General features: G+C 52.0%; 3 protein-coding genes and 2 long non-coding RNA genes across 15 annotated transcripts; 1 reads left to right on the plus strand and 4 right to left on the minus strand.

The window, feature by feature from the left end:
* Positions 1–12,381: 12,381 nt before the first annotated feature.
* On the minus strand, positions 12,382–51,050 carry TEKT5 (tektin 5). Of its 2 annotated transcripts, XM_027043268.2 has the most exons (7): positions 50,390–51,036; positions 47,676–47,759; positions 46,928–46,998; positions 42,469–42,612; positions 38,367–38,589; positions 16,616–16,770; positions 12,382–12,759 (listed from the first exon to the last, which is right to left on the minus strand). In XM_027043268.2, exons 1-7 carry the CDS (start codon positions 50,963–50,965, stop codon positions 12,543–12,545), a joined length of 1,470 nt encoding a protein of 489 aa, XP_026899069.1. In that variant the 5' UTR covers positions 50,966–51,036; the 3' UTR covers positions 12,382–12,542. The 2 variants fall into 2 exon arrangements, with proteins under 2 accessions (XP_026899069.1, XP_053069764.1); XM_053213789.1 differs by lacking the exons at positions 12,382–12,759; positions 16,616–16,770 and adding an exon at positions 25,435–25,745 and having other exon boundaries at positions 50,390–51,050.
* A 9,732-nt stretch (positions 51,051–60,782) lies between these two features.
* NUBP1 (NUBP iron-sulfur cluster assembly factor 1, cytosolic) lies at positions 60,783–87,852 on the plus strand. Of its 9 annotated transcripts, none has more exons than XR_001432490.3 (13): positions 60,783–60,974; positions 67,001–67,214; positions 67,293–67,397; positions 69,120–69,253; positions 75,765–75,833; positions 78,399–78,431; positions 79,456–79,546; positions 80,164–80,318; positions 82,884–82,994; positions 83,270–83,372; positions 85,559–85,641; positions 86,585–86,680; positions 87,179–87,852. XR_001432490.3 is itself a non-coding variant. In XM_053212913.1 (13 exons), the coding sequence occupies exons 2-12, from the start codon at positions 67,196–67,198 to the stop codon at positions 86,615–86,617; spliced, it is 936 nt and encodes a 311-aa protein (XP_053068888.1). In that variant the 5' UTR covers positions 60,783–60,974; positions 67,001–67,195; the 3' UTR covers positions 86,618–86,656; positions 87,179–87,852. The 9 variants fall into 9 exon arrangements, 7 of the variants coding, with proteins under 7 accessions (XP_053068888.1, XP_014943172.1, XP_053068887.1 ...); XR_001432489.3 differs by having other exon boundaries at positions 86,585–86,668; XM_053212913.1 differs by having other exon boundaries at positions 86,585–86,656.
* Positions 77,097–80,169, minus strand: LOC128313577 (uncharacterized). Its single transcript, XR_008294477.1, has 2 exons — positions 77,978–80,169; positions 77,097–77,870 (listed from the first exon to the last, which is right to left on the minus strand). It is a non-coding gene; the product is annotated as an uncharacterized LOC128313577 (long non-coding RNA).
* TVP23A (trans-golgi network vesicle protein 23 homolog A) lies at positions 85,223–116,073 on the minus strand. 2 transcript variants are annotated; one of them, XM_027043267.2, is made up of 8 exons: positions 115,823–116,071; positions 115,481–115,560; positions 90,617–90,761; positions 90,011–90,100; positions 89,697–89,825; positions 88,582–88,710; positions 88,142–88,201; positions 85,223–87,233 (listed from the first exon to the last, which is right to left on the minus strand). In XM_027043267.2, exons 1-7 carry the CDS (start codon positions 115,829–115,831, stop codon positions 88,142–88,144), a joined length of 642 nt encoding a protein of 213 aa, XP_026899068.1. In that variant the 5' UTR covers positions 115,832–116,071; the 3' UTR covers positions 85,223–87,233. The 2 variants fall into 2 exon arrangements, with proteins under 2 accessions (XP_026899068.1, XP_053068892.1); XM_053212917.1 differs by lacking the exon at positions 85,223–87,233 and having other exon boundaries at positions 87,807–88,201; positions 115,823–116,073.
* A 6,610-nt stretch (positions 116,074–122,683) lies between these two features.
* On the minus strand, positions 122,684–126,481 carry LOC128313644 (uncharacterized). The gene is made up of 2 exons (XR_008294620.1): positions 124,374–126,481; positions 122,684–124,141 (listed from the first exon to the last, which is right to left on the minus strand). It is a non-coding gene; the product is annotated as an uncharacterized LOC128313644 (long non-coding RNA).
* Positions 126,482–140,607: the final 14,126 nt, after the last annotated feature.

Below are 140,607 nucleotides of genomic sequence, written 5' to 3' on the forward strand. Positions count from 1 at the left end.
ACACCCCCAGGGGGGAGGCTCTGGAGGGAGGAGTTTGTTTTCCGGTCCCACTGCCACGATCCACCCCCTGGCTCCCTAGGCCCTCAGAAGCGGGTGCCAGGACCAGCCAGCACCCCATTCCACCCACCTCCTCTGCCCCCCTGGGATCTCCTGCCAAGATGCTAACAGAGCACAAGGGGAACACAGAAAACCAGACCCTCAGCCCCGCAGGACACGCTTTTCCTCATCCACGTACCTACCTGACTGAGCCCCTTCTCCCACCGCCTCGGGGCCTGCGGTGTGGCTGGCAGCCAGGAGCTGGGGGGTCCCAGCCCCTCTTCAGCCCTGCAGAAGCCAGTGGGTAGGGAGGAGGCACTCGGGGAAGGTGGGCAGTGCCCACGAGGAGTGGGCTACCAAGGGTGGTTGGCACTGAGCTGGCCTGCACCCTGTGTCCATTCAGTGACTCGGCGGAGAGGGGCGTGGTGTGGCTCATGGGGCGGGGCTACAGGCTGGGCCTTATTTGCATACAACCATGAGGGGTGGGGCCAAGGCTCAATTGTCTTCATCTGCGATCTCCCTACCTGCACAGTAGCCACACCCACGTCTCCACTGCCTGTCCAGCATCTTTGCTTCTCTGGACCAGTTAAACGTGGAGGGAGGGCAGGAATGACCCCCCCATCCAGTGAACTGATGGAAACGCTCCTGGGGCCATTTCTGGGCAAAGCCAAGTCCCCTGGGATTTGTGAGAAACCAGGATGTGGAGGCAAGGTAGGGACACACCAGCGTTTTCTGCTCCTTCCATCCCAAGGGTGATTCACCCCCTCCAATCCCTTCCTGGGGGCTTCAAACCCGCTCCCCCTCCTCTTGTCCCAGGGGCAGCAGTGAGGACCCCCTCACCAAACTTACTGTGTCCCGTATGCTAGCTAGCAAGTCCTTTGAAGGCCCCATCCCCCCGGCCCCTCCCCCCTTTCCAGCCCCAGAGCTCTCTGGGTGGTGGCAGGAGGTCCCTGACCGACAGTGGACAAGCAGGGCCAGCTAGCCAGCCCCTGCTGTGTGCCAGTCTCTGCGGCCTGCAATTCATGTACCTTATCTCACATAACCCTGGCTGAGCCCCCTGTGAGTAGAAACCATGAGAACATTGCCCCATTTTACAGATGAGGAAATCAAGTCCCGGGGCACTGAAGACACTTGCCCACAGTCACCCAGACAGTGAGCAGGGAGTGCTTTTAACCCTCATGCTGACTCCACCTGGCCTGTGGGGAAAGGGGAAGAGGGTGACAGGAGACAGAAGCCCAGAGCACCCGGCGAGGTGACTGGGGGCAGGGCGAGGACCAGGTAAGGCAAGCCAGGAGCAAAGGGTCAGGAGGCCCTTGGTTCCGGCACGCGTGGACCTTGTTCCGGCAGGCCCCTGAGCCCAAAGGGCCTCCTTACACTCAAGTGTGTGTATCAGTTTATTATGTAAAATGTCAAGATATTTTCCAATTTTTCCACCCACATGTTTTCTTACATCTAATGGAAATGTTCCAGAGTCCACACAGACATTTACTTAGGGAGGAAAATGAGGCTGGAAGGAAGGAAAGGCCACAACTCCGTCTCCTTCTCCGTCTTGGCTAAAACCGAGGTGAAATTCACACACCATAAAATTCACCGCCTCAAAGTGCACCACTCAGGGGTCTCTCCCACCTCCACGGTGTTATGCCGCCACCGCCTCTGCGGTGCCCGGCTCCAAAGGAGGCCTGTGTGCCCATCGGGCAGTCCCCCCCACCCCACCCCCTTCTCCCTAGATCCCTGAGAGTGAGGCGCACCTGAGAGGGAGCCCCTGCTTGCAGTCTTGCCCTGCTAGGGCATGAGGGTTCCCTGCCTGCTTCTCAGTGCCCTATCAGGATGACCCCTTATTGGGACAGCAGGCCACACACCCCTTGGGAAGGCCAGTTCTCGGACTCACAACCTCGGCTGATGGGCCTCCTTTATCTTCTGAGACCACCAACAGCCTGCGGCACTCACTCCCGCCCTCCAACCCCACACACCCTGCCGGGCCTAACCCCGCCAGCCATGTGGTGGTGGGGGGGCGGGGAAGGAGTGGCGGTGCCAGCCTGGATGCCCCCCACTCAGGCTATCCTGGCCTCCGCTCCCCACGGGTGCCCACACCCCTGCCTGCTCCCACAGGAGCGCCAGGAATCCCAAGCAGCTTAGTTGGGTGGGGAGGAGGGAAGGACCAGCTGTCTTTGGGACACAGAATTCCTCCCTGGAGCCTGGCTGCAGTCAGTCACATGGCACCGGAGAAGGTACAGCAAGAGGCTTACAGTCCAGCCCCCAGCCCAACAGAGAGATCAAGAATGTTCTGTGTGTGTTTTTAGGGGAGGAATAGAAGGACTTCACATAGTTCCTTCGGAATTTTAATTGTGTGCTTTGAACCTGCCTCCCATTCCTTCCCCTCCGCCCTCAGCCTTCGTGAGGGGGACACTTGTCAAGAGTGCCCCGGGAACGACGGGAGCAAACAGCCAGGACTTTGTGTGATGGTGACGCACTGGCATTTCTGGGCAAGACAAACACGCAGCCGCCTCCCTCCCAGCGCCTTGTGGCCTGATGCTGGCTGCTGTGTGTGTGGAGTGGGGAGCGTCAGCGGGGAGCCCCCTGGGGGTTGGGTAGGGCCAGCTCGTCCTGTGTCACTGCAGGCGAGTGACCTAGCCTCTCCGTGCCTCAGTTTCCTTGTCTGCAGGAACTCTAAAAGATGAGAGTGGAATGACTTGGGCCAGAGGGGGAGACACCTGGCATCTCACGAGCATCAAAAGGTGATGTTCGATTATTATTACCGACGTATGTTAGCCAAGGAGGAGAAATGCTGTTCCCCGGGCAGCCGCTGGGTGAGTAAGGCTGTGGGGGCCTCTATTGCTGTGGGACTGGCCTTTGCCAGCAGCCTTGCCAGACCCCTCCAGGACTCTCGGTCCCCCTCATTAATACCTGGCCTTTACGTGGGAGGCTGTGGTTAGCAGTTCAGACCCTGAAGTCACACAGCAGGGCTGAAGTCCCGTCTTGGCACTTCACTACTGTCTGTGTGACCATGGGCAAGTTTCTTAACATCTCTGTGCCTCTATTTCTGCTTCCATAAAATGACATAAATAGAACCCATGTTTCAGGGCCGAGCAATGATTAAATGGGACAGCACTTGGAGAAACTGTCTGGGCCAGAGCAGTACTCAATATATGCAAGCTGCCATTTCTTTTCTTTTCTTTTCTTTTCTTTTTTCTTTTCTTTTCTTTTCTTTTCTTTTCTTTTCTTTTCTTTCTTTCTTTCTTTCTTTCTTTCTTTTCTTCCTTTCCTTTCCCTTTCTTTCTTCCCTCCTTCCTTCCTCCTTTTCTTTCTTTCTTCCTTTCCTTTTCTTTCTTTCTTTCTTTCTTTCTTTCTTTCTTTCTTTCTTTCTTCCCTCCTTCCTTCTTCCTTTTCTTTCTTTCTTCTTTCCTTCCTTCCTACCTTCCTTCCCTTTCCTTTTCCTTCCTCCTTCCTCCTTTTCTTTCTTTCTTTCTTTCTTTCTTTCTTTCTTTCTTTCTAAGAGGAGTGCTTAGTGGGAAATTTATATTTATATTTATTTTTAAATGTTTATTTATTTTGAGAGAGAGAGAGTGAGCACCAGAGGGGAAGAAAGAGAGAGAGGGAGAGAGAGAGAATCCCAAGCAGGCTCCATGATGTCAGCGGTCAGCCCAGAGCCCGACACAAGGCTTGAATGCACGAACTCTGAGATCATGACCTGAGCTGAAACCAAGAGTCAGACACTTCACCAACTGAGCCACCCAGATGTCCTATCTGAAGTACTAGTTTAAACACTGTTTGAGATGTATGATGTATGTTTTCTGCCCATGTCTTGATGCTTGTGCGGGCTCAAGGAACTCCTCCTGGCAATGCTGAGGCTTCCCTGGGGTCCTCACAGAGGGCAGGCTTATTTATGCTGGGGGCACTGAGGAACGGAGAGGTTGGAATGGCCTGGGCTTGGTGAGTGAGGAGAGAGGAGGGGCCAAGGCTGTGGAGGGAGGTGGGGGCGATCACGCATCCGTGTGGAGTGCAGTCGGAGGCCTGGGTTTCACTAAAACCACAGGGGGAGGGACAGCAGACTACTCAGCAATGACAAGCAACCAGCTATGGACGCACACAAACGGACGAATCTGTTCCGTGGTGATGCTGAGCGCAAGAAAGCAAAAAAGAGGGAGAGTACAGAGCATACGACTCCACTTGCATAAAATCCTAGAAACCACAAGCTAGTCTATAGTGATAGAAAGCAAATCCGTGCTCCGCCGGTTGAGGGGGAAGGATGATGGTGGGGGGCAGGGGGGCAGCACTTGTCAGGGTGATGGGTTCATTTGCTATCTTGTCCGTGGCTGTGGTTTCTTGGGTGAATACGTGTGTTAAAACTGATCGGGTTGAATTCCCTAAATACAGGCAGCCTGCAACTGCTCACACCCTTCCCTGAGACTGGGGGAGGTCTCTGGGGGGGACTTAGGGGAGAAGGGAAGAGGTGTGGGATGGCTGAACGGACCTGGGGAGGGGTCTGGGTTGGAGCAGCACTTGGAGGAGCTGCCCAGGCCGAGCTAAGGGCGGTTGATCCCCGTGGAGCAGGCAGAGCTCAGCTTGAGGGAACAGGAGTAAGAGAAAACCCCGCAAATTCACTTTTTCAAGAGACGGGTGCACACTTGAAGCCCATTTTTTAAAAAAATCTCACTGGACTCCTCAGGGAGACAATATGGTCTCCCCCTGGGATGCTGACAGCCAGCTGAGGACCTGAGTCCTGTGAAGATAGGACTTGGCCTGGTGTGGTCCCTGCTGGGGCTGCAAGGCCCCGGACAAGTGTTGGCATGTTCCAGATGCTCGGGGAGTAGGTCAAATGAAGGTGTGAATGAATGAATGAATGAATGAATGAATGAATGAATGAATACAACCTCCTATGGAGTAAGGCAGCTTCCAAGGGCGGCCCTCCTGTGCATCCTAACTCCCAGCCAACTTCATTCCCAGACCAGATGGTGGTCCAACTCTTGGAGTCTTCAAGGTCACCCTCGGCAAAGACAGACCCAGTCTGACCCCTCCGCTGTCCTACGGGGGCAAGAAAGTGGACAGAGACCCCTCAGCAGGGTTCCCGCCAGCAGGCCCAGGAGTTCCAAAGAGAGTGAGAAGCAGTGGTTTCAACTCTAACTTGCTGTGTGACCCTAAGCAAGTCACCGTGCCTCTCTGGGCAGGGCTTTCTCTTCTCAAGAAAAAGGGGTTGAAAGTGACACCTGGGGAGGCCCTCACTAGCTCCATCCGTTCACTGGTCCATCCAGTCATTCAAGAAACACCCTGTGGTTCTAAAGCCTTTGGGATCACCTTTGTTAACCAGAAAATGAAAAATCCCCAGGACTGTTGCATTGCTGTTGAGGTTTTACTATACTTTTCCTGGACTTGGCTTTGCCGAACTAGTGAAATAGGACTGGGAAAGAGAATACACGAGAGCATTCAAGTTCGTAAGCGTCTGGCCTCCTGCAGCTCTAGCCTTTGTGTCTTAGACCCCATGCTCCTTTTAATGCACCCTGAGTGGGAAGCAGACCACAAGGCTAGTCGCTTTGGGTGTCTGGTCCAATGATAAATGATAAAACGATGCACACGGGGGGAAGCGAGGTATGGCAGGAAGTCAACAGGACAGGAGCCAAGCACCGTGGTCCCCACTCCAAATTGGCTTCCTCTGCAGTCGTGTGACCCTACGTGAGGTCCCTTTTCTTCTCTAGCCCCTGGGTCTCAGTTTTGTAGGCTGGATCAAAGGGTTTTTCAGGGAGCGTCAACAACCAAGAAGTAGCAAATCAGCTCCCTAAGTGGTCAGCAGGCAAGCTATGGGGTGGGGGTCGGGTGGGGAGCAGGACCAGTCTGTGGCAATAGGGAGCAGTGGAGATTGTGTGCTCCCAGCTCAGAATATCAGCCACACAGGGGAATGTGGGTGTGGGGTAGTCAGATAAGCCTGCCTTTAAGCGAAGTCCCCAAAATACATTTTATTGCAGAATTTATTATTTAAATGTTCGTAATGAGTTCAATACATTTTTGAAGACTTCCTACAAATCGAGACTTAGGTCCACGCCCATCAGCCTTGTCACCCCCTCCATCTGCAATCCTGTCTCCTCTCTTGTGGCCTCTCACTTTGTCTCCAAAGTCTGCCGAATTTCTAGCACAAGCCTGGTCTTCTGAAAGATGCTAAAATGCTGGATTAGTCCACGGGGGCAGGAGAAGGCCTCGATGGTGGGCGCGTGCACACACACACACACACACACACACACACACACCCCGTTCAGGGAGTGGTATGTCCCCTGGAGCCAGGAGGGATGGGGAAAACAAGTCGATCGGGAGCCCCCCCGCCCCCAAGTTCTCCCAATTTGTCCCCAGGCCTGGCAGGGAGCCAGCACTGGGGGTTGTCTCTGGGATTTCCCGCCCGGGCTCCCGTGGGGAGACACCCTGCGAGGCTGCGGTCGGCGTGCCAGCTTCTGAGGGCCACACCGGGACCTCACGTCACGGGGCTCTGGTGTTGTAAACAGAAGATGGACTGGAAGGCTCACCTCCCCCCCCCCCCCACCGGTCCAAACGCAACTACCCTTTCTCCTAAAACTCAGCCACAGGCCACAGTCCAAGACGGATATATATACATTTGCATGTGCTTTTTGGCCATTTGTGATTCTCTAAAGAAAGTGTTTATGGGACACACGCTATATGTGGGGACTGAGGGTACAGAGGTGACTAAAATCTCAGGGTGTCGCTGTTCCTCCAGTACATCTCACGCCCCATCACTCTGCCAAAACCAATTCTTACAGTTCATCCAAAGCCTCCTGGCACCAAGTCTGGCAGTCTGTCTTTTTTTCTTATTAAAATTTTTTTTTAGTAGAATCCGAAGCAGGCTCCAGGCTCCGAGCTGTCAGCACAGAGCCCGACATGGAGCTCGAACCCATGAGCCGTGAGATCATGACCTGAGCTCAAGATGGACGTCTAATGGACTGAGCCACCCAGGCACCCCAAAATGTTCTTTAAAAAAAATGTTTATATATTTATTTTAACAGAGAGAGAGGGAGAGGCAGTGAGCAAGCACACAAGCAGGGAAGGGGCAGAGAGAGAGAGAGAGAGAGGATCCCAAGAAGGTTCTGTGCGGTCAACATGGAGCCAGACTCGGGGCTTGAACTCACGAACCATGACATCAAGACCTGAGCTGAAATCAAGAGAGGATGTTCGATGGACTAAGCCACCCAGGAGCCCCTTATTAAAAAAATTTCATGGGGAGGGTTGATGGGGGGTGGGAGGGAGGGGAGGGTGGGTGATGGGTATTGAGGAGGGCACCTTTTGGGATGAGCACTGGGTGTTGTATGGAAACCAATTTGACAATAAATTTCATATATTGAAAAAAAATTTTAAAAATAAAAAAATAATAAAATCATACCTTCTTATGACGTTAAAAAAATAAAATAAAAAATAAACATGTTCTTTGCAAAAAAAAAAAATTTCATGGGGCACCTGGTGGCTCAGTCAGTTGAGCATCCGACTTCGGCTCAGGTCACGATCTCACGGTTCACTGAGTTCGAGCCCCACATCGGACTTTCTGCTGGCAGCACAGAGCCCATTTCGGATCCTCTGTCCCCCTCTCTCTTTGCCCTTCCCTTGCTTGTTCTCTCTCTCTTTCTCTCTCTCAAAATAAATAAAGTTAAACAAACAAATACATAAAATTTAAACATTTCTGAACAACGAGCACACCCAACATCACTCATCATCAGGGAAATCAAAACCACAGGGAGGTACAACCTCACCCCCATGAGGATGGGTACCATCAAAACCCAGAAAATAACAAGTGTTAACCAGGATGTGGAGACATGTGAACCCTTGGGATGGGATTGGTGGTTCCTCAAAAGATTAAAACTAGAATTACCACATGACCTAGTAATCCCTCTCCTGGGCACATATATACCCCCAAATAAGTGAAAGCAGGGTCTCAAAGAGATAGTCGTACACCCACCCACGTTCATTGCTGCGTTACTTATGGCAGCTAAAACACGGAAGCAACCTGAGCCTTCGTTGACAGACGGACGTGTAAGCAAAATGCGGTCTATACATACAACGGACTGCCATCCGGCCTTTTAGAAGGAGGAAAGTCTACAACGTGCTTCAACACAGATGAACCTCGAGGATATTATAGTAACTGAAAGAAGCCAGTCACAAAAAGACAAATAATGTACAATTCCGCATGTATGAAGTAGACTCGTCAAAATCATAGAGACAGAGAAGCGCTTGGGTGACTCAGTCAGTGAAGCGTCCGACTTCGGCTCGGTCATGATCTCACGGTCCGTGAGTTCAAGCCCCGCGTCGGGCTCTGTGCTGATGGCTCAGATTCGGATTCTGTGTCTCCCTCTCTCTGCTCCTTCCCCATTCACGCTCTGTCTCTCTCTCTCAAAAATAAACATTAAAAAAAATCATAAAGACGGAAAGTAAAATGGTGGCTGTTGGGGGCTGGGTGGGGGGGGGGGCTGGTGAGTTAGTGTTTGACGGCTATAGAGTTTCAGTTTCACAAACACAAAACCAAAGCACGACTCTTCGGAGGACAAAGCACGACTCTAGGTATAGAGCAGGAAAGAAAAAATCAAGATGAGCCTGAAACATCTTGTAGGGCCAGAAAGTAAGGAAGTGCTCAAAGATCGGAAGGCGGGGGGGGGGGGGGGGGGGGGGATGACAAAGGCTCACAAGAATCAACCTGAACGAGCTCCCAGTGGCCAAGGCAGGAACAATTGGAGTGGCACAGTAAATGACGTATTATTAGGTCATAAGCCAAAGCATAAAACCAACATCCCTGAGTGCATGGACCCAAATAAACGATAGGATAAATAAGGCCAAAAGGGCATACTGAGGAAAGAATTACGAATGATGTGTGTAGATACTCTCCCTCCAAGATGGCGGCCTTAGTCCCCCTGCCCTCCAGCGTGGGCTGGGCTTAGAGACTTCTAGAACATGGGAAGGAAAACGCAGTAACACAGGGTGGAGACACCTGGCAGGCACCACCTTCTGCGAGGAACGGAGTCACCATCACCGGAGTCGTCACCCACCATGTGGATGTCACAAAAGCCCCGATGGGAGGGGACAAGACAGGCACTCAACCTCAGTGGTCTCTCCCCGCCCCCCAAAACCTGTAATGCCAGACTCATCGTGAGAAAAACATCAGACAAACCCCAATTCAGGGACAATTGACAAACACCTTCAAATCCCCACAAACACGAGTACTCTTCAAAACTGTCAAGGTTACAAGAAACAGGGACTGGAGTTTAGTTAACAGTAACACACTAATGTTAATTTTTCTAGTTTTGGCAAATGCACCTTAAGGACAGTTAGGTAAGATGTCGCCGTCAGGGCAAGGCAGGTGAGGGGTACACGGGAACTCCCTGGGTCCTCTTAGAGACTTTTCTATAAACCCAAAGCTAGCGCAAAGGAAAGTCTATTTATAAAAGCACTTCCTCCTGATTAATAAAGGAACACATGTTCACTGCGGATAATTGTTCATATAAACAAATAAGAAACCAGCGCTTGCTTAGCATTGACCGCGAACATTCCGGTGTGTTTCAATACAGTCTTTTTTCCTGTGCACTTTTGGCACAATTGAGGATAGGTTAACACCACCATCTTGTGCTCTGGGCTTTCAGCCTTAGAAGCACATTCCCTCCGTATTCAAGCGTTTCGCATTTGCCGTTGTTTACGTAGCTACACCATATTCCACGCCTTGGCTGTGCCTGCTTGGCTGCTCTCTCTGCTGCTAGATAGAACAATTTTCAGAGGTCTCTTAGAGCAAATTAGCTGTGACGCGTACATCTGGGTCTGCATTTGGGATAGCTTTCTAAAGAGAGTCTTAACAAAGAGGTTCGTGAGTGGAAGGGCGTAGGTATTTTTAAGGCTCTTGACGTTGCCAATTTGCTTTCCAAAAGCGTGACACTCAAGGGTATCCGGGCCAGCGGGATACTTAGAACACCTGCTTCTAAAGGGCTTTCTTTACCCCCACGCTTGCCTGTCCATCTGCAAGCCCCTGGACACCGTCTCCTCTGGATGCTGTTTGCCCCTCTCGGTGCTCCCTGTGCCCGTGTCCCCGAATTCCGCAGCCTCGAATTCCAGCAGTGCGTCTCTGTCTCACTCTCAGGACCTCCCTACCCTGGCCAGTCTCTTCCGGAGGCTTTGGGTATCTCCCCGGTCCCCAGACGCAGCCTTGGTTAACCTCTCTGTTGCGCTCCGAGACCACATTCCCAACTTCCCTCCCCTCTTGACTCCTCGGCACCAAGGAATTATTTCTAAAACACCAGCCTGCTCACTTCACATCCCCACATTAAAGATCCTACGGCCTCCTGCCTGCAGGAGGGCCTCCTTAGATCCGTGCATTCAAGGCCTTAAACAGCATCGAAACTCATTAGTAGAAAAAGGGACTCTGTCCTCTTTCAAGCAAGCTTACCTCAAGGACAGTCTCCACAGGATGGTAGGTCATCTTTAACACCTCTTTAGGACTTGATCTCCTTTCTAGAACAAAAGGAGAGACACCTTGAGACAAGATCACCTTGGGCGGACAATACTTCCTGAGCCAACATCATTAGCATTATTTTGTTTTGCTCCACTCTGGGCACAGGCTCCTGTCTGCAGTCATGCCACAAATTCGCCTTTGAAACAAATCTAAGTTGTTTTTTTCTTTTAAGTGTAACAATCTAAAAGATAGAGTGAATAGGGGCGTCTGAGTGGCTCAGTCGATTGAGCAATTGACTCTTGGTTTTGGCTCGGGTCATGATCTCATGGTCGTGGGATCGAGCCTTGTCGGGCTCCACGCTGAGCAAGGAGCCTGTTTGGGATGCTGTCTCTCCCTCTGCCCCTCTCCCCCACTCCCTCTGTCTCTGAAATTTAAAAAAATTTTAAAAAGTTTTTTAAAAAGATCGAGTAACAGTAAGGGTGGTGCTTGGTCACAGCAGACTGTGCAGGTGTTACTTTTACTCCAAGTGTGGTCCCTGGACTATCAACCCCACGCGGCTGTTTGTCAGAACCTCAGGACTCAGGTTCTGCCTCAGACCCACAGCCTCAGAGCCTGCACTTAGCAAGGTCTGCAAGTGATCGTGCACGTGCACCAAACACTGGGAAGCACCGACGTGAATAACAAAGCTTGGGAAACACTGGCCCCAGGAAAAAAAGGTTGAAACTCTTTCGAGATGATTCCTGCACCTTTCCAAGGGCTTCTGCGCCTGGGACCATAGCTGCCTGCCTTTATTCAGGCCGTTCATCTCACCAAAAATCCCACCCTCTAATAGGACTTTTTTTTTTCCCATTTAATTGAGGTGAATTTCACGTGACATAAAATTAACCACTTAACACGAGCAATTCTATGGCATTTAGCACATCTGCAATTTGTGCCACCCCCAGTATGTAGTCCCCAAACATTGCCATCACTCCCAAATAAAACCCTGTAGCCACGGAGCATCGCTACCCATTCCCCTCTCCCGGGCAACCACCAATCGGCTGTTTTAGGGATTTGCCCATTCTGGACGTCTCCTATGAATGGAATCACACGATACGTGGCCTTTTGTGTCTGGTTTCTTTCACTTACCGTGATGTCCTCAAGGCTCATCCGTATTCTAGCAGATGTCAGCGCTTTGTGCGTCTTATTTTAGGCAGAACAAAATTCTAGTGCAGGGACAGGGTACCTCTTGCCTATTTATGGACATTTGGGTTGCTTTCACTTTTTAGTTATTGCGATTAACCCTACTATGAGTATCCATGTACCAGTGTTTTTTTGAGTACCTGTTTCCAACGATCCTGGATATATACTTAGGAGTACAACAGCTGGGTGATACGCTAGTTCTACGTTTAACTCTTCAAAGCAATGTGACTTCTGCCCAGAGCTCTCTCTCAACCCTTACCTGCCTCTTCCTGCCCCCCCCCCCACCAGAACTGATTTTACCTCCTTTTTCTCCCATAGCGATTTCCAAAACACCCCACATAGCAACGCTGGGATTCACACCCAGGACTTGTGGCTCCAAATCCTGGCTTTTTGCCCGGCCCCACACAGCTGACAGCGGCCTCCACCTTGGACTGACCTCATTTTGTACATGAGGGTGCTCCGGCTGGGAGCCCGTTCAAGGCCACCCAGCTCCTAAGTGACAGCTGGGTTCTGGCCAATCTCAGCTCCGGTATCCGGTCTTCAGATCCCGTGGTCTACACACTGTGCTCCTAAAGGGACAAATGCGTTGGTCTGTTTGTTTTTTAAATGTGGTCTGTTCCATTCCCGGGGGTGCCGAGACCCTCTCAGTGCTCCGTCCCCAAGAAATCAGTCTGTCTCCTCCCGGGATCCACTACGAGGCCGGTTTCTGCAGCAAAGAATGACCTCCAACATCTTTGGTTTGGGCACATTTATTTGGGCTCTTCATACATTTTATATATATAGTTTGGGGTCTTTCCCATGATAGGAGGAAAGGGAGGAAACGACACTTTATTTTTCTGCCTTTTTCATTTTCACCCTGTGCAGGGAATGGGCACAGAGCAGGATGCCAGGGGCCGGAGGCGGCCCCTCAGCTGTAGCCCACCAGGCGTGGGGTGCAGGGGAAGGTCTTGCGCATGCCCATGCACTTTTCCTTGTCGATGCACAGCGTGTTGGCCTTGACGGCCAGCTCGTGCTCCAGCCGGCTCTTGGTCATTACCAGCAGCTGCAGCGTGTCCTGGGTCTCCCGCAGCCTCAGCCTCAGGGTCTGCAAGGTGTCGTCGATGGTGAATACCTCGTTCACGAGCCTGGGGCGAGAGCAGAGAAGGCACAGTTCGCACCTGCCAGGGACCAGGAACTGTGCCAGGCGCGGGGAGGCAGCCCTGAGCGAGACGGACGAGGCTCGGCCGTCAGGGAAGACAGAGGTGGGACAGGGAGACAAGGCGGTTCGCGACGGGCGCTGCCGAGGTCGAAAAGCGCAATGGAAGACACGGAACGTTTGCGGCAACAATCTGGTGGGTCCTCATTGAGTTCAGTGTCGACTTACCACGTGACCCAGCAATGCCGTGCCTCGGTGTATACCCACGAGAACTGCAATATCGAACAGATATTTGGACAAATACCTGTGCGGCACTAATCACAAGAGTCAAAAGGTGAAAACAGCCCCACTGTCCTCCGACCGGAGGAATGGCCAACCGAAAGGTGGTCCATCCATATGATGGGATATTATTCAGCCCTAACACGGAGGAACAAGACTCTGCCACCTGCGATAGAGGGAGGACCCTTGAAGGCTCATGCTGAGTGAAAAGAAAGCAGGCACAAAAGGTTATGTATTATGTGAATTACATGAAACTTCCAGAACAGGCAAATCCACAGACACAGAAAGATGAGTGGTTGCCTGGGGCTGGAGGCAGGGTTTGTGGGGTGTCCTTTTGGGTGGAATGAATGAAAATGTTCTGGAGCTAGATAGTGCGTGTAACTGCACAACACTTTGAAAGTTGTTGGTAGATTTTATGTTGTATGTATTCTGTCCCATTAAAAAAACCAAAAAACTCTACTAGCTTGGCTAGCGCCATGTGGATAAAAGATGGTCAGGTGGGGTGTCCCTTCTTGGCGCCCTGCTCGGCTCCCCATTACTGGCTGGGGCACCCGTCCTCCCAGCTGCCGTGTGCACTGGCCATACATATTGACCTTCATAGGCCCATGCTTCTCCAGAGAAGCCAACGGCTCACCCACAAAGGGGTACAAAAGGCTGTCCCCTGCCTCCAGGTGGGGCCACCTCCATGGTGCAATTCATGATGCAGAGACTCCAGTGGGATCAGGACGAAGCCGGGCTCCCCTATCCTGCCTCCCCCCACTCCCTTTCTCCCGAAGCTCTGCTTCTGGGGAAACTTCCAAAGGCATCAGGAAGGGCCCTTCTGGGGAGGGAGCTTGTGAACCGAGAATAAAAGATGAGAACCAGCTGGCTGCATGAAGCCCAAGAGGGAACGTATTCTACAGGACAGGACTTCCCAACGCCGGAGATGTTCTATACCTGCACCGTGCTCTCTGGGCGCCACTGGCCGCGTGGGGTCCGTGGGCACTTGCAATGCAGGCAGAGCAAGGGAGAAACTTGTTTTTGTTAATGGTATTTCATTTTAACTCATTGAAATGTAAATGGAGAAGCCACATGTGCAGCTGGTGGCTACCCAACTGGACAGAGGGCAGGGCTAGAGCATAGAGCACAGCAAAATCCAAAATCGAGGGGGCTGGGTTGTCCTCTGGGCCGTCGGAGGCCCCTGGGGGGTTAAATGGTGTGCGAGTGTTGGAGGGGGTGTGAGTCGCTGACTCAAATTTTGGGAAAATCTCCGGGCCACCGCCTAAAGATGAGATCGGAAGGGGCAAGAACAGGGGCGGGAGAGGCGTTACGAGGTTGTCACAACATCCACATGGAGTGGGTTGAAGGGTGGCCCCCAAAGATGCGTCCAAGTCCAAAACCGCAGGGCCTGTGAAGGTGATACCATTTGGAAATAGGGTCTTTGCAGGTGTAGGTGATCCTGAGGTGAGGTCAACCTGCATTCAGGATGGATCCTAAGCGCAAAAACGGGGCCCCTTATCCCAGGAAGGAGGGGGAGATGCGAGGCAGAGAGAGACACGTGGGAAGAAGGCCGTGAAGACAGAGGCAGTGGCGGTGATGCGGCCCACGCCAAGGGCATCACGCACACCCGGCAACACCAGAGGCCAAGAGGAGTCACGGTGCACACTCTCCCTCCCAGCCTCCAGGGGAGCCTGCCCTGCCACCGCGTCGATTTCACACATCTGGCCTCCGGAAGTGTGAGCGAATACAGAATACAGAAGCATTGTTCAAGCCACCCGGTGTGCGGTAACTTGTGACAGCAGCCGTAGGGACCTGTGATAGCGGCCCAGTCTCGGGAGCTGTGCCATGGGTCCCGCCTCTGTGCTCAGGCCCAGAGGACATGCTACCCAAAGGGCTTGAGTTGGATATCAGGGTGGGCTTCCCTGTGGCGGCCCTGAGCCTGGAAACTCTTGGCTCCCTGGGCCTCTAGCCCAGCGCTGTCCAATGTGGTAGCCTCTGGCCACCCATTTGGACTGTGGCTCGTGGACGTCAGGAGCTGAGTTTTAGGATTTGTTTCATGTTCATTAATTTAAATGTAAATATAAACGGGTGTCCGTTCTCGGGAATGGGCATGGACGGGACCTGAGCCAGGAGAGGGGGCTAGAGGGGGAGGGGCTACCTATAGAAGAAACAGGAAAGAAGGCCCAGAGGTGGAGAAGGAGGGATGGGGCGGGCGGCGAGGAGAGTAATGCATAGACGGGTACACTTCAGCTGCTGGAGAAGGCAGATGGCTTGGATCCTATTATCTGCTGAGCTCCCAAAGCCCTCGTGCACACACATACATATGTACACACGGACACATACAGACACACGTGTGAGTGCACGCACACACATTGCCTGGGGCTCCTGAGCCAAACATGGCCCACCCATGCTCCCCGTCTACCCCCTTCGGGGGCACAGATGGTGGACACAGAGGCAGGGAGCTTCTCCCCGAGTAATGGGCCTTCCAGGACAACATCTGGTCCCTGAAAGCCCTGTTCCGTGAAAGTTCCCTGGGGGTGGGTTATCAGACACCCCTTGGCCCCAGAGGGTGCCGGAACCAACCTGAACATCTAAGAAGCAGGAACTTGTTCAAGAGGGATCGGGAGAGCTTCCCCTGAGCCCTCACCCGGGACCTGGACCCCTGCCAGCCCAGCTGCAGGGGGACCCCGGGCACGGCACCCACTCCCAGGGTGAAGAACTTCCAGTCATTTCCAGGCCAGCAGCAGGCTGGGGAGCAGGCAGCCAGGTCTTCAAGTTCAAAGCCTGGGGCCACTTTCCCTGTCCACTCCTGGCCAACAAACACGCCCAGCTTTTCTGTTTCCTGAATGATTATCTCAGGCTGTGCCCACATCAAACACCGTCACCTGGAGCCACCCAGTGTTTTCTCTCAGAATGTTCTTCCTCCTTCCTCCCCGGCTCTCTTCTCCACATCTTGGCCCATCTAGCTCAGGAGGGAGACAAGCCACAGAGCTCTGGGGCTTTTGTCACGCAGCAGCAGCTAGCTAAGCCAGCGTCCCTAGCACACAGGGCACACACAACCAAGGGGCCTGCCCCTGGTCACACAAATTTCCGTGTCTGATGGCCTGTTCCTGCTTTGCCCGGCCGTCATCCCATTCCAGACCCCAGCCCCGCACTCCCAAACCCCCGTTTTGGGGCCTGCATGAGCTTTGCAACCCCTCTCCAAGGAGAAGGGTCTCTCCTTCACAAAGCGGGATGGGCGGGATTAAGCTATTCCAGCGTTCGTGGGTGACAACTTTACAAAGAGGGAGACAGAGACGGAGGGAGGTGTGCTGGAGCCCCTCCCAGGGGCTGGCAGGGGCACGGGGATCTCCAGCCTGGGAGGCTCCCTCTGCTGAGCTCTCAGGGGAAAGCTGGAGGGTTCCCAAAGCACAAGGTGGCGGAGACTATCCAGGGGACCCCAGAACTCTAGCCCCCCCCCCACCAGTGTCCTGCTGAGTAGTGGGGCTACACATCCTGACTGGTGGGAGGGGGGTCCATTTTTCAGACCCAGGTTTCCTGGGAGCTCATGGGACCCACCCCGCTGCGTCCTGGCCTCCCCCACTCACTTGAACTGTGGGATGTCCCTGCACAGCTCCACGTTGGGGCGCCAGGTCCGGCACTCCAGCCTCGTCTGCGCCACCTTCAGTGGGCACTCCTTGGCCATGATGGACCTTTCCAGAAGCATGATGGTATTCTCAGCCTGGAAGATCTCCTGCAGCGTCTGCGGGGAACACGTGGGGTGTCAGGGAAGGAGCAGCCCTGGGCGGCAGAATGCTTCAATGGCTCTTTCCCCAACCATGAGGGCTGTGGGGGGCAGGGACTGTGCTCCTCAAAGACAATCTCAGGATAACAGCTGGGGCACTTCTGGTCACCCAGGACGCTGCGGACACTGGGGAGGGGCAGGTGCCAAGGCTAGTTGTGTTTTTCATCTCCAATACCCACCGGAGTTAGCCAATTAGTGTTCAGGCAAAAAAGGGACAGAGAGGGAGAAAGGCCTTTAAGCACAATAAGGGGCACCAGGGTGGCTCAGTGATTAAGCATCCGACTTCGGCTCAGGTCATGATCTCACAGTCCATGAGTTCGAGCCCCACGTCGGGCTCTGTGCTGACAGCTCAGAGCCTGGAGCCTGCTTTGGATTCTGTGTCTCCCTCTCTCTCTGCCCCTCCCCTGCTCATGCTGTCTCTGTCTCTCTCTCTCAAAAATAAACAAACATTAAAAAAAAATTTTTTTTAAAGACTAACACAATAATCCAAAACAATAGCTAATCTCTGAACCGCTTTAGTCCGAATTAATCTAGGTTGTTCTAGATCTTTTTATAATCCAAAATGCACCTTTCTGGTAACTGGATCAGTAAATAAACTAGAAAGGAAGAAAAGAAAGGGAGAAGAGGGGAAAGAGGCTCAACATTTTCTATTTATGTGTAGAAATATTTTCCCCACTCTAATGCCCTGTAGAGAAGACATCAGCTGTAGCTGGTGAAGTACAGATCCCAGGAAGGGACAGGAGAGAGGCTCCTGGGGACCCGGAATGTTCTATATCTTAACCTGAGTGGAGTTCCATAGCTGTAAACACGGGCGGAAGACCCTTGTCAAAATTAGTCAAGCTGTGCACTTTACTGGAAGACTGTCATACTTCAGTAGAAAACAAAGCTAAAATCGGAAAAAGGTCATTTGCAGGAAAAGATTGGCAAGGCGTCGACATTCGTGTTGGGGGACTTTTATAGGATTCTCTCGACGTCTGCGTGTTGGAAATTTTCCATAATAAAAAGTAACAGCGTGAGAGGACGAATAAAGAACGGGCACCAGAAGGAACCTGATCCTGCCCTTGGCCGACATAAGCACACCAGAACTGAGAGTACTCAGCAGATGTCACCTCACTGAGGCTGACACGTCCACTCTCCTCCCTATCATCACCGTCAGTGGCTCCCGTTTCCCTGGGGACCCCTCCTTCCAGAAGATTCTTTGTGGGTGGGCTGCACTAACACCCCTTCCAGACTTGGCAGGGCCGGATGGCGCCCCGTTCTGACAAGCCTGCCTTCCGCTGTCTGTTTGTCCGTCTCCCCTGCTAGCACATACACTCCAAGAAGTTGGGGGCTTGTCCATGCCGTACCCCCATCGCCAGGAACAGTGCTTGGTGCAGAGCGAGGGCTAGCAGATAAAAGCCAGCACACCCAGTTAAAGGTGAATTTCAGATCGACAACAAAGCACCTTTTTAGTATATGTGTCAGCTACCACGCCAGATATACCTGCGCTAAAAAAAATGATTTGTTGTTACTCCAATATTCCTGTTCAACTGGGACAGGCTGCTTTTTATTTGCTAAATCTACAAACTCTCCTCACGGCAGGAACTCAATAAAGTCACTTAATGAATGAATGAGTGAGTGAGTGAGTGAGTGAGTGAGTGAGTGAGTGAGTTACAGGGAGCACTGGAAGTCTAGATGTTTAGCCAGCTCTCCCCCATCGTCCTTGTCCACCCTGAGGCTTAGGAACAGGGTACCCTAAACTTTATAGTGGTCCAGTCCATCTCAGATTTCAGTATCGGAAAACACCACTAGCACATGAGTGTGCCTGCCTCCTGAATGGAGCAGGGATCACAAGCGTGAGACCCAGTCCCCGCCTTCAAGAACGTTACATTCATATTATTTTCCCTCTTTTTGTGAGCTAGGAAATGCTCACAAGGCATAACCTACTGACTATAACCCGATGACATAACCTGATGACTATTGTAGCTGGGCTGAGCCCGTATTCTACGGGCACAAGAAATTAAAAGGCAATTTTTTTCCAAAGAATTAAAGTCCTGACTTCCCTATCAGCTTAGGGAAAAAGCCCGGAAAGAGCGTGTTTTGCTATTTCAAGGTAACAAAAGGATGTCCTTTTCCTATTGGGGTGGAGATGGGTGGCAGGGCTATGGGGGGTCAAGGGGGCCACTGACCCTCCTTCAAAGCCCATGAGGAGGAAGCCTGGCCTCTCACCGGGTCCTCACGGAGCCACCCAGAACCAGAGTGCCACTGACCACATGTTGGTTAAACATCATCCCGTATGTTCTACGCTCGGCACATGAGCACATGTAAACACTCGAGTGCAGAGACAGCTGTTAGAACTTGTGGGGATTTTCCTTAAAAACCTGCCCTTTTGTGTGTGTGTTGGGGGGCGGGGGAGAGGGCTGGCACAGACGTGCAAATCTCCAAAAGCACCACCCCAGCCTGGTACAGAAGAAAATCAAGCCTTCTAGAGCTGAAAAATGCTTCTTGGCATCACGTTACCCCATGCAGAAAACAGCCCCTCCCTCTCAGATCTACACGTCTGTGGCCTGTTGGCGAGGTGGGGTAAGGAGGACATCACTGAGGGTTTGGCTGCTGGGGTGGCTGCCAGCCGTGCCCCCTGCCTGAGCCCATGAAGGCAGCTCCCAGGATGCTTTGCTTCCTCTTAGCTGCTGCTAAGACACCCTTGAGCTGCTCCCAGGCTGTGTTTATGTTGGTTTCTCCCATTGGCTCTCTTCGACCCCTGGTCCCCAGCTCAGGGCTCGGCCAGCCTCCCTGGGGGACTGCAACTTTACAAGAGGCCTGACTCTTGAGTCTAAGGGTGGTGCTCACACTCATTCATGTGCTCAATCATTTCTTCATTCACTCATTCTTCTACAGTCTCGCCGATCCACTCGTCAACTTACCAAATGTTCACTGAGCACCTATTAGGTGCAAAGCACTTGTAGGAATCAGACACAGCACTGAACACAACAGACAGAAAACCCATCCCGGTGGAGTTTACATTCTAGTGCAGAATTCACTCATTCGTGTGCTCCTTTATGCGATAAATATTTATTATACGCCACACACACTGCTTGTGAAGCACCGACAAGGCTTTGCTACAACTGTAAGTGCTCCCTTGAGCATGGCAGAAATTCAAGTTCCTTCCACCCTCTCTCTGTTAGGAAAATATGCATTGGATGTGGTTAGTGTGCAGGACATTGGTGCGGGACGGGGCCACCCAAGGGGCCTCCACTACATGTTCTCCAGGAACTCTCTCGCCAGCACAGCGGAGGGACAGGGACGCAGCAGCCGCACCATGAACTGAAATTCATTGATTCTCTTTCAAGCCTGCCAACCACTTCCAGGGGGTCACGCGAGCAGAGGTGGAATCCAGAGTCTTCCGCAGGCAACAGGCTGCAGCAACATTTTAACAAGTTTGCTCTACTTGCCTTGTATGTATTCTTGTAGCTCCTTTCCAGCTATGGCAAGTGCCGCCAGTTTTCCATTTACACAAGGGACGGAAATACGTTTTAAATGAATGCGTTTTTAAGCCCCTTTCAGGGACTGGATTTAAACTGAAATATAAATAATAGCCCAGGTGGCTGGTGGATCTGGTGACATCAAGAAGGTGGCCCAGGAGCGACTGGGTTTGGGAAACCCTGTATCACACTGTCTCCCAGGCACACGGATGCAGCAGGTGGAGCGGGGCTGGGGAGCTGGGCGGGTGGTCACAGCCCAAGTCCCCTGCCTCCCTCTGCTGGCGTTGTGGGGGTGCTGGGTGCTGAGTGTTGTTTGTATCTCCAGGCCACCACCTCCCGTCTCCCCTTTGAATTTCTTGAGCAGGCCTGCTGGTGCATTTTCCAGAATAGTAGGGGTTTTCCAGAATCGGCCCCTCTAGAATCCATCAATGACTCACACCCAAAGCAAATCTGCCCAAACTGTTCCCCATAACCTGGTGTCCAGCCTCTGTCACTCACAGCCAGGGTCCTAGAAGGGAGGAAAAAGCCACACACACACACACACACACACACACACACACACACACACTCTCTCTCTCTCTCTCTCTCTCTCATTCTGTCTTGGGGACAGCCCCTGTCGCCCACCCCAGTCCTACCCATGTGGGCAATGACTCAGCCTCCAAAAGTTTGAGGAATGTGACCTCCAAGGGCCAGGAGCCAGAGACCAAGTGGACTGACCAGGGGCAGGAGCCTGAGACACAGTGGCCTTGACCTTCACGCCCAAGAGGAAGCTAAGAATTTGCCCAGTGCTCATGTAGGCACCAAATGCCAGCATGGCCCACCAAGCTCCAGGTCAGCCGGGTCCTTGGACCCCAAATTCCATAACATCCCGTGGGAGAAGAGCCCTGGGTCTAAGAGGATGACCCACATATCCCAGTATATCCCCTCCCGGGTATATACTGTGGGAACCCAAGACTGTCAGGAATAAATATATCAAGGATGTTCCATGCGGTATCACTCGTACTGGGCAGTAAGCTGGCAATGGATGCCATTGGCCATGGAGAAGGATGAGTAAGAGATAGCAGACGGGCACTGCAGACGATTTTGGTGGCCATTAGGTGTAGACTAGGTGCGGGTAGGACCAGGGTTGGGTCTTTAAAACTACACAGGGGGAGAAAAGAAGGCAAACGAGTGAACTCTATTACACAATCCCTTTGGAGAAAATTAAAAATCCCTGCACCTACAACGGCCATGCACATTTTGTAAGAATACATCTCGACCAAGAGGTCCACGTTCAACAGTTAAAACGGCCATCGATGGGAAAGTCGTCTATGTGAGAAAAGGAGGAAGCAGGAAGGACAGGATAAAAGGAGGGAAAAAGAAATAAGCAAGGGGCTTTTTATAAACAGGATGCACCAAGAAGTGAGGAGTATGATAAAGTCATCTCTCTTCCCTGGGGTCAGAAAGGAAAAAATTCCCACAACCCTACCAGATTTAAAGTTTCCTTTTAAAATAACTTCTGTAGTTTAGGTTTTTTGTTGTTGTTGTTGTTTTTAATGGGAGAAAGCCAATTTAAAAAAAAAAAAACATCTGATAGTAAAGGGTACTGATTCTGGACTTTGGCTGCGTGTTAGAATCACTGGGAGGGTTTTAATTTTTTTTTTAATATTTATTCTTGAGACAGAGATAGAGAACATTAGTGGGGAAGGGCAGAGAGAGAGAGAGAGAGAGAGAGAGACCCAGAATCTGAAGCAGGCTCCAGGCTCTGAGCTGTCAGTACAGAGCCTGATGCAGGGCTCGAACTCATGAACCAGAAGATCGTGGCCTGAGCCAAAGTCAGACGCTTAAACAACTGAGTCACCCAGGTTCCCTGCGGCGATGGTTTTAAAAAATACAGATGCTTGGGGTGTCTGGGTGGCTCAGCTGGTTGAGCGTCTGATTCTTGGTTTCAGCTCAGATCATGATCTCACGGTTCATGGGATCAAGCCCCATGTGCAGCTCTGTGCTGACGGTGTGTAGCCTGCTTGGGATTCATTCTCTCCCTCTCTCTCCATCCCACTCTCTCTCTCTCTCTCTCTCTCTCTCTCAGTCAAAATAAATAAACTTTACAAATATAGATAGATAGAGAGAGAGAGAGATAGATGGATGGATGGATGGATGGATGGATGGATGGATGGATGGATGCCTGGGCCCTTCTGCCAGCAGTTCTGATTTCGTGGGTCTGGGTATCAGGATGTTTCAGGAGCTCTCTGAGTAATTCAGAAGTGCAGCCACAGTCAAGCCCCATTGGTTCAAGCGGTACAGAGACACATGAACATTATGTCTCCAAGGGAAGGAAGCAGGTCAATGACCACAGTCATGGACTTGGTGTTGTCAATCAAGGCTGTCTGTCTTGGCAGGAAGCCCCAGGTGAAGTCAAGTGATCCAGTTCACCCCCAACACTGACCGAGCAGGTCGAAGGTACTGCTTGAGATGTGCACGTGGGCTTGGGCTTCCAGAAAGGGGTCTGGGGAAGGAGTAGTAGCCTCATCACAAGGCTGAATCCAAAGCCAACCACTTTAAAAACCTGACACTCCAACCCCCAGCCCAGAGCTGTGCCCTTCTTTCACCGTGGCCCGGGTGATCCAGACCCCGGGCCAGGCAGGCAGGAAGCTCAGTGCTCGGGCAGTCTTTCAAGGTGGGAAGGTCTGGGCAAACCCAATACCCTGATCCCAAGGTCAGGATCCCTCAGACTCAAGGCACCTGTTACATTCATACGTGTGTGTATGTGTGCGTGTGTGCACACACACCCTCATACCCACCCATACACACAGAATGAGTGTCCCAGATACTGACACCTCCCTTTACACACCGTCCCCTCTGCCTGGATGCTCCTTCCCCAGACACCCACATCGCTCGTTCGCCTCCTTCAGGTTGTGGCTAGACCACGCAGAAGAATGCAACCCCCCACCCTGGCCAGCACTCCCAACCACCCAAACCCCTACTGTATTTCTCTCCAGTCCTTACACCTGCTGACATAATACATGTTTTATTCATTAATGTTAGTCCTCTCCCCCGACCAGAAAGCAAACTCTGGGGCGCCTGGGTGGCTCAGTCAGTTAAGTGTCCGACTCTTGATTTTGGCTCACGTCATGATCTCACGGTTCCCGGGATCGAGCCCCATGTCAGGCTCTGTGCTGCCAGCGCAGAGCCTGCTTGGGGTTCCCTCGCTCCCTCTCTGCCCCTTCCACGCTCACACGCTCTCTCTCAAAAAAAATAAATAAATAAAGATTAAACAAAAAGAGGACAGAGGTTGGCAGTAGCCTTCCTGACAATATCCAAATCCTAGCCCACACTGGGTGACCTCAGCAAGTGTCCTAGGATCTCGGAGCCTTTCCGGTAAACCGGGGATGGTAATACCCCCACTGCACAGAGTGGAGGTGAGGGCACGGGGTGGCCAGCCTGGAAGGAGCTCCCGGAAACCCCAGCAGGCGTGTGAGCCCCCTCCACCGCCCGGCACACGGAGCCGTGAGACACACACACACACCCATCTCAGGAGCCACATGAACAGCAGGGGTCGTGACCTGCTCTTCCAAAAGCAAGCGCGTGCGTGCACGTGTGTGTGTTTCTCCCACAAATACCCCTGGAAAGGACCACAAGAAAGTCATCACGCCCCTTCCCCATCTTTCCTTGGCCAGGTAGAGGCATCTCTCTCTCTCTCTCTCTCTCTCTCTCTCTCTCTCTCCTCTCTCTCCTTCCCTCTTTTTCTCTCTCCCCAGCCCCTGAGCTCTGAGGGTTTCCCAGAAGCACCTCCTCTCCCGCAGGCCTTAGGGGTGTTAACCTTTCTGCTCTCACAGAGCCCAAGAAGCAGGGGGGAGAAGGAGCTCGCGGGGCAGGGCGCAGCCTGGCTCAGAGGCTGGGCGGGCCCCCGTGCGATTGGCCCAGGGGGGTCACCCCATGGGAGGAGTCTCAGCGGCCTGGGCCCAGAAGCTGGCACACGGTTGGGAAGGAGGTGGCGATGGTGCAGGGCTCACCTCACTCTGCTCCCTAGGCCCCAGCTCTGTGCCCTGTGAGCTGCAGGCCACCTGCCAGTGGGGGCTGTGAGGCTGAGGGTCGCGCAGCGCACGGAGGGTGGGGAGGGGCAGGTCACTTGGTGCCACCGCGCCCCTGTGCAGTAACACAGAGCCACGTTCAAATTCCAGCTCCTGACCGGGAACGGGTCACTCGATCCCCCTGTGCCTCGTGCCAGAAAGTCCCCCACATCCCCTGAGCCCCTTCTCACTGAGCCAGACGTCGGGGGGGGGGGGGGAGGGGCTCCTGTTCTCATCTGCAAAACCAGCATGACACTAGCTCACCCCCAACGTTGCTGTGGGCATTAACTGAGATAAGGTGGGTCAAGTGCTTAGTCGGGTGCCTGGCACTTGCACAACCCCCACCCTGCAATGTTCAGTCTGTTAGATTTGTCCTTTGGGATCTTTGGTCTTTTTCTTTTTCTTCTTTTTTTTTTTTTTTTTAATATAAGAGAATAGGAAACTGAGATTCACTTGACAGAATTTGGCTTCGCAGGCAACTCAGACTCCCTCAGACCTCCAGTCCAGGGCTCACACTTAACCTCCATTAACCCACTTATTTGGGCGTAAGGGGTCAAGGCAGGGGTCACCAGCGCAAGGGAGGAGGAATGTCCTCTTTCTCAGCTTCCGGAATGTGGCTCAGAGAGGGAGCCAGTGGGAGGCAGATGGTGGGCCACACGCCCTCAACCCTCCTCCCCCAACCGAAGTTCTTTCTGTTAACCGACCCCCCTCTAGGCAGATCCCCAGCCACCAGGGCCTCTGTGCAGGGGGTCTCAGAGGTGGGAGCCCCACGCGGGAAGTCAGGAGACCCAGATTCACGTCCAAACCCTAACACAAACCAGCTGTGGAACCCACACCCCCACTCAGCCATTGGACTGCACTGGCGATTTCCTTATCCGGCAAATGGGGACCGGGGCCTACGCTCCCCCACCGGCTAGGATGCTACAAGGCTCCTGGACCAGGTGATGTGAGCTATACCTCAAAGCATCATGGGTCTGCCCCGTGCGCCTGGACCCACTTCCCTGAGACGCAGCCTGAGACCTGTTAGCTGCAGGTATGGCTCTCTGTGTTGTTGTTGTTTTTTTTAACGTTTATTTATTTTTGAGAGAGAGAGAGAGAGAGAGAGAGAGAGCGAGCAGGGGAGGAGCAAAGAGAGAGGGAGACACAGACCTCGAAGCAGGCTCCAGGCTCTGAGCTGTCAGCAAAGAGCACAATGCGGGGCTTGAACTCACAAATCGTGAGATCGTGACCTGAGGTGAAGTCAGACGTCCAACTGACTGAGCCACCCAGGCGCCCCTTGATTTGGTTTTTAAGTCTTCAAGTCAAGTTTTAAGTCTTCAAGCCTTCAAGTCAAGCCCCTTCAGACGTTAGGGAGTCCCAGTACACAGCCTTCTGGAGCATCTTGAGGATGCTCTAGATAGTGAACAGATGTTTCCGGAAAGGTCTGTGGGGTAGGTATTTCAGGTTTTAGGAGCCACACGGTCTCTGTCACAACTACTCAACTTGGTCATGGCAGTGCAAAAGTAGCCACAGACAACACGTAAATGTATGGGGTGGGGGGGGTCCTGTGTTTCAATAAAACTTTATCTACAAAAACAGGCCAAGAGGGGGCAGAGTTGGCCCCGGAGCCAGAAGTTTGAGACCCCTGCCTGTAGCCCATCACAGAGGGAGCCCCAGTCATCAGAAACGGCCCATCTCATACAAGGCTAATGCTCCTCTGAGGTTTCCTGCATTTAGAGAATAATTTCTCTACTGCTCTGCTACTCAAAGTGTGGTCTGTGTATCAGCATCACTGGGTTCTGAGTGCTTATTAGAAATGTTGGGGCACCTGGGTGGCTCAGACATCTGACTCTTGATTTCAGCTCAGGTCATGATCTCACGGTTTGTGGGTCTGAGCCCTGAGTCGGGCTCTGCGCCGAGAGTGCAGAGCCTGCTTGGGATTGTCTCTCTCCCTCTCTCCCTGCCCCTCCCCCACCAAGATAAGTAAATAAACTTAAAAAGAAATGCAGGGTATAGGTCCTACCCCCGACCTACCAAGGGAATCTGCATTTTAACAAAACCCTCAAGTAATCCCACGCACATTAAAGTTTTAAGATGGCAGGACAGTGCCGGATTCGTAGCTGGAGGCAGATCTCTCTGGCCGCCATTTGCAGGGTGGACAGAGGGGACCAAGATGGCCAGTGGGCAATGGAGAGGCAGAGGACCCACATCAAGGCGGGATGGAGAGACACGGAAGTCACAAGGTCACGGGACTACTGAGAAAGCAAAGCAGGGGGCACTGGTAACAGATGGGAGCACGCCAAGGGAGGAGAGGCCAGATTTCACACACCTCAGCCTGCCCAGCCCCTTAAAATCAGTAGGAACCGCCTAGAAGACAGGTGAGGGCGCCACCAGCCTGTGTTCGAATGCCAACAGCACCCTGCTGAGCATGTGGCCTTAGCAAATCGCCAAGAGAAGGAGACAGAGAATCCCAAGGAGGCTCTGTGCTGTTAGTGCAGAGTTCAACCCGGGGCTTGACCTCACCAACAGGGAGCCGAAATCAAGAGTCAGATGCTTAACAGACTGAGCCACCCAGGCGCCCTGACCAGAGCACTTTCTGTCTGTTCATCTGTCCCTCCATGTATTCGTCTATCTACTTAATTATTTACTGTCCTTTTTTTTTTTTTTTTTTTTTTTTTTTTTGCCAAGCCTTAAGGCAGGAGACCAGGGCTCCTCAGCCTTTGCACTACTGACATTTGAGGAAGGGGAGTTAACACAAGAAAAGCCATGAGAACCCTGGCTACACACAGGAAGCTTAGTCTTTAGAGTTACGGTTAATCTTCTCTTTTTCCCTCTTGCACCCCGATGGCCAAGCAGACCGTGATCAGCCACCCTCAGCCCTTGCAGGGGAGCAGCTGAGGGCAAACCTCCCCCCCTACCCCATCCCTCTGTGTGCGCAATTGCCAGGTCCGCCTAGGCCAAAACCAACCTCGAGGCTCAGCGGAAAAGTGCCCTGATATTCCTGGCTGGAACAGAAATCCATCCAAAGGCTTTGAAAATCGGGGGGAGGAGGGGAAGGGGTCCAACGAGGTTGTTGGCCATATAAAACTATCTGTCGGCGTCTTGTCTTGTGACAGCAGAGAAAGCATCTAAGGCCAGGAAATTATTTTTGATGTGGAGGAAAAAAAAATTGCATTCAGCAGTTCCAGCCGGCCTGAGGCTTCTGGATGCTTTGTGCAACCTTGCAAATTCATTGTTTTCCAAATTGCGCGAAGCCAAGGGGTTTCCAAGGAGATGCCTGGCTCAAAGGCAGCTTTCTCAGCTCAGGAAGGGAGAAGGCTGCTAGGAATCTTTTTGCTGGTCAAATGGTGGAAGGTTTTCAAGTGCAGCCAAGGCCAGAGGCAAGGAGAGTGAGGACAGGAGTGTTCTGGAGCGACCACACCAGAAACTCACGTCGTGAAGACTCCGGAGCATGGTGTCCCAAACTCGGCACCTTGACACATGGAGACAGATATGTCTTTGTTGTGGGGGCCTGTCCTGCGCCTTGTGGAGTGTTTATCGTTATCCTTAGGTTCTACCCATTATCTGTCAGTCCCACGCCTGCCTCCCAAACCTCTCCAGACACTGGCAAATACCACTGGGGAGGAAATTCACCCCAGGTGAAGAGCAGCATAGATGTTGACTAAACCCTGCTCCCGGTGAGGGCTGTCCAGAGGTGGCCAGCTGCCTTCAGGCAATACAAACACCAGCTGCTGAGAGGCTGTCTGAGGTCAGGGGTCCGGCAAGTCCTGGAGGGGTTTAGACACTGGTGGAGTCTCCCTGCTAGAGAGGACACTTGTGTGAGTAGGAAAATTCATGGCAATCCACTAGCGCAGGCCTTCAAGTGTCTCCTTAACATTTATCACAATTTCTAATTAATTGTTTATTTTTTAAAAAACCAGTCTCCCCCAGTAGAACGGAAGCCCCCTTCCGGGCAGGGATCTCGCCGGTTCGCATTATATCCTCAACACCTAAAGAGTCTAGTACATAAGATGTGCTAAGTAAACAGCTGCAAAGGGAGGGGATTAACACCCATCCGTTCCACGTCTATGCCTGGGATACACCTGGAGAACTTGTTAAAACTCAGATGGATGGGCCCCAGAGTTTCTAATTCAGGAGGGCTGGAAGGGAGCCCAATAATTTGCATTTCAAATACATTATTGGGTGAGGCTGATGCCTCTGGTCCAAGGACCACACTCTGAGAAAACACGGGTCTCAACTCGGAACCTCTGGTTCTCCATCTTGGCTGGGGGTAGCTCACAAGGTTGGATGCCCAGGGCCACACCCCAACCACTTAAATCAAAATCCCTAGAGGTGAGACCCAGGCATGTGGGTGGTTCCAGTGTGCAGCCAAGCACAAGAACTGCTCACCTGCCCCTTCCCCTCTGATCTCACAGCTGGCAGGATTACTCCTGTTGCATACATCGAGACACAGAGATTCAGAGGAGTTAGTTACTTTCCCAAGATCCCTTAGCTGCACCAAAATTCATCCCTGGTCTTCTGACTCCAGATGCCAAGTTCTTTCTGCCACCTTGCCGTTCCTCCCTCTGGATCAGAGATCCGACTATGGTTTTTTTACCATCCTTCCAGCTGATACGGGGCACCAATACGGTCACCGACACAGCTGTTTTTGTTTTTTTGTTTTTCTCACAAACGTCTGCCAAACATTACTGCTCCCATTCGAGAGATGGGGAAACCGAGGCACAGAGTGGTGAAGCAATCCGGCCTTGGCCATTTAGCCAGAAAGCGCTAGAGCCAGAACTCAACGCAGCCATCCACACTGTACCGTGGGGCTGACACACGGGGGGGATGAAGGATGTCGAGATGCAAGAAAATTCTGGACCTGGACAAGGCAAGCAGATGCAACAGCTAGGAGCATACAAGGGGCTGGGCGGTGGCTCCCGAGCAGACAAACAGCCAAGGACCCAAGAGTGGACAAGTCACACCTTGGAAGAAATTAGGAAACCGCTAGGTGCTCTCTGCCTGGGCCAGGCTGCCTCTTACAGGCTTCCTGTCTCCGCAGGAACCAATCCCAGCGATTGCCCCACCCCCGGCTTCCAGTCGAAGCGTGTGATTGGCTAACACCAACTAAAGCTCTGGCGGTGGGAGGAGGGAAGGAATAGCTTCCCTGAGCCTTGGCGGTGCTCGCAGAGTGACCTCAAGACAGCCTCCTTTGTATGGTTCCCCCCAACGGACCCTTGCTGGTTCTGTCCCCATTCTCTTCCCACCTCTCCTGTCCCATCCCTCCAACTTCCTGCGTTTGTTGGACACCTTCCCAGCTCCAGACCTCTGCTCTGTCTTCCCGATTCCAGCAGCTTCTCTCCCATTTGTTCAGTGTCAGTGCGGACAGATAATGGGTGACACGGTCCCCCCACCCCCAACCATCACCTTGCCATTTGGCACAGGCCTCAGAACCGCCCATACCTGAGCTCTCGGGGGGGGGGGGGGGGGTGCCCCTCACGCTGAGTGTCCCCAGGCACACGTGGCCCAGGTACAGCAAGGAGACCTTAGATCCCTTCTGGGGCAAAGCGGAGTATCAGGCAGAGACCTACCGCATGCCACCCCGAGGCTTCTCCTGAGTTAACCTGCCACAACCCACATACCATCTTCACAATTATTTCCGATTTTTCTTCAAATCAACTCCCTTGACAAGCGTTACTTGAAACGGGATCTTTATTTTATTGCCACAAGTGGAAAACGAATCTCCCTGGCCATTAACAGAGGCTACCATAACAAGAGAGAAAATGGAAAAAAGCAGCGAAGTCTCACTCAGTTCTGTTGCCTTTAAAGGTTCAAAGCCTGCCCGAGACTGGATGGCTGTCAGATAGAGAGACGGTCAAGGCAAATCAGTATCACGTCAAGGCCTGACGCCCTCGGCAGGCCTGATGGAGAGACCCCGCAAAGGGAACTTTCTCACCGAGCTGCAGGGGTGTTCAAGGCCTGGCCCTTGCCCCCCCACACCAGACTGCCCTCTAAACTGGGCCAGTTTTAGAAAGAGCCGTCAGTAGCTTGGCTGTGGGTACCCGTGCTGGACAGGATCCGGCTGCTTGCAAACCACGAAAGTATTTCCCACTCCACAATGGGTTCCAGACCTCCTTGGACAAACAGAGGGGCTGGCAGAGGGGTGAGGCCCTCACCCCTCAGACGCTGTGCCTTCCTGCCCTGGCCCGGCCTCCCAGGAAAGCGTGTTCTGCTGGTGTTAATGACCCCTTGGAAAGCAAAACTCCACAGACACCCCAGAATGAAAGCAAAGGCTTTCAAGGTTAAAACTCACAGTCCCTCTGCATAGTGTTAAACTCTTTCCGTGCCCGGCTGCTTTATTCATCTACTTTCCGGCATTTCCTCCCACGCACTGAGCAAAACAGGCCAATGCACGATCCTACTGGAACCCGGGGAGGGGCCCAGATGAGCGAAGTGGGCAGCGATGGGATGCGGTGGGGACCCAGGCAAACTGCAGGGCCCGGGCCCTGTCCGAAAAGGTGGCGGCCACTCAAGTCCTGCCCACTGTTCCCCTGTGGAAACCTGAGCTCAGAGTTGCTAGAGCTACCTGTTTTTCAATGGAACCTGAACTTGAACTCATGAACCGCGAGATCACAACCAGAGCCAAAAACAAAGAGTCGGATGCTTAGCCGACTGAGCCGCCCAGGCGACCCTACCAAAATACTAAAAGCAAAAAAGCCAAAAAACAACTCTAGCAGAGTATGTAAAAACATAGGGACATAAATGTCCGTAGCACCTTTATAGGTTGCAGCCCGAACTGGAAACAACTTCACGTCCTTCAACAGGTCAATGGATAACTGCTGAACAATAAGGAGTAAACTAGGACCCTCCCTTGTGCTGAGTGAAAAAGCCAAATTAAAAAAAAAAAAAAAAGCGTACAGGGTAGGTGTCCCTTTATAATGTGGTCTACAAGATGCAAAGTCGTCTGTACTGACAAAAGCAGATCAGTGGCTGTGGGGGGTGGGGAAGAGATGACAGGCACAAGAAAGCCTTTCATACATTGACTACCTTGACTCAGGTGATGGCCTCGTGACATTTATTTGTCAAAACCACTCACATTGTACGCTTGAAATATGTGCGGCTAATTACGCATCAGGGATAAATAAAGCTGTTAAAAGAAAAATGTGAGGGGCCGAAGAGCAGGCCCAAGACTCCTAGTGTTTGTCCTTGGACTTAAACCACCCAGCCAGCGTTTACTTGATGTGCTGGGCGCCATGCATTTCGCGAGGCGCTACATTGCAAAGAGGAGGGGCCGCTGAGAAGTTCTCAGGACCATGGTGGGGCAGAGCAGCCTGCTCAGGGTGAACATGGGGATCCGCGGACACTGGCAGTTTCTATCCAGAGAGAGGCTGCACTCTCGGGCCAAACTCCCAAGGTTTTCGGAAGAATCCAAAGCGGTTGAACTTTTTTTCAAGGTAAACCAAATGCCCTCTTAACTAGCTGCCAGCTAGTCCATGGAAAGTACCAAAGGCAAACAGGGCAGCAGGGAGGCCACAGCAGTAATCCAGGCAAGACATGGTGGAGGCTGGGCCAGGGTGGAGGCACAGGGGGCAGAGAGAAGCAATGAGATTCTGAAAATAGAACCAACCGGATTTGCTGATGGAGTGGCCGTGGGGTGGGAGAGGAAGAGAGGCATCCAAGTGGTCTCCAAGGTTTGGGATGGAGCACCTGGAAGCACCTGGAAGCACCTGGAAGCACCTGGAAGCACCTGGAAGCCGGAGCCACAGAGGGAGATGGGAGGGCTCCAGGTGCGGCAGGGAGCAGGGTGGAAGTCCTCAGGGTGAAGCTTGCTCCTGTTTGCTGCCCTTGATGACAAGAAAGCCCACCACACATGCAGGGAGACAGCTGTCCACGGCAAGTCGAGAAATCCGACTTCTCTCTTTGACAGCCTGACAGAGGCTGCGCTTCTGGCTTATCCTGGCCCCCCAGCTCCTGGCGTCCTCATTTGCTCCGACCACACCAACGCTCAAGATGGGAAAATGGGATTTTGACTCGTCAAAATCATGACCCACCGAGGGGTGGCAGAAACCCCAGGAGGGGCGTTTGCCTCTGCACGAAGCAGGCTGACCCGCAGGAGGGGGTAAGCAGGCCCCATCCGTGGAGGGAGGGCTGACGGGGCTCGGCTCAGAAGTTTGGAAAGCAGATGCCATCAGGGCAAATCTGATTAGACTGGAGGGCCGAGGTTTGCCTTTTAGAAGGGTTTGGTTCCCCCTAGTATTGAGTCTGGAAGGGAGGAGGACAGGGAGGACGAAGAGGGAGGGAGAGAAGGGGAGGAGACGGCTGCATACCCAGATGTCTGTTGAAGCCAACTCGCTCTATCACCTCCAGTCCAGCTATTTCCTCCTGGCAGCACTCACACCCTCGTCCCCCGCCCGCCCCAGCCTGTTCAAACCACAGACCCTCAGGCCCCTGACCTGCTCAGCCAGAATCTGCCTTTCAACAAAATACCCGGGTACTACCGGCCATTAGCGCGCATGCAGAGATATTTGACACATGGGGGTCTACACTGCTGTTTTCACCTTCCCCCTCCCACCACTCGTCACACAACTAACAACTCTTTCTTCAAATAAATTCAATTGTTAAAAAAAAAAAAACAAAACTTAAATGCATTGATTCGAGTATAAAATTTTACATCACTATCATCAGGGGAAAATCAGCATCATCTGCCGTAAGTGCAAGTAACCATAAAAATGGACGAAACCATGGAAAACCATGTTGTTCACGCTGGCCAGGGGCACTGGCCACAGTGTGAGCCACGGTCAGTTAAGCGTCTGACTCTTGATTTCAGTTTAGGTCATGATCGAACGGTTTGTGAGTTCGAGCCCCACATTGGGCTCTGTGCTGACAGTGCAGAACCTACTTAGGATTCTCTCTCTCTGCCCCTACCCAGCTCATGCGTGCATGCTCTCTCTCTCTCTCTCTCTCTCTCTCTCTCTCTCTCAAAATAAAGAAATAAAATACACTTAAAAAAAAAAACTGGCCAGACATTGCTGCCTGCCCCCAAGTTCTTAGCCGGAGGCTGGCGCTCTCTGTTTAAAACAGGCGAAGAAGGCATTCTAGCATCCAATCGGGACTTCCCTCTTGAGATTACTTAAAGGACTGAGAAAAGATGGAAGGAGGAATCACTTTCTTGCTTGTAACACACACAGCGTCACCTCCCCTGCCAGGGCCTGGGTCCCATACTTCAGGATCAGCACTGTTCTATCGCAGTGTCCCCATACCTCCCCCAACCCTGCGCCTTTCCCCCATATTGAGGGTCCACCTCCTACGAGGCATGTTCAACTCCGTCACTGGATGCAGGTGAGGACTTATGCTGATCTGGAGCCCCCGGGGGCCCCAGCTCTCAACAGCAGCAGCCTGTTCCCAGGCCATCAACTGCTTCAGCCCGGAGAAGTCACCAGCCTCTCTCCTAGCAGAGGTCAACAGGACTGAGGCACATCACAGGCCCGAAAGTGCAAGGGGGAAATTCAAGGACGGGGCCCAGGATGAGTTACAAGGTTTGGGCTGTGGCCTCGGGGACGGAACCCTAGGATCATGGTACACAGCTAAGGCTGTCTTCTAAACCCCTGCTGGACTCAAAGTCTGCATATGTAGACGTGGCCATTCTAAGTGGATTCCTAGGACCACTTGGGCAAATACTTGCTCTGTAGCACAGGTGCGGCCCTAGAACAGATGGGGCCCTAGAATTCTCTGGAAATGCTACTTGCCAAAAGCAATCAGGCTGAGCTCAACAATGAACAGTTAAAACTTTTTTTTTTTAAGTTTATTTAAGAGATTGAGCAAGCACGTAAGCAGGAGAGGGGAGGAGAGGCAGAGAGAGAATCCCAAGCAGGTTCTGAGCTGTCAGCGAAGAGCCAACATGGGGCTTGAACCCACGACCTGTGAGATCACGACCTGAGTCAAAACCAAGAGGCAGACGCTTAACCAATTGAGCTGCCCAGGTACCCCAGAACAGTTATAACTTTAAAGGGAGCACCCTCAGGGGCGCATGAGAAGCTCAGGTGGTTAAGCGTCTGCCTCTTGGTTTTGGCTCAGGTCATGATCTCACAGTTTGTGGGTTCAAGCCCACGTTGGGCTGTGTGCTGACTGCTCAAGAGTCCGGAGCTTGCCTCGGATTCTGTGTCTCCCTCTCTCTCTGCCCTCCCCTGCTTGCACTCGCTCTCTCTTTCAAAAGTAAATAAACATAAAAAAAATTTTTTTTTAATGACTATTAATAAAAATCCATATGATTGCAAAACGTCTCTGATCAGCGGGGATGAGACTGTTAGTAATAATCCCAAACTTGCCCGGAGAAATTTAGGGAAAAGGCTGTGCTCCCCACCTCCACCCAAAAGGTAGTTTTCCTTCTCCATTGATAATATAAATACTTTGAGTCAGCTTCTATCGAATGTTTATCACACGCCAAGCACCACACACAAGACTCCACACCTTAATCCACTTTGAGTAATGTCCTCAAGGAGGAATTCTCGTTCCCGGTTTCACGGGTGAGAAACCAGCCCCTGAAACCTACCAAAGGAGCTTCCCGCGTCACCTCCAGGCCTCAGACTTTGTGCCACGAAACGTGCCAACGTGCGGCATTTGACCCACAATAAAAAATGTCTCATTAAAAGAAAATGCTTGTGCAATAACCGAAGGGTGGAAGCGATCCCCGTGTCCCCCTGGAGAAATGGATCCACGGCGTACACATCCGATGAGATACTGTCCAGCCTTATGACAGAAGGACATTCTGACATGATCTGCACAGAGGGACCTCGGAGACACTATACCCAGTGAAATAACCCCGTCACAAAAGAACAAAGGGTGTATGATTCTACCGGTGCAAAATACCCAGAGCGGTCAATTCATAACAGACGGGAAGTAGGATGGCAGCTGCCAGGGACACAGGGGACGGGGGAGTGGCCTCATGGGGAGGAAGTTCATTAAACACAGGAGTTCTTTTCAGTTGGGGAAGACGCAAAAACGTTCCGGAGACAGACAGTGGTGGTGGTCGCACAATGATGAGCGGGAGCTTTGCACAAGTGAACTCTACACGTAATAAGGATTGTTACGGACTGAACAGTTTGTATCTCCCAAAATTCACGGCAAAACCTAATCCCCACCGTGACAGTAAAAAGACGTGGGGGTCTGTGAGAAGTGATTAGGTCATCAGGAGGCTCACGAATGGGATGGGTGTGCCCTGAATAGAGAGACCTCAGAGAGCTGCCTCAAAAACCCCTTCTGCCGGGACACCACGAGAAGATGATGTCTGTGGACCAAGAACCGGCCCGCCACCAGACAATGAATCGGCCAGTGCCTTGATACTGATGCTTAGGATCTTGAGGGATAGATGTCTGTTGTTTCTAAGTCTATGGTATTTTTGTTAGAGCAGCCTGAACAGACTACAACAATTGTACATTTTTTGTTATGTTTGTTTTACCACAATAGCAGGACAGTTCTTCCTGGAAGAAGGAAGGAAGGAAGGAAGGAAGGAAGGAAGGAAGGAAGGAAGGAAGGAAGGAAGAAGGAAGGAGAAAGAAGGAAGGAAGGAAGGCAGGAAGGATGAAGGAAGGAGAAGGAAGGAAGGAAGGAAGGAAGGAAGGAAGGAAGGAAGGATGAAGGAAGGAGAAAGAAGGAAGGAAGGAGGAAGGAAGGAAGGAAGGAAGGAAGGAAGGAAGGAAGGAAGGAAGAAGGGAAGAGGGAGGGAGGGAGAAGGGAGGAGGGAGGGAGGGAGGGAGAGAGGGAGAGAGGGAGGGAGGAAGGAGGGAGGAAGTGAGGGAAGAAAGAAGGGAGGAAGGGAGGAAGGAAGGAAGGAAGGAAGGAAGGAAGGAAGGAGGAAGAAGGGAGGGAGGGAGGGAGGGAGGGAGAGAGGGAGGGAGGGAGGAAGGAAGGAAGGAGGGAGGAAGTGAAGGAAGAAAGAAGGGAGGAAGGAAGGAAGGAGGGAGGAAGGAAGGAAGAAGGAAGAAGGGAGGGAGGGAGGAAGGAAGGAGAGGGAAAGAAAATTGAAATTAAAAGCATTATTCATGGATCATTCTTTTAAAAAAACAACAGAAAATTCAACCTTATAGATTCCTCTCCTTCATCACACAAAGATTGAAGGGGTGTCTACTATGTGCTGAGAGGTACACTAAGCAGGGGGGCTCCCTTGCTGAAACGGGGGCGATGCCCTGAAGAGACGCAGACAGACAAGTGAACCAACCAATACAGGAAAATCACGGCCACCGACACAGCGCTTACTATGTTCCAAGCACCGGTTCAGCGGATTTATATAATCCTTCTGGCAGCTCGGAGGCCAGAACCATTATCATCTCTATTCTACAGAGAAGGAAACTGAGACACAGAGAGGTTAAGGAACCTGTCCAGGATTGCAGAGGTGGTGAAGCCAGGATTCACACCCAGGCATTCCATGCTTCTAACCCCACACTGTGGGCTGGAAGGAGCGATGATAAACTACATAAAATGCCGTTTGTAGTCAGCAAGCTACAACCCGTGATCCACATCCGGCCCACTGCCTCGTTTTGTAAATAAAGTTTTATTGGAACGCGGCCGCGCTCGTTTGTGTGCCTACTGTCTGTGGCCCATCTACATGAACAGAACTGAGTCTGTGACAGAAACTGTACGGTCTGCAGAGCTGAAAATAGAATCGGGCCCTTAACAGAAAAAGTTCCTCAACCCTGTTCTGGAAAGATTAACAGAAAAATGTCCAGTAAAGGGGGGAGGGAAGGCATAGACGCCAACTCTGTCTTCTGAAGGTATCTCACATCTCTCCCCTCCCCCACCCGTCTGAGGCTCCCATCCTGGCACAGGCAGCCATCCCCTCGCCCCGGACGCCTTCCAGAGCCTCTTAACCATTTCCCTGTGAGCACTCTTCTCCTCTGCAGCCCATTTTCCATCCAGGAAGGAAAGAGACCCACCTGGGGATAAGATTGGAGCCCAGTGCCTTTTGCTTAAAACCCTTTGAAGGCTCGCTACTGTTCTCAGAGCAAAATCCGGACCCCTCACCAGGACCTGCCAGGACCGGATGACCCGAGCCTGCTCCGTGCTCCAAGTTCATCCTCCATGCGTCCTTTGCACTCGTTGCCGCTCTTGGGAATGAAGAATCTTCCCAACATCCCTTGGCTGCCTAACTTCCCAGTGACCTGCTCTTGATGAAACTGTCACCTGCTACCGGAGCTATAGGGTGGTGTATGTGGAGGGCTCACACCGCCCAGCAATGTCCATTGAACCTTGCCTGCAGGCCCCTCACTGCCCCCCAAATATACCTACTACATACCTTTGTGGCTGTAACTATTTTATGAATGAAGGTTCAAGGCTAGTCCCCTGCCCTCCCCCCCACCACACCCTGCAATCGGTCATCCCTAAGTCCTTCCTGTGTGCACATTTCACACCGCTCTCTTCCAGAATGCAAGCGCCAGGGGGATCAGGGCATTGTTTGCATGGCCCCTCCTTTCATTCCTAGCCAGCGGCCAGCACGCATCTGGCTCCCCAGGAGGCTCACCAAGTGTGTGCAGAGCAGGAAGCATAAAATCCATGCAGAGAGGACCCCCCCCCCCCCAGAGGTGAGGGGCGGCCTGTTGCATTTGCACAGGAGCAGTGGAGAGGGCAGTACGGGGAAGCAGGAAGACAGTAACAACATTAGCCGACCCTTCACCCCTGACGCTGGGGAAGCCTTTGAAGGTAAAAGGTTACATTTGCAAAGATGCTGATGTGGGCAGAGATCTGCTTGGGCCCATTTTCTGGGCCTCTGATAACTGCACCCACTCTCACCGGGCACGTTCAGCTGCAAGGCCCCGAGATGGAGTGAAGGACCCCAGGGGCCGTCAGCAGCTTCTTGGGTGCCGTGGTGACAGCCAGGCCAAGCTCATCACCAGGGTCACAAGGAAAAGATTTATCCCAGACGCTCGAATGCCCCTGGGATGCTCAGGGACCCTCACCTTTACTGGTGGACAAGTTGGTCGACCCGGGATGGTGGGATGGGGCAGGAGGGCAGGTTGGCCAGATGCTGCTGCCGCCCTCGGGAGGAGGTGAGGATTCGGAAGCGTGGACGGTGGCCCTGGGGTGTCTTGCTTACCTTAGCCAGCTGTGTCTGGAGCTTATTCTTCACGTCTGTCACCTCGGAGATGCGGGCGCTGAAGGCCAGGTTGGTGTTAGTAAACTGCTTCCACATCTGGTCTGACAAGGTCTCCAAGAGGTTCTCAGCCTCCTCCCGCAGCCGGATGGAGTTGGCCCGCATGTTCTGTGAGTGCCTGATGTTGTCGTTACTGAACTTGGCCCAGGTCTCGGGCACGGAGACCCTGCAGGGGGCACAAAGACGAACTGAACACAGGAGAGGAATCAGGGGGCTGAAGACAGGCCTTGGGGATCCCCCTATCTGGAGAGTCTCACCTTGGGCACCCCTGACATCTGGGTCGAGACCATTCTCTGTTGGGGGGTGGTTCACCCTGAGCCCCCCTCTACCCACTAGATGCCAGCAGTAGCTCCCCTCCAGTAGCGACAACTAAAAATGGCTCCAGACATTGCCAAGTGCCCCTTGGGGGAGGGGACAACTGTCCCCTCGCCCCGGTTGAGAACCACAGGGCTAATCCAAACCCCCCACTTCACAGAGGAGGCGGCTGCAGCCTAGCAAGAGCGGATCTCCCAAAGGGCTCTTGGTGCCTTGTCACAGAACAGAGATTTCTTCGAGAAGCTCCTTGTCAACTACCCTCCCCGAAGTCACAGACACAGGCCGCGAAGCAGGCCTCGGGGGCACATGCGGACTGCAGGGCTGCTTCCGTTCCGCATGGATCACTGCACAGACTCATTCATTTGACCAGAGTTCTCTGAATGCCCACCACATGCCATGCATCGCTCTAGGCACTTGGGAGAGAACCATACACAAGAACATCAACCTCCCTGTCCTCAGGGCGCGGAGTTGCCAGTAGAGGAAGAAGGACATTAAATAAAGATCTGTACACACGGAAGGACTGTAGACAGAGAGGGACTGATGGAGGTGGTCATTACGTGCCCGTCAGGGTCATAAAAGGAAATAAAAAGGACGCTCAGAGGGCATTGAGGCGCCCTTGGATGAGCAAGCTCACGAAACCGTCACCACCAAAGTCGGGAAGGGCAAGGGGAGAGGGCGAGGAAGGGGTTGGAGAGCCCTGGAGGAGCACACACCCTGGCGGGGGAGGGGTGCTGGAAGAATAAACCCCCAACATCCTTCTCTCCCTGCCCTCAGCCTCCCGCTGGTGCCCCCCCTACTGGCTCGAGCCCGACTGGAAACCCCACGGGAAAGGCGGTCTGCAGCAGGCAGTCTCCACTATGGGACCGCCCGCAGGGCGGCTGAAGGATGGCTCTCAAGGCAGTCCCGGAAGGCTTCTCAGAGGCGGTGAAGCCTAAGCGATTCAGTTTCGACAACAGAAGATACTTCCTGCCTTCCTGCCTGCGTACGGAAATCCTTGCAACATACAACCAATGTGTTGCATGGGGGTCCTCTCCGGGAAGCCCATGAGAAAGAGGGACACGCACTTCTCTGAGCGGGCTCCAGGTCTGGGGTCAACGAGACTCGGTACCTTTTTTTTTTTTTTTTAATGTTTATTCATCTTTGAGAGAGAGAGACACAGAGCTCGAGTGGGGGAGGGGCAGAGAGAGAGAGGGAGACGCAGAAGCCAAAGCAGGCTCCAGGCTCCGAACAGTCAGCACAGAGCCGGACGTGGGGCTCGAACCCAGGAATCGTGAGATCATGACCTGAGCTGAAGTCGCACGCTTAACCCACTGAGCCACCCAGGCACCCCCACTAGGTACATTTTTAAGGTCTTTTCTAGCTGGGAAGCCTCCAGTTCTTAAATAAATCATCTTTATTTTCAGGCAGTAGAGAAAAAAGAGACTCAGTTTTCTGAAAGAGGAGTCTCTTTTCAGACATTTTAAAGCACGCTTAGATTGCATGGTGAAGAGAAATTAAAAAGCAAACATATAATATGTGATTGTCTTGTCTGTCTTTTGCAGGAGTTAAAAATCAAGCCGTAAAGGAGGTCTAAGCCTTCTGGAGATGGGAGAGGGTGCTGTGTCTGATCCTGACCTTTCATCCAACAAAGACTTGAGGCTCAGAGAGGTAAAGTGCCTTTGCCAAGGTCACACAGCTACTCACCATCAGTCCAGGAAGAGGGAGGCACCAGGGACAGCAGAAAGAGACTGCAGATTGACTCTGTCTCCTGCTGCCGAACGGGGCACACTGTTCAAGGTCAGGAGCAGCAACCTCTAAGCCCTTGCCCTCCCCTGGAGCAGACAGCTGTGCTTCTGAGAGAAAATAACCAAATAACCTGCTCAATCACACTCTCCCTGGGGGGGATGTGCCAGAGGCAGCTTGTCGACTGGTGTGCCTCCGTAGGGGGGACGTGGTTTCTGGAGCCTGTGCCCTCTAGATGCAGGAGGCAGCAGGCTTTGCCAGGAGGCAGGAAGGTGCCTAGGTAAAACACACAGGCTTGGTGCCCAAGGTGGGCTCAGATTATCGCTCCTCGGCCTTTTGCCTAAGATCAAGTGCAACGTGGGCTCAGATGGGTCCAGTCACTTCAACTCTCTGAGCCTTAGCCTCCTCATTGTAAAAAGGGGATAATAATGGTGCCTACCGCCCCCCGCCCCCGCCCCGGGGTTGTTGAACGACTAAATGTGAAACCCCTATCTTGGCCACCGGCAACAGTAAGCCCTTGATAAGTGTTTATCGTTCACAAGATGCTGTTTGTAAAGTGCAGTGCCCAGCAGGCTCCAAGTCTCGGCCGTGAGCTTTCAGGAAGGCATCCATTTGGGAAGGGAATCCTCCAGACTCCAGCTGCGGCTGAGGGGGCCGAGGCCCCTGAAGTCCTGCTCGCATGGCCAGCCAGCCCCACAGGGGAGCCGAGTCGCCTTGTCAGGAAGAGGAGGAGGGTCCCCAGAAGCTGCTACTGCCGGCAACCCCAAAGGGTCATTTCAACCCTTGGGTATTTACTAAGGTCCAGGAGGTGGCCCCGGGCTCCAGCCAAGGAGGTGAACAAGAAATTCCTCTCCTTTCTTCCCTCCCTCCCTTTCCCCTTCCATTCATTCATTCATTCAACAGTTACTGTACACCTACTAAGTGCCAAGCACAATTTTATGTGCTAGAAGTTTTTTGCTGTTTTTTTTTTAAGAGACCAAAATAGGGGCACCTGGGTGGCTCAGGTGGTTAAGCATCCGACTCTTGATTTCGGCTCAAGTCATGATCTCATGGTTTGGTTCATGAGATCGAGCCCCAAATAGGGATTCTCTCTCTCCCTCTCTCTGCCCTTCCCCCACTCCACACATGCACTCTCTGGTGCGCGCCCTCTCTCAAAATAAATAAACTTAAAAAAAAATGAAACCAAGATAGATACCACCCCCCACCTGTACCCAGAGCACCTCTCTGTCCAGCCATCATGACCTTGACTTTGGACTGCCAATCAGGAAAGCAGGCCCCAGTTCTGCACGAAATTCCATCAACAGTGACATGCCCATGACGTTGTCAGGCACACAGAGGCACCTAGCCCAGAGCTGCTGTGACAAGTAAATGGGGTCACGCAGCAAGCACTCAATAAATATTAGCTGCTGTCACTCCCCCACACCAGGCTCTGTGCTCCGCGCTCCCCACACCCACCTTTTTATTCTCATAGCAACTCTGGGAGGTGGGCACTGTTTTTATTCCAGTATAGATGAGGAGATCGGAGCCCAGAGAGATTAAGTACTTTGCCCCAAGCACTAGTGGGGAGGCTGAATCTGAAGCCAGGCATTCACGGCACGCCCTGGCCCAGCGGCAGTGGCTGTGGGACCCTCACTAAGCCAATCCCTTGCACCCTCTCGCTGGAATTTGAATCTTGGGTAAAAGGGGGCAAGAACAAAGAGACAGTAGTGCGCTGACAACACAGCTGATGAGCTCCCACTTCCTGGCTCGTTCAAACTGCCAGGACCTTCCCTTCCAGCCTTCTCCTGGAGTCTGTGGCTCCCCCACAGCCTTCCAGTAAATTCCATCTTGTCTGAAGTTAGCCAGATTTGGATTCTGTGGCTTGCAACTGAGGATCCCCACTCAACCACTTTGCCTCTTACTTTACTGGTGCACAATGACCTTTTGTGGCTCTTGGCAGGAGCAGACCCAGAAGCCCTCAGTTCCACCAAGCTTGGCCAGAGAGGGGGACCAAGAACCCAGGACTTACGTGCCATCGACTTTCTCCATGCCGTGGAAGAAAGTGATGCAGTCTGACGTGTTCCTCAGATTATAGCACTTCTCATCGATAAACTGAGCCGAGCTTTTGTCCTCAAGGTCCCTCTCGAGAGCGTGCTGAGCATCTCGGTTATCCCTGTGGGGGGCAGGGATTTGTCCGTAAACTGTGCACTTGCCCAGAGTCCCTCATGCGAGGTCAGCCAGGAGGGTGGTGCAAAGCCACCTGTGAAAGCCAAGTCTCTGGACTCCCAGGAGGGTGCTTGATCTACCCTCAATGGTTTCTCCACCTTTTCCCCACCTTAATGCCCCCACCGCATACCCAGCGCCTCCCTGTACTTCTTCCTTCGCCCCAATCCAAGCAGATCCGTTGTCATTTAGAACAGGGATGGGCTAACATTTACTGTAAAGGGCCAAATACAAAATATCTTAGGCTTGGGTCGTATGGTCTCCGTTGCAACTACTCAACTATGCAGGAAAACAGTCTTAGGTCATAGGTAAATGAATGGGCGTGGCTGTGCCCCAATAAAACTTTACAGAAACAGGCTACGGGCCAGATTTGGCCCTCCCAGCTGTACTTTGCTGACCTGACTTACAAGATACGAATTCACACTTTGGAAAAAGCCTGGAGTCAATTTAAATCCCTTCGCAGATCATTGTGTCTGACCTTCTGCCAGGCACAGAGGGAAAAGACATGATTAAGACCCAGTCCCTACCTTCAAGGTGCTCACAGATTTGTGTAAATTCAGTACAAATGAATAAAGAATGAGAAGGGCAACAGTAAAGGTTTGAAAAGGGTACAGAGTAACACAGAGAAGGAAGCCACCAACTCAGGGTGAGGAAGTTTCTGAGTTGGGCTTCCTAACAACAGCAGACAGGTGAACGGAGTTGGGTTGAGGGGATGAGAATTCCAAGCTCAGGGCACCACGTGTGTAAAAAGCAAAGAAGGTAGAGACATCCAGGTGCTTGGAGACCTGTAACCAGCGTTATGAAGGCTGGCAGAATCAGGGACAGGGCGGAGTCAAAGATTTGTGCGGCACCAGGAGCCAGGTGGAGCCAGGAACTAACTGGACAGTCAAAAAAGGGTGGAATCTAGAGACTGGGGAGAAGTCAGGGATTGGGCAGAGCTGGTGACTAGGTGCAGCCAGGGATGGGCGGAGTCAGGGTCTGGGTTGAGTCCGTGGTGGGTGGAGCCAAGGAGTGGACAGTCAGGTATGGGTGGAATCGGAGAGTGGGTGGAGTCAGGGACTGGGCGGAGCCAGGGACAGAGCAGAGGTGAGGAGAGGGCAGTTGGCAGGCCGAGTACTTGCACCTGCAGGGTTAGTATCTTGGCCAAGAAGCTTAGATTTAAAGGCCACTGTGTGCCAAACTCCAGACCCTGGAGAACCACTTCCGTGATTCTTGCCGTATTCTCAAAGTACCTGCACTATTATTTACTTGTTACTTTTCTTTTTTAAAATATAAGTAAATGTGTTTTAAAGGGAAAAATCTACCTCACTGTCTTTAAAGGAACTTCAGTAGCGCTATTAATGGGTCACCTCCAACATAAATACTAAGTAAACACGAACAGAATCCTAGACAGATAGAATCTGTTGTCTCCAGAAGGTTCTAAGCCTGAACCTTTTTGTTTCTCTCTTGATTGAAATAAGATTAGTCCGTGTTAAAGACACACAAGCATCGACTAGGACTTTTGCCTTGAAATGACGGGGAATAAAGAAGGGAATAACCTTCACTAAGCCAGGTGATGTCTACACCACCTAAAGTGAGTGTGTATGTGTCCGTCTGTCTGTCTCTCTCTGATCTTTATCTCTTTCTGCCTCATCTTTCTTGGTTTCTCTCTGTCTTGGGGACTTTGTGTCTCTCTTTGTCCCTCTCCCCTGTCTCTGTTCATCTTTTTTACACTTTCTTTTTCTGCTATGGATCCGGATGCTGGTGAGGGGTTTCAAAGAGGCCAGAAGCAAGGACAGTAAATCCTGGCGGTGCGTTCCCACCTACCAAAATGCTCAGGAAGTCATGCTGGGACAGGAGGAACCATCCTGAGTTTCCTGGGGCCTTCTGAATTAGCAAAGCCATGGACAAAGGGGGCCCTGTCCTGCCTAATGAACTGGAACACGAAGACCAGAATGCTAGAAAACATCTATGCTAGAGCATCAGAGGGGACCCAGGGCCTCAGAATCCCTGGTCAGCTGGTCCAGCTTCCTAGCCCACGCTAATAAGCCTAGAGAAAAGGGGGCCGCCTCTGTCTCCCCTCCTTGGCCCATGACATAGAGCCCACCCAGTGCCACGGCTCACCCTGATGGCGGCCTATGAGGAAAAGCTCGAATATGGCCTCTGCCCCGCCAGGAAGTGCCTTTTGTGCTTTGCCACGGGGCATCTGGTGAGGTAAGGACATAGTTCTGCCCAGATGCAGGCCTGAGGCCCCACCCACAAAACCCTGAGTCAGCAGCCCAGTGCCAGGGCGGCCGCCACCTGAGCAGGTCAGCGATGGAGCCTCCCCACAGGGGCAAGGCCACACTGAGTTCTACCCCATCAGTGAGGCTGTGGCCAGTTCTAGATTAATTAGGGTACATCGGAAGCCATCCTCTGACAAACGGGCCACTGCCCGAGGTCAAACAGCCTCTATGGAGGGTGGCTGGTACTCAGTCCCAGCAAAGGGGAGGGACGCCTCTCCACCTGCTCTGGTTCTCTCCTCCCACACTCCCTGCCTGGGCTGCCTTCACCTCTCTGCGTCTGTCCCCAGTCTCCATCTATTTTCCTCTTTCTGTGTCCATTCCTCTCCATTTCTCTGGCTGTCCTTATTCTCCAACATCCTGTTCATTGCTGGGGTCACACCGCAGTCCCCTCCCACCCCCAGTCCTGTCTTAGGATTTCCCTTCTGGGGCCCAGCTCCCCAATTCCAAGTTTCTGGGCTTTTCTTCCCCCTGCTGGCTTGAACTCCAACCCTCTATCACCACAACACCACGGTCTGCCATCACTCTATGTCAACCACAAGTGGAAAACCACTCTTTCTTGTCCAGAATGGGTGATCGTAAAAACAAGGGCAAGAAAAATACAATCAAGACATGTGTCTGCCCAAAGCGCTCTCTTTGTTAAAATGTTCCCTTTAAAATGCAAGTATGTAGGGGTGCTGGGTGGCTCAGTCAGTTGTGTATTCCACTTTGGCTCAGGTCATGGTCTCATGTTTCACGGGTTCGAGCTCCGCGTCGGGCTCTGGGCGGACAGCTCAGAGCCTGGAGCCTGCTTCAGATTCTGTGTCTCCCTCTCTCTCTCTGCCCTTCCCCTCACGTGCTCTGTCTCTCTCTCAACAAAAATAAACATTGCATAAAAAATTTAATGAAAATAAGTAAATAAATAAATAAAAAAAATGCAAGTATGGAAGCGTTGTTTTTTTTTAAGCAAACTAATTTACAGACAAACATGTGGCAAATGATAGTGGAACATGGGAGTGGAAATGTCAGAAATCAGGACCCAGGCAAACAAATGACAGAACTCAACTCTGCTTTCGTCCACCCACCTGTGTCTGCAGCTACTGCTGTATTTGCATCTCATTTCGGACCCCACCACCTCTGACTGCAGCCCTGACCGCACCCTTAGGTCACCGCCCCGGGTGCTCTCTTATCCCCGGTGACTATCTCCTGTCACAGCAAGCCAGAGCAGCAAGCCCCCAGGGCTCATGCGCAAGCTGCCAGGAACCCCTCAGCATCCCAGCCAGGCTACCCATATGCCCCATGCAGCTGGAGGGGAGGCTCGGGCTCTCTTGCTCTCGGTGTCTGAGTAAATGACAAGGAGAAACCAGCAGAGCAGCGTGGGCTGTTAAGGGTTAAAGGCAGTGCCCATCTCCTGTGTCAGGAGTCAGGAGGGAAGGCTGCCTCCAGGGGACCCGGGGGCCAAGGGCTCAGCGATGGGCCCCAAGCCCTGTAAAACTCGGGCCTCCTTTTAATTAAGAGGGGAGCCTCCTAGCCTGTCAGGATACTGGCTATGTCATCTTCCAGGAACAAAAAGCCGATTTCTTTTGAAGACTCCTGGCTCCAGGCGTCCACCAGATCCCTTCCAGAGATGCCCTGGCCACTCACCTTGGTGCCTGATGCCACGCTGCTCTGCCATTTCCCACAGTTCAGAACTCACACGCAGAAGCCACAGGCTAAGAGGGGCCTCAGGGAGGCCGTTTCTTTTGTCATGACCCCAAGGGCAAAATCAGAGCGACCAGACGGGGCACAGCTGCCCACTGAAATTAGCCACGGGGAAGGGGGCGGTCAGGCATTTACAGCCCTGAAATTGGCAAATGCTGCGAATCCGAATTCTACTTTCTTTCCCAGAGAGCCTGTTGTCAAACTCTCACCAGCACACGCTGGCTGAAAGAACCACCTAGAGACCGAGAGCCCGTCTGCTTGCCCTCGGAAGCCCGGGGAGACCCAAAATAGATTCCAAGAAGGGAGAGAGAAGGCAGCTCTTACCGCATCTGGATATCAATTCTTTGAGCTAGTTTTCTCATGTGTTCTTGGCAACATTTTAGCAAATCCACTTCCTGCAATGAAAAATGTGAAAAGGTCAGGGCGCTCTGCCTCCCCCCTCCCCCCCCCCCCCCGCAGTGGCCCCACCCTCCTACCCCTCACTGCCCACCTTTGACCCCACAGGTGAAAGTTCAGGGTGGGATCCATTTCCTGCCTCATCGCAAGCACGTGATCCCTGGGCCAGCCAGCTAAGGGTCAGCTGTGGAGGCTCCACATTCTTTAACTTACTTCCTTTGTTATATAATTCCAGATTAAAAGAAAATTTAGCACCGGCTATGTGCCAAATGCTCATCGCTAGATTACTTTATCATTAAGTTAAATAATGCATATGATATGGTACAGCGTGTGACAAACAGTGGCTCAGGAAACGCTGGCTTTTTTAAAAAATTTAAATCCAAGTTAGTTAACATATGGCGTAATCATGGTTTCAACAAACGCTAGCTTTTATTATTGTTATTTATTGGTATTATTATCATGATGCCCATTTGGAAGGGTCCAATGGCCTCATTTCTCCCAGTTCTACCCCCCCATCCCCTGCAACCTCGGCCCCCACCAAAGCTTTCTGAGCCCTGACTTTGCTTGGGGTGACGTGTGACTTCTGCTCCTGACAGGCAGATCAGAGACCTCTCTGACCAGCGGGGGGCCCCCTCCTCCCCCGGGGGGTGCTGGGCAGACCCAGGAGGCACCTTACCTGGATAAGGTTTTTCTCCACATTGTCGTGGACCAAGTCAATCCCTATCCTTTTCTCTCGATGGTACAGACACTCCAGGGCCACCTGTAGGGAGCAGCAGGAAATAGTGTTTTCCCCGAACCTGTATATAGACCCTGAACGGAGGTGACTCACAAATACATTTGCCATGATCTGTCTTATCCCCGGGAAACCCGGATGCTTCATCTCTGTGCATGCGGGTACGCTTCCTGCATGGCTGTGCGTGTGGGTAAGCTTCCACACCCCCCACTTGTCTCTCGGTGGGGACCGTGAGATGCCATGACTGAGGATGGGTATGATACTGCTGCATCTCTCACAGTTAGCTGTTTGGGTGAAGTCACCTCGACAAATGTAAAGCCCTAAAAATACGGTCGATCGGTGTTACCTACGCATATACGTGAAAACCCCTTTGTGAAGATCTGTCAGTGGGGGGAGAGCTTTGGAAAGCGATCAGGCCCAAGGGAGACACAGGCAACCCTGTCGCACAGCCGCACACCTGGAGGCTCATGTCGTGGGGACAAGGGCAGAGGGGAACAGAAGACCGGCCTCCGAAGGGGCTGCTCAGGGGAGCTTCCCCAACAGGGGGCTGAGAAAGGGTGGTGATTGGGCCGCCGGCCTGTGATGTCACAAAGAGTAGCAGAAGTGTGAAGGAAGCAGACGAGCACCGCATCTTGGTGCCGGGTGACAAACACACCTGGGAACTCTGAAAGGAGAGGGGTTCACTGATTTCACAAGGATTTACTGAGCCCCTCTTCTGACCACACCCGATCAAGGTGCTGGGGATACCACAATCAACCGATCAGATGGTCCCTGCCGTAACAGAGAGGAGACAACACACACAAGCAAACACACACAGAGACACAGTCCTGTGATTAGGGCTTGGATGAGAACAGTCAGGGTGATGTGAGTGCGTGGGAGGAACCGGTGGGGGGTTAGCCAGGAAGGACTTCTCTAAGGTGGTGACAGACCAAGACCTGAATTAGCAGCAGCAGCAGCAGAGAAGAATGGAAACAACGTGCCCGGAAGAGGGAACAGCAGATGCAAAGGTCCTGAGGTAGGAGGGGAGCACATAAGAAGCCACTAGAACCAGAGACGTGGAGGCCAGTGCGGTGAGCACGGGCTGGGCTGCGCAGGCTCTAGAGTTGGTGACAGAGGGGGTTTTTGTGAGAGAGTGTGGAGATCCAGCTTAATATTTAAAATCGCCCCTCTGGCTGAAAAATGGGAGGGAGGGCAGGAGTGGGGAGGACAAGAAGGAGGCAGTCACCATTGTCCAGGGAGGTGGAACTGAAAGGTCTTGGGAGCAGCAGAACATCATCCTATGTGACCGCACTTAGCCCCCAGGGCACGAGGCAGATAATGCCAGTTCCTTACCCAATGTCCACTCCAGGACCCAGTGAAAACCACTCACTTACCCAGACTCCTCTGCAGCCACGGAACCCATGAGAGTTCTGGCACATGGGCCAGAAATGGAAACGCATGGTGCTTCCTTCCAGAAAACTCTCCTTCCCTGACACGGTTGCACATTTGCTCTTTGCCCTACCCCTATCTTTCTGCCTCAGACGAGAACATCAAAATGCTCCTGAAATCTCCTTGCGAGCAGTAGGACAAAAGCCACATGCTAAGGATGGGACAGCAGAAAGACGGGCACCTGGGTCCCTTCCGGCATCACGTGGAAGCTGCAGCAGCCGCTTTGTTTCCCTCTAGAATTCTCATTATGGCAGAACAATAAATTCCTTCTTGGCCGAGCTGCAGGCCAGTACCCATTACATGCAGGCAAAAGCAATCCCAACCAGTCTGGGTTATGGTTGGAGAACAAGAAGTGTCCAGAATGCCCACATGCAGGTATTTATTCGTCTAGTCAACAGATATTTACTGAGCACCTACTGTGTGCCATGCACTGTGCTATGTTGGGGAGACGTTCACAACGTTGGCCCAGACCACGGGCAATCAGCACAGACACTGTTCACTAAGGACCAGCACAGACACGCTGCCCGTCACAGCCGGGTATCAGTCTGGAACACACCGGTGACAAGGCAGACAGAAATCCCTGCCCAGGGAAAAAGACAATCAGTAAATATATGTACGGGGCGCCTGGGTGGCTCGGTCGGTTGAACGTCCGACTTCGGCTCAGGTCATGATCTCACGGCTGGTGGGTTCGAGCCCTGCATTGGGCTCTGTGCTGACATCTCAGAGCCTGGAGCCTGCTTCGGATTCTGTGTCTCCCTCTCTCTCTCTGCCCCTTGCCCACTCACATTCTGTCTCTCCGTCTCTTAAACATAAACATTTAAAAAAATAGAAAAATAAATAAATAAGTATATGTGTAAGTTACAGAGTATGTTAGAAAGTGTTGAGGGCTTTGGAGAAAAACACGGCAGTTAGTTTAAGTATATCTTCTAAAGACCAGCACGTGCGTGCACACACACGCGCACACACACACACGCGCGCGTGTAGAATGTCTCGATAAAACCTTGGCAGTTCTGATGTAAACCCAAGGAGCAAAGGAAATCCGGTTCAGTCTCAGGAACCCTGATTTGACTGGAATAATCCTGCGCCGTAGGAACTGATCACAGACGATCACCCAGCTGGAACCCACCTTCAAGGTGCCTGTTGCCTTGACCTTACCTCGGGAGGAGCAGAAAGCCGGGGCTGCGTCTCAGCGGCAGCCTCGCCCCCCCCCCCCCCTTACCCACACTCACCTGCAGCGGACAGTTGAGTTCCTCGGCCGCACACTCCAGCCGCCTCTTGACCGTCTCCATGCTGTGGGTCTCGTTCAGAAGCCTCTCCAGCTCGTAGCCCAGCTCAGACTTCCAGAAGCCAATGTCCGACAGCCGCTGGCCCAGGTTCCGGCAGGTCCCCTCCTGCATCTGGCGCGTCAGCTCGTCCTTGTCCTGCATGAGCCGCATGGAGTCGCCCGTCAGCCGGCTGGCCCACAGCCGTGAGGCCTCGGCCCCTCGCATCTGCAGATCATTGGACTTGTCCCAGTCGCGTGGGCTGTAGCGGCAGAAGAGTGCCGAGCGGAGCGCAGGCAGGATGGTGGGGGGCCTCAGGGGGCTGCGGCACGTGGCTCTCTCGTCCACGCAGGTCTGGGCGTTGGAGACCTTGTAGAAGAGGCTGGGTCTCCATGACTTCAGGTAGAGGTAGCCAGGCAGGGAATAGGGCTGGTAACATTCCTGGGTCTCTGGGGCGGGCCCAGCGGGGGGCAGTGCCCTGAAGGCACAGGCTTTCTTGGGGCCACAGTAACTGGCTGTCTGAGAGGTTCCCAGAAACTCCATCCTCCCCCATCAGCTGCACTTGGGCAAAACTCTGCGTGGCCACCGCACCACAGGAAGGGGAAGGCTCTTCCCTTAGGGATGGGCAGGACCTCTGTGACTCGGGACTGTTGTCATAAAGCCTGGGGGAGCGGGGCGTTGCTGGGACGCTTGCTCATTTCAGGCCAGCTGGGCCCGTATTGTCCCCATCAAAGCACATGCAAAAAAATAATAATAATAAAATAAAGTGAACTGAGTTTCTCAATCCACACAGAGGTGCAAAAATAGCCTTTGTCTACTTTTCCATAACAATTGAATGTGCCTGTCCCACCTAACTGCCTATGGGACCAAACGTGATGTAATCCACTCTGGCAAAGTCTTAAGGGCTTAGGGCCAGTCTGGTCCAGGTGAGTCGTCTTCCTGTCCTCTTTGTCCCCAAGACGGCACCAAAGTGGTGCGTCCATGGCGTGGCATAGTACTCAGCAATAAAAAGGAACCTCAGATGTATTAAGCTCAGTGGAAACAGGCTCAAAAGACCACGTCCTGTGTGATCCCGTGTAGATGGCATTCTGGAAGGACCGATGCATAGGGCTAGCAGACAGATCAGGGATTGCCAAGGGCTGGGGGAGGTGATAAGACTGACCACAAAGGATCAAAGGAGCGTGAGAAAACGAGAGGGTGGGGACAGCAGGTCGTGTTCTATACCTTGACTGTGGCAGGGGCTATACAATTGTCAGTATTTGTCAAAGCCCACAGAGCTGTCCTCCAAAAAGGGTGACTTTTACTGTGCATAAATTATACTTCAGCAAACCTTAACTTCATAAAGGGGGCTGGGGACGGATTGCAAGGCAGAGACCATGTCTGTCCGGCTCCCCCCTAAGTCCCAGCACCCAGCATGCCGCTGCCTGAATGAATAGGCATCCAGAACCGAGAGGTTGTTGTGCCAGAAAGAGGCTTCAACCTTCTGTTCCACACCAATATTTTGATCCATCAAGAAACTTGCCCCCTTCCTCGGCTGGCGGGAGCGGCAATGAGAGGTCAAGGTACAGAACAAGAGGGGAGCTTGATTTGTGGGGGCCTCTTCCACTTCTGAAATGGGAAAGAAACTAACCCTCAAATAAACGGTCCTTGTCAGTGAAGTGTGACGGTCCATGGGAGGTTTCCCCGACTTGCCTAAAATCCCTACAGTTGATGGTGGCTAGGAGAGACCTAAGGCAGAGAGGAATAACATTAAGCAACTTCTGTACAGCTGATGCTTTTCATATACTCATTTATTCTCCACAGCGAACCTAGGAAGAAAGGCTTAACACCCACCCCTATCTTGTATGGTGGGCTCTCTACCCCCTCCATACTGACCATGCTTACTTTGTAGCAAACTTTGTACCATCTTTAAGATGAACTCTCATGGGGCACGTGGGTGGCTCAGTCAGTTAAGCGGCCGACTTCAGCTCAGGTTATGATCTCACGGTTTGTGAGTTCGAGCCCTGCATCGGGGTCTGTGCTGACAGCTCAGAGCCTGGAGCCTGCTTTGGCTTCTGTGTCTCCCTCTCTCTCTGCCCCTCCCTTGGTTGCTCTCTGTCTCTCTCTCTGTCTCAAAAATAATAAACATTAAAAAAAAGAAGAAGAAGAGATACCCCACACAAGAAGGTCCTACACATTGAAGGCAGTCAAGAAACAGACCAAAAAGATTCAGGGTGTTTTGTGAGCACTAAACATTCATGTTCAAAAATAATAACGCGAGCAGTATCTACGATGGGTATAAAGCAAAATTTAGAATCTTCTCATCACCCCTCGCTACTTCCAGCTTTCCCAGATAGAATTAATTATCAGTTTTTTCTATCTTTCCCGAGATCCACTATGCATGTACAAGCACACACACGCAGATTCTGGTTGAGTTGGGCTGGGGTGGGGCCAGAGATGCTGTGTTTCTTATGAGTTCCCAGCTGAGGCTGGTCCGGGGACCACACTTGGAGTAAGGAGGCTCTGAAGGAAGTTTTACAAGGGAAATGACCTTGTTTTCGTGTTCCTTGTCATTGTATCCCCCGCGCTTAGTAAAATACCTGGAATGTAGTAGGTGCACGATTTGGGCTGGTTGAATGAATTTAGAAAAATGGATGGATGAGAGGGTGGATGGAGAGATGGACAGATGGATGGATGGATGAGTGAAAAGAACTTCAGAAGCCATTAAGTGAGAAAGAGAAAATGAGGACAGTTGGCCACAGCTCAAGTAAAAAGGAATGGTAAATGTGATAACCCAGTCCTAAAGACTCAGGGAATCAACTTCCAAAAATTTAGCAAGTGAAAATACTAAAAGTCAGGCCTTTTGAGAATAACTTTCAGGAGACTTCTAAGCAGCCTCAGGTCAAGGGTGGGGCAGTGGCGTTTTCAAGGTCCATCCATGTTGTAGCAGATATGAGTACTTTTATTCCTTTTTTTAAAAACATTTATTTTTGAAAGAGAGAGAGAGCAGGGGAGGGGCAGAGAGAGAGAGAGGAGAGAGAGACTCCGAAGCAAGCTCAATGCTGTCAGCGCAGAGCCCGATGCAGGGCTCGAACTCATGAACCGTGAGACCATGACCTGAGCTGAAATCAAGAGTTGGACGCTTAACCGACTGAGCCACCCAGGTGCCCCTTTTATTACTTTTAAAGCTGAATAACATTCCATGGTGTGGATGGGCCACTCTGGTTTACTCATTCATCTGTCGGTGGACATTTAGGTTGTTTCCACTTTTCAGGTATCATGAATAATGCTGTTGTGAACATATGTGTGCGATCCTCTTGATTATATATCAAGGGGGGGGGGGGAGATTGTTGGGTCCTGTGGTAATCCTTTTGAAGTTACTGTTGAGTTTTAATAAGATGTAAGGTTCAAATTCGCGCATTTTTATTGCTTCTTCTCTATTAAATATAGTACACGTAGAAGTTCATTCAGGGAACCCCTGACTACCCTGTCTGCCCTCCTACATGCAGACTCCCTGGGTTCTGTTTTGAGAGTAAGTTCCTAACGGTTGGGAATCAGGGCACTCTCTTTGGGTGCGGTTTCCGTCTCCAACCCCCGGCGTGCCTTGTACACCTTTGTTCAGGTAGCAGACCAGACATATGCGAGGAGAGCCGAGATGGGAAGAAAACAAGACTTGCTTACCTCCATTCCGTCATTCTGTGTGACCACTTGTGCCCACAATGTACAATGGTGAAGCAGAGTGTGACCTTCGAGGTGTAATAATTTTATTTGGAAAGAGGACATTTAAATTTGTTTTAATGTTTTATTATTTATTTTTGAGAGAGAGAGAGAGAGAGAGAGAGAGAGCGTGAGTGAGGGAGGGGCAGAGAGAAAGGGAGACATAGAATCCAAAGCAGGCTCCAGGCTCTGAGATGCCAGCAAAGAGCCCGACGCCAGGCTGGAACTCGAAAACCGCATTATCATGACCTAAGCTGAAGTCAGACGTTTCACCAACTGCACCACCCAGGCACCCTGGAAAATGGATGTTTTAGTTCACACATGAAATCTTTCCTGAATGCAGATGTAGGGGCGCCTGGGTGGCTCAGTCAGTGAAGCGTCCGACTTCCGCTCAGGTCATGATCTCACAGTTTGTGGGTTCGAGCCCCAAGAGGAGCTCTGTGCTGACAGAGCCTGAAACCTACTTGGGGTTCTGTATCTCCCTCTCTCTCTGCCCCTTCCCCTCCCTCAGAAATAATAAATGAATAAGCTTAAAAAAAAAAAAAAAAAGCCTGAAATGTAATCTTGGTATTTGTCAATCATACCAACAGTTACCAGGAACGAAAGTACTACTGGGAACACTGTGGTTCAGAGGACCAGGGTGTTCAAACAATTACCCACTTCGGGTGTCAAAGATGCTAGGTGGCCACTGAGTAGAGACCGCTTATCCACCTCTTCAAGGTTTTTTTGGGTTTTTTTTCCAATCGTTTTCCAAGCATGCTGATGGGAAACGCATTCTCTTTCTGGAATCTCTGTGGGAGGTAGACGGGGTGGGACTGGGAAGATGAGAAGGAGGACACTTGAGAGACACCCCCTTACCCCCAGTGGGGCTCCCAAACTGGAGACACCACGTCCAGCACTGACTATTTTAATGCAATCTCTGCCTGCAAACCTGCTATTTTGTGATCGCTGCCTGGCTTCCACGGGCCGTGAAGGGACGGCTTCATGTCCCTGAATTGAATGCGAAACCCAGCCGTCTATCAGACCATCTTACTTAGGTGTTGCTGAAGCAGCACAGTCTGGTTAGAACTTTCTGCAGCGATGGAATCAAATCAGCAAGCATTCCTTGGGTGCCCCCTGTGGGTAAGCAGCGATCCTTCACCTGCGCCGAAATTTGTGACCGGAGGTGGCTTCAAGCAGTGCTGAAAAAACCAGCAAAATGTGGGGAAGATAGAAAATCCGGGAAGAAGCTGTCTTCAAGGCAGCCTCTGTGTGAGACCGTATCTCTCAAAAACAAAAGCGCATTTTACAGTAAGGCATTTCCCTCCCACTTTGAATTTCAAAAGGTATCTTTTTGGCGCTTAGAGCACCAGCCCTGGCTTTCTGGTAATCTCTCTGGGAATCTCCCTGCAGATACATGCCTGCATGCGTGCTAAGTGCGTGCATATATGTATCTGTATTCCCGCTGCATTGACTGTGGCAGTGAGAAAAAAAGCAGAACTGACGTCCATCAGTACAGGATGGCTAAATAAAATACAGAAGACTCGCTGTAAGAAATACGCTGCAGCATAAAGGGTAGATAGGCCTGTAGGTGCCAGTAGGAAGAGATTTCTAAGATATAAGCGAAGGAAGCAAGATACAGGACCGTTTACATGGTACGATACCACTTACAACAGATACATATGTACTTGTACAAACAGAAACACTTCTGGAAGGATACGCAGGAACCATTGCCAGACTGCTTACCCCTAGCAGGGGCAAGAATGAAATTGGGGGGTTAGAGGCACAGAGGGAGGCTTTTAGTTTTTGATTAAGCTATATATGTATATGTATATATGTATATATATGTATATGTATATATACACACATACATGTACATATACACACATATGTATATGTGTATATATGTGTGTATGTGTATATATATATAACTGAAAATAAAACTATAATATATATATAGCTTAATCAGTTAGATTAGATTAGATTGATTAGATTAAGATATATATATATATCATAGTTTTATTTTTGTGTATATGTTTCATATATACTAGCATATATAGTATATATTGTCTAGTGCATATTATATATGAGATACTTATAATTTATATTTATACTTATAATTTGCATACTTATAATTTAATAGGACTTCCACATTTGGTTAAGATCACATAATAGAGATTGGCTGTACCCCGCAACTGAAAAAATTCAAAAACACTCAAACTATATAAAGGAATGATTTTTTTTTTTTTTGAGAGAGAGAGAGAGAGGGCACAAGTGAGAGGCAGAGAGAGAGAATCCCAGGAGGGGTGGAGAGACAGAGAGAGAGAGAGAGAGCGAGCAATGATTTTTTTAAAGTTTATTATTTTGAGAGAGAGAGAGAGAGAGTGATCAGGGGAGGGGCAGAGAGCAAGGGAGAGAGAATCCCAAGCAGGCTCCATGCTGTCAGTGCAGAGGCCTACTCAGAACTCGATCTCCGGAACTGTGAGATCATGACCTGAGCTGAAATCAAGAGTCTGATGTTTAACCAACTGAGCCACCCTGGCGCCCTATAGAGCAGTGATTTTGACGTCAGTGGATATCAGGCCATGAAGGAGAGTCATTCCTGAGGGACGAGAAACACACAAAGTGAGTCCGACAGTTACCCCAGCTCACTGCCTGGACACAGATTCCAAGCCACAGCACAGGAATGGGGAATGCCCTGCATGGAGGGGACAGAGCTGGGAAAGTGGAATGTCAGGGTGGCTGGAGTCTGAAGGACAGAGCTCCAAAGAGGAGAGGGCTACCTAGAGTGAGCTCCGGAGATATGCAGAGGGGGCCCCCTCCAGCAGAGCATCACCAGAACACAGGTGTGCAGACACAGCCCTGGGCTGGGGAGAGAATCATCCTGAAAGATTAGAGGGACAATCCCCAGAGCTGGGAATAGCTCTCCATCCCACCAACCACAGTAGAAAATTTCATAATTTGGGCAGCCTCAAGTCAAATACTCAGAAGGGTTTTGCCTCAGTGTTAGGGCAAAATTAGCCACGGACTTAAATACCTCTCTGGTTCTGTCTAACAAAGCTTAAAAGCAAGATCTCAAACGATAAAAATGTTTCTATGGGGCGCCTGGGTGGCTCAGTCGGTTAGGCATCCAACTTCCACTCAGGTCATTATCTCACGATTTGTGAGTTTGGGCCCTGCGTCAGGCTCTGTGCTGATAGCTCCGAGCCTAAAGCCTGCTTCAGATTCTGTGTCTCCCCTCTCTCTCTCTGCTCCTCCCCTGCTTGTGTGCATGCAGTCTCTCTCTTTCTCTCTCTCAAAAACAAATAAATATTACAAAATGTACTTTTAAAAAATATACAGCTGCATTACACGTATTCGAGAGGTTAGGGAAAAGATAAGACTCGTTGAATGGAGACAGGGCAGATATATATACACACATACACACACACATGAATTGAACATCGAGAGAAGGAAGTATAATGTCTGAGATGAAAAATACACAAGATGGGATTGAAGGCGTGTTTCAGTTACCTGGGGCTGCCATGACCAAGTACCATACCATATGCTGGGCTTATGAACAACAGAGACATATTTCTCACAGTTCTGGAAGCTGGAAGTCCAAGATCAGGGTACCAGCCTCCTTGGCTATGGTGAGGCTCTCTTGCTGGGTTATCGATGTCCCCCTTCTCTCTTTGTCCTCACGTGGCCTTTCCTCATGTGGAGAAAGTGAGAGGTCTGGTGTCACTCCTTTCTTATAAGGTCCCTAATCCCATCCTAAGACCTTACCTCATGACCACACTTATCACCTCCCCAAGGCCTACCTCCTAACTCCATCACTTCGGGAGTCAGGGCTTCAACATATGCATTAGGGGTGAATCAACATATGCATTAGGGGTGAATGTGGGGGAACAAGAATTCAGTCCATAACGAGGCAGATTAGACAATGCAGAAGAAAAAAAAAATCAGTGAGATTGAAGACACAGCAATAGAAAGTTTCCAACAAGTAACAGAGAAAAGAAAGACGGGGGAAAAAATAAGTATAAAATATTTCTGAGAGAAATGAAAAAGGACCTAAATAGAGAAATGTATTATGTGTGTGGAAGCCTCAATAGCATTAAGATGTCAGTTCTTCCCCAATTGAAAGTTAGAATCAAAGCAAACCCAGTGAAAATCCCAGCAGGCTCTTTTTGGTGGGGGGGGTAGAAATTAATAAACTGATTCTAAAATTTAAATGCAAACTCAAAGGACCTAAAATACCCAAAAACAACTTTGAAAAGGAAAAAGTAGGAGGATTTAGACTTTCTGACTTTGAGACTTATTATAAAGGTACAGTATGGTATCGGCATAAAGATAGACAAAGATCAATGGAACAGCACAGAGTTCCAAGAGATCAATGCAGAATAGAGAATCCAGAAATATACCCACATATTCACAGTCAACTGACTTTCAACAAAGGCACAAAGTTAATTCTGTGGAGAAAGAATAGTCTTTTCAACAAATGGTGCTAGAACAATTGGATATCCATACATATAAAAAAAAATGGATTTCAACCCACATCTTGCACTGTATACCAAAATTCTATACAAAAACTAACTCCAAATGGGTCACAGACCTAAATATAAAGATTCTAGAAAGAAACAGAAAATCTTTGTGACATTATGTTAGGCAAAGAGTTCCCAGATGAGCTATTGAAAACAATCCATAAGAGAAAAAACGGACAAACTGGATTTCATCGAAATTAAGAATGTCTCTTCAAAAGTCATTGTTTTTTTTTCAAGATTTTATTTAAAAAATGTTTTTTAATGTTTATTGGTTTTTGAGAGAGAGAGAGAGAGAGGGAGAGTACCAGCAGGGGAGGGGCAGAGAGAGGGAGGAAGACGCAGAATCCGAAGCAGGCTCCAGGCTCGGAGCTTAAGTACAGAGCCTGACACGGACCTCAAACCATGAACCCAACAGTGAGATCGTGACCTGAACCAAAATCGGACGCTTAACCAACTGAGCCACCCAGGTGCCCCAAGATTTTTTTTAAGTAATCTCTACATCCAACATGGGGCTTGAACCTACAACCTGGAGATCAAGAGTTGCCTGCTTTACCGACTGGCAGCCAGGCACCCCAAAAGACATCCTAAAGAGAAGAGAAAGACAAGCCACAGACTAGGAGGAAGTATTTGCCAACCATATAATTGATAAAGGACTTGTATACAAAACATACAGTATTCTTGAAACACAAAATGAAACACCCAAAAAAGGTTTTTAAATGGGCTTAAGATCTGAACCGACATTTCGGTTTAGAAGATATGCTCACGGCAAATGAGCACATGAAAAGATGTTCAACATAATTACACACTAGGGAAATGCAAATTAAGGCCACAGCAAGATATCACTGTTCACCTACTGGAATGTAAACGTGTTGAATCCTCCCGACAACTAACCCTTTGAGGTAGTTAACATTATTATTGCTATTTGACGGAGGAAGAAGCTGTGGCCTGAAGAGAAGACACAAGAGCTGGTAAATGGGATTTGAACGCAGACACCCGGATTCTAGAACCCTTGTTCTTGGAAGCCTACACCCGAGGAGGCTTCCCTATATACACGAGATCTGAACCTTATTTTTCGACTCAATTGTATATTAAGTGCCCACGGTGTGTGTAGATAGCTCTTAGTTAGATATTTTTGCTGGATCCAAGGGAAGAGGTAGAAAATTCTCTACACCTAGACTTAATTTTTCCGGGTCTTGCCTGACTACTTTGATCATAGGCGGGAGGAGAGCGCCACCCACTGGTAAAAGGTGGAACTGCAGGCAGCTCCCTTGCACTTCAAAAGGGCATGTTTTCTCCACCTGCCTGTGTTTAAAATGCTCCTGTCCTGCTGAATGAGCGTCTAAATGTCTAACCAGTTTCACCCAGGTGCTAGTCTTGTTTCATCCACTAGCCTGCAGTTTGATTTCGGGCAACTTTCCCTGCTTAGGCCTCTGTCCCCCCGTTTGCAAAAAAAACTGTAGTTCTCACCTACAACCCTAAGTTTACTTAAACACGAGCCTGTATTGGAGCTTTGCTCTCGGGATGGTCTGTGCTTGGTGTTTTACCTGAATTATAGTGTTTTAGCCCCCACAGCAACCTCACAGAGCAAATGCTTTTATCATCCCCATTTTACAAACCAGCAAACGGAGGCTGCAGATAGGAAGGCACTTGCCCAGTGTCATTCACCTCATAAGATTTGTAGTCAGGAGCGGCACCTGGGTGGTTCAGTTGGTTAAGCTTCCGACTTCGGCTCCTGCCATGATCTCACGGTTTGTGAATTTGAGACTCGCGTTGGGCTCTGTGCTGACCGCTCACAGCCCAGAGCCTGGAGCCCACTTTGGATTCTGTCTCTGTCTCTTCCTCTCCCCCAGTCCTGCTCACTCTCTCTCTCTCAAAAATAAACAACAACAAAAGAATTGGAGTCAGCATTTTTCCTCCCCTTACCAACCAGGGGCTCCTAAAACCCTAGCAATTTCCAAAGAGAGCGATTAAGGTGTCTCTTGTTATGTTAACGAAGTGATCTCGGACCTCCAGGGGAGGAAGGGGCTGGTTGCCAGGGAACCAACTAAGCTTTTGCGGGGTTAGAACTTTCCATCCCTCCCCACCCAACCCTCCCAACACCGCCCAGGGGCTGGAATTTGAGCCAATCACCAACGGCCAATGATTTCATCTAGCGTGCCTGTGTAATGGAGCCTACATAAAATCCGAAAGGACCGAGTGTGGAGAGTTTCCAGTTTGATGAACTGGGGAGAGAGCCGTGCCTGGAGAGGACACAGACGCTCTTGCAGTCTCTCCCCGTAACCTCACCCTGTGCATTTCTCTCGTCTGGCTGTTTCTGAATTCTCTCCTTCTATAAAAACAAAAACAGTAATCTGGTAAGTGACTTTTTTCTGAGTTCTGTGGGCCGTTCCAGCAAACTAATCGAATCCAAAGCGGGGGAGGTCCTGGAAAAGCTGATTGGTAGCTAGTCGGTCAGAAGACCAAGCAAGCTGGACTTTGGACTGGCGTCTGAGGTCCAAGGAGGTTGGGATCCCCACTCCACAGCCGGGCAGTCCGAAGCACAGGTGACAGCCTAGGCTTGCAACTGGCTTTTGGAGTCAGCGAAGGGGAGGGGTGCGGGTGGGGAGGCAGTCCTGTAAAAGTGAGCCCGCATCATGTGGAATCAAATGCTATCTCCGGGTAAAGAGCCTCAGAATGGAGAAACTGAGTTGAATTGTTGGACCACCTGGCTGGTGCCCGCAGTGTTACTTACTAGCTTGGGGAAACCGCAACCCCACATTGGAAACGGGGTTCAGCACCCCTTTACATGCCCGGGCCCTTGCCCAAGACTCTAACTTAACAGGTGTGGGGGAGCAGGTCCTCGGCAGAGGAGCCCCCAGGTGATCATGGTATGTGGGTAGGTTGAGAAACACGACCTCCAGGAGGTATACACACGCGTGTTCCAGCCCTCCCCGTGCTCATTTGAGCCCTAACAACTTCAGAAGTATGAGACTTGGCTTTCAGAGCAGTTTTAGGCATACAGAACAATTTATCAGGAAGTTCAGAAAGTTCCCAAACAGTTCCTTCTCTGCCTCCCCCACCCCAATTTCCCCTGTTATTAACACCCGGCATTGGTGTGGTCATTTGTTACAATTGGTGAACCATAATATTGATACGTTATTATTATCTAAAGTCTACAGTTTGAGTTAGAGCTCACACTAGGTGCTGTAAGGTTGTGAGATTTGACCCCTACGTCATGTCAAGTGCCCACTCTGATGGTGTCACACAGTAAGTTTCCCTGCCCTGAAAATCCCCTGTGCTCTGCGGGTTCGTCCCTCCCTCCCCAACCCCTGGCAATCACTGATCGTTCTGCTGTGTCTCTAGTTTTCCAAACTTATTTTTAAAAGCATTTAAAAATGTAGCTAATTAAATCTTTTGGCACTTGCTAAGTTTTCTACATTGAAAACGACAAAATTTCCAGCTTTCGCTTTGTTGTTTTCGTCCTCATTGCCATCTTCAATCAGGGGGACCGAAATAAAAATCTTAAATTTAAAATCTATCAAACTCCCCAAACTAAGTAAATGTAAAGGAGATGTAAATACACTTTGAAACGCTGATTCTGGGAAGTTTGTAGCATTCACACCTCCCAAGTTACTAAAACAGAAAACTGGGCACAGGCTTCTGGAACACTCTGTGTTCAGGAAAGGAGAATGCCGTGGATTCCACAGGCCAGAAATGACTTCCGTGGGATGATGTGGAAAGCTGAGACGTCACAGGACGGGGCAAGGGCCAGCAGGGAGGACATTCCTGTCAAAGGACCTGTGTGAGCCACAGAGTGATGGCTTGGGGTGCCCAGGGAAATGTCTACTGGAGAGACATTTTACATAGAGCTTGGCATGCACACTGGCACCCGGCTAGAAGTGGGGCCGGAGGAATAAACTTGGTCATGGAGGCCACTGAAAACCACATCCAGATTGGTGCTAGCCTGGGCCATAGGGAGCCATTGAAGGTGTCAGAGTAGCAGAGTAACCCAGTCTGAACTGTAAGGGGAAAGGACCGTAAGACGTGTAGGAAAGAAACCCCGAGAAACCACAGAGATGATTCCGTGCCGGTCTGGGTTTCCTCTCCTTCCAGCACACGCGACTGACCACACTCCCCACACCTTTTTGGGTATGACCATGTGTTCGTTGGAACGGAAGGTATGCAAATAGAGGACACTTCTGGCTGGAAGCATTTCAGAAGCAGTGTGTACATCACGCTGTTTTTCTTTTTTTTTTTTATGTTTATTTTTGAGAGAGAGAGAGAGCGAGAGCGTGCGCGCTTAAGAGAGAACAGGTTGCTGGGAAGGGCAGGGAGAGAGGCAGAGACACAGAATCCGAAGCAGGCTCCAGGCTCCGAGCCGTCAGCACAGAGCCCGCCGCGGGGCTCGAACCCACGAACCGTCAGATCACGGCCTGAGCTGAAGCTGGACACTTGGCCGACGGAGCCACCCAGGCGCCCCCAAATCACACGATCTTTAGAGGCTTGTGTTCAGACAGTGTCGACAGGAGATGGTCGGGCCTCTGTCCTCTGTATCGTCGAGGAACTACAACGAACAGGTCTCTGCCAGTGAAGGTGTACAAGTAGGAGGAGCAAGAAATAAACTGTTGCCTTGAGCCTCTGCGGTCTGGAGGGTGTTCATCCCGGCCTAGGCACAGCCGCTAGGCACAGCCTAGCGAGGCCTGCTAAGGCCCAGGAGGATGAGGTCTGGGAGGAAGGCAGCAAGGAGACATCACGGGTCTGTTGCTCCCCCAACCTGGAGGGCTCAAAACAACTAGTGTTTATTTGGCTCATGAGTCTGGGGGTCGACCGGATGGTCCTTCCGCACTCCCACATCCGTGGTCACCTGTGGGTCTGGGTAGGTGGCTCTGTCCCACATCTTACCGTTCACAGACCAGCCCAGACGTGTTCTCCTGGCGATGGCAGAGGGGCAAGAAAGGGAAAACGAGCAAATGTCTGTTTTGTGTTAGGTCACGTTGGCTAACACATCACGTTGGCAAAGTAAGTCACATGCCTGAGCACAGAGTCTGGGAAGAGAAGGCCCTGTTCACAGTGGGAGGGCACAGATGCCCCAAGGGGGGAGGGACTGGGGCATTTGGGCAGGGAGGCCATTGCATCACACACAGGTGTGTGCCATGGGACTTGATCCCTGATCGGACCTGAAGGGAGACCTCAAGAATGTTTCCAGCGATGGCCACCAGTCTTGACTGCCATTTCTTTTATGCACGTGCCACTCTACCCATCAAGATGTGGCCTCTGTTTCTCTGCCCCTTGAACCTAGTCTGTCCTTGTCACTTGATGTGACCAGCACGGTGTGGGAAAGTGACCCTGCACCTGTTTGCAGACTGCTACAGCTGCCGTGGAAAGGCGCTCAGGCTAAGACCACTGGATGATGAGAGACCGTGTAGGGATACGGGGGCCGTGTGGAGGGAAATGGAGGCGCACCTGAGCATCTTCTCCGTTCTCCTCTGAACGATGCCACACGAGTGAGCCCAGATAAAAACGGAAGACTCGTGAGAAATAAACCATTGTTTTAACCACTACATATATCTGGGGTGACTCCTTACACAGCAGTGGATGACTGATACAAGGGAGATGGTGAGAAGAAAGCAAGGCTGATGCTCAGATTTTGGACTCAAGTTCATAGGGCAGTGGTGGGACTGTTCTCTGAGATCAGAACTCCGGAAGGAGGAACTAGTTTGGGGGAAAAACTTGTGGATGGAAGTTGGTTACAGCTGAGGGACACCCATGGAGTAAAATCCATCAGGTGTTGACTGGGAGACATGTGTCTGAACTTAGGAAGAAACGAGCTGAACACTGGAGGATGTTTCCTACTGGATAGTGGAGGATGCCATCAGCATAAAGCTGGTCATCCTGGGAAGGTGTGGACAGTGTGACCGGAAATGGGCCAAGAACTGAGTGTTGAGGTGTGCTCGTCTTCACAAGTGGTTCTCAAGCTTTAGTGAATATAATTACTACCTAGTGAGTGGGTAAAGATGAGGATTCCCTGGCCCAGCCCTTGAAGTTTTTGATTGAGGAGGTCAGGATGGGCCTGGGAATCTGCTTTGCAGCCTAGTTGCTGCCCATCTGCTCCCCCTCCCACAGATGGAAAATTCCATCCCAGGTGAGACAGGAGTTTGGGGACAGGAGGAGAGACTTAGAGCAAAGCTGAGAGGTTTATTTGATTTTACTTAAACAAAAGAGTTTGGTTGGAGTACAAGACGGAGGGAGGGAGAGAGAGAGAGAGTCCCAAGCAGGCTTCTTGGTCGGCACAGAGCCTGTTGCGGGGCTCTATCTCACGAACCATGAAATCATGACCCGCGCCACAATCAAGAGTCGGACGCTCAGCCAACTGAGCCACCCAGACGTCCCGATTTCACTTTTTAGTGTGGAAGGAGATCGTTTCTATAGCCTGGTGGTGAGGAATGAGTAGCGAGACAGGGGTTGAAGAACAGAAGATCTTTCTTCGCTGCCACCGAGCAGACTCGCTGCGTGGGCGGGCCCCTGGGTCACGAGAGACAGAAGAGAGCTATGAAGCAGTAGGGCTAATGGAAAGAGCTGGGAGGAATACGCTGGAAATGTCTTGGGGGACATCAGTAAGGAAGATCTGAAGTGGGGGGCTGACCTCAGGCCTCTGCTGTGTGGTCGAGGGGAAAAGGGCCTGTGGTCGCAAGAGTCGAGTTGAGGCCTGCTGGCTGGGAGGCCCAGGGCCAAGTCCCTTCACTTCTCTGAGTCTCACAAAGAGGAATCTGCATCCTGGGTCCCAACGTGTAGCCTAGTGGTCAAGAGCCCGGGTCCTACTCTGTTGGAAGCCTGGCTGTGCAGCCTCCTGGCTCTAAGACCTTGGGCAAGTCCCTCTCTCTGACCTTGTCTTATCTGCAAACTGGAGATCCCAACAGTCCCTGCCTAAGAGGTCAGAATTCCTCTCTGGGCTTGTTCACACTGTTCATTCCGTCTGAGACCCCACTTGTCAATGCCACCGCCCTGTCCTAATCTATGTATCCTGCTCAGCTTTAAGGAATTCCTCCCTGACTCTTCCCCATTTGTGTTCTGCCATAGCATTTATAATTCTGTAATTCCCTGCTTGATTATCTGCTGTCCCAACCAGACAGGCACCAGAGCGACAGGAATCAGGGCACTTTGGTGGCACCAGTACCTCGCACGGAGTCACCTGGCATATGTTACAGATGACCTTGCAGGCTCTGGAGCTGGGAGGCCGAGGTTCATCCCTCTGGCTCCCTCGCCATGAACTGTGTGACCTCAGGAAAAGTAAACTATTTTGACCGTGAGCTTTTCTCCTCCAAAGGCACAATTTTGGAACACAGGTATAACGGATTTAGGCAATAACGATGCTAAAACCACAGTGGCACGTTGATGAGCAGGCTAGTCACAGGCTCTGAACAAATCACCTCCCAATCTTTATTCATTACAAATGGAAAAGGGTACCGTTCACCGGAGTAACAGCAGCTTCCCCAGGTGACCAAGCCCTCACATTCCCACTGGGAATTCGGGGCATCGAGCTGTGATACAACAATAAAGCACATTACTCAAGTATGTTCTGCCGAAAACTTCTAACCTGAATCTAATCATAAGGGCAGGGGATCAGACAAATCAAGATAATGGGGTATTCTATAAGACAATTGGCCTGGACTATCCAAATTTATCAATGTCCTGAAAGACAAAACAAGGGCAACATGGGAAGGAGGAAGGCTGTTCTCTATTTGAAAAGACTAATGGGGCACCTGAGTGGCTTAGTCTGTTGTCTCTTTTTTTTTTAATTTTTTTTTTAACATTTATTTATTTTTGAGACAGAGAGAGACAGAGCATGAATGGGGGGAGGGCCAGAGAGAGAGGGAGACACAGAATCTGAAGCAGGCTCCAGGCTCTGAGCTGTCAGCACAGAGCCTGATGCGGGGCTCGAACTCACGGACCGTGAAATCGTGACCCGAGCGAAGTGGGACGCTCAACCGACTGAGCCACCCAGGCGCCCCCTGACTCTTGATTTCGGCTCAGATCACGCTCTCACAGCTAGTGAGTTCGAGCCCCCGATTGGGCTCAGTGAGGGGCCTACTTGGGATGCCCCCCACCCCGCTCTCCGTTTCATGTGTACCTGGGGAGGGGGGGTTTGCTCTTATAAATTCAAACACTTTTTTAATTTAAAAAAATGAAAACAATTTAAAAGAGGCTAAAGAGAGAACAAAAGGAAGATACGACCTTTGATTGGATCCAGGATGGGGATGTGGAGGGCAAGTTTTATCTGGGACCGTGGATTAAATGGCTCTTAAATTTGAATATAAAGGGTACGTTAGCTAACAATTTTGCATCAGTATTTCTTGGTATGAAATGGCATTGAGATCACGTAGGATAATGCCTTTGCTCCCAGGAGATAGGTGCTGAAGAATTCCCAAAGGATCTCTGCAGCTCAGAACTCGCAGCGGCTCAGACAAGATCTGCGCATGCACACAACCCTCTTGCTGAGACTTATTTCGCGCGACTGGAGAGTCAGATTGGGCTCCAAGGGGCGGAAATACGTAAGGGCGGCTTCCGGTGACCCGCGCAAACGTCGAAGACAGCCGGAATGGAGGAGGTGCCTCAGGGTGAGCGCGCGGAGGGGGCATGGATAGGGGGGCTGGAGGGACAGGAACCCCTTTAACTGTGACCTTGTCCCCGTGCAGGCTGTCCCGGGACCGGCAGCGCCCAGGCGGGCCGAGGTGCCTCATGTCAGGGGTGTCCCAACCAGCGGCTCTGCGCCTCCGGAGCCGGCGCCGCTCCGGACCCAGGTGAGGAAGGGGCGAGACCTGAGCCGGAAGTGAAGGGCGCCAGCCGGGAAGAGGTGGGGCGTGCGGGGACAGCTGATGGTTGATGGTGATGAGGGACGGCCCAAAGGTTGAGTGACAGAGGCGGGACCAGGATGCCTGTTAAGAGGGGTGGTCCCAGAGGAGGCGGGGCGTGGAAAAGTCAGGGTTGGGGCGGGGCCTTCAGCCATGGAAGAGTAAAGGGAAGTAGCGGGCTGGGGCGGAGCCTGAAGGATCAGTGAGCGGAGTCCGGGCGAAGCATGGGCGGGGCCGGAGGTTTGAGTGACAGTGACCGGCAGTGGTCGGAGGAGGCCTTCAGCAGGAGGAGTAGGGTATAGACTTTGAACTTGGGGGGTGGGGGAGGCGGGGCTCGGGCTTATTCTTTGGACAACATCGTCTTCCTTTGAAAAAGGAGCAATTCTCGCGTTCATTTAACAGAAATATGCATCCATCACCTCCTGGGCACAATGGTCTGTGTTGGGGGTACTGTGAATGAGACAGACGGGGTCACTGCCCCAGTGGATGTTAGTTTAACAGGCGAGACCCACAATAAGCAACCAAGCAAATAACTCATCACAGCAATCAGTACGAAGGATAAATGGGAGGGTGGGGGAAGACTCCGGGGACTTACAGAAAGATCTTAAAAAGCAGGAGGCTGGGAGAATTTTGAAGGTGTTCAAAGAGACTTGGGTTTGGTTCTTGGGTCCCACAAACAGTATGACCTTGAGCGAGGGTCTTAACTCCTCTGAGCCTCCATTTTCTCCTCAAAAACAGGCAAGGGGCACCTGGCTGGCTCACTAGAGCCTGCGACTGTCCATCGCAAGGTCATGAGTTCAAGCCCCACGTTGGGCTTGGAGCCTACTTCTTATTTATTTTTTATTTTTTTATATTTTTTTTAACGTTTATTTATTTTTGAGACAGAGACAGAGCATGAACAGGGGAGGGGAAGAGAGAGAGGGAGACACAGAATCTGAAACAGGCTCTGAGCAGTCAGCACAGAGCCCGACGCGGGGCTCAAACTCACGGACCGTGAGATCATGACCTGAGCCGAAGTCGGACGCTTAACCGACCGAGCCACCCAGGCGCCCCAAGAGCCTACTTTTTAAATAAGTGTGTGTAGGGGCAGTAGTTCTCTCATGGGGGTATTTTAAGGATTTGCAGGAAGGTGAAACATTGAATGTGTAGTAAATGTGTAGTATGTGATCGTCATCCGTGGTCATCCTAAGTGCCTGCTATTTGTGAGAGTTTCTTTGCCTTGGCACTACTGAACTTTGGATCTGGATAATTCTTTGGGGGGTGGGGGACCGTCCTGCCCGTTGTTAGACATGTCACAGCATCGTGGCCTCTATGCACTACATGTCAATAGCACCCCTTCCTTGTGACAACCAAAAATGTTTCCGGGCAGATTTTGTCCCCGGTTGGGACGTGTTAATGTGGGTGAAGCTCTTCTAGAGCTGGGAATGTAGCAGTGGATGCTGCAGACAGTCTCTGTCCTCCTGGAGCTGATGTTCTAGGAAGAGGACACAGACCGGTCAACCGATAAACGAGATTTCAGATGTGCTAATTGCCTTATTTTCTTGGCAGTCCTTATTATCGCCATTAGCTAGGTTGTATTTCACCCACAATCCCTTGAAAGAGCCCCAAGGATTTAGCTCTGGCAAGTCCCTTTGGTCAGAGGCTTCATCACCTGATTTGCTTTCTTTGCAGCCATAGAAGAAATCAAAGAAAAATTGAAGACCGTGAAACACAAAATCTTGGTGTTATCCGGGAAAGGTGGTGTTGGAAAAAGCACATTCAGTGCCCACCTTGCCCATGGCCTAGCAGAGGATGAAAACACACAGGTGGGACCTTGGGCAAAACTGGGAGAGACTCCTGTGTGAGCGTTTCTGAGGGTTTGTAGAGAACGGTTTCCTTAGACTAAGTTGGATTGGCTTCCTTGGAATCTAGATCCTTGCAGAGAGAAGGAGGAAAGCATAGCTGTTAAACAGTGAAGTGAAGTATTTTGTTAGGTTCTCTAGCTATGAAAATGGATAGCAAGTGGACATTTAATCTCTTGGTGTGCTGATGATTTTGTCAAATTCAGACTTCTTTCTCTTTATTAGCCCCTTTCTGCCTGTTTCTAGGCCAGGAGGCTACAAACTATAGCCCAAGGGCAAATACAGCCCCTCTCTTTTTATGGCCTGTGAGCTGGAATGGTGTTTACATTTAAAAATGGTTGCTTTTAAAGTGGTAAATAGCATCCTTGATTTTGCCCACAAAGCCTAAAAGGCAGTTTATCCTTGAACAGCAGGGGTTTGAACTGCATGGTTCCACTTACATGTGGGTTTTTTATGGTGCCATAAATGTATTTTCTCTTCCTCATGAGTTTTTTAGTAACCTTTTTTTCTCTAGCTTACTGTAGTGTAAGAATATAGTTACAATGTAACACAAAAGTAAGTGCTAATTGACTATTAATGTGTAAGGCTTCTGGTCAGCAGTAGGCTATTGGTACTTAAAATTGGGGGGAGTCAAAGGTTCTGTATGGATTTTCGACTGCACAGGGGTTGTCTTGCTCAAAGGTCAACTGTATTTTCTATTTGGCCCTTGAGGAAGAAAACGTCTGCCAACCCCTGAATTGGGCCACTCACTCTTGGCCAAGTGTACACATGGGCGTGAAAACTCCCAGCTGCCTGGGCCTGCTCTCTGGATTTCAGCCTTAATGAAAGGTGTGATGTGGTGAGGAAGAGGGGGGAAAATGTTTTTACCACAAAGTTCAAACGGAAATTTACAGTCCCTGTGATTTTTAAAAATACGTTGGATTATTCATGGGAGTCGAGATAATTTTGCATTGACCTTAGAAAAATGACCCTCCTATTCACTTTGGTTGCCACTTTATGCCTAATAAAACCATGGATACTGTGGTTTATGATGTGTGTGTGTGTGTGTGTGTGTGTGTGTGTGTGTGTGTGTGTGTGTGTGTGTTTTAACACAGAACACATTCTGTGTTTTTGGTTTTTTCTAGAATGAAATTTTGTTTAAAATTCCAATAAATACTTAACACATCAGAGTTACTCGAGTGGCCTGGGTATCTCTTAGACTCCAAGTCTCTGGTAGGTTGACCCTGAAACGACAGCCCTCGTCGAAGGCTTGTGGCTTGCCTGGCCCTGTGCGTGCTGTGGGTCAGAGAGCCTGCTGTTCTCTGGATGTGAATTGGCAACTAGCTGCGCTCTGATGCATCAGGATACTTTTCAGGGCCTACGCGGAAAAACAGTTGTATTTTGTTCGTGTTGAAAGCCATTTCTTCTCTCCGTTCTTCCCGTGGTCTTTGTGCCTCCTTTCATACATGGGCTTATCTTGGGTATTAGTTTTCTCTTCGTGCGTTTTGAATGTGGAGTAATTTTTTTATATACGAGGGCTGAGTTTCGGTTCAGATTTCTTTTCTAACTCTGATAAATGGCCCTCTGCTTTTTGACTTAAAAAAAAAAAAATAAAAAAGTGCCAGAAGGGAACGTAGAGGTGCAATTAATTTAATATCGAAGTTTCAAAACTGCCATGTGTTTATTTTTAAATTCTGAAAGCTGGGTGAATTTCAGCGTTTTATCCTTGTAGGAGATAAACCATTCTATGTTAGTGTGAAATACCACCGTAAGATCTTAACAGAAGGCTTCATTTCTGCAAAAAAGCCAGCTACAGTGGGTAGGAGATCAAGCCTACCATTTGGACATGCCCTCAATATACACGGGGGCCACTGAGACACCTCACCAGTATCCAGGGACTCTAGGAATACATTTTTCAAATCACTGGATTAAGGAGTTAGAGTTTGCGGGTTGCCTGGGTGCCTCAGTCTGGTGAGCAGCCGACTTCAGCTCAGGTCATGATGTCACAGCTTGGGAGTTCAAGACCCATGTTGGGCTCTGTGCTGGCAGCTCAGAGCCTGCTTCGGATTCTGTGTCTCCCTCTCTCTCTGCCCTTAACTCACTTGCGTTCTGTCTCTGTTCCTCTCAAACGTAAATAAACATTAAACAAAAAACAAAACAAAAAAAAAGAAATTAGAGTTTGCTCCAGGGGTTGGCAAACTTTTGTGTAAAGAACATTTTACACAAAATGTGAATATTTTAGGTTTCGCAGGCCATAGGAAGGCCTACAAAGACTAAATCGTTTCTGTAGCAAGTATTTAGTCCTGCCCTTAAACATAAGTGCAGCCATAGACAATCTGTAAAGAAACAAACATGGCCATGTTCTAATACAATTTTATTGTCACTGGTACTTGAATTTTATAGCATGAAACTGTGTAATTTCTTCCCCCTCTCCACCCTTCTAAAAACGTAATAACCGTTCTTACTTTGTGGGCTGTACAGAAACAGGTAACGGGCTGGGTTTGGCGCCCAGATTGTAGTTTACTGGCCCCCAGTTTGGTTTGTAGCACCAGAAGCACCGGTGCTGGCAGGGGAAGTGCCTCTTTGGAGGAAGGCTGAACCCTTGGGGAGGCCACAGGCCGGGAGTGAAGCCGCTGGGCTGGGTCATCTGAAACGCTCGGTGTTCTCTGACTCACCCAGGCTCTGAATTCTCCCTTCTTCCTTCTTCTTGTTCTGATCGTTTGCTGGTGCTGGAGCTGTTCCTGCCGGCCTCCAGTGGCTGAGGTGGGCTTCTCTGGAATTTGGCATCCACCCTCCAAGATGTGCTCAAGGGATTTGGGACATAGGAGAGAGAACTTGGAGGGACCCCTGGGCCTGGAGAAGGCAGCCTCTGGACTCTGGCAGGGACTGAGGGAAGTGTGTGTGGCAGGCAGTCTGGTGGGGTTCCTCCAGGGAAGGGAGCCACAGACGAGGCTGAGCCAGACCAGGGAGGCTTTGAATGACCTGGTAAGATATTTGGCGAGCAAAGAGGTAGGATTTGAGCGTTGTGTTAAGAGCATTGCACTGAAGTCGGCCAAGCATATGACTGAGTATCATTAGAGGGGACAGGAAGCCAGGCGGGAGGCGGTGTTTGTGGCTGCTCCTGGAGGACCCGGAGTAGGGCAGTGGGTGGAACAGTGGCCAGGGAACAAATGAAGGGAGAGTCCAGGAGACTGAAGAAGCAGGGCCTTACCGCTTTTGGAGAAAGGGCGGAATCGGAGCTCCAGGGTGGTGGGTGCTGTAGAGTGTGGTGGGCAGGAATACCGGCTCTGGAGTCAGACTGCCTGGGTTCCCATCACAGCTTCGTCCACACCGCTTCTGTGACCTCGGGCAGGTTCCCAGGCTCTCTGCCTCCGTTTTCTCTGTAAAATGAGCGTCAGGACCGAAGGAAGTAATGGGTGTAAATGTAAAGGGCTCAGCATGGTGCCTGATGGCGTGGGAAGTGCTCAGTAAATTCTGTGACGGCCATCCTTACTGCTTTATCCACCAAGTGGAACAGGAGGGGGAGGTGGTGACGATTTCAACTTCAGCCTACCCCAAGCACCGTGCTGAGGAGGTTCGAAATCTACTTGTTGACTGATTCTTCTGTCAGTCCCTTGCCGTTTGAGGATCACATTTACATTGGCCAGTTGGTCAGCCAAAAACTGTGACGGTTTCCCTGAGAGAATATCCACATTAACCAGAATGCTCTCTGCTTTTAGAAGCGGTCAGGCATATTCATAAACGGCTCTCCGAAGATGGGCTTTAACCAGGCCAGAGGCAAGTAACCACTTGGAAGGAGACTGTTGTTTACACACACAACGATGCTTCCACTAGTTACATTCTGAAGTAGTTGTCTGGACTCCGCAACTGAAAGGAAACACACCATATAGTGTGGAAATAGGGCTGATAGGCTGGATTTCTCGATGCACTGGTGGCTTACCAAAAAAAAAAAAAAAAGTCTGCACTTAGGAAAGTGTATTTCCCCATAGATCCTTCTCATGACTGGGAACGTCACTGTCTCCAAAGGCTGGAGGCTGTTGACGGACGGACAGTAGACTCTGCATCTGTTGTGTTGATTAATCTCAAATAGCACATGTTCCTTCCTTCCCTAAATTCAGGGGGGCAGTTCTGGTCCCTTTTCTTTCCACTCTCTCGGGGAAGCGCATCCCTGACTCTCAGCAGGACTGTTCTGTGTTAGCACTCAAGGCAGGCAGGTGTCCCAACAACTTGTTAGCGAAGGGTCTTGAGCCACGAGGGAACAGAACTAGGACGACGCACCCCCCGCTCCCACTGACCACCGGCAGTCTGGGATTTTGTGAGTCGTGGTGAAGGGAGCAGGAGAAGCTTCGAAAGTGACACCTCAGCTGGGAGACCACAAAAGCTCACACACTGTCTTTCCGCGGCAGAGTCACCAACTCCCACAAGGGACCAAGTGGTCATCTTGCTTTGTGATCTGAAAGGGGATTGTAGCATTAGCGGGCCCTCTCTGGGGGCTTTGGACTGAATAAGGCATGTGTCCGGGGCTTGTAGACTTTAGAGCTTGGAAGGGGTCCGATGGTCTCCTGAACATTGGCTTCTGGGATCAGGAGCTATGACGGTTGGGGTGGAGAGAACAGTCCACACGGGTGGCTGGATGGAATGCCATCAGGGCTACAGCTTACCTCCCATCACCTCTTTTTTTTTTTTTTTTTAATTTTATCTTATTATTTTTTTAAGGTTTATTTTTGTGAGAAAGAGAGAGGGAGACAGAGTGTGAGCAGGGGAGGAGCAGGGAGAAGAGGGAGACACAGAATTCGAAGCAGGCTCCAGGCTCTGTGCTGTCAGCACAGACCCCAGTACCAGGCTCGAACTCACGAACTGTGAGATCATGACCTCATCGGAAGTCAGACGCTTAACCGACTGAGTCACCCAGGTGTCCCCATCACCTCTTCTTAAGGGGAAGTTTGGGATCCTGATGGTACCCTGTTCCCCCAGTCTCTGGCTGGGAGATCGTTGTGGCAAAGCCTGCTTGTCTCATCAGGCTTCTAGAACCTTCCACAGAGGCCCCAGTAAGGTTTACTCAGGCACGTTTGTCTCTACTAGGGTTCTCTGGCTTGAGCAGAAAGGGAGTTAGTTGGATCGGTTCTGGGCTAGTGACAGGTTCAAAAGGAAGTGTGAAGGGGACAGGATACATGGCCGCCCAGAGGTCTGGATAGCAGAGACATGTCAGTCTTTTTGTAAACCACCAGCGAAGAGAATGCATGGGATGTGTTTCTTGCACTCCTGCATCTCTGCACTCAGGATTTGCCCCCTTGGTTGTGGGGAGCCTGGTTCCTCTAAACTGATAAAATCGTTCCCCCAAGAAAGGGTGCAGAGACTGAGTGAGTAGAAACCGAGAGTGCGAGGAAAGCCTGTTAGGATTGCAGTGATGGTGTGATTTCCTGAGTCGTGAGGCCCTGAGGTAAAACATCTAGATCATTAACACCCACCAGCCTCGAGTGCCAGTGTGAAGGGAAGGAAACCGGGTCCTCAGCTTGAGAATCGTTGGGCTGCGTTCTCCAGGTGGCCCAGCAGGGGGCGGGGGAGCCAAGAGGCTGATCTGATCATGAACCGGTTCCTGATCCAGGGTGAGCAGAGTGAGGAAGTGGAGGCTGGGGTCTGCTGGGAGCAGTGAAGAGGAAGCACGAAGCGGATTTGGAGCAGGTTCAAAAGTTACCCGGAGGTGTTGCACTCTGGATTGTTGACGTCGAAGTCTTGAGAGGAATGCCAACCCTCCTGCTCTTCAGAGGGTTCCTGAAGGCGTCTCCCAGCCTGTCCTGTGTCACGCAGAGAAGCTGGGGCGTTTGGGGTGGGAGGAGTCCTCCCAGCCTTCACACAGCTTCCCTCGACTTCCTTCTTACCTTCAGTGTCCTGTTAGGCGTTAAGGGGAAGCCATCACTAACTTTCATGATCACAGTGCAGTGCAACTTGGTCAGAGGTCAGCGAGAGCCTCCACTCTGGCCCTCCTCTCCAGGCCCCACGGGGTCACGGAAGGGGGCCCGGTGTTAGAGTCGGGAGACCTTGGTTTACGTCCCAGCTCTTCTTGCTTATTGAACAAGTCAGTGGGCCTCTCTGAACCTCAGTTTCGTTTTCTGTAAAGCAGGGATAATGATACCCACCTCCCCTTCGGGCACACGGTCAAGGCCGAGTGAACAGTGAGCAGTGGCTGCACCCGAATCTTTGACCGGACATTGGGTTGTTAGATCACCCTGGCGTTGGGCCAGACCCGGGGGCGGGTGCTGAAATCATTGGCGTTGATGGACTGTGCCGCGTTCTCTTTAGGAGTTCTCGACTGTGTCTCCGTCGCCTGGAAGATGCATGCTGTAACTCCCCTGAGATTCCATTTGGTCCACATCTGACTTCGTTTCTATCTTCTGCACTTCCTCTTTTCCTCAAGCCCGTTTCTTTCCCAGTAGTGCACATCTGGGGGACTGCACACTCAGTTGCATCGCTGCTCTGGTCTCTTCTTGTTTCCCAGGTCGCCCTTCTGGACATTGATATATGTGGGCCATCGATTCCCAAGATGATGGGGTTGGAAGGAGAACAGGTGAGAACTGTAATGCACACCGCAGCCAGTATCCTCACGGCAGACGGCTGGGCTGAGTGGCTGATCCCAGACGGAGCAGAGCCGTGCGCCTCCACCCGGCCATGCTGAAAGCAGACAAACATTCACTGGTCCGTCTACGTGAACGACAGCTGTGAACGGTGGGGGGGGGGGGGGAATTGTATATAAAGTCCACCCTCGCCCTTTGAGAAGTACTAGTTTCAATGCCTTCTTGGAGGGGAATGGAAACACGAGTGAAATGCAGAAGTAGGACACAGAAACTTCACTCTGCCTGGGAAAGCTAGGCCGGTCTTTGCCAGGGGTCCATACCCTTGGAAATAGGGGAATGTTTTTGCCCTCGTTGTCACCCCTAGGGAGCTGAGGCTGCGAGGCGGGCGAGTGACCCGGAGGAGGGCCTCAGCCCTATAGCAGTCTGTACAGGTGCTGATCTCTCCCTCCTAGGTGGTAAGAAGCAGTCTCAGAAAGGGTCCCCCTTGAAGACAGTGCATTAAAGTGAGGCCGGAGAGCTAGGATGTTCCCAGGGTGTTAGATTGGCTCATTCTTCACATAACTGCTGGGCACCGTGCGCGAGCTGGGGGAGCGTAGTCAACAAGGCAAATAAACATCCAGCCCTGGTGGGCGGGGGGCAGCTGACAGATCAAAGATAATGAGAGCAGGGTAGGGGGGATGGGAGGAGCAAGGGGAGCTGCTGCTTAGGAGGGTGTGGTCCAGGGCATCCTGCTGGGGAAGAGCCTCCTGGGCTGAGGGAGCCAGGTGCAGGAGCCCTGGAGCAGGAGTGTCACCAGCACAATGAGTAGTGGCAGGGTGACAGGTAGGGGAGCTGGACAGTAGCCAGAGGCAGGCAGGCCGGGCCTATGGGCGCTACTCAGGGCTGGGATTTGCTGCTGAGGGCGCCTCGGGAAGGGGCATGACACCATCCAGGAGGGAGGAAGAGCCTAGGGGTCCAACACGTGTGCTCATGTGCCATCGGTAACCAGCTTCTTCGCACACGCCCACAGCACGGCTCTGTGTTTACTTGTCAGTTACGGGCACGTAGCACTGAAGGTACCAATAGGTGAGTATTTTATAGACGCTGAATTTTTTACCTGGTGAGATAAAATAGAAGTGATGCTGTTTTCTTCTCACACCCTGTGGGGTTATTATGTTTTTTACCCCCTCTTTTAAGCCTGCCATTGTGGAGGATGAGTTTAAATAGGGAAGAAGGTTTGTTGTTTTGTTTGTTTTAATCTTTGTTTATTTTTGAGAGAGAGAGAGAGAGAGAGAGAGAGAGAGAGAGTGCAAGTGGGGGAGGGGCAGAGAGAGAGAGGGAGACACAGAATCCGAAGCAGTCTCTAGGATCTGAGCTTTTAGCACAGAGCCTGATGCGGGGCTCGAACCCATGAACCGTGAGATCATGACCTAAGCTGAAGTCGGATGCTCAACCTCTTGAGACCCCGGGTGCCCGTTTTTTTTTGTTTGTTTGTTTTAAATGAAGACCTGGGTGAAACAGGTGAAGGGGGACCAAGGACACACCTGTTGTGATGAGCAGAGTCACAGATGGAATTGTAGAGTCGCTGTGGTGTATTCCTGAAACTGATGCAACGCTGCATGTTTGCTGGAATTAAAAAAAAGCTAAAAAACCCTTAAAGCCAGTCATCAGAGACCACCTGGTTTATGGTTGCATGTCTGTGAAATGTCCAGAACAGGCACCTCTGTAGAGACAAGGGTGGGTGGTGGTCATCTAGGATAGGGGGGAGGTGGAAGGATCGGGGACGACCGCTAAGGGGTGACGAAAATGTTCTGAAACTGACCGGTGGTGGGGGCCCAGCTCCCGCGAATATCCCGAAAGCCACTGAGCTGTTGGCTGTGGGAGACTGACGTGGCGTGGGAATGAGCTCTCCGGAGAGCGTTTTAACAGTAGGGCTCCTGTGCTGCCCGGCGACACAGCTGCTAAGACTGCCGTGTACTTGGAAGTGGAGTCAGGTCCAGCTTGAAGAGGAAGAGGCGGGGTGGGGTTGAACGCCTGCTGTTAACGAACGTCTGCTGGAAAGAGAGTGTGAATCATGAAGTGGCCCCTGAGCTTCCTGTCGACACCTCTCCCCTGTCCCCTCCCGCCACCCCCCCCCCCCCCCAGCTCTTGTGCTCACAGGCTGACACCCTGGCCACTGATGGGCCAGGGTCTGTGTCGCTGCTTCACACCTGGCCTTTTACAGAGACGGCCTTGCTGCACCACAGTCCCCTGCACATCCTCGACAACCCCTGCCTGGTTGCTGTCACACCTGTAAAATACCCCCGGCCCCAGGTTATATTTGAACCTGACTAGACATAACCAGCCAGGGTTTCAAAATAACCCAACTCAGGGAGGGTGGGGGGTTGAGAAATAGAGCTTGTATGACCCATGGCCTCTCCCCAGCTGTTCACTCTCTAGTAAGGATTTAGTGGTAGCATTTGAGAGGATGAATTGTTTTATGAAGTTGTTTTCTTAATGTGTAAATCGGTCTGTGTGAGAAGTGTGCCTAAGCGTGTCATTTCTTATAAATGCGTGTGTCCATGTTTGTGTTTGTGCAGGTTCACCAGAGTGGCTCGGGCTGGTCTCCAGTGGTGAGTTGGTTTTGTTTTGTTTTTCAGTGTTTATTTTTGAGAGAGAGAGTGCGCATAAGTCGTGGGGGCGGGGGGTGGGGAGGGAGACAGATTCCAAAGCGGGCTCTAGGCTCTGAGCTGTCAGCACAGAGCCCGATGCGGGGCTCGAACTCACGAACCATGAGATCGTGACCTGAGCTGAAGTCAGAGGCTTAACTGACTGAGCCACGCAAGCACCCTATTATTTCTCTTTGCCTTATTTTCAGGGTAGTGTGTCCTGTGTACGTAGCAGATGTGGGTTGGGCTGGCAACACTTTCCTCAACCCAACACTCAGTCAGCAGATACTTACTATCGAAGGACTGTTTTAGGTGCAGGGAATACAGTTAAGATCAGGGACTGGCAAACTGTTTCTCCGAAGGGTCAGATAGTAATTATTTGCAGTTCAGGGATGGTACGCTACCCGCTGTTGTAGTGTGAAGGTAATAATACGTGAACAAATGACCACGGTTGTAAATAAACTTGACGTACGAAAGCAGAAGGTGGGCGAGATTTGGCCTGGGAGCTAAGGTTTGCCAACCCAGGTGAGAGCAGTTAAAGGATGCTTCAACTGAGGTTAGGCTGCAGCACAGGGCCCCAGGGGGCCTCTTTCAAGTCCCCCCCCCCCCCCATATGGTAACCCTTCTTCTCCCCCTGCTCAAAACGATTTGTGGGTTTAAAGAATGAATAGACCCAAGGCGCCTGGGTGGCTATTGGTTAATGGCCTCACTCTTGGTTTCAGCTCAGGTCGTGAGTTCACGGTTTGTGAGGTCAGGCTCCGTGCTGACAACGCAGAGCCTACTTGGAATTCTCTCTCTCCCCGTCTCTCTCTCCGTCCGTCCCTCCCTCTCTCAAAATAAATAATAAACTGGCAAAAAATAATGAATAGACCCATAAGTCACGTGGTCATTTAGTTCCCCAAATGGTTTTTTCATTTTGAGCTCAGATAAATGACAAGGAAGTGCCTTGCCCTGTGGTTTTAAATGTTTCTTGTTTCATCCTGTTTAGTTCTTGGAAGACAACCTGGGGGTGATGTCCGTGGGTTTCTTGCTCAGCAGTCCTGACGATGCCGTTATCTGGAGGGGACCAAAGAAGAATGGTTTGCCACTCCACTTTCTCTCTTTGCTTACCACCTTCCAAGGGCAGCCTAGCCCGTCAGGATGGCAACTGTGATCTGCCGGGCTTTTGCACTGTATCATTTGTAAGCATCTCGTGGCCTCTGTTGTTGCCTTCACTGGTTGAAGAGAGCCTAACAGAAATACCAGGGGCTGTTTGACAATTTTTAACATCTGTGGTGGGATTTTTCTCCTTAAGACCTCTGTAACTCTGAAATTATTTTCACTGTGGTTTTATAGTAGCTTTTCTATGCCCAAGAAAGGTGTGAGGTGACATCATAGCAAGGTGATTGGGCCGCTGAGGCTTAAGGTAACCATGCAAAAGTGTCTTTTAGGACAGGGCTCCTGAGCCCAGGCCCTTGCGACTTCTGGGGCCAAGAGAATTCTCTGTTAGGGGAGGGGTGGACTGTGTTCTGCCTTCTAGGGTGCCGGCACCCCGGCCTCTAGCTGCCAGATGCCAGTAGCGCGCCCCACCCCAGCCGTGGGCACACACCCCTGATTTAGAGCACAGACCAAGTGTACGTGAAGATCCTGAACCGCCTCTAGAGAGTCGTGAGTACGGAAACGAGAAAGAGAAGGGCCTCACTGGATCTCTCTCCAGGCATGATCAAGCAGTTCCTTCGGGACGTGGACTGGGGAGAGGTCGACTACCTCATCGTGGACACCCCGCCGGGCACGTCGGACGAACACCTCTCGGCCGTCCAGTACCTGTCCGCGGCACACGTCGATGGGGCGGTGATCATCACTACTCCTCAGGTGAGCGAGCGCCCGGGCAGAGAGGGCGCCACGCTGTGCCCTGTCGAACGGTTTCTTTCTCGTGCGGTCTCGAGCCCCTTTTCTTGAAGCAGCTCCCGCCAGCACGTGCTCCGACCGCCCTCGGTTCGGATCTGCAGAAACTTGTGAAACGTTTTGTCTGTGGTCCAGGCGTTTGCTGTGTACGAAATGAGCATGCCGCAGTTCTGTCCACAGATTAAACCGCGGCTCGAAATCGCTTTGAAGTGGCCTTCACCAAGCCCGCAAGCCCACTGGTGCGGTTAGAATTCAGCCTGTCCCTCGTGGTCACCTCCCCCCTCACTGTGCCCCTGCATCCATCCCCCTGCAGTGCTTCCGTTCACGTCTCCGACAAACGGAGCAAGTCTGGTTTTCCGTACAGCCGTCTTCGGGCATAGACAGGCTTCTGGATAGGCTGCTACAGCCCTTGCCCCTTCCTTAGCGACGCCCGGGTCCTCCTGTCCCAGTCGCACGCAGGCCGTGCTGGGAGCACGCTGAGGAGAGAGCAGTAGCGTCAGCCTGAGTGAGCCCAGCGGTGAACGAACACGGTCAGGTTTGCGATGTGCTCTGTTCTTGTCATTGCTCTCACAGGGTCCCAAGAAACGAGTTACGCCCGTCACGGTACTCTCCTCCACTCCTAAGAAAGCACAAGAAAGTAGGTTTTTGTCTGCGAGGCAGTCAGTATCACCCCTTGCCAGACCTGCGCCGAGCACCCACTACGAACGCGCCCCGGGCCAGGCGCCAGGGAGGGAAAAGGCCGGTCCTCCCTCAGGGCCTGTGCGGTTCACGGAGGAACGTGGGTGCCGGACGCAGTGCATTTGTGGCGCTCCGACAAGCGGGGGTGACCACGGCGGGCCACGTGGGGGTGCCTGGGTCAGGGAGCGGACGACGCGACAGGCGCGAGAGAGGGCTCTGGTGCTGGTCAGGGGCCCTCTGCGGGGCGTGCAGAGGAGCAGATACGCCCCTCTGGTGGCTGCAGCCGAGGGAGCACCTGTCCCAGGGAGCGGCAGTGGAGGGAGGGTGGCTTTGTCCTCAGGCTGGTCGGGGCCACTCCAGGCCGGCCACACAGTTGAGTGTGGTCCCAACAGGTTACCGCAAAGGAAAAGCATCTGTTCGGAATGCAGCGCCATGTCGTGGGATGTTGATAGCGGGGAGGCATTGGGGGGGTGGGCGCAGGGAGCATACAGGAACTCTTGCTGTTCAGTTTTGTTGTGAACTGGTTCAAAATCATCTGTTGAGAAACCACAGAAATCCACTTTGCATCAAGGTGGCTTCTTCAGGGCCGCCTGGGTGGCTCAGTCGGTTGAGCATCCGATTTCGGCTCAGGTTCATGAGTTTCAGTCCCACGTTGGGCTGTCGGCTGTCGGCTCAGCCTGCTTTGGATCGTCCGTCCCCTTCTCTCTGCCCCTAGCCCACTCACGCTTGCTCTCTCAAAAATGAAGAGACGTTAAAAAAAAAAAAAAAAAAAGGCTAAGGCAACTTGACTGTGAAAGAGAGCACAGACTGCCGCTTGGGCTCAACAAGAGAGGCACAGCAAGAGCAGAGGCTGGCCCTTCTCCAGGAAGCCATGGAAGGACACTCCACATTTGTGTGCCCTTCCTCCAGAACCTCTCGGCAGAGTGTGACATGACAGTAAGGTCTCCCAGTTTCTCAGAGCCCTTCACAGCCACCGTTACAGGCAGCGGACCCTTTTGGGGGGCGTTTTTGACACAGCGGCGCCACCAAGGAGAGAACGACAGAGGTGCAAGGAGATGCGGGGACTCTTACCAGCTGACCTTCCCGCTAAATGTCTTTGTGTCTCTCCCTCCGTGCCAGAGAGACCGAGAACCAAAGGTGTGCTCAGGAGAGAGGGAGGACTGGAAGCCTTGAGCCTCCGGGCACCCCCCCACGTGGTAAAGCCACAGACGTGTCTGCAATACTGTGGCACCGGGGCGTGCAGAGGGTGCTAAGCAAGGATTACACACAGTGCTCACGCTGTCAGATGAACTTTCAGACTTCCGAAGTGAATTCAGTCTCAATACGGGAATGTGCCTTAGTTTCTTGTCCAAAAAGCTGTGTTCAGAAGTCGAGATCAGAGGTTAGCAAACCTTTTTTTTTTTTAAATGGCCAGATATAAATATTTTAGGCTTTATGTCTCCTACATCCTGTCACAGCTCCTCCCTTGTACCACTGGAGGACAAAAGCAGCCTGGGATGAGATGTGAAGGAATGGGCGTGGCTGCGTCCAGAAGTTTATAAAAACAGCAGGCCCACTGTCCCCTGATCTAGACAATGGTGCACAGTCGTGTACTGCTGAGAAAACAACCCTGAGGTGTCTTAAAAGGTTGTTATTCTGCACATTCATTGTACGTTTACCATATGGCTGTTCAGGTTTATCCTTTTGGGGTTTGTGGGAGTCCATGCCCCGAACAGGCGTCAGCACGTGGTCGGCCCCAAATACTTATTAAACGTGAGGCTTTCTGGTGCCGAATCCACTGCACTGCCGCCCCTGCCCGCACACGGTCTGTCTTCACTTTGATCTTGAAATAAATGGTGTTTTGAACCTTGACAGGAGGTGTCCCTCCAGGACGTCCGCAAAGAAATCAGCTTCTGCCACAAGGTGAAGCTGCCCATCATCGGAGTGGTGGAGAACATGAGTGTCTTCGTCTGCCCCAAGTGCAAGGTGGGAGTGCAGCGGCCCAGGCCTGGCCGCCCAGGCCCTTCCTCGTAGTGGTGGAGGAGAGCCCGGGACATGGGTTCTGTGTCACAGTTTCTGCTTTCCCCCTCATTTTGGGAAGTGGGATCACACACACACAAAATACTGCTGATTTAAGGAAAACTCTGCTGGGGTGGTTACTGTTTCATATTCAAACCGCCATTTTTTAAAGTTGCTTTAAAATGTCCAGTTTTAATTCTGAAAACAAAGTCCTAACTCTTCCCTTTTAACTTGCCTCATAGAAAGAGTCTCAGATATTCCCACCAACGACGGGGGGCGCGGAGGTCTTGTGCCAGGATCTGAAGATCCCTCTCCTCGGAAAAGTGCCTCTGGACCCACACATAGGTGGGTGAGTCTGAGCGCCGATCTCAACTTTGTGTCGCCAAGCGGGGTGTTCACACCCTGCGTGGCCGCGACCGTGGACGGTGGGGCCACAGATGAAGGGCCCGCTCTCAGGTGCTCACCTCCAGGCGAGGGAAACCGTAGGCCGCGTGGGTGTGTAGTCAGAGCGAGTAAACCTCTGGGTCACGAGGGGGCCGCGTGGGGCCTGGAACATGGGTCACGACTGTCTGCAAGATGCTGGGAGGCCATGGGAGAGGAATTCACCCAAGGCGAGGGGGCCGGAGGAGGACTGGGCAGGGGTATGCTGGGCAGTCCTGTCTCAGGAATTAGGTTCTGAGGTGAAAGTCCTGAACACAGTTAGCCTGGAAAACCCATTAGGAAGACTTTCTGCCTCTTGGGAGGTCCAGCACAGCACTGAGGGCCCTGTCTCTCAGCACTAGGTGAGGGTGTTGGTCTGCCTTCAGGGGCTATGTTACATGAAAAATGCCCCCTTTTTAAAAAGTTTATTTTAATGTTTATTCTTGAGATACAGAGACAGAGCAAGAGCGGGGGAGGTTCAGAGAGAGAGGGAGACACAGAATCCGAAGCAGGCTCCAGGTTGCGAGCTATCAGCACAGAACCCGACGCGGGGCTCCAACTCACAGACCGCGAGATCATGACCTGAGTTCAAGTGGGACACTTAACCCACTTGAGCCACCATGTGCCCCCAAATGCCCCGTTTTTAATGCCAGAGTCCCGCACATCCCCTCTAGACAACCCCGTGAGCGGCAGTGAGCCTGGAGGAGGGAATGGTGGACCCCATCCCCATTGTGTGTTCACTGTTGCTAAGTGGCATGGTGGGGAGGGCAGTCCACACCTTTTAAGTTATACCTGCCTCCACATTTGTTTCCCGGGGACCACAGAGTTGAACTTGGTTATGTCGGCCGTGCCTGTGACGTGCAGAAGCGGTGGGGTGGGAGCACGAGCAGAGGGGCCTGGGCCTGCAGGAAGCCAAGGGGCGAAGGCTGGAAGGCAGGCTGGAGCCCAGGTGTGGACAGCTTTGCAGCCAAGCTTGGCCGCTGGGCCTTCAGCAGTTGGGAAATGAGAATCAGACCCTGAGCCAGGGCACAGGGGCGAGTGCTGAGAGGGAGACCTGCAGGCGGCTCTGCAGGGGAGTGGGGAGGAGGGTAGGACTTGCCCGGGGCTGGGCGTTGAGTAGAGGAAGGGACGTGCAGGAGAGGGAAGGGGACAGGACTTGATGGTTGGGGAGAAAGTTGGCTGAGGTCCCAGCCATCTAGGAGCTGGGGCCGATGGGCAGCCATGATCATGGGAGACACGGGTGGGGGGAGGGCCAGGTTCCTACTCCCGTGCTGCTTCTTAGAGGCAGGGGAGGCTTGAGGGTTGGCAGCAGGCTGGGGAGCTGTGTGGGCCATGCCCAGGCAGGCCAGATTATTGGGGGGCTGGAGGGAGGTGGGGCCGAGAGCACGGCCTGGAGGGTGAGTGCGGGGCTGCCCCAGGACTGCGTGCCTCTCTGGAACCCTGGGGCCCGGGAGCCTTTGCTCCCCCTTGAGAAGCACTCTGTGCTGGGGGCCCCCCAGGTACCACAGGAAATCCCAGCTGTTCTTTTAGGGAGGGGCAAACACCCAGGGAGATTAACCACTTTGCACCGACCAGGGGTGGTGCTGAGTTCGCCCTTTTCCCTCGGGTGGTCAGAGCACAGGTCTCCTGCTAAAGGTCCCCAGCGGCAGCTGGAGCACAGGGGCGCTGCTGAGGGACAGGCTGGGCAGTGGCTCCGGGCGCACCCACTGCTGTGAGTCTGTACCCTAGCTGGAGTCCGGGTCCCTCAGATCCCTATGATAGGATGGGAGAGGCCCAGAGAGCCCCAAGCCATTGTGCAGGTCCCAGCCCCTGTGAGGGAGGGAGGCAGCTGCCCTCCTGCCTGACTCTGTCCACTAGTCACAAAGAAGCAAAGTTCTAGCACTTTACAAGAGCTGCTAGCAGAGGCCCCCGGGGGCGGCTGCGGCTCAGTCTGAAGCTAAGAGAATGAAGTGTCTGCTAGGGAGCAGTCCTGTGTGACGTTACATGTCCCCGAGCCTCATTTGTCGTTGAAATCACGAGACCAGCGAGGAAAGGGGGTTAGCACGTTCATACAGTGGAAAGGAGGACAAGGCGGTGAGGGCACTGTGACCCTCGGGAACTCTTTTGTCCAGTGGGAGCCAAGGTGGATGCCCGGACACAGACAGGAAGGGATGAAGTGTGCGATCCAGCCTGGGTGGGAGCCCTGGGGCAGGAGGTAAGGCCACCTCACTCGCCCTGGGGTTCTCAGCCCCTCCCCGGCCTCAGAGTCCTGCTTCTCCCCCCCGCCGGCTGGAGGCTCCAAGTCCTGACAGCCGCATCTGTAAGAGGGGGTGATAACAATGCCCCCCATCCCTGCCGGGGGGCTGCTGCTGCATCGATGTCCCCAGAGGACACCAGAAAGCCTCAGCAACAAGCTCTTCTGACAGGACTGTTCTTGGAGCACAGTCAGAGGAAAGGGGAGCCTTGAAAATGGGGAATGAACCAGGGTACCTTTGGAAGGGGAGGGCCTACTGGGGAAGGGAAGACTTGAGAACATCGTGGCCATCACGGGACTCTGCTGGGATTCCCCAGACCTAGTCTAGCTACCACATTTCTGCCATGGTCCCAGGGTAGCCCGGGCTCATCTGGGCTCCACCTCTGCCAACCCCCTCTCCTCTTGGATCCTCCCTGCACCCCCCCCCCCCCACCTCGGTTTCCGTGGCCCTGTGCCCAAGTACGAGGGGAAGTGAGGAAGGGATAGTTCGGCACTTGGCCTTGCCACGGCCCACCTAAGGTTGGGGGAGCAGAACCACAGACCTGCTTCTCCAGCAGTGCTGGGTAGGCTGATGGGGTTCTGCCCAGGATAGGGGGAGAAAAGAGCACCTGCCTGCCAGGGTCTCCGACCACTGCCAGAGGTCCGTGCACCGTGGCACCTGGATCCTAGGACCCCACTGTGTGTCCTTGGGAGGGTGCCGGGAAAGCCCAGCAGACAGGTGGCCGCTGCCGTGGAAAACGCACCAGGTGGAACCCACGTCTTGTACACTCCTGTTCATTTTGTGTGTTTCTCAGCTTTGCTCTTGTCCGGTGAGGCTCAAGGCCTTCCTAAGGTCACATGACCAGAAAGAACCCCCAGTTTGTGTGGCCACTGTCTTCACCGATGTTTTTTCATTTATCTCAAGGTAAGAGTTGTGACAAAGGACAGTCTTTTTTGATTGATGCACCGGATTCCCCAGCTGCTTTAGCCTACAGAGGTATCATTCAAAGTACGTGTGCGTGTGAGTCCTGGGAACTCAGAGGGCTGTGGGGCTGAGTGGGAGAAGATCCTGTCTAGGGTCATCTGTGGAGCATTAGGGTCACTGCCATGCAGCCTCAGGTGGGGACGGGAGGGCTAGTAGGGGCTGGGATGACCCTCAGCCCAGGAAGCCAGGCGTCTGTGAGAAACTGGTTAAAGGAAAAAAACAAACCTGTGCCGACCTGACTCCATTGGTGGGCGGCCATTGGAAGCCTGGATTTCAGGGGGGCTGGGAGGGGTCAGTTGTTAAAGCTTATAGGCTCATGGCGCACGGTGGAGTTCCTTTTACCTAGGAAGATGGTGTCCGGGGCCAATACCAGCATTCCCAGGATTCTTGATCTGTGGAATGAGCCAATGGGAGACAGGGCAGCAGCAGAACAGGGCTGTTTTGGGAGTAAGGCCATCTGGGGGTTCAGCCCTCTCCAGCACGGCTGCCCGAGGCACTGCCTCATCGTCACTGCTTCTGTGTCTCGTGTTCCAGAAATCCAGGAGTTCTGTGGTCTCCATCAGCCAAAAGAAGAGCACCTCATCAGCTCCTGAAACACAAGAGAACACTCAAGACGCAAGCCACACTTGCACTCCAGCCTGAGTAGCGTGGGGACAAAGTGGGGTCACAGGCAGAAAGGGACCAGACTCTGGTATGGCGTGAAGTCATTTTTTTAGAGATGGTTGAGTCATCTCTAAACCTGGATTTGTATACTTTTCAACACACATAAAGGCATTCTTTACAAACACGCCTCTTAAAAATAAGAACCTCAAACCTCTCCCCCAAGGCCTGCTTCCAGGAAAGAGCCAACGGCTTATTGGTCGGGGAACTCTCTGCTGGAAGCTTGTGCAGTTATAGAACTTCTCCCTCAAGACACTGCTGCCTCAGAAGATAAGCCTAAAAAAGAACCCCGGTGATGGGATGTGTGGCTTCACTGCAAAACCCAGGCATGGCTTCAAGTAGCACAGTCCAAACGCTGCTTCAGAATGAGGGAAAAATTAGTCCCCAGAAGCCCTGGAAAAGCTCTTAAATCACCCATGGGAACAGAAGAGGTCATCTGTGTCTGTACCTAGTGCACACTATATCCTGTAATTTCCAGCATCCTATAAGACAGCCTATAGGGTTTGTTTTTTTTTTTTTAATTACATAAAAGGAGACACCCATGTAAATTCTAGAATTCTCTTCATTGCCAGGAGACGTGCAGGAATGGACACTGAGGGAAGAGTAAATTCCCGTTTCCCATCTCTCTTGGGGCGTGGGCAGACAGATGGGCAAATCCCTTGTTCTCTCCCTCTCTCTCATTTCCTGTCCCCTCCCTTCATGCCTGCACATATGGTTGATTTTGTATGTGTTCAGTGTGAGGAAAGGGCAGGGGGGGAGGCCTGCAAAACCCAGAGGATACAGGCTGGCTCGCCCCTGGCTCTGTGCCCAGGCCCCCACCTTGATCCCACCTCTTACCTAATGCTTGTGAATCTCCAGCCCCTTGAGGCCAGGCTTCTGGAAGTCCCTTGGGCTGGCCTGCAAGGGGAAAAGTCAGCTGTGGCTTTGTCCTCACAAGTGAGGGGCCTGATTCTGCTGATTCAGGGGCCAGAGCAAACCCACGATGTAACCAAAAGCCCACGGAGCTCATCACTCAATGTCTTGGTCTAAAGCAGCCCTGGTCAGATTTTAAGATGGTTCAACCAGTTGTAAGAAGAGCCTGGTCAAATTTCAAAGATTACTCTCACGTGTAGAAATATATGCAAAGTTAAAAAATATTTTTGTGTGGTATTTTTGGGGGGTACTGACAGGGTAGCTTGGTTGATACAGAAAATGTTAAAATTGCATTGGCTAGTGGGCCTCCTTCCCTTTCGGCGTCTGGAGTGCAGGGGTCCGGGAGGAAGACTCTAGTAACTCACCGTCTGGAACACCATCTGGGACAGAAAACTGGCTGTGATTTTGCCGATGTCCCTCTCACCTCCCATCTTACAAAGGATGTAGCCATAGAGGTTAGCAGCTTGGAGAGAAATCCCAGCTGTCACAAGGGCCTGCGCTCAAACAAAGCAAATTCTTTTAAGAGCATATATTGAACCCCACCCACCCCCTCCCCCCAAACCACATAGAAGCAACTCTGGCCTGTACCTAGTCACAGCCAACCTTCTCTGAGCACTCGCCGATCATCATAGGTACCTTGTCAACAACCCAAGAGGTTGGTGCCATTATCATCCCATTTTACAGGGAAGAAAGTGAAGCCCAGAGAACCAAAGTTGCCCACAGTCCCAGAGCCGATGCAGGGCTGGACTGGCATCCAAACTCCAGAGCCCCTGCTTTTAATTATACTGCTGCTCCTACGGTCTGTGGGTATTTTGTTTTCCCAGTGAGGCAGATCACAGCACTAAGATGGTAAGAAAACTGAAATGAAACTTCATAACTCTGAGGTGAGCTTATTCCTATTGAGGAAGGGTTCCAGAGTAGGCTAGCACATGCTTTTGCTTTCAACTCCTTCCTCAGCATTATTCCTAGGCATCCAGAAGATCCAGCCCATGGTCATCGGTGGGGGAGTGGATAAAGCAAACGTAGCGTGGCGGTATAGGGGCCTATTACACAGCCATAGAAAAGGAAAGAAATACTGATAAATGCTGCAACACCGACGAACCTTGAAAATCCCATGTTAAGTGAGAGAAGATCACAAGCAATCGTGTTCTAGAATCCTAGTTATAGGAAGTACCTGGAATAGGTGAGCCTATTGAAACAGAAGAACGAGGAGCAGGGCCAGGAGGGAGTGAGGGCTAAAAGGTACAGGGTTTCTTTCTGGGGGGATGAAACTACCCCCACACTGGCTGTGGTGTTGACGGCACCACAGTGAATCCCCTGGAAACCCGGCGAATGGCACACGCTAATGGGTGAATGGCCCGGTACGTGAACCATCTCGGTAAAGCGGTTTCCAACCAATTGGCAGACGACAACGGAACCCGCTCGTGCCCCCTGTTGCGCGCAGATGGCGGAGCCACGCCAGGGCCAGGCGGTGCCTTACCAGCCACTCGAGCTTCAAGGAGAACAAGGTGCTGAAGAAGAACACGGTCCAAATCAGCGGGCAGATGACGAGGCCAAGCCAGAAGATGCGCGCCTCTGCTTCTGTGGCCACGCTGCGCTGCGGGGACGCCTGCCGGGGAGGGAGGGCCCCGTCTTCAACGGGAGCGCACTCCCGTTCTCGCTCTTTGCATGCGGCGGCCACCAGGCGCAGGGCCGATGGGGGCGGCAACCAGACCCGCATGGAGCCCAGAGGGGACCCGCGCAAACTTCCACAGCCACGTCCCCGCTGCGAGGCGGACCCGTAGCAGACGGTACCTTTCTGGCCTCAAAAATCCAGCGGCCCTTCCCGTCTTCGTCTATGTGGTTCCACCAGCGGAGGCCCACCAGCAGTCTCCCGGTCACGTTCTGGGGGACATGGACAGAAGGACCCGAGGCACGCCATAAAGAACAAGTCGTCTTTTCACTGACAGACAAAAGTCCGTTCGTGTTGAACTTGTCCCGGGAGTACGGGGAGAGGGGAACTGAACCATGGCAGGTTCTGAGAATCCGTGGGAGTCTCCTAATTTTCACCTCAGTTTACCTGTAAGTGACTCCCCCCCCCCCACCACGCACACACCCCCCAAAAATATGTGGCATATTTTAAACGTATGCCAGGTTTGCCAAAAATCCAAAGCCAGGTGGAGCTGTCACTCGCATAAGACACGTCCTTGCAGCGATGACAACTGAGGACCAGAACCATCGTTCAGCTCTGAACAATGGGTTTTAACTTGAATTTCAAGTAATGTCGGCTCAGTATGTATTTGCAGTTTCAACAAAAGTACCTCTCGGCTCAAATCGGCCACGTGCAGCAGGAGGGTCACCATCTAGAAACACAGCCCTTGTGTTTCTGGAACGATGGCATCATGAGCAAAGGGGCCTTACCTTCACAGACCAGAAGTCAAAGGACAGGAGGAGAAGCACAGTGACAAAGCAGCCCACAAAGCTTCTGCTGAACCAGTCACAGCACACATAGGTGACGATGGCGCTCACTCGGAAAAACAGATGGAAAAAGGTGGCCAACGGGTGCCTAGGAAAGAACCCAGAAGCCCCCTCACTGCAAAGGCCAAGAGGACCGTCACCGAGCTCACTCTGTGGGTTCTGACTTTCCGAGTTGTCCCCAGTGCACTGCGAGCCCGACTCAGGCCGCAGCTCTGCAAACGTCCCTAAGTCACAAGTTCTGAAACAGTCATTAGTATACTAGCATCTCTCCCCTCTCGAAGAATCCAGTACTTTCCCCTAACTCGATTTCAAAGATCACTTGCCTTCTTTGAAACTTGGGTACCTCTGAAGTGAAACAGGACAGTGGTCACTGCCTCCCCACCTGGCAGTGATAAGGACCAGTTCCCTAAAGGTAAAGGTTGGGTTATTCCACCAGTAACAGAGCAGTCCACGTGCAGCCCATGGGTGCAGTCTCGTGTCACCAGGGAACGCGTGTTCCTGGAGAGAGGGAAATCCTGACCTGTCTCACAGCAATTTATAAAGAAAAAAGTCTGAGAGACCAGAGACCCAAGGTTAGATGGATGACGAGGCCACCCATGTATCCAGGGCGGAGAGAACAAAGACCTACAGGGGTCAGGCAGGTGCTGGTGGTGGGTGACACGGACCAGGGAGGGGACCCTTCTGGCATCTACGTTGATAGAGCACGGGAAGAAACAAGCAGCCAAGATGGAGAAGGCAGCCCTGCAAGGGGGACGGTGGTTGGCAGTTAAAGCACCAGCCAGGGCTCTGGAGGGAGAGGAGGAAGGGGCAGGCCTCCTCACCCAGCTCTGCTGGATCTGCTATTTGCACGAGAAGCCAGAAATGAAAAGTTGCAACGGGAAAATATTTTTAAAGGACAGAGACTGATCGATTAATAAAATATCACAGGCCGTGTTTCATACTGGCCCATGAGCCTCCAACTGGCAGTGGCATCAGGCAGGCACCTGCTCGTTCTTTCCAAGAAGGATGGCACAGAATAAGCGAACTGGGTTCCTGTGTAATTGTGCGGTTTCTGACTCTCAAGGGAACGTGAACTGATTGAGAACAGGAACTCATAGTGGCTTCTGAATTTACTCCTGGTGTTCCAAAGGAGGAGCGAGAGGTGCCAAACCACCGGCCATTCGCCAGAACACTTCTCCTCTGTGCCTTTCATATCCTGAGCTCTCCTGGTGGGCGGGGTGCAAGCCAGCCGGGGACATGTACCTAGCCCTGAAGAATCGGATGTGATCTCATAGATTCTCCAGATCTGGAATATTCCCGAACGTAAGACCCTCAGCAGTCTCTGATGCCCTTTTAACCTTAAATCTTTTTTTTAAATGTTCATGAGGGAGTACACATACGTGAACGGAGAGGGCCGAAGCAGAGAGCACAGAGCCCGACGCGTGGCTTGAACTCGCAAACCTTGAGATCATGACCTGAGCTGAAATCAAGACTCAGATGCTTAATCAGCTGAACCACCCAGGCGCCCCTAACCTTAAATCTTGAGAATCTTTTAACTAAATGTCTTAATACAATCCTAATGCCTCCACCCTGAAGATAAAGAAGTCCTCTTTCCAGAAATGAAAGTTCTTTCAGGGAAAAAGCCATGTTTGAGATCATTTTACATGCCTGATAATCGTACCTGGCATTTAAGATTCTCGGCAAATATTTGTCGTGCCAAGTCGTGTAGTTGAGTTTATATTGTAGAACAGTGTAGACCTAAAAGACGTAGGAGACACCCACCCATGTCCACAGATCCAGGCTAAAACCTGGAAGTTCATGCATTCGAATAAATCCCCTGCCCACCCACTTTTTTTTTTTTTGGCTGTGGTTTCCTAACTAATGCAGAAAAATTCCCATTGTTGGAAGGTTCTGCTTAGTTGGGTACCCGTCAAATGATTTCCTTAATTTATAATGGAAAGTACTATTATCGTGGCCATCATTACCCAAAGGCCAAAGTAGAAAAGGATGCCTCCTGCACCCTCAAATACGGCTTTCATCCTGTCCAATGCAGGCTGTCCTCTGGACCACCCTCCAAACCCTCCTTCGGTCCGCCTCTGTCCCCCGCCAGCACTCACAGGGGGAGCTTCCTGGTCTTGAGAGCAGTGAGGGCCATGGCTTTTGCCTGTCTGCCTTTCCCTGCCTGGGGACGGCGGGGGGGAGGGGGCAGTCTGCCACCCCCCGGGGTTCTCTCTGCCACCTCCATGGCCACAGAGCACCCTGACAGTCACCTCCACATCCCAAGGCCACTGGCTTCCAACTCCACCCTCCCAGGCACCCACCCGCTTGCCCCTAGAGAGGCAACCAGTCCTGAGGTGCCAGACTGCCCACGTTCAAATCCCGCTCCGACCTCGGAGCGGCTCCGCCGCCCTCCCTCAGCCACACAACCTCTGGGCACTCAATCTCCACTTCTGTAAAATGGGAATGCCAACACCAGCCACATCCTAGCTATTAAAAGATCAAGTGGAAGGTGGCACGTCAAAAGTGCTTGAAACAGATCGTGCTCAGAGACTGTAAACGGCTTACCTCAGCCCTCAGTCACTCGAAACCCATCTACCTCCAAGGAACCCAGCTGTGAAATTCCCCTCAAGACCACAACTTTCTCTCTCACTAGCCAGGGGCAGACCTTCGTCTCTGCAGGGATCTCCCGAGACTCCTGACCTCTCCATATCAAGCCCGCCCATCCCTCCATTTCACCGAAGAACCTTCTCCATTGCTCAGCTTGAACAGGTAGCACTTTCCGCTCGCTCGGTAGGCGACCCTCGACAGGCCAGGCCCAGAGGAGAGGAGGAGGAGGAGGAAGGGAGAGGAGAGGAGGGGAAATGAAATTGCTTCAGGTGTGGTGGGGGGGGGGGGGGGGGGCCAGTCCTTATGGGTGTGTGTTTTAGCGTAAATCCATGTTCACAGTTCTGTGCCCCACAGCTGCGGTCTTCCCCTCGGAGGGGATGTGGAAGGTTCTCGGCCCGGAAGGCACGTGCAAGCCACCTGAGGAAGCATAAAGGTGTGCGCCAGGCTACTACCCCCTCCCAGGGCAGGCGGGACCGGGCCTGCAGCGCAGCCCAGACCTGAATTTTGCAAAGGAAAAGCACCACTGTACCCTGGACTCATAAACTCTGGCCCAGGAGCCCAATCTGGCCCACTTCCTGTTTTGTAAGTAAAGTTTTATTGGAACACAGCCACGCTTACTCATTCGCTAGCCTGCCAAGTCGACAATGTTCTTACCCAGAAAGTATGCCAGCCTCTGCCCCAGACCGGCATGAACAATGATGATACTGGGCGCTATTCAAAACAAATCAAAATAGGGGTGCCTGGCTGGCTCGGTGGGTTGAGCATCTGAGTCTTGATTTCGATTTCGGCTCAGGCCAGGATCCCAGGGTTGTACGAGCAAGCCCTGCGTCGGGCTCCACGCGGAGCAGGGAGCCTGCTTGAGATTCTTATCCTCTCATTCATATTCTGTCTCCCTCCCTCTCTGTTCACTGGAGAGCTCATGCTCTAGAATAAGTAAAAGTGAAAAAAATTTTAAAAACAAACCAAAATAAAGCTAACTGCTACTAATGGCCCCCCACCTCCCCCCCCACCCCCCGCAAAAAATCTGCTTTCAGAAGCTGCAGGCTGGGAGCTGGCTGGCTGGCAGAACCAATGGATCGTGCTAGAAATCAGAGCATCTTTTTCTCTGGGGGTGGTTGAGGGGAGGGTGACTGAGAAGGTGACAAAGGTGCCGGAGACACTCTGTATCTCCATCTCGTCTGGATACATGTATAAAAGTTCAAACCAGGGGCACCTGGGTGGCCCAGTTGGTTAAGCATCCAACTTCGGCTCAGGTCATGATCTCACGGTTCTTGGGTTCGAGCCCCACACTGGGTTCTGCACTGATGGTGCAGAGCCTGCCTGAAATTCTTTCTCTCTCCGTCTCTCTCTGCTCCTCCCCTACTTGCCCCCTCTCTCCTCCTCAAAATAAACAAACTTTAAAAAAAAAGTTCAAACCATCTACTTTAGCGTACTTTATGTACATTATACCTTTGAAAAGTTTTGCTTGAAGCTCCTGACCAATCTTTGCAAATCACCCTAAAAACTCTACATGTGATACAATCCAGTAATCACGCTGCTCAGGATTTACTCAAATGAGTCTAAAACTTCAGTCCACACCTACCACAGGACACAGTTATTTACAGCAACCTTATGCATCACTGCCCCAAACTGGGAGTGACCCAAGATGTCCTCCATAGGTCAATCGATCGTCTGTGGGTCCTTCCACACAGGGGAATGCTATTCAGCCCTAAAAAGCAATGAGCTCTCAAGCCATGAAAAGGCCAAGAGGAACCTTAGATGCATGTTACAAAATCAAGCCAGTGTGAAAAGGCTGCTTACTGTAGGACTCCAACACTAGGGACATTCTGGGAAAAACTGAATGGTAGACACAGTTAAAAAAAAAAAAAAAAAAAGTTGCTAGGGGTTGTGGACAGTGGGGGGAAGGGAGAGAAGAATACGGGGATTTTCAGGGCAGTGAAATCCTCTCCACAACACAATGGTGGATACATGTCATTATGCTTATGTCAAAGCCTAGAAAATGCCCACCGCCAGCACGGACCCTCATGTAAACAAGGGACTGTAGGTAACAATGCCGTGTTGGTTTGTAACACATCCAAGACACTAATGCAAGCTGTTAATAGGGGAAACTTTGGGGCGGGGGAGGGCTCATGGGGACTCTGTACTGTTTGCTCATTTTTTCTGTAAACCTAAAACTGCTCTAAAAAATGGACACAGAGGGTGGTGGATGGGGGTTGGGGAGAGGCTGTGTCTAAACAAAGTAAAAAAAATAAAATAGGGGGAGGTCCCACAAGGACACAAGTCCCCTGTCCCATTTTTTTAAGGTTAATTTTGAGAAGGTGAACAGGGGAGGGAAAGAGAGAGAAAGAGAGAGGGAGAGAGAGAATCCCAAGCAGGCTCCGGGCTATCAGTGCAAAGCCCAACAGGGGCTCAATGTCACAAACTGTGAGATCATGACCTGAGCTGAAATCAAGAGTCAGACGCCTAACCGACCGAACTACCCAGGCGCCCCTCCCATACGCTTCTAAGGAAGGTCTGACTTGAGGGGGAAAGGTTGGTTTAATCCCAAATTCAGCAGAGATTGAACAGTATCCTAAAAAATTGTCTTGTGTTTGTTTAAATTACTTTGAAAATCATGCTCTGGTTTTTAAAGACTATCTCCAGCTTGAATTCCTCAGCAAACATTCTATTTTACGTTCTCTTCCTTCAATTTAAAACCTCCTCCTTCAGGGGTACCCGGGTGGCTCAGTCACTGAAGCATCCGACTCTTGATGTCAGGGTCGTGAGTTCAAGCCCCATATTGGGCTCCGCACTGGGCATGAAGCATACTTGAAAAAAACCAAAAACTATATATATTTAATTAGATTATAGAATATACATTTTATATATATCATATATATGATTTATATGATATATATGCATATGATATATATCATATATATCATATATATGTCATATATATCATCTTTCAGACACTGGGGAAAGCTCTGCTTTTCACTGGGACAAAGGATGAGGAAAGACCGTATCTTTACTCTTCGGTTTACTCTGCCACAACCAACCAACCAACCAAGCATATGAGGTTGTGCCTAGAATTTGCATCCCAACGACCCAGGGGCTGGAGTGGATGCAGGGGTGAGGATGTAACACTGGCCACGTGCTGATCCCAATGGAGGCTCACTGTTCTCTGTACTTTTATGTAAATTAAAATTAAAAAGTATAAAAAGAAATCAGAGGCAACCTCAACTTTGCATTGAGGCAAGAATAAACCAAGCCCACGAGTTGATATTCTGGGGGTTATCTGTGGTCAAAATAAAAATCCAGACCTAAAAATCCCCAACTGAGTAATTGACCATTACAGTTGGATGCATGAGGAAAATTCCAGAAAGCAGGTCCTTTCTTCTGGGCTTACCAACTCCTCGCACCAAAAAAAAAAAAAAAAAAAAAAAAAAAAAAGGAAAGAAAGAAAGAAACCACCAACCAACCAACCAACCAACAAAAGGCCACTCCTACTTGCAACATAAATGCCTGCCCAGCCCCTACCCAGACAGTGGGGGCAGGGAGAGCCAGAGAGCCTAGACCCAGGCTCGCACACCATCCTTGCCGAGTGAATGTACGGCCCTGGCCGAGGCTCAGGGCCTTGGTTTACTCATCTATAAGATGGGAGGACAACATCTGCCCCAGGTGCCTGACGTTCCTGGACAGGAAATCCCTAGGACACCAGACCAGAGGGGGCATGAGGTGGCTGTGGCTAATCACTCTGCTGTTTCTCATTCATGGTTACAATTTGTTGGGGGGGGTGGGGGGCGGGCGGGGAGAAAGCCTGGGCTGGGGATGCTCCTTTTAGACATCCTCTGTCAGAGGTTTTCCCCCAACTGGTAAAAATGAGCAGTGTGCTATTTATTTCTTCAGCCCCGACGCCCACTTAGAGTCAGGTGTGTCTTCCGCTCCCAGCAGCGTGCCAGCATGAAGACGTGGGAGGAAGGGGACCCCCAGGCGCAACGCCGCCTGCCCATCCCTCATCCGCTCCCCTCGACTGCTGGGGTCTCACTGGAAACGTGTGATCAGCAGACCCCCACCAGGCCTCCTGAGCCCCCATCTGCATTTTAACTACACCTCAGGGGACTCGTGGGCTCCTCTCAATCAAGGGGCCCTCCCTATTCCTTCCTCAACATGGACTCGGCTCCAGGAGCAAAAAAACAAACAGGTGCGGGTCTCTGCGGCCTCTAAAAGCGGGGACCCCTCTGTGCCCTTCCGAAACCCCGTGGGCCTGGCCAGCCGGCGGGGGGCGAAACGTCTGCACAGAATCAGAGGTTTCTTCCCCCGAATGCCCCAGAGGTAGTGTTCACACCTCTGTCCTGCAGAGTCACTCGTCGCCTCAAGCGACAATGTCCCCCTCCCACCTCTGTCAACTGAGCCCGGGACAGGCAGGTTTTCAGACAGTTGGGACGCCTACACAGATGCGGACCGCTATGTCCTCACGGCTTGGATTCAAAGGTCAGCACGACAGAAGTCTGAGTGTTTTAGCAAATTTAAACAAACAAACAAAATAAGCAGACTTCCCTCTGGTTGCCAGGGTTGTAACTTGTTTCTGTTCTTTATTTCTTCTTAAAGAGGCATCCCAACTTTAGAGGCTGGACAGGCTTAGCAGCAAGTTAAAGTGGACCCCCAGAGACAAGTCAGTGGGCCCCTGGCTGCTCGGCCCATGTGGGCCCTCTGGGGGGATCCTCCCCTCTTTCCCGGGAGGGCACCAAGGCAGAGACACCCGCCCCTCCCCCAGCCACAGAGCCCAGAGTTTTCACAACAACTGGAAAGCCAAAACAACAGAAAACCTGTCTTCCAGCAAAAACCTGCACGTGTGTGTGCACAGCAGCAACCTTCCCGATGGCCGAAACGTGTCCAGCGCTAGGCAGATGAACAAAATGGGACCGATCCACACAGCGGGACATTATACGGCCAGAGAGAGGAAGGAAGCATGGACACAGGCCATCGGGAGGACAGACCTTGAAAGCGTGAGGCTAAAGTGAAAGAAGCCAGACAAAAAGGCAGAGATACTGTCGGATCCACCTGCGCGAGGAATCTAGAGCAGGCAGGTTCACACAGCCAGCGAAGCAGGACGGCGAGGGAACAGAGTCATTGCTCAATGTGTACCGAGTTTCGGTTTGGCAGACGGACGGCGGTGACGCTTGCACAACAATGTGAACGTACTTACCAGCACCGACCATTTCCAGTACTTGGAAATGGTCACAATGGTCCATTTTAGATGATGCATATGTAACCACAATAAAAAACATGAAAAAAAAGAAGGGACGAAGGGCTAACACCTGCTACAACGCGGAGGAACCCAGAAAACAAATGGAAATGCTGAGCCAAAGCAGCCGGGGCACATAGGGTAGGATTCCACTCCTGGGAAACATCCGGAACAGGCCAATCTAGAGGGCAAGCACAGGAGAGGCTGCAGGGGGCAGGGGGACAGGGGAACGGGCGAGTTTGCGTTCAATGGGCAAGGGGGTTTCCTTTTGGGGGGATGCAAAGGTTCTAGAACCAGACAATGGTGATGGTTCCACGCCTGTCACAGAATCGTTCACTTTAAATGGTTAAAAATGGCCAATTTTACATGATGTGTAGTTTACCACAACTTCCAAGCGAGAGAAAAGAAATGGGGAAATGAGAGCCGCCCTCAGGAGCTCTCCCAAAAAAGGGGGCGTGGGGGGAGCGGTGACTAGCGGCTCTGGGTACAAGTTGGGACACGCTGATCAGCGGTCTGGCTGGGTTCACATCCCAGCTCCACCACCGAAGACCTGGGTGACCCTGAGCAGGTGGCTTAACCTCTCTGTGAGAGTCCCGTTCTCCTCACCCATGAAACGGGGTGAGAAGGGCTGCTGGGGTGGGGGTGGGGTGCCAATCAGGTGTAGTTCACATGAATCACGTGCCCCAAGCGGAGCAGCACGTGCACGGTGGCAGCGCTGACTGGAGGGAGATGCGGGGAACCCACGAGGGGACGATAAGGTCCCTGAGGGCTTGGGGCACTGCCTGGCGGGCAGCGGGGCTTCAATAAATGCCAGCTGCTCCCAGACACAGTGCATCGGGGACTCGCCATTCCACCCCCTTCTTCCACAGACGGATCACCTGGGTCCCTCGTTCAATCAGGATTCTGATTCGGGAGGGCGGGGGTGGGGGCGGGGCAAGAGTCTGCATCTCAATGAGCATCCAGGTGATGCCAGTGCTGCTGGGGCCTCAGAGCAACCTGGGGGTGGCAGGAATCGGGGAAAGCAGCCACCCGCTGTATTCGTCTCCTGGAGCTACTGTGAACAAAGCACCAGCAGCGGGGTGACTTAAAACAACAGAAAGTTCTCCCTGCCCACCCGGAGGCCAGAAATCCAAACTCACAGCGTGGACCGGGCTGGTTCCGCTGAGGGCCGTGGGGACGATCCATCCCGTGCCGCTCCGCTACCTTCTGGTGGCGTGCCTGGGCTTGTGGCTGCCTCACCTCAATCTCTGCCCCCAGTGTCGCACGGCGTCAACGGGCCTGCCTTTTTATAAGGACACCAGTCACTCTGCATTAGCAGCCCACCCTGCTCCAGTGTGACCTCATCTTAACTAATCCTATCTGCAAATGCAAAGACCCTCTTACCAAATAAGCTCACCTTTTGCGGGACTAGAGGTTAGAACTTCCACAGATCTTTTCTGGGGGGAGAGGAGACAAGTCAACCCATAACACCCACCTTGGGACAATTGAGCCCAAGGAAGCCAGGTAGGAAGGGGACACAGAGGCATCTTGCAGATGAGGAAGCCAGGAAGCAAGGTGAAGTGAATCGCCCCAGGCTCTGAGCAAAGAAGCATTTATGTAGGTAATGGCAGCTGGAATCAGGCCCCACCTCCCCTCTCTCTGGCTTCACGCCCCAGAGGGAACCGGGTCTGCCCAAAGACGGGTCGGGAAGGCTGGCTAAGTGCTAGCAGCTGCTCTGAGCGGCAGACTCTGCACCAGAACCCAAGTCCTTCGTTTCAGCCTAGAGTTTCCAGGCTGCCACACCTGTCAGCTGCCCCCCACTGAGCCACAGACATTGGTGAAACCTCTCCCCCCAATACATCCACTAAGAGATGAGTCTGGGTCCACCTGACACACTGTGTGGCCACAGAGCCTGGGAGCTGAGGCCAGAGACGCACCAAGACGCTGGCCTCTGGACTCCACGCGGGGATTCCAGGCACAGATGGACAAATGCACACAAGCCCGGGGCATCCGTACACCCCAGGTAGCAAGGAGGCTGTCAAAGACCATGGAAGTCGGACAAAAGACTCAGAAACCGGCTGGAAGAGGCTCCTGCCCGGCCACGGTGGGACCATCTGAGAAACAATCTGCAACTCATCTGATACTTACAAGCCCTCCGCTCACCTATGGGAGAAAAAAGAGGACGCGCTTGTGTCTACAACACAGGAGAATGAAGGGCAAGAATCTAACACACAATGTGCCCTGTCTCTGTAACGTACACCTGCCAATGACCAAAACGTCGACGAGGGGGAGACTGTAGATCACTACAGTTCACACGGAGAGGACTCAGGGAGGGACAGAGCTGAGGACAAGCAGGCATCAGGAGCCCCCGGTGGAAGGACACCCCACCCCCTGCCCCCTTGAAACTGGCGTCAAATCAACCACACCGGAATCCCATCCAGCCTCCGGCTCCAACTACTAACATGCAAGAAATCTAGGGGGGCCAAGGAAAATACTGAAGGACAAACAAAATCCAGACTGGAGGAAGCTCTACAGACCATCAAAGCAATGGCAAAGGGTTAGAAAAGACAGAAGGAGACTGGGGAGCCTATGGTTAAAAGGACCTAAGAAATCCGGCAACGTGGGAATGTTACTGGGCTGCAGTTCCAACAAATAAGTAAATAAAATTATGACACAATCAAGAAACTTTGGACACTGGCTGGATATTTCACAGTATTTGGGAATTATTATTTTAAAGTGAGGAATGCTACTGTGGTTCTGCTTTCAAAAGTAAGTTTTCTCGGGGCGCCTGGGTGGCTCAGTCGGTTAAGCGTCCGACTCTTGATTTCAGCTCAGGTCACGATCTCGCAGTTCATGGGATCAAGCCCCACGTCAGGCTGTGCACTGACAGTGCAGAGCCTGCTTGCGATTGTCTCTCCCTCTTTCTCTGCCCCTCCCCTGCATGCACTCTGGCCCTCTCTCTCAAAATAAATAAACTTAAAAAAGAAAAAGAAAAGAAAAAGAAAATGTCCTTTAAAAACTAAAAATAAAAATGAGTTTTCTTTTAGAGAGAACATATCAAATTATGCTTGAAGTGACGTGATGTGGTGTCTGGGGTTTGCTTCAAAATAACCAGGGGATAATTCAAAGGACTGGCCATGAGTTTATCATTTCTGAAGCTGAGTGATGGGTCCGTGGGGTTCATGATTTTATTCTATGTGGTGTGCGTGTTTGGAACGCTCTATAATATATATACATATATGTACATAATTTTTTTTTTTAAGTAGCCAAGGAAGTAGATGACTGCCTTGCAAATTTCAGTTCTCCTATTTACTGTGTGACCTTCGACAAGTGACTCTACCTTCCTGGTCCAGCTTCCTCCCCTGAAAAATGGTGATAATCATATCTACTTCATACCAGTGCCTGGAGCCCGGGGGGCACTCTGTGCCCACACGCACGTCCGTTCCTTCTTTGGGCTGGGCTCTGTAAGTACCCAGCCTCTGAGATGTTCCCCAGTGATCCCAATCTCCTGGTGTTCACACCCTTGTATGGTCACCTCCCACAGTGAACCAGGGCTGGTCTGCATGACTGATAGAATATACTACAAATGACTGTATGTCACTTCTGAGATTGGTCACTTTCTCTTGCTCTCTTCCTCTCTCTCCCTGGGAGAAGCCAGCTGTCTTCTGTTGTCAGCACTATGGAGAGGCCCACATGGCAAGGAGCTGAGGCGCCCAACCAACAGCCATGTGAAGGCGCCATCTTGGAAGTGGCTCCTCCAGCCCCAGTTGGACCTTCAGATGACCTCAGCTTTGGCTAATCACTTGACTGCAGCCTCATGAGACCCAGAACCAGAACCACTCAGCTAAGCTGCTCCCACACTGCTGACCTTCACAGCGTGAGATAATAAATGTTTGCTGTCTGAACCCACTAAGTCTGACGTAATTTGTTATGCAGCAGGAGCTAACTGATACAGGCTCTAATGTTGAAGAGTTTTAACTGTAACCCACGTTATGTTTTGTCAGGTGGTTTCAAAGGGAGGAAGGACAAGGAGAGTCAGGTTCCTCTAAGAATCCAGGTGGTAAAATGAAGGGTCCCAGCCTTACTTGGAGAGAGGTGGGGGTAGGGGGATGAGGCCGTGGGGGCAAGATGCTGTTACGCTCACCTCTTTTAAATGGGAGACCTAGAGTTATTAACCGAGGGAGAGAAAGGACTGATTTTCCAGAAGGCTGGAGTAGAAGCCAGCACAAAGGTACTTTAGAGCAGGTGGCAGGCACCTCAGAGAGGTCGAACAAGGTAAGAAATCCGTATTGTTACTTGTTTTTACCCTGGATCTGAGTGGGGTGCTTTCTTTGGGCACTGAAAATAGAAAGCAGAATTCACCTAACTCACCCATGTATGTGCTTTTATTTCTCAAGAGCTACTAGATTTTGCCAGAAAGGGCAGCATGTGAAGGCATCAAATGTTAGCTATTGTGTGAGGTTGGGTTCTTGCCTGAATCTCGGAAGCTTCAGCTGCCTCATCCACAAAATGGAGAGAATCCGGTCTTTCCTTCCATTTTGGCCATTTTAACATTTCTGGAATCAGGACGTACGCACAAATGGACACAATTATTAACATGGTATTCATTTCTTGCCCCGCACCCCCAACAGCTATAACTGAACGTGCATCTTACAGCACCTTGGAAACAAAGGCCGTGGGTGGTAGGGCCCAACTTGTAGGTTATTTAATGGGAGAACAGAAATCATATTAACTCATATTAATGAACTTAACTGTTAATTCATTCAGCAGATACCGAATCACCAGCACGGCCCGTGGGAGCCCTGTTAAACTGGGTTCTTTAGAATTTGTGTGACATTTCAAAACATATTTGTTCTTTCTGGCAACAAAAGAATTTGCCACATGCAGACAGAGCAGTTTCTGCATCCAGATTTGGAACCGGCTCCTCTCTAAGGAACCCTGGGTTCTTTGGCGAAGAGAATCAAAGACCATTCTGGGGGCTGGAGTGCAGCTCAGAGGTGGGGGAGGGCAAAAAATGCCATTTCTGGGCCACCTATTCAATAGTGACAGAGCTTGAGAGGTGCCTGGGTGGCTCGGTCGGTTAAGCATCTGCCTCTCGATTTTGGCTCAGGTCACAATATCACAGCTGGTGAGCTCAAGCCCCACATGGGGCTCTGTGCTGATGGTGCAGAGCCTGCTTGGGATTCTGTCTCCCCTTCTCTCCGGTCTCTCTGTCGTCTGTCTCTCCCTCCCTCTGCCCTTCTCTTCTGCTCGCACGCGTGCTCTCTCTCTAAAATAAAAAATTAAAAAAAGAAAGGCTAGGAATATTCCAGAATAACTAAATGCAGTGGGTAATCCTGGGTTGGTATGCATACACACCTACACACACACACACACACACACACACACACACACACACACACAGCAAAGTATTAACAGCTGGTAAACCCAGGTCAAGGGCATGTGTTAGTTCTCTGTACTGTTCTTGCTTTCTGGTAAGTTTGAATTTATTTCAAAGTAGAAAGGTTTTTAAGTCCTTTTCAGGATGTTGATTCAAAATATTTTCTTTAAAAATTTTTTTTCATGTTTATTTATTTTGAGAGAAAGAGAGAGAGAGAGACAGAGCACAAGCAGGGGAGGGGCAGAGAGGGAGGGCGAGAATCCCAAGTGGGCTCTGCACCGTCAGCCTGACATGGGGCTTGATTTCACAAACCGTGAGCTCACAACCTGAACCAAAATTAAGAGCCAGTCGCTTAACTGACTGAGCCACCCAGGTGCCCCCAAAATATTATTTTCTATCAACGTATGCTGTTGCTGTGTTTTATGATTTCTGCATCTGGGGCCCACAAATCATCACATCGAGAGTAGCAAGTTTCGTCACTGCTGCGCATGTGTATGTATGCAGGTGTTTGTGGGTCAATTTGGGGCCCAAACAATGACTAATGCTGCAATGAAAACTGTAGTTTAACTTGTCCAAGGACATGGAATTAAACTTGCAATCAACATACAAATGTTTTGAACTGGTCTTCAAAATTGTTTAAGAAATAAGTAATTTTTAGGGGCGCCAGGGTGGCTCAGCGATTAAGCATCCGACTTCAGCTCAGGTCATGATCTCACAGTCCATGAGTTCGAGCCCCACGTCGGGCTCTGTGCGGACAGCTCGGAGCCTGGAGCCTGCTTCGGATTCTGTGTCTCCCTCGCTCTCTGCCCCTCCCCCGCTCACGCTCCGTCTCTCTCCCTCTCTCAAAAATGAATAAACATAAAAAAATGTATAAATAAACCAGTAAATAAATAGGTAAAATCAAACTCATTTAAAATACTTTCCTGGCCTAAGAGAGTATGTCGGAGGCTTGGAATCAGTACCCCTGACTATTCCTCTGCAATTTCGATTGTAAAGTACTTTAAAATCCAGGGCAGAGAGTCATGTGTATGGCAATGCAGGAAGGAGGTCAGGATCTGCTACCACGAGCTGTGGCTGCATCTGAGTCACCCTGAAAGTACCTTGCTCCTGTAACGAGCGAGGAGTGACTAGGCCGCCCCGGGACACCCAAGGCTGAGCCCCGGTGTGAGAGGATTTCCTCAGGGCTGCGGAAGGGCCAGCCCCGGAGCTGGCCCATCACATTCTCACCCAGACCCACTGAGTTGGTCTCTACTAAGGAAATTCACGAGCACCACCTGGCAAAATTACGGGCTAAGCTTGGTATCTGTACCCACCCTCCCGTGCTGATGACAGTGGGCACACTCCCTATCATCCACAAAGGGACAACCGAGAAAAATCTCCCGAGGGGCCTGGGACACAGAAAAGCTGTGCTGCCGGAGGTTTCCACACCCATATCCACAGGGACTGAGTTGGCACCTTCAGGGACGGGGCCTGAGGACCCGAAGTCTTGCCCCTTCTTTGAGGTCCTCGGAGATGCTGATGAAGTTGGGACCCCGAGACTCCAAGACCTGCATCTAGGCTCCCCGCCCCACCACTTCCAACCATCTCTCTCTGACCTTGGACTCCCACCCCCGGAGCTGGAAGAATCTGCACAAAGGTCCGTCTGAGCCAAGTCCCCGAGTGTGTGCCTGGAGTTCAGCCAGTCCAGGCCACCAGCAACTTCCACTCTGGCCCCTTCACCAGCCTCTTAACACATCTCGCTGCTTCCACCCTTGCCCTATGGCCACATGCCAGTCACAGGCAACTTTCTCAAGTGTCGGTCAGATCACACCGTCCCCTCCCTGCTCAAATCTCTACAAAGATCGCCCATCAGACGCAGATGAAACTCCAAATTCGCCACTGGGCTCTTCAAAGCCTCACATGTCCATCCCCCTAATCAATCTCCAACTGTCTCTCCCTCTCACTCCTCACTTCCTACATTGCTGGCTTTCCCTTCCTGGGACTATCCCTCTCTAAAGTTTCTTTGTTTAACAGATACTTGCTTAGATAGTCACTGCCTTCTCCTTAGTTAAAATGTCAGTTCCGTGAGGACCAGAACCAGGTTTTCTCTGTCTGGTTTTCTCTGTGTCCCCCAGCATAGTGTTCAGCACACAGAGGCTCTAGAAAGTTTCTGTTGATTTAACGAACAAATGAAGTGCACGCAAGAATAAACCAGTGGTTCTCAAAAGGGAAGTGATTTTGCTCCTTTTGCAAAAGCAATAAATATCTGGAGACATTTTCGGTTGCCACAACTCGGGGACCGCTATGATCCAGTGGGGTAGTGGCCAAGAAACGCTGCTACGGTGCACAAGACAGTCCTCTCAACAAAGAATGTCAGGCCCTGGGAGCAGCTGGTGGCTCAGTCGGTTCAGCGTCTGATTCTTGGTTTCGGCTCAGGTCATGATCTCACGGCTCAGGTTCAAGCCCCGCATCAGGCTCTGTGCTGACATTGCGGAGCCTGCTTGGGATTCTCTCTCTCTCTCCCTCTCTCTCTCTCTCTCTCTCTCGCTCTCTCTCTCGCTCTCTGCCCCTCCCCCACTCACACGGTCTCAGTCTGTCTCAAAATAAGTACTTAAACTTAAAAAAATAAATTAAAAAAAGAACGTCTGGCCCCACACGTCAGTAGCATCAGCCCAGAATAAATGAATGAGTGAATTAAATCCTATGGGTCCACACGGTTAGCCTCCTGTCCGATATCAAACATCAGAACCTGACCACCATCCCCCAGTGCCCTCCCTGATTGTGTGGGCCACACTTGAGCAAAAATCTCCTTCTGGTGATTTTATTGTTGACGGGGCTTATGCAATCGATTTCATGTTAGCAAGAAATGTAAGGGGAAGTTAGGCTGCTGTTGATACAGGAGTTAATTTCAAAATATGAATTCTGTGCTCTAATCAAAGAGAACCGAAATTTGTCCAGTTCCCTGATTCTGCAGGCTGTTTTCCTTGGTAATCATGGACCTTCCTTAAAATTAAACCCTCAGCTCTTGGTGGGACCTGCTTACGTGTTGTATTTCTAGATGTTTAAAATAGATTTCAGAGTGGGGGGAGGGGCAGCACGACCTCCCCAAGGTCACTGGGGACAGGGGTCCAGGGGAGGGGTCCTCAATTACTGAGGCGAACACTTTCTGGGATAACAACAAAGAAAAACCAAAATTCTTCTCCTCCTTTCTGTGTTGGAGCATGGTGTGTGTGTGTGTGTGTGTGTGTGTGTGTGTGTGTGTGTGTGGCAATTAGAGATGCACCTGTGTTGATTTCAGAGCATTGCAGGTGGCCGCCAAGGCTCTGTCTGTGGTCACATGCCGACTGCTCCTTCCTTACCTCTCACCCCACCAGCTTCCCTCGGGTCAATGTCAAACGTAGAGGGGTTGGGAATGCTCTGAGTCCCCTCAAATGCAAATTTAACTTATCCAAATCCAAACCCTAGAGGGAGGGAGGGAGGGAGAATAACCCAATCAGGGTTCTCAACAGGGGTAATTTTGCCCCTAGGAGACATCTGGCCACTCTGGAGACTTTCCTGGCTGTCACTTGGGGATAGGGTGCAATGCTACTGTTGCTAAAATCGTACAATGCACAAGACAACCCCCACAAGGCAGAATTATCGATCCCAAATAGCAATTAGTGCTGACGTCAAGAAAACCCGCTCTGAACACCGGGAGCAATGCAGCACTCCCACGGACACAGGGGACAATGTAACGTATTCCCCAGAGGAAGCCCCACACAGAAGCCCTACAAGTGCTGTTCGCACGGTTCATCCCCAAGTGTCCCTCCCTGCGTGAGCATCTGGCCCCCTCAGCAGGGTGTGATGCAAGATTCAGACTCTAGGGCTCAGATCTGCAGCCTCCTAGCCGCGCGCCCCTGAGCAACTCCGTCCAGTCTGTCAATTGCCTTCACCCTTAAAGCACTAAAAACCATTGCATCCATTTCACGGGTTCGCGATACAGATTAAATGAATCGTAATTGCTGGGTCGGTGTTTGCTATTACTGTTACTTTTCATTCCCTCTAACTTCCCCTCAAAAACAGCCAACAGTTCCATCGGTGGCTCATTTGGATGAGCAGGCTTCTTATCCTGCCTGGGAACACAAAGCGACAGTGGAGACGCTTCCTGAGAGGCAGAACATTACTCTGCTGGACCGACTGGTCAGGGATTTGTGGGGACAGTTTTGACTCCTGGTGATTTTTGCCCGAGGGCCTGGCCCCCGCTAACATGTGACTCCCTGGGGCATCTGGGACCACGGGACAGCATCCTCCTTAACTCAAGACCCTGGGCCGGGTGAGGACCAGCCATGCAACACCGACTGAACCCCGCCAATAAACCAACCCTGACAATTAGGACCAAAATCAGATGTAAGAACTCTGTCCGCGGCAAGAGGAAACCACCCTACTCAGGGGTATCCGCGGGACCCCATGGCCTTTGGGTCTACGCGCATTGTGTAAAGACAGTGCCTTGAGAGTATAGACATAACTTTCAACAGGAGACAGTCTCCTGCTCCAGGGACAGCCGCAGTGTGATGTCCTGTTCCACCTGAGGACACGCCCCCACCCTGGCCCTGCCCACAGCAGCAGGACACAGAAGTCACACACAAGGCGGATAACAGGCACCATTTATGAAAGCCACACAAGGCGCCAGGGGTCCCACTCAGCCGGCTATATATGTCTGTCGCCTCACCTAGTCCCGTTTACACAAGCCTACGATAGAGCCAACATGATCCCCACTGGACAGACGAGAAGATGGGGATCTAGGAGGTGCTCTGACTTGGTCAAGGTCACTGCGACTACAGGGTTACCATCAGGTCTTCCTGGGAATGTCCTGGGTCTCCCAGGGCAGTGTTGTTACTTGCCCGCTGGTAGCGTGGAATTGCCTGTGGGTTGGAGGAAATGACCTGACAGGCAGGCCTGGACTTCAGTGAACCCTGACTGGAGATCGGTGGACTCAAGATCCAAACCTGGGTCTGTCTGATCTTTTTTTTTTTTTTTTTCAACGTTTATTTATTTTTGGGACAGAGAGAGACAGAGCATGAACGGGGAGGGGCAGAGAGACAGGGAGACACAGAATCGGAAACAGGCTCCAGGCTCTGAGCCATCAGCCCAGAGCCTGACGCGGGGCTTGAACTCACAGACCGCGAGATCGTGACCTGGCTGAAGTTGGGCGCTTAATCGAATGCGCCACCCAGGCGCCCCGAGGGTCTGTCTGATCTTGAGTCTGGGCTCTTCCTACTCCCCGAGGCAGCTGGAAGCCCAGAGTACTCACTCAAAGTGGGTCTGTAACACAGTGTGGCTAAAACAGAGAGTCTGCTGTAGGGCTCAGCAATCTCCCTCCTAGGTTTACGCCCTAGAGAGCTGAAAAACAAATGTCCACAGAAACACTTGTACACGAATGTTCACAGCAGCACTTTTTGTAAGAACCAAAGAGCAGAGAGGCGCCTGGGTGGCTCATATGGTTAAGCGTCCAGCTTAGGCTCAGGTCATGATCTCAAGGTTTGTGATCTCAGCCCCACGTTGGGCTCTGTGCTGACAGCTCAGAGCCTGGAGCCTGCTTCGGATTCTGTGTCTCCCTCTCTCTCTGCCCCTCCCCAGCTTGCACTCTCTCTCTAAAATAAATAAACACTAAAAAAAATTTTTTTTAAAGAACTAAAGGGCAGAAATAATGCAAATGGCCATCAACTTATGAATGGAAAAACAACATGTGCTTTAGCCATACGATGAAATATTATTCAGCCATAAAAAGGAACGAAGAAATGTGCAAACACGGTCAAACCCGGAAAACACGACGCTTAGCAAAAGAAGAAAGACAAAAGGCCATATTCTGGGTGATTCCATTTCTATGAGACGTCCAGAGCAGGCAAATTAGTAGGGGCAGAATGTAGATGGATGGTCGCCAGGGGCTGGGCGGGGGGAGACGTGGGGCAAGTAAGTGCTGAATGGGTACAGGGTTCCTGTCTGGGGAGATGAAAAAGTTCTGGAACCAGTCAGTGGAGACGGCTGCACAACCTTGTGAATATACTGAAAACCACACTGAGGTGTATTCTTTACAAGGGTGGTCTATGCGCTCAGTCGGTTAAGCATCTGACTCTTGATTTCGGCTCAGGTCACGATCACACGATTCGTGACTTCGAATCTAGCATCGGGCTCTGCACTGACGGTGTGAAGCCTACTTGGAATTCTGTCTCCCTCTCTCTCTCTCTCTGCCCCCTCCCCACTTGCTCTCTATCTGTCTCTCAAAATAAATTAAAAAACATAAACTTTAAAAGCTGGTTTATGATATGTGAGTTATATTCCAATTTAAAACACACACAATAGGACACCAAAAGCAGTAATAATGGAAGTAAAAATAGACAAAGAGAACTACGTCCAACTAAAAAACTTTTGTGCATCAAAGGACACAATCAACAGAGTGGAAAGACAACCTATGGAATGGGAGAGAATATTTGCAAATCACATATCTCATAAGGGATTAACATACACAGTATATAAAGAAGTCCTCCAACTCGACAGCAAAAACTCCACCCGATTAAAAAATGAGCAAAGAGGGGCGCCTGGGTGGCTCAGTCAGTTAAGCATCTGACTTTGGCTCAGGTCACGATCTCCCGGTTCATGAGTTCAAGCCCCGCGTCCAGGTCTGTGCTGACAACTCGGAGCCTGGAGCCTGCTTCGGATTCTGTGTCTCCCTCTCTCTCTGCTCCTCCCCCACTCATGCTCTGTCTCTCTCCATCTCTCAAAAATGAATAACATTAAGAACAATTTTTAAAAAGACATGAACAAAGGACTTGGCTGGACATTTCTCGAAGGAAGACATACAAATAGCCAACAGGCTCAGTAGAAGATTCTCATCAACAATCACCAACGAAATGTCAATCGACACCCCATGAGACACCCCACATCCATCGGGATGGCTACTATGAAAAAAAAAAAAAACAGAAAATAACAAGTGCTGGTGAAGATGTGGAGAAATTAGTCCTGCCCATCGCTGGCAGGATTGCCAAATGATACAAGTGTTATGGAAAATGGTACGGAAGTTCCCCAAAAAATTACACACAGAATTTCCTCAGGACACAGCAGTTCCACAGCTGGGTATGCACTGGAAGCAGGGTCTGGAAGACATATGTGTGTATCCACGTTCCTGGAGGTACTATTCGCAAGAGCTAAACCCAAGAAGCAAGCCAGGGTCCACCGACAGAAAAACGGAAGGACTCAGTGTGGTATATCACTGCTCAGCCTTTAAAAAGGAAGGAAATTCTGACACCTGCTAAAATATGGACGTACCTCAAGGACATTTATGTTAAGTGAAACGAGCCAGGCACAGATGCTATGATTCCACTTACACGAAGTATCCGAAGTTGTCACATTCACAGGGACTGAAAGAAGAAAGCTGGTTGCCAGGGACTGGGGCGGGGGAAAGGGGGAGGTGTTTAATGGGTACTGAGCTTCAGATCTGCAAGAAAGTTCTGGAAGTGTGCTGCACAACAGCACAAATATATTTAATGCTACTGAATGGTAGGCTTAAAAGTCCTTAAAACTGGTAACTTTCAGGTTGTGGGGTTTTTCCACAATTAAAAAAGAGGAAAGAAAGCAAGCGAGAGAGAGGGGGAAAGGGAAGGGAAGGGGAGGGGAGGGGAGGGGAGGGGAGGGGAGGGGAGGGGAGGGGAGGGGGAAGGAAGAAAAGGGAGACAGAAAGAAAGAAAGAAAAGAAAAGGGAGAAAGAAAGAAAGTAAAGGGAGAAAGAAAGAAAGAAAGAAAGAAAGAAAGAAAGAAAGAAAGAAAGAAAGAAAGAAAGAAAAGGGAGGAAGAAAGAGGAAAAGGAAGCCAGTGAGGAACACAGACACACACACACAGACACACACACACACACACACACACACACACACACACACACACTCAGAGAACTTGGCTAACAGTTCCTCTACCTGCCCAGGTGTGCTGTGGGATCGCATCCTCCCCCGATACAGCCAGGTGCCCCCCCCCAAGACCCCCTTCCACAACACTGCACCTCGATGACCTAGAACTGGGGACAGGCTCAGCACCTGATATCCAGCAGATGTTGGCTAATTATTTGCTCAACAAACTGTATAAAATCCACACGGTGAGGTCAAGCTGGTACAATTATACCCATTTTACAGACAGGTTAAGGAGGCTCAGCGAAACAAGGTGACCTTTCCAAAACCACAAAGACAGCAAGCAGTAAAAGAAGTGACCCCAATATCCCAGACTCCTGCTATAGGGCCCCTTCTGTCACGTCACCTCCCTTCAAAGTCAACCTGGCATCCATTTCAATAGGACATTCCCAAGTGATCCTGCCCTGTACCAGTGACTCTTAACTTCTTTGGATCATGGGCTCATTTGGCAATCTAATAAAAGTCTCAATCCTTTTCCTAAAGCAACACACAGGAAACTTAGACACTAGTTTTCAGAGGGTTTCTGGACCCCGTGAAACCCCTCCATTGACCACATTTAGAACCCCCTTTCCGCCCTGCTATCCAGGAGCTCATTTATCCTCAAGAATTTCCAGCCATCTCCATATCCTTGATCATCAGAGTCAAGGAGAGATGCTATTTTAAATTCGCGTTCCCAGGCCCGTGCCCTGTGGATCTGGTTAAGCAGGTGCAGAGCTGGGCCCAGAAACCTGCATGAGGCACACCAGAGGATTCTGGGATTGGCGGCCCTGAGACACATTTGGGTTCGTGAGTTGTGGCCCCCCTGACCTCTGAATGCTGCCCAGATGATCCCTCCAGCTCCCAGCCTCTCTCCCCAGCTGCCCACGAGACCCGGCTAGTAGACATTCCAGTACAATCCAACAAGGACTTCCTGAACCCAACATCTGTGACCCCAGAAGTGTTCCTTTGCAGGGATCACTAGGCCAGAAACCCGGGCGTCGCCCTTTACTGTCCCTGTCCCCACCCTACATCTTGACCATCACCAAGGATGGCTGATTCTACTGCCTGTGTGCCTCTGGGCACCCCCACTGCCCTCCATCACCCCTGCCAGCACCGCGGTCCAAGCTTCTGCTCCCTGTTTCCACCTTCCTCTACCGTCCATCCTCCGTCCTGCAACTCCGATCCTGTCATCGCCCAGAGCAAAGCTCTACAGTAGTGACCGAACTCTAGAACTGTGCTGTCCAATATGGTAGCTGCATGTGGTTAAAGAAATTTAAACACAATTAGGGGCGCCTGGCTGGCTCAGTTGGTGGAGCATGGGATTCTTGATCTCAGGGTTGTAAGTTCGAGCCCCATGTTGGGTGGAGAGATTACTTAAAACGATACAATCTTTACGGGCACCGGGGCAGCTCAGTGGGCGGAGTGTGACTCTTGATTTCGATTCAGGTCACGATCTCACGGCTTGTGAGTTCCAGCCCCATGTGACGCTCTGCGCTGATGGTGCCGATCCTGCTTGGGATTCTCTCTGCCTCCCTCTCTCTCTACCTGTGCTCACGCTCGCTCTCAAAATAAATTAATAAACAATAAAATAAGATAATAAAATCTTTAAAAAATAAAGTAAAATAAACAAAGTAAGATCAAACGTCCAAAGTTCCGCCCAACGTTCACACTAGCCACATACCAAATGGTCAAGAGCCACAGGGTGGCTGGTGGCTACCATATTGGACAGCACAGATATAGCACATTCCCGTCCCCAGAGAAAGTTCTAGTGGACAGCAGAGCTCTACAACTGTGCTTACGAGCCCTTCGGGGTCTGGCCGCATCCTCTGCTCAGACCCCTTCCGGCGTCCTTGGTCTGGAGTCACAGTGAACCACTGTCAACTCCTGAAACTCATGGTCTCACCTCCAAACCAGGGCGTGTCATAGCCTTCCTGCCTTCCCCGCTTGGCTAACTCCTCCCCACCCTTCAGGTCTCAGCTGCTGCTGCTCCCCTAACCAGGACAATTGCTCAAGCTCTTGCCCACCACGGCATTTAAACACCGAGACACAACAGCCACGGGAACACCTACGCCCATTACCCCCTCACCAGCAATTGTCAGCTAGGGGCAAGTCTGCCCCCAGGGGGACACCTGGCAGTGTCTAGATTCATTACTGGGAAGATAATACTGGCATCCGGTGGGTAGAGGCCAGGAACACCGCTAGTATCCTACAATGCACAGGACAACCCCTACAACAAAGAATCATCCAGCCCAAGATGTCGGCCATGTTGGGGCTGACCATCCCTGCTCCAGACTGGACAACTCCGTAAAGGAAGGGAGTGCGTCCTGTATGCTATGTAGTCCCGGCCACCAGCCCAGAGTTGGCCATATAATGAGTACGGATGCTCTATAAGATTTTCTCCCAGGATTCCAGTTCCCTTACAGTGTCTTTCCTGAAAGACAATTAGTCACGGGTCATTATGGCAGGCTGAAGAATGCCCCTCCCCAAATATCCGGGTCCTAATCCCTGGAACCTGTGGATGTCGCTTGACGTGGCAAAAGGGACCCTGCTTGTGTGATTAAGTGAAGGATCTTGAGATGGAGGGCTTATCCTCGATAATCCGGACGGGCCCCAAATGCATTCACAAGCAACCCTAGCGGAGGAAGACAGGGACGTCTGACACAGAAAGGGCAGCGTGAAATGGAGCGGAGAGAGATTCAGAGATGCTACAGTGCTGGCCTCGCACCCACCGGAAGCTGCAAAAGGCAAGGGCCACATTTTCCCCGACAGCCTCCGGCAGGGTATGGTCCTGCCGACGCCTTTTTTTGGCCTAGTGACACAGATTTTGGACCTCCGGCCTACAGAAGCGTGAGAGAATAAATTTCTGCTGTTTTTAAGTCAACAAGTTTATAGTAATTTGTCGTAGTAGCCCAGTGCAGTCATATTCCAATTTGGGCTTCAGTGGATTTGGATCGAGAACTGAAAAGGAACGGCAGGTAGGCACCAGGCCCCCACCCCGCTGACTCGGAGGGCTGGAAGGAGAGGTGGGAGGAAGGGTGGCTGAGCCATGGGCGTTTCTAGATGTGGCAGCTGCCCGGGTCATCGGCAACCATGTCTGTGGGTCATTCCTCACACCCTAGTCCTGCCACCTTCTGGGAAGATCTCTGGTAGGCAAGTGACTCAACCCAGGATACTATGTCAGTCTGCCTGGTGCTGATGCAGGGGTAAGAATAAAAAGTTAAGCCCCTGTCCCGCTCTCCAGCCTCCTGCCAACCCCTCTCCTTTCCCCACCACCCCCAGACACAGGGGCCTTTCGCCAACCTTCCAACACAGCCCCAGGGCCTTTGCACCTGCTGTTCTTCTGCTTGGAACAGTCTTCCTCCAGAGTCTCCCATGGCTGGCTTCTCAGCATTCAGGTCACAGTTCAGATGCCACCTCCCCAGAGAGGCCCTTCCGGACTGCACGGCCTTCCCTCATCACCTGCTGAGTTTCTTCCCAAATCTTCTCATACTCTGTCATTATCTCATGACCATCTTTATATGCCTGTTCACTGTTACTCCCCCAGCACCCCAGACTTCAGGCCCCAGGAGGGTAGGGACCTTGTCTGATCTGCCCAGGGTATGTCGCTAGTCCTATGCCTGGCACACACTAGGTGCTCAACACATTCTGAATGAATGAATGAATGCATGAATGGGTGTGTGAGTCAATGTAGTTAAGTGAATTTGCAGCTTTGGGTGATGCTTGCCAAAGCCGGGTCCCTAACATACCTAATCTTGGCTTTCCGAAAGGCCAGCTCCTCTTCGTTGCCAAGGTCCAGGGACACGTCCTCAGTATCGTCCACCAGGGCCTGGGGGACACCAAACAGAGGTGGCAGGCAGGCAGGCGGTGCACATCCCCACCCCACCCCCTCGCTGGCAGGGCCCCTCCCCCGCGGCTGCAATCCCAGGCCTTCCACCCTCCTGGGTCCAGGAGGACCACTTGGGGTCCCGCCCAGGACCAGGCCCAGGCCCCGGCCTGCGCATCCCTCCTCCTCGCTTCCCCCAGCGCTCCCGCAGGCTCCGCCTGTCATCTCCCTCACCCTCCTGCCCCCGGCCTCCCCGCGGCCCTACCTGCTTCATCCTCTCCCCAGAGCCCACCTGGAGCCCACAGCCCAGGCTCAAGGACTCCGCCTCTCGCTGCCTTGGGCCCGGTGGGGAGCGGCGGGGGGAGCTTACGCTCCTCGGTGCCGCCTCGGTGCAGGTCGCGGGTGGAGGCGGGGCGCGCAGGGCCCAGAGCGCAGTCGCGGGCTGGGGGAGGTGGGCTCGGCCGACCGGGCGGGGGCGAGGCTGGCGAGGGTCCGGGGGCGGGGCGGGGCGGGGGTCCGGGGGCGGGGCTCACTGCGGACGGCGCCTAGGAAAGAAAGAGCTGTCGCCCAGAGTGGAGGGATGGAGGACCGAGCAGCCGCCTGGAGGGGACGATTCGGGCTCAGAGGCGCATTTGGGGACCACGAACTGATTCTGGGAGGCACAGAGCGGGTGGGCCAGTGAATGAGGCGGAGGTCCCATAACTGTCGTATGGGCTAGCGAACTAGTGAATCGTGAACGAATGCCAGTGATGGGCAGCCTCATTCGGCGTCTGGAGAAGGCCAATGTTTCCCAAACGTCTCTGATCCCAAGAATTCTGCCCCCCCCCCCCGCCCCCTGGGCCCTTATGAAAAGCAGATTTCCAGGCCCAGCCCTGGAGATTGGGAAGGCCTGGAATGCAGACCCTGGAACCTGTCTTTCAACAGGTGAATCTGCTGCAACCAACAACCACTGTTGCGCACAGTGAGATCTTCACTCATCCGGGGGCCAGACACACTGAACACAAAATAAGTATTATTAGCAGTGATGGTAGTGATTCCGGATGTTAAGGCCTCCCCAGGTATCTCCCAGGAAGGAAGGCTGGCCGCCTGAGAGTCTTTCCTGGCCCAGGACAAGGACCCTCCCCCTCTCCTGACTCCACTAGTCCCCAGCTGCCTGGGGTGGGACACTCAAGGGAGGGCAGGTGGAGGTGAGAAGCCGTTGCAAAACATTTAGGGGCTTTTCCTCCGACTCTGAGAGTCACCAGCTATTGCTATCTGTTAAGTTGGGGCTCAGAGAGTCCCCACGGGGGTGAGAAGGTAGGAAACCCCCCTTGGAAATCCCATTTGGGGACAAACTGTCATTCTTGGTGATCTGGTTGGGGAGTGCCTTGAGAAATAGCTGTGCCTCTGCCACGTGGAAGTCACCCCACAAATACAAGGTCGTGCCACTCTGCCCCTTCCTGACCTGTCTGCATCGGGGCACCGGCTGAGGGTGCAGATACCAGGGCCAGACCTGGGGGCTCAGCATTTGATCCCCAGGAAGAAACGCTCTCCCAGCTGGCCCTCGGCAGGGTCAGCCAGTAGAATTTGAGGGGTAGGCAGGGAACACCTGCGTTCTGCAGGGAATTAAGTCATCATTGACTTTGAAATCAGCTGCAATGGATTTACCTGGGTCTCCTGGTTCAAAGGCAGATTCCCGGGCCCCACTCCAGGCCTTCTGAATCTCCAGGGCCAGGGCCTGGGCATCTGCCTTTAGTATGAGCTCTCAGAATCTCTGAGGGCAGAGACTTTGGGGAAACACTGACCTTCTCCCTTCGCACTGTTACCGTTGAATATGGCCACTGGGATCCTGACAATTGTCACCTTCTGCCGGTCCAGGCTCAGGAGGGCGTGGAGTGCAGTTTCAAAGAGTGGCCTCATCTCTGATCCCTGGCCCTGGGGCCAGACCAACCTCAAGGAAAGAGCCTCCGGGCTCAGGCACCCACTGGCCTCTGAATGGTCCTTGGAGGTCAACACCTGGAGTTGGGCAGGCCAGACTGGGAACATGGCTCCACCATTTCCTGTCTGGATGGTCTCAGGCAGGGGACTTCACCTCTCTGGCCTCAGTCTCCACACCTGTAGAATGGGGCCACACCTTCCCTCTGCCCCGTCATCACAGATGATGCAAGACCTGCAGAAAGCACATGGAGAATGCCCTCCTCAGAGCTGGGGCTCAGGAAACAGCGGCTCTGGTGACGGCCACTCGTGGTCATCAGCAGAGGGGCCTGGGGCAGCACATAGGAAGTGAGCCCCGTATCAGAATCACTCCTTCCACTGAGACACGTCTGTCTTAATGGGAGTACAGGAACTGCACACCCAGCTTGGTGGCCCTTTCCCAAACACCTACTGTGGGCCCCGGGGCAAATGGCCCCGGGGACAGAGGACTGAGCACCGTCCTCTCCCCCAGATGGGCCCCCAGGAGCCCTGGCTCAGAAAGCAGCAGCTTGGGTGTGAACTGACATGACTTAACTCCGGAGCCTAGAGCCCAACCAGGGAGGTGGGTGCGGTGGCGGGGGGGGGGGGCGGGGAGGGGGGTCAGCCTGGCTGGAATGTTCTGATCCTTACCCCGCGGGAGACAGACAGCTGGCACAGAGGTTTGGTGGGGGTCACACCTGGGGCTGGAAAAGCCTGTCCCCCACATCGGGCAGGGCGAAAGCTGCGGCCTCCAGGCCTGTCATCCCTAGGCCTGCATTGCCGTGGGTGGTACTCGTTAAGACCCACCCTGACAGTGGCCCTGTCATTCCTCCTCAGTAGGGCTGAGGATCTCCCAAGTAAAAAAAAGGGAGCCCGTGGGATGCCCGTGTGGGTCAGCTGGCTGGGCGTCCGACTCTTGATCTCAGCCCAGGTCCTGATCTCAGGGTTTCGGCTTCAAGCTCCATATCGGGATCCACGCTGTGTGAAGCCTACTAAAAAATAGTAATAATAAGGGAGCTCAGTGAAATGGAACTTGAGGGCAACAACAAACCACTTTTTAACATTTTTAATGTGTACTTGTTTTTGAGAGAGAGAGAGAGAGAGCACGAGCTCGAGTGGGGAGGGGCAGAGAGACACCGAGAGGGAGACACAGAACTTCACATTTTCAGCTCACGAGCATCAGCATGTGTGGCGAACAAGCGCTGATGCCGAGGAAAGAGCAGGTGCAAAGGCCCTAAGCAGGGAAGGACCCGGCCGTGTCCTAGCATTGGGTGCAAACTGGCCAGCCGGCGGAGGGTAGCCCGTCCTGTCCCGCATGGCTTTGTGGGCCAGGATGGGAGTTTGGCGGCCACCTGATGGGAGGGCACAGGTGTAAGCCACCTGGCTGAGGACAGAGGCCCCACTGTCCTGCCCTGACCTCCACGCAGGGCCAAGCATGGCCCCAACCTCAGTGGGAGGGCCGCACGAAATCCACGCTCCATGGAAAGAAGGCCTGCAAGGGTCTGGTTTGTTGGGGACCTCCTGGTGTGCAACCACCAACCCCATTCACTCAGCAAATGCTTTACAGATACGGCCTAGCCCTTCCTGTTCACCTGGCTCCCTGTCGTCTACCAACTGGCCAGCCACCCCTGGGGGCGGAGTTGGGTGCCCCACTCAGGCTGCCAGCCAGACTGGGAATGTGGGATCTTCCACCCCAGGGATATGACAGAACTCAGACCGTGGGAAGATGCAAAGGCAGAGGGCATGGGTCCTTCCACGAACCCATCGCAAGAAAAGAGCTGGGGAGAAGAACCTTCTGGTTTAAAGACCTTTATCCATGTGTTAATCACACACAACGTGTGAACCTTGTTAGGATGTGATTCAAACAACGATGGGAAATAAAGATACTTATGGGCCAGTCAGGGAATGAGCCCTAGAAGGGGTGCTGGGCAAAATCCCTAACACTAAGGATGACGATTTATTTTTTTCTTTTAAGGCATAATGACGACGTGGTGGTTTTTAAAAGCTGAGATAGAATTCGCATACCATAAAATGTGATGCTTTTAAAGTATAACGTGTGGCGGGTTTTAGTAGACTCACAACGTGGTGTAACTATCACCACCATCTCGTTCCAGAACATTCTCGTGACCCCGAGAGGAAATTCGATACTAAATACTAGTCACCGCCCGGCCCCTGCCAACCAATCATCTGCTTTCTGTCTCTCTGTCGACTCATCTCTTCTGGATCCCTCGTAGAGATGCAATCCTACACCATGTGGCTTTTTGCTTCTGGCTTCTTTCCCTCAGCATCATGTTCACGGCGTTCATCCATCTCGTAGCAGGTGTCAGGGGTTCGCTCCTTTTTGGCTGTACGACTCCTTGTACGGATAGAGGGCGTTTTGTTTATGCCTTCATCCATCAGTGGACAGCTGGCTACCTTTTGGTGACGAGGAATCATGCTAGGAACATTCCCGCCCATGGCTGTGGCTGAATGTACCTCCGGTCCCCCCGGGCACTCATCTTTGAGTGGAATTGTCCGCAGCTTTGTTTATCAAGATATGTTTAGAGCTACATGCCCACATATTAAGGTGAAATGATAAGACACTGGGGCTCCCTTCAATATCATAAGGAAGGGGGTAGTACGGCGTGTGTCAATGTACAAAGATAGGCTGTATGTGGGGCGCCTGGGTGGCTCAGTCGGTTGAGCATCCGACTTCAGCTCAGGTCATGATCCCGCAGTTTGTGAGTTCGAGCCCCACATCGGGCTCACTGCTGTCGGCTCAGAGCCTGGAGCCTGCTCTGGATTCTGCGTCTCCCTCTCTCTCTGCCCCTCCCCCGCTTGTGCTCTCCCCTAAATAAATAAATAAATATTAAAAAATTTTTAAAGTAAAAAGAAACAGGGGAAATTGGTTTTAATTGTCCCTTTCTTGAACCCGTTATAGCCAAAACATGATCATCTTTTTTTTAAGTTTACTTATTTATTTTGAGAGAGAGAATGTGTGCACTCGAGCTGGGGAGGAGCAGAGAGAGAGAGAGAGAGAATCCCAAGCAGGCTCCGCACTGTCATTGCAGAGCCCGACATGGGGCTCGATCTCACGAACTGAGAGATCATGACCTGAGCCGAAATCAAGAGTTGGATGCTTAACTGACGGAGCCACCCAGGCGTCCCCGAAAAGTGATCCTCTTAACATGTAATCTATTAAATTATGAAACATATTTTGCTTGTTCTTTTTCCTGGAGGTCTTTGCATTTGGCCTCGCCCTTCTCAGGGGCTCCCTGGTGACTTGCAGCCCCCACATCGGATAAGGCGGCTTTGTCTGGGGCGTTGAGAGCACTTAGCCAGAATCTCTGTGACTTGTTTTTAATTGCTTGTTTTTGTCTGTCCACAACTAGAATGTTGGCCTGGCGAGGCAGGCACCCATGTGTCCCTCTAGGTGCTGCGCCCATGTGCCTAGACCCGTGCATGGCCTAGAGCAGCTGAGCAAGAGAGTGAGTGAGTGGGTGAAGGGCCCCGGGAGGGTCCAGGAAGCGATGATCTCTCTATCTCACAGAGGCCCGGGCACAGCTGAGCTCTGTCTGGGGAGAGATCCAGGGCTCACCCTGGGCACCACCTGCCCCCGACAAGGTGGACAGGGTCCCCCCCGACCCAGAGCAGCCCACAGGAGGGACCCACCTTCCTCCAGCTGCCCTGTGCTCTGCCTTCCTGGGCACACTGCCCCTGCCGCCAGCATGAAGGACAGAGGCCAGGTGGGGTGGGGTGGGAGGAGCCCTGTGAAGTGGGCGGAGCATCTGGGGGAGGCAGGAGGGCGAGAGGCACAGGGACAGCTGCCCAGACACCAGGGAGGGACCTTGGACACCAGGTAGATCTGAATGTGAGAGAAGCAACTGATAGTTTTTAGAATAAGCATGTCCCAAATACTGCGTGGGACATACACTAAAAAGTGATTTGTTGTTGGCCTCAAGGTCCATTTCACTGAGTTACCTTAGTTTCCCCTGGGAGACCCTCAGCCCTACCAGGGGCCAGGCTGGCAGATCCTTGGGCTGTGGGGTCTCAGGGGGTGCCGCCCATGGGAGCAAGGGGTTGACCTCTGCCTAGTGCCTGGCATGGAGGGCCCGTGTGCCGACGCTCCCTCCTGCAGCTGCCACTTCTCGTCCCTTCCACGAAGTCCCTCCATGCTGAGGCCTCCTTCTCTGAAGTCCTATGAAGTTTCCTTCTGTGCCAGAAGCTCGCTTCCTGCTCCCGTCTGCCCTGGCCTGGCGGGCGGGCGAGGCCTTTGCTGAGGCCGGCGGGGCACTCCCGCAAGAGGGGAAATTCCAGGCCAGGGGACAAAAGGGACACGAAGCTCTGCTGTGACTCACTGGCCTCCCAGGCAGCATGCCATCCCTCCAGGCCAGGGAGGAATCAGGGGACAGAGGGAGCCTCTTGTTGCTCAAGGGCTGGGACCAGGGACAGAGATGGTGGGTCCCCAGCAAGGCTGGGCCTTGTCAAGACGCTGGGAGGGGCGCCTAGGGGCACAGTCGGTTAAGCGTCTGACTTCGGCTCAGGTCACGATCTGGCAGTCCGGGAGTTCGAGCCCCGCGTCGGGCTCTGTGCTGACAGCTCAGAGCCTGGAACCTGCTTCGGATTCTGTGTCTGCCTCTCTCTGCCCCTCCCCGACTCACACCCTGCGTCTCTCTTTCTCTCAAAATAAATAAATGTTAAAAAAGATGTTTTTAAAGAAGCTGGGTGAGGGGGCAGTGGCTGTTACCCATCATGCATCTTTGGTCTCCTCCGGTAGTGGCAGGAAGGTGGCAGGTGCCTCCCCCAGGTCCCGTGCTGGGCGGGGGGGGACCATCATGCTGGGATCTCCCCAGCAGCTGGAGGTCCAGTGAGTTGCCCCCTTCTAGAGAAGATGGTCTCCACCATCATACCCCCCAGGCCCCATTTGGAGGGGACCTGCAGACCTTTCCCACCTCACCTTCCGTCACTCTTCATGCTCTGGTAACACTGGCCAGACTCTAGGGTTTTCAGAAACTGCAAATTCTTTTCCTACCTCAGGACCTTTGCACCTGCTGCTTTCCCTGCCAGGTCTTTTTAGGACTGAAAATATGAGGCCTGTCTCAGAGAGGCCTTCCCTAACTCCCGGTTCGTGTCTCACCGAATTGCTCAGTTCCTCTCCAGGGTCTGGGACCTCGACATGTCTTGTCCTCTTTCTGGCACTTTCCATGATTTCTAGTTGTCTTGTTTTTTTATCAAACAATCTTTATCCCCCTTTATCTACCCCCCTCCACCATTAGGGTATTATCTCCATAAGAGCAGGTGTTCCTTCTGTCCACCTAGCCCAGGGCCAGGCACGCTACGGACGTTTGACAAGTGTCCGGTTTAAAGTAAGTTAATAAACAGGGCACAATTCTGGGACTTGTGCCAGGTTGCAGATCTCCGCTCATTGTGTGGTTGAGGGTGTTTGGGATCAAGGTGAATGGTTGCCTGGATTCCCACCTGGAGGGTGGGGTCCGGATCTAGGCTTTTCTTTCTTGCTTAAACTATTTTTTTTAATGTTTATTTATTTTTGAGAGAGAGAGAGAGAGACAGACAGACCGACACAGAGCACAAGTGGGGTAAGGGCAGGGGGAGAGGGAGACACAGAATCTGAGGCGGGCTCCAGGCTCCGAGCTGTCAGCACAGAGCCTGATGCGGGACTTGAACTCAGGAACCGTGAGATCGTGACCTGAGCCGAAGCCGGACGCTCCGCTGACTGAGCCACCCAGGCGCCCCCGGATCTAGGTTTTTCTTACACCCATGCACCAGCCACACACTGGGGTGGGGTGGGCAGCGTAGCCCAGGTCTCAGCTGGGAAGCGCCAACCCTCCCTCCTCTGCCCCCAGATGTCGTCTAGCCCCGTGGAGGAGGAGCCCAGGCAATCTCCTGACTGTGGGTCTTGGCAGGTCTGTGAGCCAACAGGCAGGGAGCCGCTGCTTACGGGAAATCCTCTGCTGAGGAGAAAAGGCGGTGGGTTGTTTGGCCCGGCACACTGGCCCCGGGCCAGACGGGTCAGGAAGCCTGTGCCGCCGTGACAACCCGCGCCCGGTTCCTCCAGGGGCAGCAGCTGCTGGCTGAGAGAGCTCCCCAAGAAGAAGCCAAGGGGTGCCCATCCCTCCTCCCTCTTTATGAAAAAAACAAAGAGGACAAAACCGTGTGGAATTTCAGTGCCACCCAAGAGGCAGCCAAACGCGTCGGCTAAGGGCACACACTTGGCCGTCCGCTCGCCTGGACGCAAAGCCCATTGCCCCCGCCTGTCAGCTGGGGGACATTTAGCAGTCACTTAGCCTCTGTACGAACGAAATAGGGTCTTCACGGCACCCCCTTCTGAGCGCTCTTGGGGTGGAGTAGAAGACTGGTTTGCCACACGGTCAGAACATTGCCGGCACGCACCGTTTGCTAAATAAACCGCGTCCCTCCGCCTTCATGACCACCCCAGGAGGTAAGCAAGGTGTGCGAGACGGTACCCATTTTATGCATGCGGAGACTGAGGCTCGGGAAGGTTTCTGAAGCAGGTGTGCACAGCCAACCAGCAGCAGAGCCTCACGTGTCCCGCGTCCTGCCCGCAGCCCGTCCCGTCACCCAAGGCTGGGGTGTGCAGTCCCTACCGGAGGTTGCCAAGCGGGGCCAGATCTGATCTCCAGACGTGTTGGAGCTGGACCCAAGGAGGTGAAAAGGACAAAAGAAAGGGCGTCGACTGCCAACATTCAAAGATCAGATGTCGCCATTTGTTTCGGAAATCCACGTTTCTGGTTTCTCTCGAGAAACTGCGAGTTCAGGCAACACGGAGCCCGTGTCCCCCATGGCAGGAGCTGAGCAGGGACTGTCCCCCTTTAGACGGGGCTCACCCCACCCAGCCACGAGTTTGTTCATTCACGTTCTCTGACCTGTTAAGTTTGCCATCGCTCCTGAAAGGTTGTATTGCCCAGGAGCGGACCCCACCCTGTGACAAGGACTCGTGAGAACAGGAGGCAGCAGGCAGCGTCCCCAGGGAGGAAGGCGGGAGCGTGCTTCCAGAAGGAAGGCTGTGCAGGCATGTGTTATTAGGCAATATCCCGCGGAAAGTGTATTCACGTCCTAGGAACGCCATGATAAAGTACCCCAAGTTGAGTAGCTTAGACGACAGAAAAAAAATGTTTTTCTCACAGTTCTGGAGGCCAGAAGTCCAAGATCAAGGCGTTGCCTGGCCTGCTGTCTCTCCAAAGGCACCAGGCAAGGATCCGTTCCGGGCCCTCTCTCCCAACTTCCAATACTTTTCTGGCACCGTGACCGACCTTCACCTGGCATTCTCTGTGTGCATGTCTGTGTCCAAATTTCCCCCTTTCCAAAAAAAAAAATTTGTGCACTGTTTATTTTTGAGAAAGAGGCAGAGACAGAGCGCCAGTTGGGGAGGGGCAGAGAGAGAGGGAGACACAGAATCCGAAAGGGGCTCCAGGCTCCGAGCCGTCAGCACAGAGCCCAACGCAGGGCTCGAACTCACAAACCGCGAGACCATGATTTGAAGTCAGACACTTAGACTGAGCCACCCAGGCTCCTCCAAATTTCCCTTTTATAAGGACACCAGTCATATTGGGTTGAAGGCCCACCGTATTCCAGGTGACCTTCTCGAACTCTGCTTCCCACCCCGCATCGAATGCACTGAAGGTGGATATGTCACCCCACGTCAGCCACCCACTAGCTGGGCTCAGAATGACCCTAAGTGTGTCAGTGGCCGCTCAGTGCCTTCCTTCGTCGACATACAAGCCACATTAGTGGGGACTGAAGCTGCCAGGGACAGAAGTGGGTCGTACCCCCCCCCCAATCTGTATGTATCCCGACGTGCCTGTCACTCAAGGACTCTTAGCGGGTGGTGGTGTTCAGGGCCCTTGGACCTGTCAGCCTCATTTCCAGAGGGGCTGAGGGGCCCTGGGAGAGACAGGACCCCCAGCTTTGAAAGCTGGCTCTCCTGGTGGGTACCCAGGGTATCCTAACCCACGGGGGAAACAGATCATCTGTGTGCAGGAGGGGCATCAGTGATGAGGCTAACTGGGGAGGACAGAGGGTTCCGGTCTGGTGAATCTGACTCAGCCCGAACCTGGGGGCAGGGAGGAACGGAGGAGCACCACGTGGCACGGTGACAAAATCGGTCCCCGGCCCAGGCGCCTTGGCACTTAAGCGCCACGGGCAGTATACGGAGGCCCGGGCAGCCTCGCCACGGGCACCTGCCGGGAGCACAAAGCAGGGAGCGAGGGGGCAAGCTACAAGGTGCATCCGCCTCCCCGGGTTTCTGTCTCCTGGACTCTGCAGTGGGAACTGTAACCACCCTTCCTCGGGTAAAGTGCTTCACACGATGCCGGGCACGGAGCAAACCCTCGCTCAATGAGTATCCACAGTTCCTGGACACTTGTAGCCGCGCTCGGGGTTCTTGGCTATAGTTGGGGAGGAGCGCCGTGGACAAGATGGGACCACAGGCAGCTGGGGTCCGGGCATGTCCAGATGGGGGGGCGTTAACTGAACCACGCCGCACTCAGATTCCATCTGGAGACACCACGCTCCTGGGGGCTCGGAATTCAAGTCAGCTTTCCTCACGGTCAGCTGTGAGTGCCGAGGCAGGGACACAGAGCTGTCGGCCACAGCCCCTGCCTCCCAGAGCCCGGACCCCCAGGGCTGGTTGGACACGGCCAAGGTGCCTCAAAGACTCGTCCTCACTTCTCAGACTCGGTTGGTCTATCTGCCTCCAGGACATGGCACTCAGAATTTACAGCTTTAGCTCGATTCACTTTGGGAAAAATTCAGCCGTTAGCAGAGACCTGGAGAAAGGCCTCCCCCTGAACTTGATGGGTCCAGGCACGGCCACTTCCGCCTGAGGTGCCTGCGTCAGGACCCCTGCACCCCGCTGTGCCCATGGGACTTCTGGGGGATCTCCTCAGCGTCACCATGCGCCCTTCTGAAGGGACGAGGCCCAGCTAGGGGGCCTCCCTTTTCAGATGAGAAGCTGGATGACACAGAGCCCAGCCCCCCCCCCCCCCCCCCCCCCCCGGCTCAATTGCTCTGTTTCGCGATTGCCTGCACTCCCTGAAATCCTGGATAAGACTGTTGTCAAACGGTAACCAGATCCTGCTGGACTCCCGCTTAACACTCTCCAAAGGCTTCCCCTCGGCAGGATCCAGGATCAAATCTCAGCTCTTGACTCTGTGCGATGGGCCCCGGAAACTCCCCCATCGTCGGGCTCCAGGCGGCCACCCTGCACCCTTGCCGTCCTGGGAATGCAGGGAGCTTGCTCCTGCCCCGGAGGGGGGGAGGGGAGGGTTGCCCTTGTCGTCTCCTCTGCCTGGCATGCCCTCCCTCCACGTGCTCTGGCACGCTTGTCACACGGCCCTGTCGCATCCTCCGGGGCCGTGGCTCAAACGTCATTTCTGCAGCCTCCATGATCTGCTTGGGGGTGTCCTCTGTCCTCCGGAAGCTGCTAGGCCCAGTGGCGGGGTGGGGGTTGGTAAGTCCCCACCAGTGACTTGTAGGACCTGGTGTGTTGATGCCCCACATCCTTACCGGCAGGCGGGTGGGTTCCTGGAGGCCCCCTGGCGGGACTGAGCGCCAGTTGCCCACAGGGGTCATCTGCTCAATAGTGTACCCCAAACTGGTCCCTTCTGTCCCTTGCCTCACTCCCCTGTCCCCAGCAGCATTTCCTGTGATCCCCGCCCCCCCCCACCCCCCCTGCCATCTTCGCTCTGGCATTGGCTTCAGGATGATTCCCACCAGAACACGTCCGCAGGGGCCTTCCCTGCCCGCCCATACCTGGAGGAGGTTGAATTGTCGTCCCTGAAAAGATATGTCCACGTCCTAACCCCTGGAGCCTGAGAACGTGACCTTATTTGGGAAAAGGGTTTTTGTGGATGTCATGAAGGGTCTAAAAAGGAGACCATCCTGGATTATGTGGGTGGGCCCTAAATCCAGGGACCGGTGTCCTTAGAAGAAGAGAGGACACAGAGGGAAGAGAAGCAGGTGGAGACACGGAGCGACACGGAGAAGGCCGTGTGGACACGGAGGAGGCCGTGTGGACACAGAGGTGGAGGTCGTGTGTTTACGAGCCAAGGAGCGCCACGGATCCACGGCAGGCCCCAGAAGTTGGGACAGAGGTGTGGGACAGCGTCCCCTCCAGAGCCGCCACGGGGACCCTTGACTTTAGCCTCCAGTGCCTAGACTGGGAGAGAATAATTCCGTGTTGTCTAAGTCCCCTGGTCTGTGGCGGTTTGTGATGTCGGCCCAAGGGAAACAACACCGCATCTGGGCAGCCGCAGCCCCTGGTCCCCGCTCCCTGGACACATGGCTCAACAGAGCATCTTCCCTGGCACGTATCCAGGTGAACTCTGCTAACGGCCTGGTCCCCACGACATTGAGCATGGGTCCTCACTGCCCTCTTCCCCAGCCCGCATCTCCAGCCCCAGGACAGGGCCTGACTCATGATGGTCGCTGTCTATACAAGCAGTGAATGAATGAATGACCGACGAACCCCAGGCCAGGGCTCCTCCTTCACCCCTCCTCAGCTCCCACCTGATCTGGAAGGGAAAAAACATCTATCCCCAAATAAACTCGGCACAGACCCAGGAGCTCCGAACCCCAGCTGCACATTAGAATCTTCTGGAGACTTTTTCACCAGACCCGCGCCCCGCCCCATCCCGGAGACTCTGAATGAACCCATCCGAGGTAGGACTCGGGCAGCGGCATTTTTTTACAAGTCCCTCTAGATGATGCCGATGCGCGGCCAGGTTGTTGAGAGACAGTTTGGGGGAGGGGGGCGGGGAGAGGGGACCGGACAGGGTCAGGGTTCCGGCGTGACCAACCCTCCCAGTCTGCCCAGACCCAAGGGGTTGTGGACTTGCAGTGCAGGACTTGTGGTTGCTAAAACCAAGATGACTGCAGCAACCCGGGGTGAGTCGGACCCCTACGTGGTCTCCAAGCCACCCGGGTGGTATTCCACTCGACCAGCCACACTCCCTCCTTGGCCGCTTTCAGAGGGAGGGGTCCCCACTGCCTGCAGGGGAGGCCCGGGGTGCCGGCTCCACACTCTCGGTCATAAAAGAGGGGCAGGGATGTGGCCGGAAGGCAGGGAGGGGTGAGCTCAGGCAGCAGGTGCTGATAAAGGATGCGCGGACCCCGCCCACTCTCCCCCTCCCCCATCCCCCATGCTGGGGCAGACGCGACTCTAACCGAAGGACTTTCCCCACGTGGCTTGTGGACGGTGCCACTCATCGTGAGAGTCTTTTGGGGTCAGGCTGGGTTTGTTTTCCCCTCCGTGGCGGGGCCGGTGAGCAAGAGACGTTCCGTAAGCAGAGGCGGAGGGACTGAGGGTGTGCAACACGCTGATGGTTGTGTCAGCTGGGAGCAGCAAGGCCTTTCTCCGCTTCCTCCTGCCCTGCACACCCAGCGCGTGTCGGCCGACAACACGAAAATATTGACCGTTTTGCCAAAGGCGCGCATTCCTCACTCCAGCCCCTCGCCCGTCAGCCTGCCGGGGTTTTGGGGGGCGTGGGGGGCTTCTCCCCACCCCACTCGATTAGTGTGTTCACCTAGCCACGCAGGTGAAATTATTCTGTCCTTCTGTTAGATGTGGCAAAAAGTACTAGCTGACCCCGATCCCTTCTTCCACCGAAAGCGAATTTTTCACTGGCTCGTGCTCCCCCAGTCAGCTAAAGACTGCTTTCGTTGGCCTCCCCTGCGGTTAGTGTGGTTCCGGGTTATGTCTTTCCCCCTGATGGAATACGGTCGTGGCGACAGGAGCTGCGGCAGCCGCTTTGGATCACGAGGTGGGAGCCATGAGCAAAGCCGAGAAAGCCGAACAAGAGAGGGAGCCTGGTTTCTGAGTCACAGAGCCACAGGACTTACTCCGAATGGCTTACATGTGTACTTTTACAGGAGAGAGAAACACGCCTCTACCGGTCTTTGTTAGAGCGGCCATCCCTCCGTCTTCTCTCCCACACCGTGCCGTGCATAAATGGCTAAATGGATATCCATCCACCGTGCGGGTTACGTTTGGGATGGTTTGACTTAAAATGTTTGCTCTGTGCCCCAAGTTAAAGATACAGGCAGCCATCCAGGCTCCAGGGCTGGGCAGAAAGGGCCTGATCAGAGATCCTGGGGACTGCCACACAGGGAGAGGGACCTTCGGTATTAAGATGCTGACCACAAACAACAACAACAACAACACCAACAACAAAACAGCGGTCTCCATGCGAGTCCTGGTCCAAGGGCAGACTCTCCAAATACAAGGGCTGCTTTGTAGAGAGGTTAAGCAGGTTGGCCAAGGCTCCACTGGCAGAGTGGACTTGAGTCCGGGTGTGTGTGACCTCAAGTCCTGCACTTACCTCCAAATCACGCCGCCTCAAAATACAGGTTCTCAGGCGTCAGGGCCCCCAGGCCGTTCCCCAGGCCCCGGCAACGGTCCTGGTTTCAGCCCCCACTGACCACTGGGGGAGCCCCGGTGTTGCAAGGGTAGGGGCGGGAAAGGTCTACAGCGGTGTTGGAGCCTCAGAAGGACAGCCGGGACCTCAGCAGGGGGAGGGGACAGTCACTCCCGACCAGCGTGAGGTTAGCGTCAACCTGCTGTGGATGCACTTGGGATTTTGCGTGTTCCAGCTGGAGATGGCTTGTAGCTTCCCCCTAGCCTGGGGGTGGTCAACTGTGATGCTGTGGTCACATCGGGCCGGACAACTTTGTCCCAGAATTCTGTCCTGTGCCCTGGAGGATGTGTACCAGCACCCCTGTCCTCCTCCCGCGACGTGCCCCTACCCAGTTGAGGGGACAATTGAATATGTCTGCAGACACGGCCCGGGGTCTCCCCCCCGCACCTCAGGGGCACGATACTCAGGCTGAAAACACTGCCCTTATTGGTCCCTCTGTGGACTTTCCAGATAAGGACACTGTGGCCTGTGGGACAGGGCTCGCCCAGGGTTCCACGGCTCCTCGGGGCTCTCAGAGGCGGGGCGGAGGCGGCTGCCCTCCTGTGCCCCTTGGGGCACCCAGTGCCCCACCGCAAGCTCCTGGGGCTCCTGGCCCGTGCGCTCTCAGCCCGTGCAGATGACAGGGAGGGGGCGAATGTTCCAGGGCAGGCCTGGGCTGAAGGATAAACCCCCGGTCCCCTGGCCTTGGGGTGGGACTGACCCCCGGTTGGTCTTCGCCTGTTCTGGCTTCCTTCCCCTTCTGGGATTCCTTCCTAGAGAAATTACGTCTCCCTGAATCCTTATCTCAGGATCTCTTTCCAGGACCTTCTCAGGAACTGCCAGACTGTTCTCCAAAGCCTTACCGAAGTGCAAAAGAAATCTGTGAAAGCATAACATAGCATACACACAAAAAAGTGCAAAACCAAAAAGGTCGGGACGCCTGGGCGGCTCGCGTCCGACTTCGGCTCAGGTCATGATCCCACAGTCTGTGGGTTCGAGCCCCGCATTGGGCTCTGTGCTGACACCTCAGAGCCTGGAGCCTGTTTCAGATTCTGTGTCTCCCTCTCTCTCTCTGCCCCTCACTGCTCACGCTTTCTCTCTCTCAAAAATAAACATTAAAAATTAATTAATTAAAAAAAAAAAAGGTCAACTTCATGCATTTTCCCAAGCTGAGCATCCAGCCCTCTGGCCCCTCCCTCAGGGGAGCCATTGTTCTGCCTTCCGATAGCACGGTTCCATTTTCCTTTCTGGATTTAAAATATTCTCCATCCTGGAGAGGGGTCGTGGCCCACGGTTCATAAGTGTGTCCCCATGCCCCCTCCCAGCACAGGGGGCCCTCCGCCCTCCAGGCTCAGAGGAATCCTTCCCAGGTCTGAGCACGCCTGCAGGTGGTTTCTCTCTGTGGGAAGAGCAGCCAGGCAAGTTCCAAGAAGGAACTGACCGCCTCGCCTCCCGGGGACTCCTCCCAGCTTCCACGCCCCGGAGGGAGGAGGCAGGGAGGCTGGGGAGGCTGGGCAGCTGCCAGGAGGGAAACCACACTCCCAAGTCGAGAGGGAGGGAGGTCTGTGGGGCCTCCGCTATTGCCTGCTGGGAGTTTTAGGGGGTTTCCTGAGGCTGGAGACCCAGGACATCGCTTCTAAGGTTCTTGGTCTCAGCTCGGCCTCCAGCACCTGTACTCAGCCTGAAACCGAGAGCTGGGGCTCAGTCTGGGCTGCTGCCTCTCCTGGCTGGGGTTTGGGCACAGGCCAGACACAAACCTTCAAGGCCATGGTGTGTGGTCTGAGAGGCACGAGGGTGCATCTGCAAGGGTCTGGCATCAGAAGTCACCGGGAGAGCTAGATGATTCGGTGGGGTCAAGACAGAGCCGGGTGGGAGCGGGGATCCTGTGGTTGGGAGCAAGTTCTCCAGAAGTGGGGCCTTTACGGGGCCGGGCTGCGCTGAGGGTGCTGGCCTCCAGATGCCTCCGCACCTCCCCGCTGCTCTCCGCACAGATGGCTGACCAGCCAGGACCACAGGCAGGTCCCGAGCCCCCAGCAGTGGCGGGGCAGGGAGAGGCAGAGAAGGGGCAGTGGGGGAGACGGGGCTTACTTAGGCGCTTGAGTCCCTGGAACCCTGAGTCAGAGACCAGCACAGCCGGAAGCCGGTTAACAACGTGGAGAGGACAAATTTATTCAGTTCTGCTATTGCAATCAGGAAAAGGGCCCTGCGTGAACTTGACTGGACTTGGCTGAAACGAAAGGCTTTGGCTAAGGGAAAGGCGCAGAGGGGCGGGAAGGAGGCCCATCTGGGTGACTGGACTTTCACACTTGGCTGGAGAGGAAGCCAACGGGGCCGCTGTCCCTGTGCCAGGAGGCAGGGGTGCAGCTGGGTGGGAGGTGCCTACAGAGTTGGGCCCTTAACCTTCCTCCAGGACTGGGAGAGAACTTCCTCTCCATGTATGAGCTTCAGAGAGATGGCTCCCCCGGTGTTGGAAGAAAGAGATCTCCGGGTGGTAGATTTACATCTCAAAGGGCAGAATAGAGATGTAGAAAAATCTCTGAGATGCCAGGGACACCCCCCACCCCCACCCCCACCCCCACCAGGGCAGCCCATATCACACGTGAGCTTGTTGGAAACACAGAACCTCGGTTCCTGCCCCAGACGCCCCGCCCTCGAGTTCGAATCCGCAGTTTAACAAGGTCCCTGTGGGATCTGTGGATAAATACCGCTCTCGACTGTCTCCACCAGTGGGTCTCACCATGGCTGCCCCCAACAATCACCCGGATGCTGGGACCCACCCGTCAACAGAACCGTTGATCTATGCTGCTGTGTTTACTGACATCTAGGGCTAGGGCATCCTCTGTGGTGGGGCTGTCCTGGGCACCGAAGGATGTTTAACCGAGTCCCCTGCCTCCGCCACCTAGACGCCAGGAGGACCACTTGCCCCAGTTGTATGAACCAAAGAGGGTTCCAGACAGGGCCAGTGTCCTCTGGGCCCGAAGCCGGCTCCGAATGAAAGCCACTCTTCTGATTCCCCTGCTAACTCCCTCCCAACACACAACCCACTGGGGTCCCTGCGTCTCTGCTTCCCTCCCTTCACTCAGCTCTTCCTAGTTTCAGTTTTCTGCCGTTTGTTTTTTTCTAATTGGCCCAGCTCTGGGGTCCTCCACAGCCACGGTCCTGAGACCGGCCCCATCGGCAGATTCCCAGATCCGGAAAGTTCAGGTTTGGGCTTTCAAAAGCCCTCTAGGGAATTCTGTGGTGCTGGGAGAGAGATATTCTTGTCTCCATTTCCATTCTGGGCGGTGGGGGTGGGAAGCGAGGTGTCCTTGAGTGGTGGAGTCAGTTGTTTAAGGGCACATGAATTTGAATCCAGCTCTGTCTTTAGTTTCTAGGGCTGGGTGGGTAATAACAATAGACACTGATTCTCTCACATTTCTGGCAGCCGGAAGTCTAAAAGCAAGGTGACAGCTGGACCATGCTCCCTCCGAAGGCTCTAGGGGAGACTCTTTCCCTGCCTCCTCCAGGGTCTGGTGGTTGCCACCAATCCTGGGTATTCCTTGGCTCATGGAGGCATCACACCTGTGCCTCTATCTCTATGTGGCCGTCTCCCCTGCGACTGTGTGTTTTCACATCCTTCCTGTCCTTTCTCTCTTCCTGTCCTGTCACTGGGTTTCGGGCCCACTGCCCCTTTAAGCTAAGCCTACCTGGAGATCCTTCATTACATCTACAAAAATCATATTTCCAGAGGCACCTGGGTGGCTCCGTCGGTTAAGCGTCCAACGTTGACTCAGGTCATGGTCTCACGGTTCGTGGGTTTGAGCCCCTTGTCAGGCTCTGTGCTGACAGGTCAGAGCCTGGAGCCTGCTTCAGATTCTGTGACTCCTTCTCTCTCTGCCCCTCCCCCACTTGCCCCCTGTCTCTCTGTCTCAAAAATAAATAAACATTAAAAAAAATTTTTTTTAAAGCACCTATTTCCAAATAAGATCAAATTCACAAGTACTGGGGGTTAGGATTCGGAGTGCCCTCACTCCACCTGTTTCTATTATTTCCACCATTCTGCTTTCTGGATAGAATAAGAGACATTCTGGGGACAGAAAATCGGAGCAGGTACATGAGACAGGTGGGCCTTAACCGTTCTCCTTCCGGGGAGGTCTCTGGGAATGGGCTTTATCACTTTATCTGCATACTGCATACATATACGTATACATGTACTGCATACATATACAGGAATAGACCAAAAAAAAAAAAAAAAAAAGAGGTGAGAGGAACAGAGAAAGAGAATGGAAAGGAGATAAAAATAGACAAGAGAAACGAACACATTTTTGGAAGAAAGAAGCTAATACATGGTGACTGACTGGCAGGGTAGGGAAAGGAGAGACCGGAGAATTGGCAAGAAAGGAGGCAGAAAACAGGAGGGAAAGGGCAAACTCATGAGAGGGTCGATGCTGGATGACCAACATCTGAAGAGAAGGGGTTCCAGAAAGAGAACTGAGAAAGCCAAGAGAGGAAATTACCAAAAAGATAACACAAGAAAATGTTCTGGAACCGAAGGACACAGAGACACAAATGAATGGTGGTTCTTAAAATAGCTCGCTCCTACGAGTGGAGTGAGACAGCATGTTGAAGATGGTATGTTTGCAGTCGTGGGAGGTGGAGACTCGGGAGTAATTCCTGCCAACACTTATACAGTGAAAGCAGAATGAAGAGGGAAATTCACAGCTATAAATGTTTACATTAAAAAACAAGAAAGGGGCACCTGGGTGGCTCAGTCAATGAAGTGTCTGGCTCTTGATTTCGGCTCAGGTCACGATCTTGTGGTCGTGACGTTGGGCCCCATGCCTGCAGTGGGCTCCATGCTAGGTGTGAGACCTGCTTAAGATTCTCTCTTTCTTCCCCCCGCGCCCCGCCTTGTGCACAAGTTCTCTCTCTCTCCCTCCCTCACTCCCTCTCTCTCTCAAAAACAAAACAAAACAAGAAATATCTCAAGTCAACAGCCTAACTTTATCACCTAAGGAACTTAGAAAAAAGAGAGCAAACTAAATCCAACGCTAGAAGAAAGAAGAAAATAATAAAAATTAGAGCAGAGATAACAAAATAGAGAAAAGAACAGTGACCGAGAAAGTCAATGAAACCCAATGTGGTTCTTTGGAAACATCAACAAAATTAACAAAACATTAGCTGGATGGGTTAAGAAAGCAGGAAGACTGAAATCACTAAAATCAGAAATGACAATGGGGCATTACTGTCAATCCTACAGAAATAAAAAGGATTATAAGAGAGTACTGTGAACAAATGTATGCCAACATATTGGGCAACCTCGATAAAATGGACAAATTCCTAGAAACACAAGACCCACCAAGACTAGTACCGAAGAAGCAGAAAATCCAAACAGACCTATAACAAGTAAGGAGATTCAATCAAAAAATTTCTCCACAAAGAAAGCTTAGACCTGACGGATTCACTGGTGAATTATACCAAACATTTAAAGAACTAACACCAATCCTTCTCAAACTTCTCTAAAATAGGCAAGAGGAGGGAACACGGTCAGGCAAATTTACTCCTTGAAGTCAGCTTTACCCTGATACCAAAGCCAAAGGCGCTTCAAGAAAATGACAAATATCCCTTTTGAGCAGTGATGCAAAAATCCTCAACGAAACACTAGCAAACCAAATTCAGCAACATATTAAAAGGACTATATACCATGACCCAGTGGGATTTACTTCTGGATTGCAAGGATGGCTCAACATATAAAAATTGATCAATATAATATGGCCCACTAACAGAATGATGGGGGAGAAAGTCATGTGATCATCTCATTTTATGCAGAAAAAGCATTTGGCAAAATTCCCCACCCTTTCCCCACCTTTCATTCCTTGATAAAAACATCCAACAAATCAGGAATAGCCGAGAACTACCTCAACACAATAAAAACTATACATGAAAAACGCATAGCAAACATTACACTCAGCAGTGAAAGACCAAATGCTCTTCCTCTAAGATGAGAAAAAGGCAAGGATACCTACCCACTCGTGCTGCTTCTGTTCAACATAATACTGGAAGTTCTCACCAGATCAGGCAAGAAAAACAAAATAAAAGGCATCCAAATTGGAAAGGAAGAAGTAAAATGATCTCTTTTATGTAGATGATATGAACTTATACATAGAAAACCCTAAAGATTACACACACACACACCCCACACACACTTAGAATAAATGAATTCAGCAAAGTAGAAAATACAAAACCAACACACAAAAGTCAGTTGCACTTCTATACATTAACAATGAGCAGTCCAAAAGAGAAATTAAGAAAATAATTCCATTTATAATAGTGTCAAAAGGAATAAAATACTTAGGAATTAACCAAGGAAACAAAAGGCTTGTACAATGAAAACTATAAGACATTGCTGAAAGAAGTTAAAGAGTACATAAATAGGGAGCCTGGGTGGCTCAATCAGTTGAGTGTCTGACTTTGGGTTGATCAGGTCATGGTCTTCAGGTTCGTGGGTTCGAGCTCCACACCCTGAATGCTGCTGTCAGTGCAGAGCCTGCTTCAGATTCTCTGTCTCTCTCTCTGTGCCCCTCCCCCGTTTGCACGCATGTGCGCTCTCTCTCGCTGTCTCTCAAAAATAAATATACATTTTAAAAAGTACACAGATAAATGGAAGTACAGTCCATTTTCATGAAGTGGAAGACTTAATCGTATTACGATGTCAATATTATGCAAAGTGATCTACAGATTCAATGCAGTCCCTTATCAAAATCCCAGTGTATTGGTTTGTTTTTTGGCAGAAATAGAAAAATCCATGCTAAAATTCATATGGAATCTCAAGGGCCCCCAAATAGTCAAAACAATCTTGAAAAAAAAAAAGCTGAAGGACTCCTACTTCTTCATTTCAAAGCTGGCTACAAAGCTCCAGTAACCAAATGTTATTCTGGCATAAAGGATGACAAATAGACCAATAGAATACAATAGGGTGTTGGGGCACCTGGATGGCTCAACTGGGTAAGCGTCTGACCTCACTTGAGGTCATGATCTCGCCAGTCATGTGAGTTTGAGCCCCACGTCGGACTCTGTGCTTAACAGCTTGGAGCCTGGAGCCTGCTTCGGGTTCTCTCTCTCGTTCTCTCTCTCTCTCTCAAAAACAAATAAACATTTAAAGATTTGGGGAAAAAACCCATAAAAATTAAAAAAAAACAAAATAGGGTGCTTAGAAATAGACCCTCACATATATGATCAAATGATTTTTTTTAATGTTTTATTTTTATTTTTGAGAGAGACAGAGACAGAATGCAAGTGGGTTAGGGGCGGAGACAGAGGGAGACACAGAAGCAGAAGCAGGCTCCAGGCTCTGAGCTATCAGCACAGAGCCTGACGCAGGGCTCGAACTCACGAACCACTGTGAGATCATGACCTGAGCCGAAGTCGGATGCTCAAACCGACTGAGCCACCCAGGCCCCCCTGGTCAAATGATTGTTGATGAGGGTTTCCAAGACCATTCAATGGGGAAAGGGCAGTCTTTTCAACATAGTGCTGGGAAAACTGGATATCTGCATGCCAGAGAATGAAGCTGGACCCTTACCTCACACCATATACAAGAAAGTAACTCAAAATGTTACCAGAGACCTAAATGTAAGACTTAAAACCATTAAACTCTTGGAAGAAAACAGAGGGCAAACGCTTCACGACATTATATTTGACAATGATTTCTTGGATGTGACACCAAAGGCACAGGCAACAAAAGAAAAAATAGACAAGTGGACGTCTCACACACACACACACACACACACACACACACACACACAATCATGCCTCGATTGTAAAAGACACGACCAACAGGGTACAGAAGCAACCCATAGAATGGGCGAACATACTTGTAAATCATAGATCGGATAAGGGATTAATATCCAGATTATATAGAAGACCCCTCCAACCCAGCAACAAAACAACCAACAGCCTGACCCAAAATGGGCGAAGAATAAACAGCCCTTTCTCCAAAGAGCATATACAAACGAACCATAAGCCCATGCAAAAGGGCTCAGCCTTGCTAACCATTAAGGAAACGCAAATCCAGACCACACGGAGGTATCACCTCATGCCTGTTGGGATGGCTGCTATAACAACGGCCACTAGAAAGAACTGTTACTGAGGACACAAGAAGGTGGAACCCTTTGCCTCAGTGGCAGGCCTCTCAGAGGGGACAGCGATCGTGCACAGAAGTACGGTAATTTCCAGAAGAAATTAGAAGTGGAATCATCACGTGCTCCAGCAACTCCATTTCTGCTGGAGGTGTTTGAGTGTGTACCTATGAAGAAAAACTAAGTAGCTACTTTTAGCGGGGGGACGAGGGGGAGGTGGAGGCTGGCCCGCCAAGGAGAACATTTCGTCTGTGTCCGTTTGCTAAAGCCGCCTTAGCAAAATCTCACAGATTGTGCGGCGTAAACGTCAGAAATGGATGCATCTACCCCTAAAAAAAGCTGAGAGCAGGGTCTCAGAGAGATATTTGTGTCCCCATGTTCATAGCAGCTAAGGTGTAGATGCAACCCCTGTTCACCGATGAGCGAGTAAATACGCGAAGCGTGATGCACACACACAATGGAATATTATTCACCCTTCAAAAAGGAAGTTCTGACCCAGGCTACAGTATGGATGAAACTTAGGGACAAAAAGTTAAGTGAAACAAGCCAGTCAGAGAAAGACAAACACTATATGATCCCACTTACGGGAGATCTTTGGAGCAGCCATGTTCGCAGAGCGACAACATAAAACGGTGGTTGCAATCTCGAGGAGCTGGGGACAAGGGGGGAGAATGGGGTCTTCGCGTTGCACGGGTCCAGAGTTACAAGTTCACAAGATGAGAGAGTTCTGGAGATGGATGGTGGTGATTGCAGCACAACATCATGAATGGATCTAATACCCCTGAACAGCACAATTAAACATGGTTACGATGAGAAATGTAAGGCTTCGCGTATTCGTATTCCGCCACAATAAACATTCAGGGGGGACAAAGCAGCCACTCGTGTTACTTCCACAAACGAGCGTTCCGTAGGTATACACTCAAACACCACCAGCACAAAAGAGGCCGTGTACAGGAGTGACGCACGCACGTATGAGGTACTAGGGGGCAGTGGAGACTGTGGCCCGCCAAGGAGAACATTTCGTCTGTACCCGTTTGCTAAAGCCGCCGTGGCAAAATCTCACCGACTGCGCGGCTTAAACATCAGAAATGGATTTTCTCACAATTCTGGGGCCAGACGTCCAAGATCAAGGCGTCCACGGGGCTGGTTTCTCCTGAGGCTTCTCTGTGGGGCTTGCAGATGTCAGTCTTCTCCCTGTGCCTCGCTGGTCTTCCCGCTCTGAGTGTATGTGCTCCAATCTCCTCTTCTTACAAGGACCCCAGTCACCTTGGATGGCTGACCTCATTGTAACTCAGTTACTTCTTTAAAGATACAGTCACATTCGGAGGTGCTGGGGCTTTCGGGGTTTCAATGTAGGACTTTGGGGAGGACGTCTAACTCAGCTCATAATATTCTTCATGAGAACATTTCCTTTTGTGTTAAAAAAAAAAAAGGGGGGGGAGTCACCCGGGTGGCTCAGTCCTTTAAGCATCTGACTCTTGGTCTCCGCTCAGGTCATGATCTCATGGTTGGTGAATTCGAGCCCCACACCGGGCCGTGTGCCAACAGCTCGGAGCCCGCTTGGGATTGTGTCTCCTTCTCTCTCTGCCCCTCCCCCACTGGCTTTCTGTTACTTTCTCAAAGTAAATAACAATGAACTTGAAAAAAAAATCATTCTACCTGCAAACCACAGTCACTGCCCCCACCCCCTGCCAGGGCCCCTGGCTCTGCTACAGGGTGTTTGTTGATTGAAGAACCGTGAGCAATAAATAAGGCAGCTTCCCAGATGAGATGAGCCAGAGTTTGCTGGAACTGGGGTGACTCTTTGTCCCCCACGCAGTTCCGATTTGGAGAAGCAGAGAACTCCCCGCTGTGGTTTCTCCGTCCTGGGAGGAAGTTTCATGAAAAATAAACAAACTCAACTGGTTTCTGGGACACTTTCTCCCAAAGTATGTTGGGTACTTAGAACCGCCACCGCTGTCACCCCTCCCCGCCACCCGAGATCATGCGCGGAGGAATGAGTCCCCTGAGACTGGCTCGAGGACTCGAGAATTTCCCAGGGCTGAGCGCGTCTGAGGCTGTGGCTCCCCCCACCCGTCCCTTCTCCTGCCTCCCTCAAGGGTCTCTGTAGATGGCACCACGCACATTGGTACACCCACTCTGGACGTGACAGCTTCAGACACGCACGAGTTGAGGGGCTGCGGAAGGCGGATCCTTTTGGTGGCACGGGAGAGCGGACGAAATGCTGGGCTGCTTCTCGAGACGGCTTTTCTAGTCTTTCTGCCGTGACATCGTGAGCAAGTGGTTTTGCCTCTCCGAGCCTCGGTTATCCCGTCTGCAAAATGAGGATGTGCCCTGCCCGCCCCGTAGGTGGCTGGGCAGTTCAGGTGTGACAGCCAAGAGGAGGATGCCCTCGAAAGTCACGAAGGCCCGGAAGCCACAGGGCATTGTCATCACTGCTGGGTGAAAGCAGACATCACGGTGGGCCTAAAGTAAACTATCAGAAATGAAGCCCTAAAAGGTGAAGTCGAGCAGAAGGGCACGAAACCGGGCTCCAGTCCCAGCTCACTATTGCACATCTATCTAGCTTGCAGGGTCACTGTGGGATA

The sequence above is a fragment of the Acinonyx jubatus genome, chromosome E3 (genome assembly GCF_027475565.1).
Source record: "Acinonyx jubatus isolate Ajub_Pintada_27869175 chromosome E3, VMU_Ajub_asm_v1.0, whole genome shotgun sequence".
Lineage (NCBI taxonomy): Eukaryota > Metazoa > Chordata > Mammalia > Carnivora > Felidae > Acinonyx > Acinonyx jubatus.

Coding starts and splice junctions, on each gene's coding strand:
- TVP23A (XM_027043267.2), bottom strand. Junction 90,101..90,616: donor TTGACTTCTGGTCTGTGAAG/GTAAGGCCCCTT, acceptor CATGTCCCCCAG/AACGTGACCGGGAGACTGCT. Junction 88,202..88,581: donor CCCAGATGGTGTTCCAGACG/GTGAGTTACTAG, acceptor TTCCCCTTGCAG/GCCAGCCCAAGGGACTTCCA.
- NUBP1 (XM_015087675.3), top strand. Junction 75,834..78,398: donor TGGGGTTGGAAGGAGAACAG/GTGAGAACTGTA, acceptor GTGTTTGTGCAG/GTTCACCAGAGTGGCTCGGG. Junction 80,319..82,883: donor TGATCATCACTACTCCTCAG/GTGAGCGAGCGC, acceptor GAACCTTGACAG/GAGGTGTCCCTCCAGGACGT.
- TEKT5 (XM_027043268.2), bottom strand. CDS start 50,965: ATGGAGTTTCTGGGAACCTCTCAGACAGCCAGTTACTGTGGCCCCAAG. Junction 47,760..50,389: donor AACTCAACTGTCCGCTGCAG/GTGAGTGTGGGT, acceptor TGCTCCCTACAG/GTGGCCCTGGAGTGTCTGTA. Junction 46,999..47,675: donor TGGAGAAAAACCTTATCCAG/GTAAGGTGCCTC, acceptor TTTTCATTGCAG/GAAGTGGATTTGCTAAAATG.